Here is a 144179-nt window from a genome sequence, read left to right as displayed (position 1 = left end):
AGGAAAGGTGAGCCCTTTGCTGCCCAGGAAAGTTTTCACTTCTTCCAGACACGCGACAAAGCGTTTCAGCACCTCCCCTTTGGACAGCCACCGGACTTTGTTGTGCAGCAGGAGATCAGAATATGCGCTTTCCATCTCGTCCAGTAACAAACGGAATTGACGGTGATTTAAACTTTTTGCCATTATTTTATTGACAATCTGAATGACAACATCCATTACTTCTGTGCATTCCGGAGGAAATGTTTGAGCGCACAGTGCCTCTTGGTGCAAGATGCAGTGAAAAGTCAGCAGCTTTCTGTCCAGCGACTTCTGCAGTAAAGCCACAAATCCCTTGTGCGTTCCCGTCATATTCGGAGCCCCATCAGTAGCTACTGACACCAGATGGGTGGTCTTTATTCCTTTGGCTCTTAAACAATTCAAGACAGCCTCACAGATGTCCTCCCCCCGTGTTTGGTCTTTTAGAGGTATCAACTCAATCAGTTCTTCCTGTGGCCCGGCAGAGTTTACATACCGGCAGAACAACGCTATTTGTTCAATATCACCTTTGTCTTTAGACTCGTCACAGGCAATCGAGTAGGCCACAGCTGAATTGATGTCTTTAATTTGCTGTCTTGTGATGTCTTCTGCCATTTTTATGGTTCTGTCTTTGACAGTCTTTGCAGAGAGGGGCATATCCCTGATTTTCTGCACAATTTCACTCTTGTTTTTAAAGTCCGTGAATAGATGTTCTGAAATCTTAATGAAAGATTTTTTTATATATTCACCATCTGTAAACTGCTTCCCGTGCCTGACTATTTCCTGAGCGGCAATATAACTGGCGTATGTCGTTGATTTTCCAGACTTCATCCATTTCTGGAAATGATTTTTGCTCAGATCAACCTTCCGCATCAGTTCCGAAACGGCTTTTTTTCTCTCATCTCCATCCGGATATTTTTGAGCAAAGGCTGCGTGTTTACTCTGGAAATGCCTTGCGACATTTGACTTTTTGTTGTTTGCTAGTTTCTCATTGCATATTAAGCATACCGGTAAACCAGTCTCGTCAACAGTGAAAGCAAATGAATCTGTCCACGTATCATTAAACGTTCTGTTTTCTTCAGTCACTTTTCTTTTTTTAGAATTCTCCATAGTTGGCCTACCTTGGATCGAAAAATTAAAGAAATCGCGCACTGGCGGGTGTCAGGTATTGGCAGTGGTGACGTATATTAATAGCGATAAAAACACGTTGTAGCGGTGTGCTCACGCAGTCAGTAAACTGCAGTCGAATAACTTTATTCGAACTAAACAGCCTTGCTTTTAAGCCTCCCTCAACCCAGCCCCCATGGACGCAGATGCTGCAAAAGACGCATACTCACAAACCCCCGTAGGCTATCTCCCTTAGCCGGAATGCTGGCTAATTGTGAGCCGTTTCGGATGTGCCAGGAAATGTGTCGCCACACTTAGATTGTACAAGATCACCATAATCTTCAAATTTAGAATTACATTTCAAAAGCTAACAAACTAACATAAAATACATTTTAATTAAATACTGACCAATTATTTCCCAAAGCCACAGGGAGCCGCAGCACAGAGGTGAAAGAGCCACAAATGGCTGGGAGCCGCAGGTTGCCGACCCCCGCCCTAGACCTTTCAGAACAGAAATGTATTCTGTTGGTGGCACCAAATGAGACTCCAAAAGTGCACAAAACCGAAACCTTCACAATATTTCAAAGAGGAGAGCATCCACACCCCCCACCCCCCAAGATTCCTGACCAACATTATTCCCAGCTGAATGTCACCAGGACAGATTTTCACCTGCATGCACAGTACTTTCTGTCCCCACAACACTATATTCTGTATTCCGTAATTGCTTTGCCCTCAATATATTTGTGTTTGAATTTTTCTGAATAGGTGGCATGCAAAACGAAGTTTTTCTCTGTATCTGGGTACATGTAACAATAATAAACCAATTATCACACTGACATTTGAGAGAACTTACTGAATCCAAACATTCACAAAATGCTGGAGGAACTCAGCAAGTCAGACAACATCTATGTAAACGAATGAACGGTCGACATTTTAGGCCGAGACCTTCATCAGGACTGGGAAGGGGGAAGATGCCTGAATAAAAATGGGGGGTGGGAGAAGAGAGAAAGGAGGACAAGCTAGAAGGTGGTAGGTGAAGCCTGGTGGGTAGAAAAGATAAAGGGCTGGAGAAGGAGGATTCTGATAGGAGAGGAGAGTGGACTGTGTGAGAATGGGAAGCAGGAAGGGCCACCGGGGTGGTGGTAAACAAGCGGGCATCATTCTGGTGACGCTCTCGGTAGAGGTTCAAAAACCCAAAAGGTACATTACATTTTTATACTTCATGTTAACAGTAGGTGATTCAATACAATTTCAATAGTTACAATGACATTGCTAACTTCAACACTTTGGGTTGACAAATGGTTCCTTTGAGATAAAGAATTTACGTTGGAAGCACATTGTAATTGATCAGACACCTCAGTAGGTTCAAACACCTTTGTTGGAAGAAGATAATTAGCAATAGTGACAAAATCACAATTCGATTTAATTGTTCACTTGTAATCGTGTCTCCTCGTATGATGATGAAACGTTTGCAAGAGGATTGCCAACATCAGAGAACCTAATCCAACCACTCGAGCCACACACTTTCAAAGTTATTTACAATCGAAGAAATGCTACGCCAAAATCAGTGAACAACAAGATCCCAGGAAGCAGCTTTGTAATGACCAGAGCGATTCTTTAAGATTTTGGTTGCGGAATTACAATTGGCTCCCAGAAAGATGCTCTGCTTTTATTGAAAATGGTACCACAGGATCTTTTAGTGATCCCACAAAATGAATGGGCAAGATAAGAAATAGAGAAAAACATTTCACAACATATGCAAGTGATAGTAAACCAGATTCCTATTCTGTCTTGCTCTGGAAGTTGTGGTGAGTAGACAGTTTTCAGCACCTCCGGGTATCTACAAAATAGAAGATGTTTCCTTTATGGATACTGCCAATTTAATATCTCACCTTTACCAAAATGTGGACCATCTAATGTGGTACCAAGACACATCATGAGGGAGGTCCAATTGAGTTTGACTGGTCTCACGTGGAAGTCCTGGGTCACTAGTTTTAAATCCAAATCCAAGCAAATGCAGAGTATTTTGTAGGTGGTACACACCACAACTATCGGGCATCTGTGAAGTGGGGGGAGTTCTAACCCGGAGGGCTCTGTGCCCTGGATGGTGCCCCTATGTTGAGAGTCAGAGGGTTGGACCCTTACCACCTGCTGGCAATCGTGACAGGAAGTCCAGGATCCAGCTGTACAAGGCAGGGTCAAGGTCGAGGTCTCTGAGCTTCCTGTCATGCCTGGATGGAATTATGTGTTGAATTCTGAACCGTAGTCCAAGATAAGGATCCTTCTCCAGATGTGTAAGGACAGTTGTAGATCAGTGGCTATTGAGTTGTCTGTTGATTGCTTGCTTATGTTGGTAGGCGAATCATAGGGATTCCAGTTTGTGTGGTAGCATGTTGCAGAATTAAGTCCTCGACCAACCTCTCAAAGCATTTGCTTATTATTGATGTGAGTGCAACAGGATGCCAGTTGTTCAGGCATGTTACCTTGGTCTTTTTTGGTGCAGGGACAATGGGTAATTTGAAGCAGGAGGGCACTCTACACTGGGAGGGGGAGAGATTAAAAATGTCTGTAAACACACCCACCAGTTGTGCTGCGCACATCCTGAGTACTTGCCCTGGGACACCATCCGGTCCCACAGCCTTGCGACTGTCCACTCGTTGGAAACATCTGCGTACCTCAGCCTCAGAGATGACCAGGTTGCAGGCTGTAGCGGTGGCTTTCCTCGGAGGCTCAGAGTCAGTGACATCAAACCGAGCGTAAAACTGATTAAGCTCATCTGGAAGAGAGGCCGTGATGTTGGCGGCACCACTACGTTTGGCTTTGAAGTCAGCGATGGTATGCAATCCTCGTCACAAATCATGTGTGCTATTCACTGTCAATCTTGGAGTTGCAAATGGAATGGAGCATGGTATAGTCATCAGTGAACATCCCCACTCTGGACCAGATAATGAAAGCAAGGCCACCAATGAAGCAGCTGAAGATGCTTGGGCCAAGGACAGTACCCACCAGCAATCACAACCATCGCCCTTTGTGTTAAGTACAGTTCCAACTACCTGACTTCAGTTTACAAGGTCTCCCTGATGCCATACCCATGTCAAATGCTGTCCTGACAATCATCTCTGGAATAAATTCCTTGATTCATACTTGGCTCAAAACTGTGACAGGATCCGGAAGCAACTTGTCTTGACCCAAAACCCAAACTAGCCTTCAGTGGGGAAGTATCATCTGCTCAACACACACACGCTGAAGGAACTCAGCTGGTCAAGCAGCATCTACGGAAATGAATCAAATGTCAACATTTCAGGCTGAGACTCTTCTTCAGGGCTAGAAGGGGAAGATGCCAGAATAAAATGGTGGGGGAGGGGAAGGAGGCTAGCTGGGTAATAGGTGAAGACAGGTGGGTGGGAAAAGAGAAGGAATCTGATAGGAGAGGAGAATGGACCATAGGAGAAAGGGAAGGAGGGAGAGGGGGCACCAGCAGGAGGTGATAGGGAGATGAGGACAAGCGATAGAGACCAGAATGGGGAATAGGAAAAGAGAAAGAGAGGAAGTGGAATATAATCTTGACAATTTCCCACATTGCTCAGCAACTCCCAGTGTTGAAACAATATTGGGAACCACTTCAACAATTCAGAAATCTGGTTGCGGTGTTTCATCATTACTTCAGGCAGTGAGTCCAGCACGAGTTGCATGAAATTGTTTTCTCAACATTCCTATAATCCTGCTACCAAGTGACATAAATCATTAGTTTCTAATGACCAACTTCTCTGCCAAAAGAAAACAATTGTAGCCTATGAGAATTTTATCCTCAAAGTCATGTACTTTTCCTACTCAAGTAGGAGAAACAAGAGAAGTAGCTAATGTAATTGCTTCACAGTGCCAGAAATCATCACTCAGGATTCTGTTCCTTTCAGTCTGTAAGGAGCTTGTATGTTCTCCTCATGACTACATCCTCCTGATGCTCTGGTTTCCTCCCATAGTCATGGTTAGGCTTAGGGGTAGCAAGTTGTGGGAATGCCACCTTGGCACTGGAAGCTGTTCAACACTTACGGGCTGCTCCTCACTGATTTGATCTGTTTTAATGTACAAATGTTTGTACACGTGAAAGATTAAACTAAGCCCTCAAATTACATTGAAGATTTAGTCCTGACAGATCACATGGAATATTAAATCTCCCCTTCTCTGATCTAACCAGAAATGTGCTGAATTAAAAGAGGAAATTGAAAGACTGTAGAACATGAACATAGTACACATTGCCCCGATAAGAATATCTACAGCTGGTATCATCCCAAAGTCACTACACAGTAGCATTAACAATTAGACCTACACAGTAATATCTAGGTAAATCTCCAGAAAGCCACAATACTGAACAGCTCTAGAATAGTCCGAAAGTTCCTGGCAATTGACAAATGCATACGCTTGGCTATGCCTGAACCTCAGGTTTTGCCAGCTTAAGCTCAGAAAAAAATAAATCTTAAATTATTAACGATTATAATATACAGTTTATTTTTCTCTATTATGTGTGACAACGTGCTGCCTCTGCAAATTCAAATTTCACAACATATGCTGGTGATATTAAACCTGATTCTCTACCCTACTACAAACTCAACATAGTGAAAATAGCTGATAGGATTGTCTACACCGGGATCTCTCGGAGTTTTGAACTTAAACTTCACACTTGATAAGATAAAGGTGAATTCAAATTACTCAATAATCTCTAGTACAAGCATTGTTTCAAAAATACTTACAACTATTGAATCAACACAGAGAAGGGTGATGTATTGGCAACGCCCTATCCATTCACACTCCCTTGCATTCCACCCTCCAATTAAGATGTGGTTGTCAGATTACAGGAAGATGAAGGAGGTGATCCCTTGTTTGCATCCTGAGAGTTCCTAGGTCTCAACATTTCTGAAAATCTATTCTGGGACCACCATAGTGGTGCAACTAAGAGGGCACACCGTTGGCTACGTTTCACTGGGAGCTTGAGCAGATTGTGTACGTCACCACATTTGTGGTAAGACTACCACATTTCTACAGAACTGCCATGGAGAACAATCTGACCTTGTTCAAAGGCCTTCTGAAAATCCAAGTACACAACATCAACTGGTTGTCCTTTAGGTCTATCCTACATGTTATTTCTTCAAAGAATTCAAACAGATTTGTCAGGCAAGATTTTCCCTTGAGGAAGCCACGCTGACTATCTATGGCCTGTTTTATCATAGGCCTCCAAGTACCCTGAGACCTCATCCTTAATAATTGACTTCAACAACTTCCCAACCACTGAGGTCAGACTAACTGGCCTAGAGTTTTCTTCCTTCTGTCTCTTTCCCTTCTTGAAGAGTTCAGTGACATTTACAATTTTCCAGTCTTCTGGAACCGTTCCAGAATCTAGTGATTCTTTAAAGATTATTACTAATGCCTCCATGATCTCTTCAGCCACCTCCTTCAGAACTCTGGGGTGTACATCATCTGGTCCAGGTGACTTGACTGCCCTGAAACCTTCCAGTTCCTCAAGGAACTAGTTGTGGTAACTTCACACACTTCATGCCCCCGACACCTAGAATTTCCACCAGACTGCTGGTATCTTCCACCATGAAGATTGATGCAGTTCATCCACCATTTCATTGTCCCCTATTACTGCCTCTCCAGCATCATTTTCCAGTGGTCCAATATCCACTCAGCCTCTCTTTACACTATGAAGAAACTTCTGGTATTCTCTTATTAATTGGCCAGCCTTCTGATTGACTTTTTATGACTTTGTTGGATTTTAAAAGCTTCCCAATCCTCTGACCTCCCACTATGTTTTGCTCCGTTATACGCCCTCTCTTTGGATTCTTGTGAATTTGATCATATTATGATCACTTGCTCCCAAGGTCTCTTTTACCTTAAGCCCTCTCATCAATTCAGGTTCATTGCACAACACCCAGTCCAGAATAGATGATTCTCTAGTGGGCTCCGTTACAAGCTGCTCCAAAATGCCATCTCTTTGGTATTCTAATAATTCCACTCCTGTTGTCGAGCAACAATCAGATTTTCCCAATCTACTTGCATAGTGAGGTCCCCCATGACTAATGTAACATTGCCCTTCTGGCATGCATTGTCCATCTTCCGTTGTAATTTGTAAGCCACATACTTACTACTGTTTGGGGAGGGGGGTGGTCTGTATACAACTCTCATCAGGGTCTTTTTACTCTTGCAGTTCCTTAGATCTATTGACAATGATTCAACACCTCTCAACTCTCTGTTACCTCTTTCTAATGCAAGTGGAAAAGCCTGACAAAACTGCATACTGATGAAGCGGGGTGCGGGGAGGTTCATGCAGAACAAAAAAAAACTGGCCGGAAGCAGCTGAGCCAAACAATCTGTTTCTGTGCGATATAATTAGACAGAATTCTATGTCATATGTAATCCCCAGCAAATAATTTGCTAGTGCGTCCTCTTGATATCATGTGACTCACCACTTCAGTCAGGACAGCCCCTAGACTTGACAGCTCTCATCCACCCACATTTATCCTCAGTCCCACTCAACCAAGCCTCAGTGCCGCACTCCTCGATACTACCCTCATACTCTTTACAAGGCTACAGCCGTTACACTGACATCGAGGAAGTGAAGTGTCAATAAGTCAGGCCACATCTGTTGTGGTTTCACAGTGCTACACGCCCAATCACCAAGCAGTCTGTAGATAATTAACACATTTGAAAAATACATTTTTGTTCTTTAAGCTCAGCCTAAATGCTGACTCAGAATCAGTTTCACAGACAAACTTGCGCCATAGTGTACATTTAATCATTATCTCATTAGATGGTTAGCTGTTGTCCAAGTGGAAGACCTATATCTGGAACATGGTTATATTACCATGGAAGTGATCCAGAAGCCTAATCTAATATTTTAGAGGCATGAAATGAAATTCTACCACAGGAATTTAAATCCAGTTAAGTAAATAAGTCCAAACTAAAAATCCAGAGTCAGAATAAGATCATGAAGCAATCAAGAACGTTGCTAGAGTCCATCTGGTTTACTGATGTCCTTTGGAGAGTGAAAAGTCACTCATACGCACATCCCTGACGGCTGTATTAAAACTCAATGCCCAAATAGAAATCAATCTGATGACCTAATAACAAGTCAAAAGCACGATCAGCTCAGTTGTCAACAAAATCTGCATGATTGCAGTACATTGATGCAGGACATCAGAATAGAACCCAGCCCTCAAACTCTTGTGATCTTACATCAAACAGGTGCAATGAATTCTCCCATTCATCTGACACAGTGGTTCCCAACATTCTCTATGAACTGAACCAATACTATTAAGCAAGGGTAATGTGCTTGTGTCCTCCTTTTCCTCAGCTGGTGAATTAGTAGCAACCAAGACCTAGACAAAAACAAGCAAAAAGCAAAGAAGCACAACACACTCTGGACATGAGACATCAATGGGCATCACCAAGCATAGCTTGGCAGTCTCATAGCAAAGCAAGCTGGTCAAGTTCTGAATGACAAAGATTGGCTCTGTATCAGGTAAGTATCAAACACATGGAAAAACTGCTGATTTGTATGACAAAGAACTCTTGATCTCTCTATCTATCCACATCATGGACCCCACCCTTGCTATAACAGTCTGTTGCACCAGTGACCAACACAACTAATGGCAACGTCCTGCAAACAGTTCATGAAATTTTCTTCCTTCTTTTAAATAAACTTCTACCCCAAGTCTGTGTACGACTGCAGCCTCTAATTTACATTTTATGTGTTTTTGGTCCGACTGAGTGATCTGTCTCCAAGGTAATTTGGCGTGGTTGAGAACTGAATGTGTGGACTAATGGCAGAGCACAAACCCATGATTTGCTCCAATCAAAGACAAGAGCAGGATGAACGGGTGTTCAGCGCCGTCTGCCTGCATGTGACCATTCTCCCTAACCGTCTCGCTCGCTGCTGCCAGAGGAAGGTGTAGGAATCTTGGGTGCTGGGCAAGGTGTGATCGGCGCAGTTTATGGATTAGACTCGTTTTCAGAGGACTTTGCAGTTCACCATTCTGGGTACTCCCATCTTAACCGCCATCTTGAGCAATTCTGATCGGGGCAGACTGACTCCACAGCCTGCAGTCAACAAACAACACAATGGTAAGCTGCACTTGATCATTCTGAGACTGTTTGAAGGACTCGGCAGTTTGATGTTTAACATTATGTATTATTGCCTTGCACATTGCCATTTTGCACAATTTGTTTCTTTTTTGTGTGCATTGGGTGTTTGATGTTTTCTTTGAACAGATTCCATCGTGTTTCTTTGTTTCGTGGCTGTTTGCAGGAAAACAAATCTCAGGATTGTATACTGCATACACACTTTGATAATAAATATACTTTTTTTGTCATTTATTTTTTATTGAAGTTTATCAAACAAACATTTCCATAAAATGTATTTCAGACATTGTACATATAGATCATATATATCACAAAATCTCCACAAAGCACTTATCTGGGGTATAATAAATATATTATATTATATTATATAATAATATGTAATTATTATATATATTATATACACATACACTTTTGAATCTTCTTCATATTCCTCAGCAACGTATTACATTATTACTGCAACATGGCAGACCTCTCACGCACAGATCTCCATGCATCCTAAACACCAGAGCAAAACATCATAACTGATCGGATCAAAACTCTAAACTCAATGTCCACTCAAGATCTGTGATGGATGACAAAAGCAGAAACCACAAGCACCCAATATTAATGCTGACCAGAGGCCAATATGCTAGCCATTCTCAAGGAGGATCACATGGGCTTTGCCCCTTTCCAGAGAATCTCCACAGTCAAAGACAGCAACTCTCCACTGACAGCCTTGTACATTGCACGGGGAAAGTAGTAGCGGCCAGAGTTCAATCACTTCAACTCCAAAACATCACTATGTTTGCTTGTCAAGGAAGAGCGAAGTCCTAACTCATTCCCTAACCTCAGCAATAACCTTCATAAAGTCAGAGCAGAAATTATTGTTGATGCAACTGCTGAGAGAATGAAGCAACTTGTGCAAATTCAGTGGTTTGGGCTGATGAACGAGTTTACACTGCATTTCTGCCAGCCCACTCACTAAACCATTCAATCTCACTAGTGTCATCAAACCTCATTGCCTGCCTTGTATCATCTTAAGGTCAAAATTGTTAGTGAGACTGCAAAAGTAGGTCAGGGGCTGTGGGGAGATGGTAGCAAGAGACTCAATAAAGCCTTTTCATCACTAATGAGGCAGTATGTGTAGAAATACTCTCCACATGTTTGGCTGGGTGCAGATCCAACACCCAAGACTTAAAATCATCTAGTAAGAAAAACTAGCTACTTGATTGGAAATGTTTCTATCACATTGATCGATTTACTCCCATATCACAAACACACCATGGCCAGCATTTGTAGTGCACAAAAAAACAAGGCAACAAGACAGGGCTCCACGTACCTCTCGGTTAATGGTAAGGCTCCATAGCACAAAGAAGGTTGGAACCCCTGCAGTAAAGCTTTCTTGATAAAACTCTTCAACTTGTGATCTCCACCATCGAGGAAGACAGCACCAAATGCCAGAAAGCTATAACCTGCACATTCCACCAGCTTGCCTTCTGGCTTGATGCAGAAATATCCCAACATACCTCAAAGTGTGTCTAGGCCAGGATTCTAGATCCACCTATGTAAATGCACTACGGTAGAACCTTCTCGACAAGAACCACAGGGAAAAGAATCTCACTCCATTTGCCTTACTGTATCCTATTATCACCTCAAAATAATCATCCCCCCCCCCCCATCTTCCCTAATGATTTTAGAAAACACTTTCTTTTAAATCTCTAATTGCTGTAGCTCCAGAGTCCACGCCCCACATGGAATTTGCATTAATACCTCACCATCACTTTAACACCTGCCTACCTACTTTGCTTATCGTTCACTTCTCTAATAATCCCTTATTTAGATAGTTCTTAAATTCCAAATTGGAAGAAAGAAAAACTTCCTTTTCTGTGAAGGTTCACAAAGCTACAAAAGTTTTCTATAATCATTGTCCCTGAAACGGCTTGCACATTGGCATCACGGCACTTCAGATAGATTGGAGAAATGTTATGGGGACCTATAGAAATTCATGACTTCTCAACGGCAACACTTGTCCGTGAGGATTTATTCTGCTGAAAGCTGCGGTTTTGCATTGCCATAATAGCATTGTCGGGGCCCAGGTCACATTGGAGAGTTAGAGTTCATATTGGTCTCAACATCAAATTATCAAAGCAGAAAACTATGTCATACCATGGGAACAGGAGAATCAACACAAAGGAGAGGTCAGCTTAAAAAGCCTTTAATATATAAAAAAACAAAATTGTCATTCAACCAGCAACAGCAGCACTAAGGGTTTAGCTATTGGAGCTTCATGGGTCTGGTGCATGGAGACAGACTCTGCATTTCCGCTCCCTGCCCCAGTACTGGGCCCCCTTTTACTCTTATTTTACAGATACAGTGTGGAATAGGCTCTTCCAGACCTTGTTGCCCAGCAACCCCCGACAACCCCAATTTAACCCTAACCCAATCACAGGACAAGTTTACAAATACCAATTCACCTACTAACTGGTAGGTCTTTGGACTGTGGGAGGAAACCGGAGCACCTGGAGGACAGCCATGCATTACATTGGGACGACCTACAGAGAATTGCTAGAGGATCCCAGGAATGAACTCTGACGCCCCGAGCTATAAGTGTTGCACTAACCACTGCGCTCTCTAGAATTGCAAACATCTTCCAGCTATGATTTCAATATGAAGTGCCCCACACCTTGTTGTTCACTCGTGCTGTTTGCTCTCCCAATGGATTCAGGAGACTACAAGCAAGCGATCTCAACATTTTAAGAGATAACGATACACATCTACGCATACAGCTGGGAAGTGGATTGGGGAATGGCAATAAAACCAAAGACTGGGCTATTTTTCCATCCAAAGTAGTAAGCATTTTAAGTTGCATCTCGAAACAAGTGAACAATCGCTCAGTGTTTACTGTGGTTCAGTTAAAATGGATTCCTTTCCAAACCAGGCTGTGGAAATATACTGTTAGCTGAAAGTAACATTTAGGAGATTGTTATAAATCACACATAAATGGAGACCTGAGATCAGCTGTTTGACAAATGGACAGCACTCTAATCGTTTCCATGGCCGAATTGGTGGAATAGAGGATTCCATATAAAACTAGATGATATTCTGTGAAATGATGCAAAAATAAAGAGGAAAACATCAAGATACTCAGTCCCAAAACTGAAGTCTCTTTTCTAATAGGCAAGCCCACCAGCTCACCTCCAATTCTCCTCTCTGCTATTGGTTGTTGCATTTCATTACTGGAACACTCTTAAAAAAGAAACAGCACAGAAGTCTCCCTTGTGTGACACAATCGAGCATAGAATCAGAATCAGGTTTATTATCACCAGCATGTGTCATGAAATTTGTTAACTTAGCGGCAGCAATTCAATGCAATACATAATATAAAAAAATAATCAATTACAGTATGCATATATTGAATAGATTAAAAATCGTGCAAAAAACAGAACTAATATATATTTAAAAAGTGAGGTTGTGTACAAGGATTCAACGTCCACTTTGGAATTGGATAGCAGAAGGAATGAAGCTGTTCCTGAAGCTGAGTGTGTGCCTTCAGTCTTCTGTACCTCCTATCTAATGGTAACAGTAAAAGGGCATTTCCTGGGTGCTGGAGCTCCTTAATAATGGACACTGCCTTTCTGAGACACCATTCCTTGAAGATGTCCTGGGTACTTTGTAGGCTAGTACCCAAGATGGAGCCAACTAAATTTACAACCTTCTTCAGCTTCTTTCAGTATTGTACAGTTGCCCTGCCCCTCCCCATACCAGACAGTGATGCAGCTTGCCAGAATGCTCTCCACAGTACATCTATAGAAGTTTTTGAGTGTATTTGTTGACATACCAAATCTCTCCAAATTACTAATGAAGTATAGCGCTGTCTTGCCTTCCTTATAAATGCATCAATATGTTGGGACCAGGTTAGATCCTCAGATCTTGACACCCAAGAACTTGAAACTGCTCACTCTCTCCACTTCTGATCCCTCTATGAGGATTGCCATGTCTTCCTTCATCTTACCCTTCCTGAAGTCCACAATCAGCTCTTTCGTCTTACTGACGTTGAGTGCCAGGTTGTTGCCGCAACACCACTCCACTGGTTGGCATGTCTCACTCCTGTACGTCTTCTCATTACCATCTGAGATTCTACCAACAATGGTTGTGTCATTAGCAAATGTACAGATAGTATTTGATCTATGCCTAGCCACACAGTCATGTGTATATAGAGAGTAGAGCAGTGGCCTAAGCACACACCTCTGAGGTGCACCAGTGTTGATCGTCATCAAGGAGGAAGTGTTATCATCAATCCACACAGATTGGTTAGGAAGTTAAGGATCCAATTGCAGAAGGAAGTACAGAGGCCCAAGTTCTATAACTTCTCAATGAGGACTGTGGGAATGATGGTATTAAAAACTGAGCTACAGTCGTAATTCTCTAAGATAAAATACCTGACCCTTTTGACCAGGTATTTCATTCCCTCCTGAAATTTTGATTTTCAAAGCATGTTTTCCAAATAGATCAATCTGAATGTCATGAATCTAGAGGTCTGAAACAAAACTTGATGATTGAATGTCCTCTCAAAGTAAAAGTGGCTCTCAATGCTCTCAAGAAGTTTGCTTTGACCAGCCTTTTCATCCTTGCTGCCATACATTGAAGGAACATTTTTTAGTAGCATTAACTAATTAACACCACTATCCCCTCAAAACTAATCAGTAAACTCCAAGACCAGGTCTCAACATTTCCTGGTGTAATTGGTTTTTGACTTTCTTCATCCCAGTCAGTTTGGATTGGCAACCACATCATCACTTTTACAATTTCCATTAGTATAGGTGCACCACAGGATTGTTTGCTTAGCCCCTTGCTCTACTCGCTTTACACCCATGTGGCTAACAGAGCACCAATACCATTGTCAAGTTTCCTGATGACACCACTGCTGTGGGTTGAATCAAAGGTGGTGATGAATCGGCGTACAGGATTGCAATTGAAAATTTGGCTGAGTGGCGTCATAACAACCTTTCACTTAACGTCAGCAAGACCAAAGAACTGATTGTAGACTTTGGAAGAGGGAAACCAGAGGTCCATGACCCAGTCCTCATCGGATGATCAGAGGTGGAAAGGGTCAGCAACTAAGTTTCTGGGAGTTACTATTTCAGAGGATCTGTCCTAAACACATTGCATAAATATAATTGCAAAGAAAGCATGGCAGCACCTCTACTTCCTTAGGAGTCTGCAGAGATCTGGCATATCTAAAACTTTGACAAACTTCTATCGAAAGTGTATTAACTGGCTGCACCACAGCCTCGTATGGAAATACCAATGCTTTTGAACAGAAAGTCCTTCAAAAGGTAGTTGATTTGGCCCAGTGCATCACAGGTAAAGCCCTCACAACCACTGAGCACATCCACATGAAACACCGTCGTAGGAAAGCAGCATCCATGATCAGAGATCTCACCATCCTGGCCGTGCTCTCTCTTTGCTGCTGCCATCAGGTAAAAGGTGCAAGAGCCACAGGACTCATACCACCAGGTTCAGAACATTTTCAACCCCTCAACCTCAGGCTCTTAAATAAAAAGGGATAACTACACTCACTTGCCCATCCATGGAGATGTTTCCACAACCAATGATCTCATTTTAAGGACTTTTTAATCTCATGTTCTTGTTATGTTTTACTACTTATTTATGTTTGCAGTTTGTCGTCTTCTGCACTCTGGTTGCCCTGTCACTATTCTATAGATTTGCAGAGTCTGCCCACTGGAAAATGAATCTCAGGGTTGTACATGGTGACATATATGGACTTTGATAATAACATTGACTTTGAACTAGTTGCAGGATTATGATCTGGAATGACATGTCTTCCAGGTCAGGTTGACAAGGGACTTCGATCGGCTCATGACACTCTTTGGCAGACAAGTTTAGGAGATTGAGTCAAAGAAATATCCTCAGATGGCACATACCACAGCAAAGTTCAGCAGCGGTAGATGGACGGAATACTTCAGCCAACCATTTACCCCAATAGATAGCAAGGTATTTGAATTCGAAAGGTGATAAAAAGTAGTAGATACAGCCCAGTCAATCACAGGTAAAGCCCTCCCCTCCATTGATCAAATTTACACCATTTACCCAGGACATACTCTCTTGTTGCTACTGCCATGAGGAAGAAGTTACTGGAACGTCAGGTCTCTCACCACCAGGTTCAGGAACAGATATTACTGCTCAACCAATAGGCTCTTGAACCAGAGGGGAAAACTTCACTCACACCCCAACACTGAGCTGTTCCTATAACCTATGGATTTTTCATCTCATGTTCTCAATAATTATTTGTTATTTTTTGTTTCATTTTTCTCATTTTGTATTTGCAGTTTGTTGTCTTTTGAACATTGGCTGTTTGTCCATTTTATTGTGCGCGGCCTTTCATTGATTCTATTGTGCCCCTGTATTTACAATGAATGGCTGCTAGAAAACAAATTTCAGGGTTGTATATGGTGACAAATATCTACTTTGATAATAAATTTAGATTGAACTTTTGAAGTTTGAGGTAGTTGGGTTATGAAACTACACTTAGCTAAGCCAGGGTCCACCATCACACCATCAACTTGTGCATCAGACGGTGGAAAGTTTTGGAGTGTCAGGTGGCAAGTCGTCACCAAAGAGTACCCACCCTCGAACCTGCTCCGACACGGTCCTCATACAGCTCGCCAGGTCACGCTTCCAAACAATCTCCCTCTCCGTCCCAAAGCTCAATATTAAAGTACTTTCTAGCTGCAAATGGATTGATTTTAAAAACACCAGAGGGGCGACAGCTCCACCACGGACGGTCCCTAGCCCGGCTGTGGAAGAAGGGTTAGGCATGGGACTTGCAAGCCCATCCCATAAAAGCCCTGAGCAACAGAAATGGCAACAGAAGTTCCAAAGACCTCAACCCCAGAAGAAAAAGATGGGCCACTCCAAGGACAACATGAAAGTCTGGCCCAGGACAGGTGATTCTGGTGACCTATAACTCAGTAGGAATAATGGATAGAGTGAATACATCAGTGGCGTAAAATGGATGGGGATAGGTTGGTCTGGGGGTCCACAGCATCCTCAATAAAGGGTTTTAAATATTAAACAACTTCAGTTCATTTCCACCACGGCAGGTGCTTTTAACAATTAAAACCAAACTGTGAAAGAAAAGCCAGCTTCATCCTTTGTCTATTGAAATATGTCACATCAAGTTTTGCCTTCCACATCTGCACTGGATACTTCCTTCAGTCTATTATAGGAAGTTGATGACTTTTTTTTAAGAAAACGAAATCCTCCTCCCTCCACCCCCCCCCCCGTTAAAATTACTTGATGAGGCCGAAGGTTTTTGTGTTACAAAAGTGCCAAAGTGACAGGGGCCAGTTTCACATTCACAAACCTTAATTTCAGCGATTGAAACGGGAACCCCGATGCAAAGTCCCCCGATTAAACTTTGACCTGCACGGTTAAGATACAAATATTTACAAGTCCTCTGGACCAAGATTAATACCCAGGACAACCCCATCAAATTTAACACCGTGACAGTTTGATGATCTATAAGAAAATTATAATATGTTTCAATTAACAAATTTTCACTATTCATAAGCTAGATTTTACATGTTAATGCATTTGCAGCGAACAGCCTCCAAAAGCGAAACCTGGTTTCACCGACACCAGCTCAACAAACACAAATTTCACCTCCAAATATTGCATTCTGTTATAAAAGGGAGTTAATTTCCTAAACGATAATGTACAATGACCAGGGCTTTGCAGGGTCTGACCAAGATACATAACCACAAACGCACGCTTATTTGAAGTTAATTAATAAATTATAAATTGCACTTACCGGCAACCGTCCTGTGATACTCCTTATTGTTCTAAGTTCAGGTCCGTGAGGGGTTGTGTACAAACAATCCCCACTGTGATCAGAGTATAATGCTCCTGCATTCTGGGTTAAATAGCTGGTGGTAATATTGGGGATTTGGGGACTGCATAATCCCGTGCCTCCATTTTCCATATTAAAAACTTTTTTCTGGGAGCTGGAGACCACCCCAATGATACCCCTGCCCGGGGCTGGGGAAACTCCCTTTGGCATGTTTTGCAAGGCAGCAATCTTTCCCCCCACTCCCCCCTTTTGTTTGCAGCGAGAGAGAGGGAGAGGAAAGGGGCAAAAAAATTATTGATTTCAAACGGGGATTTGTCTGCAAAATAAAATGCAAAGACAACAAATAAAAACATATAAATGATCAGCAGAATCTCGGGAATAAACTACCGGATATCCCGCACCTGGTATTGCTTTAGTTGCTGCAGGATGCAATGGATTGTGAAGAGATCCCCTCTGCATCAGAGGGGAAAAATGGCTGCAGAAACTATAGCAGCTCCTGAATACAGCCTGATTCACAGACTCTGAGAGTCAGCCTCTGGCGCCAAAGCTTGTGCCGCGAAATTCATATTTCCCGCCATCTGCTGGAAATGCCGGGCGCTGATTGGTGGGATATTCTCAGGGTTACGTGTAATCTACATGCGACAGCAACCAATCGCAGCGCTGAAGCCGGCTTCTTAAAGCCACAGGCACAGAATAGTGTTTGAAAACTTATTTCCACTACAGAAATCCGGAGCGTTTTCTCGAACAATTAAAAGTTTTCTGTTTTCGATAGAATTGAAGTTATTTAATAGTAACAAATTAGATTTATTCTACATATACTTAATTCATTTTTTATCATCACAACTTCCACATTAATTTGCAACACCACAAAATGCTGGAGGAACTCAGCAGGCCAAGTTGCCCCGTCTAAAAAACTGAACAAACTGTCGATGTTTGCGGCCGAGATTCTTCTTCAGGATGGGAAAGGAAGGGGGAAGATGCCAGAATAAAAAGGTGGGGGTGAGGGGAAGGAGGCTAGATGGAAGGCAATAGGTAAAGACTGATGGGTGGGAAAGGTCAAGGGCTGGAGAAGAGGGAATCTCATAGGAGAGGAGCGTGGACCACGGGAGAAAGGGAAGGAGGAGGTGATAGGCAGATGAGAAAAGGTGAGAGACCAGAGCGGGGAATAGAGGAAGTGGGGAGGGGGTGGAATACTTTATACCAGAAGAAGAAATCAATATTCATGCATCAGGTTGGAGGCTACGCAGGGAGAATATAAGGTGTTGTTCCTCCACCCTGAGAGTGGCTTCATCTTGACACAAGAGAAGGCCGTAGACAGATCTGTCGGAATGGGAATGGGGATAAAAATTTAAATGTTCAGCCACGGGGAAGGTCCATTTTGGAGGAGGGAACAGAGGTGCTTGAAGAAGTGGTCATTCATTTGCTTATAGGAGATTGGTGCCTGTTGTAATTGCACCTCCCACTAAATGTACTGGCTGATGATGAACTGTTAAGGCTGTGGGTGTCAAAATTGACAATTATTTTTGATGTTTTTGGATTATTCCTGCCAAAATGTAGAACCTCACACTTCTCAGCATTAAACTCCATCTGCCAACGTTCAGCCCATTCTTCTAACCGGCATAAATCTCCCTGCAAGCTTTGAAAATCCACCTCATTATCCACAACACCTCCTACCTTAGTATCATCGGCATACTTACTAATCCAATTTACCACCCCATCATCCAGATCATTTATGTATATTACAAACAACATTGGGCCCAAAACAGATCCCTGAGGCACCCCGCTAGTCACCGGCCTCCATCCCGATAAACATATGTTTACATATGATAACACAACTGTTATTGGTAGGATCTCAGATGGAGATGTAGAGGCATATAGGAGTGAGACAAATTAGTCTGGTTGAATGGTGTCACAACAACCTCACCATCAATGTCAGCAAGAGCAAAGAATTTTTCAACAGTGGAAAGAGAAGTTTCAAATTCCACTGGCAGCTTGTTCCACACTCGCACTACCCTCTGAAGAGGTTTCCCATAATATTCCGCTTAAATATCTCACTTTTTACCCTCTGTTACCCAAACTCAGAGGAAAAGTTACTTGCATTAACCCTATCTATCACCTCATAACGTGATAACGTTATGTATCTTTATGATACCGCCTCTCATTTTCCTACACTCCAGGGAATAAAGTCCTAACCTTTTCAACTTTACCATATAACTCAAGTCTCAACAATATCCTTGTATATTTTCTCTGTACTCTTTCAGTCTTACTGATAACTTTCCTGTAGGTAGGTGACCAGAACTGCACACAAATTTGGCTTCACCAAAATCTTACGCAACTTCAAAATAGCATCCCAACTCCTCTTCTCAATACTTTGGTTTATGAAGGCCAATGTGCCTAAGCTCTCTTCATAGCTGGATCTACCAGTATCACCACATTCAAGGAATTATGTACCTGTATCCCAGATCAATTTGTTCTACCAGACACCTCAGTGCCCTACCATTCACTATGCAAGTCCTACCCTGGTCTGTCCTCCCAAAATGCCTCCTGTCACGTGTCTGCATTAAATTCTGTTTGCACCTTTCCAGTTGTTCCTGTTCACACTGCAAGTTTCGATAGTCTTCCTCACTTTCCACTACACTCCCAATCTTGGTGTCATCCACAAACTTGCTGATCCAAATTGTGAATATAGATGACAAACAACAATGGACCCAGCATCAATCGCTGTGGCACAGCACTAATCGCAGGCCTCCAGTCAGAGAGGCAACCGTCTACTACCACTCTCTGTTTTATCCCACAAAACCAATGTCAAATCCAGTTTACTAATTCATCCTGAATGCTAATCGACTGAACCTTCTTGACCAATCACCCATGCAGAGCCTTGTCAAAGGCCTTATATATGTATATGTCTATGTAGGTACTTGTCAAGTACTGCTGCATGCTGGCTCCCCCAGCCCTGACTGCCTCATTTTCTCCATTGATGTCCAAGCCTTATACACTTCCGTCCCCCATCAAGAAGCCCGTAAAGCTCTCTGCTTCTTTCTCAATAAAATTAAACCTGTTCCCCTCCACCATCAACTTCCTCCATCTGGCAGAACAAGGTCCTCACCCTAAACAATTCTTCCTTCAGCTCCTCCAACATTCTCCAGACTTGAAGGGTGACAATGGCCCCCCCCATCTCTCCACCTTTTCACTGGCTACATAGAACAGTCCATGTTCCAAGCCTTTCCTGTTAATGTTGCCCAACTCTTCCTCCGCTACATTGACAACTCTATTGGTGCTGCTTCATGTACCCATGCTAAGCTCATCAATTTCATTAACTTTGCCTTTAATTTCCACCCCACTCTTAAATTCATTTGGTCCATTACTGACACCTCCCTCCCTTTCTGGATCTCTCTGTCTCCATCTCTGGAGACAAACTGTCAACTGACATCTTTAATAAACGTACCAACTCCCACGGTTATCTTGACTATACCTCTTCCCACCTTCTCTCTTGTTAAAATGCTGTTCCCTTTTCTTGGTTCCTTCGTCTCCACTACATCTGTTCCCAGGATATCAGAGATGTCCTCCTTCTTCAAATAGAGGGGTTTCCCTTCCTCCACCATTGACTCTGACCTCACGCATCTCCTTCATTTTCCAAACATCCGTGCTCATGCCATCTTTCCACTGTCTTAACTGTGATAGTTCCTCTTGTCCTTACATACCAACCCATCAGCCTCCGCATCCAACACATCATGCCCTGTAACTTCCATCATCTCTAAAGAAAATTCTATCACCTGAAGTATCTTTACCTCCCGCTGTTTCCCAATTTCCACAGGGATTACTCCTTCCATGATTCCTTTGTCTATTTGACCTTACCCATTTATCTCCCTCTCAGCACTTATCCCTGCAAGCAGCTACATCTGAGTACTCAAGTGCACTGAGGTTGGACCCTCCACTAGGAAGGGGAGGAGGGAAGAGAAGAGAGCAGTAGTGGTAGGGGATTCTATAGTCGGGGGGCGGATAAGAGATTTTGTGGGGAAGATCGGGAGTCTCGGATGGTATGTTGCTTCCCTGGTGCCGGGGTCTGAGACATCTCAGATCGGGTGCAGGTTATTCTCGAGAGGGAGGGCAAGAATCCAGATGTTGTGGTCCATGTAGGGACCAACGACATGGGTAGGATGAATGAGGGGGTCCTGCGTAGGGAGTTCAGGGACTTAGGTGCGAAATTGAAGGGTAGGACCTCCAGGGTAACAATCTCAGGATTGCTATCTGTGCCACATCCGAGTGAGGCAAGGAACAGAAAGATTATAAAGATTAATACGTGGCTGAGAGAACGGTGCAGGAGGGTGGGCTTCAGGTTTTTAGATAATTGGGCTTTGTTCCAGGGAAGGTGGGATCTGTTCCAAGGGATGGTTTACTCCTGAACTGGAGTGGTACTAACATTCTTGCAGGGCAGTTTGCTAGTGCTTCTTGGGGGGGGGGTTAAACTAAATTTGCAGGGGGCGGGGATCCAGAATGTGAGAGAGGATAGCGAGATGAAGAATAAAGGACAGGTGGGGACTACACGGTTCCTGAATATTAAGTGTGTAGTAGAGAAAGGTGAGGCAGAACAAGTGATAAGGAGGACACATGTACAGAGGGATGGTCTGATGGAACATGGAGTTAAATGTGCAGAAAGAATAAGTAAATTTAGGAAGGACAACAAAATTCTAGGGGCGTATAGCCCTATGGGAGTTCGGGGAGCTGGGTTAAGCACAATAGGCAGAGATTCAAACAGAGAGAGGAGAAATGGGCTAAAAATTCTACATCTGAATGCACGGTGTCAGAAATAAGGCAGATGACCTTGAAGCTCAGGTGCAAATGGGTAACTATGATGTTGTTGGGATAACGGAGACATGGCTGCAGGGAGATCAGACCTTGGAAATGAATGTACAAGGGTATACGTGTTATCGTAGGGACAGAAATGTGGGCAGAGGGGGTGGGGTGGCCCTGCTGGTGAGGAATGAGATTCAGTCCTTTGCAAGGGGGGACATCGGGTCAGGAGAAGTAGAGTCTGTGTGAATAGAATTGAGGAACAGTAAGGGCAAAAGGACCCAAATGAGTGTTGTCTACAGGCCACCAAACAGTAGCATGGATATTGGGTGCAAGTTGAATAGGGAGTTAACATTGGCATGTAGCAAAGGTAATGTTGCAGTAGTTATGGGGGATTTCAACATGCAGGTGAACTGGGAGAATCAGGTTGGTGCTGGACCCCAGGATAGGTAGTTTGTAGAGTGCCTACGGGATGCATTCTTGAAACAGCTTGTACGAGAGCCGACCAGGGACATGGCTATTCTGGATTTAGTGTTATGTAATGGACAAGATTTTATAAGTGATCTTGAAGTAAAGGAGCCATTAGGAGGTAGTGATCATAATATGATGTTTTTATCTGCAATTTGAGAAGGAAAAGGGCAGCTCGGAGGTGTCTGTGTTGCAGTTGAACAAAGGAGACTATGGAGCCATGAGGGAGGAGCTGGCCAAAGTTAACTGGACAGATATCCTAGCAGAAAAGACAGTGGAACAGCAATGGCAGGTATTCTTGGGTATAATGCACAAGGTGCAAAATCAGTTCATCCCCCAGAGAAGGAAGAATTCAAAGGGGGGAAAGGGGCCACAGTGGTTGACAAAGGAAGTCAGAGATTGCATAGCATTAAAAAAAAGGAAGTATGACAGAACTAAGGTGAGTGGGAGGACAGATGATTGGGAAATTTTTAAGGAACAACAGAAATTAACTAAAAAGGCAATGCGGGGAGAAAAAATGAGGTACGAATGCAAGCTAGCCAGGAATATAAAGGAGGATAGCAAAATCTTTTTTAGTTATGTGAAGAGAAAGAAGATAGTTAAGAACAATGTTGGGCCCTTGAAGAATGAATTGGGTGTAATTGTTATGGGAAACAGAGAAATGGCAGAAGAATTTAGTAAGTACTTTAGATCTGTCTTCATGAGGGAAGACACAAGCAATCTCCCAGATGTATGGATGGGCCAAGGACATAGGGTGACAGAGGAAATGAAACAGATTGACAATAGGAAGGAAACGGTGATGAGTAGACTGATGGGACTGAAGGCTGACAAATCCCCAGGTAAAGATGGTCTGCATACTAGGGTACTAAAGGAGGTGGCCCTGGAAATTATGGATGCATTGGATTATGGATCATTTTCCAATGTTCCTTAGATTCAGGATCACTTCCTGAGGATTGGAGAATGGCTAATGTTATCCCACTTTTTAAGAAAGGAGGGGGGGAGAAAACAGAGAACTATCAACCTGTCAGCCTGACATCGGTGGTGGGGAAGATGCTAGAGTCCATTATTAAAGATGAAATAGTGGCATATCTAGATAGCAGTGATAGGATTGGGCTGAGCCAGCATGGATTTACCAAGGGTAAATCATGCTTGACTAATCTATTGGAGTTTTTCAAGGATGTAACCAGGAAGTTAGACAAGAGAGATCCAGTGGATGTAGTGTACCTCGATTTTCAGAAGGCATTTGATAAGGTCCCACATAGGAGATTGGTGGGTAAAATCAAAGCTCATGGCATTGGAGGGAAGACATTGACATGGATAGAAAACTGGTTGGCAGATAGAAAGCAAAGGGTAAAGGTGAATGGGTGTTTCTCGGAATGGCAGGTGGTGACTAGTGGGGTGCCACAGGGCTCGGTATTGGGACCACAGCTGTTTACGATTTACGTCAACGATTTAGATGAAGGCACTGAGAATAACATCAGCAAGTTTGCTGATGATACTAAGCTGGGTGACAGTGTGACATGCGATGAGGATGTTAGGAGAATTCAGGGTGACTTGAATAGGCTGACTGAGTGGGCAGATACTTGGCAGATGACGGTTAATGTGAATAAGTGTGAGGTTATCCACTTTGGGAGTAAGAACAGGAAGGCAGATTATTATCTGAACGGTGTAGAGTTAGGTAAGGGAGAAATACAAAGAGATCTAGGAGTCCTTGTTCATCACTCACTGAAGGTGAATGAGCAAGTGCAGCGGGCAGTGAAGAAGGCTAATGGAATGTTGGCCTTTATTACAAAGGGAATTGAGTACAAGAGCAAGGAAATCCTCTTGCATTTGTCCAGGCCCTGGTGAGACCACGCCTGGAGTATTGTGTACAGTTTTGGTCTCCAGGGTTAAGGAAGAACATCCTGGCTGTAGAGGAAGTGCAGCATAGATTCACAAGGTTAATTCCTGGGATGTTAGGACTGTCTTACGCAGAGAGGTTAGAGAGATTGGGCTTGTACATGCTGGAATTAAGGAGATTGAGATGGGATCTGATTGCAACATATAAGATTATTAAGGGATTGGACAAGATAGAGGCAGGAAGTATGTTCCAGATGCTGGGAGAGTCCAGTACCAGAGGGCATGGTTTGAGAATAAAAGGGTAGGTCATCTAGGACAGAGTTAAGGAAAAACTTCTTCTCCCAGAGAGTTGTGGGGGTGTGGAATGCACTGCCTCGGAAGGTAGTGGAGGCCAATTCTCTGGATGCTTTCAAGAAGGAGCTAGATAGGTATCTTGTGGATAGGGGAATCAAGGGATATGGGGACAAGGCAGGAACCGGGTATTGATAGTAGATGATCAGCCATGATCTCAAAATGGTGGTGCAGGCTCGAAGGACCGAATGGTCTACTTCTGCACCTATTGTCTATTGTCTATTGTCTATCTGCCCATTCACCTCCTCCCTCACCCTCCAGTCTTTCCTGGTGAGGCAGCACTTCACCTGTGAATCTGCTTGGGTCGTCTATTGTGTCCAGACCTCCTGATGTTGCCTCTTCTACATTGATGAGACCCATCATAAATTGAGGGACTGCCTTGTCAAGCACCTCCACTTCATCTGTCAAAAACAGAACTTCCTGGTGGCCAACATCTTAAGTCTGATTCTCATTCCTGTTCCAACATGTAGGTCCTTGACTTCTTCTAGTAATACGATGAGGCCAACCTCAGAGTGGAGGAGCAACACCTTATATTCCATCTGGATAGTCTCCAACCTGATAACATGAATATTGATTTCTCCTTCCAGTTAAAAAAATCCCTCCCCCTCTCTTCTTCTTCTCTTGCCCATTCTGACCTCTTAGCTCTTCTCACCTGCTTATTATCTGCCTATGGAGTCCCTCCTGTTTTCTTTCCTCCTGCGGTCCACTCTCCTCTCCTATTGGATTTCTTCTTATCCAGCACTTTATCCCCTGCCAATCCAAGTACTCATGTATCTGGTGCTTTAGGATATCATCCAATAACTTATCCACTACTGATGTCAGGCTTGCTGCCTATAATTTCCAGCACTAGTCTTAGAGCCTTTCTTGAACAATGGAACAGCATTAGCTATCCTCCATTTCTCTGGCACCTCAATTGGCTAAGGATGTTTAAATATTTCTGCCTTCATTTTCTGCACAGACAGTCCATGAACCTACAAGCACTACCTCACCACTCCTCTCTGTACTATCTATCTATTGTAATTTATCCTGATTTGTATTTCTTTGCACTGTACCACTGCTGCAAGGCAACAAATTTCATGATAAATATCAGTGATAATAAACCTGATTCTGATTCCTTAAGTATTGCTGATGGGCCAACAAGGACAGGAGTTTGAGGCCACACAAATCAATTCAAACAACAATACATCAAATTAAATCAGCCAGTAGGCAAAGTTGTTCCACTAGCACAAGACCATTTATATCAAGATATTCAATTTAAATATTTTGCTGTGGGAACACAGGCTCAAAATGAACCAGCTGGCAGAATCCAGTGGAAGAATGTGTGGAATTTAAAATGATATGTGGAAGTGACTAATTAGTGAATGAGAGTTCAGTCTGTGGAAAGATAGCTAAATAAGAAGATTGTTGAATCAGACAAATGCTTACCTCAGACACTGTATGAGTGTTGACATTCAGTCAAGGGTATTGTAGGTCAGTTTGAACCTGGCTTCATCAGAAGCTGTAGACTCATGTTCCACTGGGAGTCACAGGAGTACAGAGGTATAGGAATCATCTTTCCCCTTTCCAGCCCAAGAACATTGTTATTGTAGAGTCAACGTAACGTATTGCAACATGACAGTTCTATGATGCTTGTGGAAGAGAAATATAGCAACCTGCAAGCAGAGAACTGCTAACATGGTTTCACATGCCAGCAGTAGTTCAATAAACAGCATTCTTGTCTCTGCGTGTTGATTTAATCAGTTCCAGTGAAACTGGTTATATAAAACTGCTCTTAGTCCACTTCTGATGGGAATGCTGCACCACATGAGTGCCTGTCTTTTGAATGTGAGGTTGTGTTTGTACTCTCAAATGGATGTAAGAGCCCATTGCTCCGTTTCAAAGAACAGAGGGTCATTTCTTCTTGATGCCTTGGCCAATAATGATCCCCTAGCCTGCATTATTCAGATGTTTTATGCAGCCATGATCACTCAGCAGTTTATTGCTGTGTGCACATTGGCTGCAGGGGCTCTGCCACTATGGATTTTTTCAAATCTACCTCATGCTCTGTAAAAGGCTTTGTGGGAAAGAGAGGTCCTGAGGTTGTTAAAGCTGCTTTTTCAATAGAAATGCTGCTTTAATATTAATTCATGCTGTTGTCAATAGGGAAATCCCTGCTATACACCATTCCTTCTCATCTAACCTTAGTACATAGATGTGATCAATGGACTATTCGAAAATGATTTTTCTTCACTTTAAGACAGAAAAACTAAGAGATTTTTGCATTCCGAAAATCACTTGAACTGATATTTGTAATGAACTCTTTGGGCTTGTGTGGGGCGCTGGAGAGCATTGGCTGCCAAGGGTTTTTAAAGCACCTGAATTGGTTAATTGTAGTTTAATGACAGTTACTGATCATCGAGAGTTGCTTGCGTTTTCCCAAGCTCTTTGTCTCCTGATGACTCCTGTTTACTGTTGAGTTTATTTTGATAGAGATTCTGTGTTATTTGAAATATTTAAGCAGATGCCTGATTAGAGCTAATCGCAGGGTCTAGTTTTGAAATGTTACTTCTCAAGGAGTCACTTAGCTGAGCCGCCTACTTTCTTTTGGAATTATTATGAATAAGCTCTCCTTGGCATTGCTGCATCAGAGTCTGTCATTCCTCTGCACTTGTGTTCTGATATTGCCAGTGAACATCGTGACAACGTTGGCAGCAACACAGGGAGACTGAACCATGGACTTCCTACATTCAAGCAAATGATGGTCATTGACAAGGAATAAACTGAAGATTTATGGTTTGCAAACTGTTGGTTCGTTGAAGAAGGAAAAGCACCTTTACACATTGGAATAAAATGCTGACTATGGAGAAAGAGAGAGAGAGAGTGTGTGAGACTGAAATAGAGAGATAGAGAGAGAGAGAGAGAGAGAGAGAGAGAGAGAGAGAGTGAGAGAGAGAGAGAGAGAGAGAGTGTGAGAGTGAAATAGAGAGAGAGAGAGAGAGAGAGAGAGAGCTAGTATGGACTCAATTGGTCAAATGATCTTCCCCTGTCTGTCCCAATTCCTTCTAATTTAAGACTGAGTGAGAGAAAGGAAAAACAGAATGAAAGAGCGATGAATTTGAACATTCCTTTTCAAATAGGACTTTAGTAATAATGTTCAAACTGACAATCTTTGGAGGCAGAGGAATAATTTGTTTGACCAAAAACAGCCAACTCTATTAACTGGAAAGTTTCCAAGGATTCTTCCAGCTGACTTTGTTAATAGTCCTTCCAATTCTTTCCTCTTATTCCTCTCCTAACACAAAAAATGTCACATTAATGTGATTGCTTTTTATGCTAAGAAATGACTGTCAAAGGAAATGAGTCATCTTGCCCAATGACATTACAAAATCTTTTTTTGGTTAAATAACAAGATTGGAGAAACAATCACTTCCTTCTTAATAATATAGCAACCAAAAAGGTAGACTATACTCTTACCAAAATAGAGAGACCTCAAGTCAAAGGAACTGTGAGTGAAGTAGTGCAGTTTGGATGTGGTGCTGTCTCCTGAAGTCATAGGCTTTTGAAAAACCTCCTTTAATTTAACCTATCTACCTTCAGCTTCTGGTGGGACCATCAGATTAACACACAGCATGTTCATTTAAATATTGGCAAGTGCGGATTGGTGGTCTTCAGAAGGAGAAATTAGAAGTCCTACTGATCTTGAATTGTCCAAAGGGGTGGATTGAAACAGGTACCACATTGCTAAAGGCACTAATGCAAATTAACAAGGTCAAGAACCACAGTATATTTCTGAAAAGTTAAAATTAAATTGCATGGAATTTATTTTAACTTGTACGAAACCTGTTGTAAGCACTCTTCCAATGCTGTCCACACTTCTTGTCACCATATTCCAAAAAAAAGATATAAAGGAATCAAAGTCCAAAACAGGTGTAAGGATGACACCAGCATTGAGAGTTGCAATTGAGTGTTCAGATGACACCAGCATTGAGAGTTAAGATTGAAAGCTCAGATGACACCAGGATTGAAAACCCAGATTAGGATAGACTGAGCAGCCTGGAGAGTTTATTTCTTGAAAAGAAATATATAGTTACTGGATAGAGGTAATTAAAATTGTGAAAGGACTACTTTGCACTGAAATGGACATTCTATTGTTCTAATTGCGTTCTTTCTTGTAAAAATTATGTATGATTTATGGTTTAATAATTTTTCTGTGAAAGCCTCATTTACAAACAAGAGAAAATCTGCAGACGCTGGAAATCCAAGCAACACACACTACATGCTGGAGGAACTCAGCAGGCCAGACAGCACCAATCGAAAAGAGTATAGTTGACTTTTTGGGTCAAGACCCTTCATCAGGACTCCATTTATTTATTTATTTATTTGGTTATTTATTGTGATACAACACGAAACAGGCACTTTCAGCTCTTCAAGCTGTGCTGCCCAGCAAACTGCAAATTTAACCCTAGCCTAATCACAGGACAATTTACAAAGAACAATTAACCTACCAACTGGTATGACTTTGGACTATGAGAGGAAACTGGAGCACCTGGAGGAAACCCACGCAAGAATGGGGAGAATGGACAAACTCCTTATGGGCAGCAGTGGGATTATGATGCTATAATATCATAAGAGCATTACACATAGGAGCAGAATTAGGCCATTCAGCCCATTGAGTCTGTTCCACCATTCCATCGTGGCTGATTTATTATCCCTCTCAACCCCATTCTCCTGCCTTCTCCCCATAACCTTTGATGCCCTTACTAATCAAGAACATATCAACCTCCGCTTTAAATATACTCAGTGACTTGGCCTCAACAGCTGTCTGTGGTTATAAATTCTGTAGGTTCTCTACCCTCTGGCAAAAGAAATTCTTCCTCACCTCAGTTCTAAAGGGATGTCCATGCTACTAAAAGTAGGTTTTTCATTCACTTACCTGTGCATATGCCAATAAGCACGACTTTGGCCATTGGAGTTTCAACTTTAGGATTTGATATGGTGGATTTGGAGAAGAGATTCCTGTTTGTGTGAAACTCAAATCCCAGAGTGCATAAACATACAATAAACACTGAAAATAGCAACAAGGAGTTCAGAAGAATCTTCTTCACCTTTGGGGTGGGGGTAATGTTTGACCTTCTATCACAGGACATTATGGACATGCTATGTTGGTGCCAGTATGTATCACAAGAATTGTAGATTGGCCTGAGCACATCCAAGGCTGTGTTTGCTTTTAACGGAAACAATGTATTTTATGGTGTGTTTCTATGTACATGTGGTTCCTTAAGGTTGTTATAGCTGGTGGTGGGTACTGGTGACAAGCTCCCACTATCTGTTAAATGTTCCCAATGGCATGTGCCTCAAATAGCCTCTGATACCCAAGTCCAGCTCCTGGCCTTCGCATGTAGCGTAGCTACTAAGCCCAGCAGAACCGTTCCTACTGCCTGGAGAAGGGGCAAAGATGGGTTACTGGCACCGTAAAACCAGCCTCTTTTGGCAGATGGTTGGCAGGTCATCTCGGAGAAGGGAACCTCTGATCTCAAACTTCCACTGCCTTGGGGCTATACCCACTCAAGGGAAACACCTACGCTCGGTCCGCCAGAAAAAACAGGATCTCCCAGTAGCCACACATTTTAATTCCACATCCCATTCCCATTCTGAAATGTCTATCCATGGCCTCCTCTATTGTCAAAATGAATCCAAACTCAGGTTGGAGGAACAACACCTTATATACCAGCTGGGTAGCCTCCAACCTGATGGAATGAACATTGACTTCTCTAACTTCCGTTAATGCCCCTCCTCCCCTTCTTACCCCATCCCTGACATATTTAGTTGTTTGCCTGTTCTCCATCTCCCTCTGGTGCTCCCCCCCTCCTTTCTTTCTCCTGAGGCTTCCCATCCCATGATCCTTTCCCTTCTCCGCTCTGTATCACTTTCGCCAATCACCTTTCCAGCTCTTAGCTTCATCCCACCCCCTCCGGTCTACTCCTATCATTTTGCATTTCCCCCTCCCCCCATTACTTTCAAATCTCTTACTATCTTTCCTTTTGGTTAGCCCTGACGAAGGGTCTAGGCCCGAAACGTCGACAGCGCATCTCCCTATAGATGCTGCCTGGCCTGCTGCGTTCCACCAGCATTTTGTGTGTGTTATTGTTTGAATTTCCAGCATCTGCAGATTTCCTCGTGTTTGCTCAAGGGAAAGGCGCTGGTTTTATACCCTGAGAGAAAAGTGCAGAGCTGGAGTCCCTAAGGCAGTCCTTCGTTGAGCTCAATGCTGACTGGCAGCCCCTGCAGTGCTGCTGGTACCAAACTATTTCAGTCTCTGCCGTTCCTCTCAATTCATCAATTGCATCAAGAGAGAGTGAGCCTGCTGAATGGGCAACAGTTTGCTCTCCGTATCGCACTGCCCTGGCTTGCATATCTGGACAGCTTGGACACAACATTGTTGCCTGCAAGAAAGTGAATCTCAAGCTGGTGAGGATGAAAGAGAAATGGCAATTCTGTGGGATTCATTGCCACAGACATCTGTGAAAGCCAAGGCATTGAGTATATTTAAAGCAGGGGTTGATATGTTCTTGATTAGTCAGGTGTCACAGGTTATGGGGAGAAGGCAGAAGAATGGGGTTGAGAGGGATAATAAATCAGCCATGATGGAATGGTGGAACAGACTCAAAGGGCCAAATGGCCTAATTCTGCTCCTATGTCTTATGGTCATATAACTGTTCAATTATCCCATGGTAGTAACCTGCTAACAGTGCAAGACATCTCATTATTAGTTCTTTCCTCAATAATACAGCATGCCCTCACTATTACCCAAATAACAAATCTTCATTCCACAGGTACTAGCACTCCTATGAAGCAGCTCATTTACATTTCATTATAGCATCAGTATTTTCTATTTAATAATGTACACATTTGCTTCTCACACCAACAGCACCCCAACTCCCTCAGCACTACCCTGTAACAGTACTGTTTTCTTCAAGTACTGTCCAGATGACAGTGCTGTTCTTCCTCAACGTAATGACTGTAGCACATCCACAGTGCTGTTCTTCCTCAATGTAATGACTGTAGCACACCCACAGTGCTGTTCTTCCTCAACGTAATGACTGTAGCACACCCACACTGCTGTTCTTCCTCAACGTAATGACTGTAGCACACCCACAGTGCTGTTCTTCCTCAACGTAATGACTGTAGCACACCCACACTGCTGTTCTTCCTCAACGTAATGACTGTAGCACACCCACAGTGCTGTTCTTCCTCAACGTAATGACTGTAGCACACCCACAGTGCTGTTCTTCCTCAATGTAATGACTGTAGCACACCCACAGTGCTGTTCTTCCTCAATGTAATGACTGTAGCACACCCACAGTGCTGTTCTTCCTCAACGTAATGACTGTAGCACACCCACACTGCTGTTCTTCCTCAACGTAATGACTGTAGCACATCCACACTGCTGTTCTTCCTCAACGTAATGACTGTAGCACACCCACACTGCTGTTCTTCCTCAACGTAATGACTGTAGCACACCCACAGTGCTGTTCTTCCTCAACGTAATGACTGTAGCACACCCACACTGCTGTTCTTCCTCAACGTAATGACTGTAGCACACCCACACTGCTGTTCTTCCTCAACGTAATGACTGTAGCACACCCACACTGCTGTTCTTCCTCAACGTAATGACTGTAGCACACCCACACTGCTGTTCTTCCCCAACGTTACGATTGTAGCAAACCCACAGTGCTGTTCTTCCTCAACGTTACGATTGTAGCACACCCACAGTGCTGTTCTTCTTCAATGTAATGACTGTAACACACCCACACTGCTGTTCTTCCTCAACGTTCTGATTGTAGCACACCCACTGTGCTGTTCACTTTCCAGTGTGGCAACCCCACAGTGTTATCCCCTTGAATATGTAAAATTCCCAATACTTCCCTCTAATAGTACAACACAGCTTCTGTACTAATAAATCCTGAAGCGTGTCAGCTGTTTATTCTCCTCCCTGAATGCTGCATGAACTGCTGAATTCCTCCAGTATTTTGTGCATATTGCTCAAGATTTCCAACATCTGCATCATTTCTTGTGTTCTGTGTTACCCTGTTAACAGACCAGTATTCCCTCTGTAATGCTTTTTTAAAAAGAAAAGCACTCTCCCAGTAAAAAGTTACCTTCATGACAACACATCACATCTTCTGTATCATCCCTTTTAGACTATAAGCATAGCATTAGAATAAGGCCATTCAGCCCATCGAGTCTGCATTGTATTGGCTTCCCAGAGTATAACCAACCTAACAGCGCTGTAATTCACCAGTACATCCCTGTTATCAGTGAAGATTACCCCTCCAACAATGCTCCACAACAGCCCATCTAAACTCACTCCACCCTCAATATCACACCTTTCATAGTGGCATATTCCTTTGGTTCTGCCCCTCTTGCTGTACAACATACTCTTTGGCAACTCTTCGAACAGTAGAGCACTGTTTCATAACTATTTCCCCTATTATTTCTATTTCCCTTTTTCCTATGGTCCACTCTCCTCTCCTATCAGATTCCTTTTCCTCCAGCCCTTTACCTTTCCCAATCACCTGGCTTCACCCATCACCTTCTATCTAGCCACCTTTCCCTCCCGCTCCCCAACCTTTTTATTCTGGCATCTCCCCCCCTTCCTTTCCAGTACTGAAGAAGGTTCTCAGCCAGAAATGTTGACTGTTTACTCCTTTCCATAGATGTTGGCTGACCTGCTGGATTCCTCCAGCATCTTTTGTGTGTTGCTCTGGATTTCCAGTATCTGCAGAATCTCTTGTTCCCCAATTATTACTTTTCTCCTCACTGTATTCGATAATTGACAATGAATAATTTCTGTTCAGTGTATTGCCTGAACCTGTGTGCCTGTGACACTGCCACAAGCAAATATTTCATTGTCCCTGTACCTTACCCCATTTGTGTATGTGTAAATAAACTTGAATTGATTTGACAATAAGACCATAAGATGTAGGAGAAGAATTATGCCATTTGGCTCATTGAGTCAAGATGATGCAAACATGGCTAACAAGAGAAATCAAAGTTAACATCAAAGCCAGACAGGGCATACAATAAAGCAAAAATTAATTGGAAGTTAGAGGATTGGGAAGCATTTAAAAAACAACAGAAGGCAACTAAAAAGTCATTAAGATGGTAAAGATGGAATATGAAGTAAGCTAGCCAATAATATTGAAGAGGATACCAAAAGTTTCTTCAGATACATGACGTGTAAAAGAGAGGTGAGAGTGGATATCAGACTGCTGGAGAACGATGCTGGAGAGGCAGTGATGGGTGGACAAAGAAATAGTGGATGAACTGAATAAGTATTTTGCATCAGTCTTCACAGTGGAAGACACCAGCTGTGTGATGGAAGTTCCAGGTGTCGGGGGCATGAAGTGTGTGAAATTACCATAATTAGAGAGAAGATTCTTGAGAAACTGAAAGGTCTGAAGGTGAATAAGTCACCTGGACCAGATGGTGTACACCCCAGGGTTCTGAAGGAAGTGGCCAAAGAGACCGTGGAGGCAGTAGTAATAATCTTTCAAGAGTCACTAGATTCTGGATTGTTTCTAGAGTACTGGAAAATTGAAAATGACTGTGATTTTTCCTGACAAATTTTTCTGCATAAGTGGTTTATCATTGCCTTTTTCTGGCAGTGTCTTTACAAGACACATGACCCCAGCTAATATCAAAACCCTTTAGAGATTGTCTGCCTGGCATCAGTTGTCCCATAACCAGGACTTGTGATATGCACTAGCTGCTCATACAACCACCATGGCTTCACGTGATCCTGATTGGGGTGGGGGAAGGGCAGGTGCTACACCTTGTCAAAGGGTCACCTGCAACTAGCAGAGAGAAGGAGCACCTTATGCCTCCTTTAGTAGAGACAGATCTCAACCCCACCGCCCAATTTTAGTTGATTACCCCACTAAAATTTACTAAAATTGCAGCCTTATCTCAGGAATGAAGATGAATTACAGTGGATTCTGGTTAATTGGGACATATTGGGACCAGTACATTTTGGCCCAATTAAGTGGCTGCTCCAAATAGCTGAAGTTTCATGGAAATACATAAAAAGTATAAAAAAAGAAAAACTAGCATTTAACGAAGTAACAATTTATGTATTTATGTGAAATACAGAACAAATTAGAACATTATCTCAACAGTACTGTAAAACTGTGCATTAGTTCCTAATAGTTAAATAAGTAAATAGATAGACAATAAACAAACAGATAATTAAATAACAAGATAATAATCAACTAACTTGTTAACTAACTAGCACTGAGAACATGAGTTGTAGAGACCCTGGAAGTGAGCCCATAGGTTGTGGACTATGAGAACATGAGTCTGTGGATTACTCACTCAGTCCAGTGTTGAGGTGAGTGGAAGTTCTCCACACCTGATGTTTTAAATGTAATATCTGTTCCTGAGACTGGTGGTGTGGGACCTGAGGCTCTTGTACCTGCTTCAGTGAGAAGGGAACATGGCCTGGATGGTAGGGGTCCTTGATGATAGATGCCGCTTTCCTGAGGCAGTGCTCCAAGTAGGTGTGATCAGTGGTGGGGCAGTCTTTGCCTGTGATGGACAGAGCTGTGTCCACCACATTTTGTCAGCTTTACAATTCCTGGGCATTGTTTTTCCCCTCCTTACCAGGCTGTGATGTAATCAGTTAGTATATTCTCCACAGGAAAAGGAGATAGCAAAAAGGGACACATACTCATTACTATCAGTGATATCTGTACGCTTAGACTTCTTTGATCAGCTACTTCACTTAGATTCTTCGACCCAAACACTGGCAACCTTGGCGTGACCTACTACGAGCATTTAGGTCAGCAATGAAGGTCCTCCATCTCTGGCGGTGTTCAGGGCTTCCTTCATCATGGCAGTAGCTTTCTCTCAGTTTTCACCACTTGTCAGTCATGCAAGTCCCAGGTGGGGACTCAGGAATACCGTCGCACTCAGATGGAGAAGGATTCTTCATTGCTGTTTCAGTAACAGTTTTGCTTTACCAGTCAGGGTGGTTAGACTTGACCTGAACCCCCGAACCTGGAAGATCAGTGAACCACTCTTAGTCTGACCTCTACCCTTTGACCTGTTTGGCATGGGTGACCCTACCAAGAATCAAAGCATTATGTCCTGACTCCCGCCAACATAGCTCTCTGGGTTGTTGAGGCACATAAGCCTCCAAACCCTATGACATGGTCCTCTTGGAGGATTCTCAGCATGAGAAGCATTGAAACTCTCCTCACCCAACATTCTCACACACACACTCACTATACAGCATAGAAATAGGCCCTACCACCCAACTTGCCCCTACTGACCAAACCTGACTTCAACACTAGCACACCACACCAGTTTACTAATAAAATTACAACCTTAGTAAATTCCCACTCATGCTGATTTTGGCTGTGGAAGGCAGTTATTCAAAGGGCAGAAGGTGCTGTTGATGTATTGTCTGATTTTAAAACAAGAAGCAGGTAAAACAATTAAAAACATGCAGCGTGGATTTATCTCAATTTTACCAGAACTGGGAGTTGGAGAACAATTAAGAGTCAGTAAAGATTTCCTTTCTGCCAAAAGGACCACAACCTTGGCGTAGGATTTAGAGGCTTGTGTGTCTCACTGACCCGGAGAGCTATATTGGCTGGATCAGGGCTTTATGCTTTGGCTCTTGGTAGGTTTACCCATGCCAAACAGGTCAAAAAGTAAAGGCCAGACTAAGAGTGGTCCACTGGTCCTGCAGATTCAAGGATTCAGCTCAGGGCTGACAATGCTGACAGGTAAAATAAAATTGTTATGGAAACAGCAACGCAGAATCTTCTGTGTCCACGTGTGACTGAGGGCTCCAAATCTCAATTGGGGAACAACGGAGAGGATGACCAAAGATGGACAGAGATGTAGAAACTTCATTCTTGCCCTAAACGCCAGCAGTGTAACGGGCATCTTGCCTGATAAAAATTTTCCTTGCCGATCCTTTGTAATGAAATCTTGTGGTCATTTTATTGGCTTGAGGTTTGTAGTAACTATCTCTTCTGGTAGTTAGCATAAACTCTCTGGGAGCCCCTGGTGGTAACAGTGTGTGTTGTACAAATTTCACTTTTATTTTATTCCACACTTCTTCCGTTTATTTTGTGATGTGATTGTAACTCCACTGTGGGGTGAATCTTATTCTGCTTCATGTGTAGTCTTAAGTTAACTTTGTGCACAGTTAAGGACGGTATGTCCTGATGCTCTGGCTGCTCTGGGCTTTGTGACAGAGGACTCACTTTCATTCTAAACGCTACTTGCTTACTTGATTTGTCTTTTTTTTCTCTCTGCACATAGGGTGTTTGATACTCTTTTTTTAATGGGTTCTTTTGGGTACCTTTGTTTTGTGGCAGCCTATAATGATGTGAATCTCAAGGTTGTACAATGTATACACACAGTACTTTGATAATAAATGTACTTTGAATTTTGAAAATGGAGTGGATTGAACTCAGTGTGAGACAGAGATTGAGTTGCAGGAGTTCACACTGGACAAAATAGTGTGGAGCTATTTATTGTGCTTTCTGATACGTATCTTTTATAAATATTGGCAGATTTCTTTTTGCTATTTTCAATAAGTTGGACTTTTTGAAGCACCTCATAAACACTTTTGCACGAAAATGTTAAGGGACATCAGTCATTTTTTCTTTGAACATAACCTACATATCATAACATATAAACAGCCCACATTGGGAAAGGCAGTATTGAAATATACAATCTAAGTGCATCTGAGCTTCGACATTCCAGTTGTTAGCAAACAGTAGTTGCTTTCTTGGTAGTTTAAATAAAAGACGTTATCTTCCCTTTCTTTATTGTTCCATGGATTTTTTACGTAGGCTGAGAATGTCATGCATTATGGAGCAGAGCTGTAAAGAATGTAATGTCCCGTCTTTAATCTCTGTTTGGTTCAATATTTAGTTTATATCAGGAACTCATCTCCACGACTGGTGGCCACAACATCCGTCATCGTCATCACTATGTGCCATGTCATATGATGTGGGTGATGATGGTCCTTCACATGTCTTTAATCTGTTAAGTTCCATAAGCTCTTCAAAACTTTTCCTTTGCTGTAACTCATGAATGTCATGTGCATTTGACTGTGACATTTTCTTCCATCGGTTTTTCCTGTCACTGCAAGATGTTCGAGCTTCTCTTTCTTCAGTACATGTCCCACAAATTCCAGCTGCTGTTTCCTGATTGATGATATCAGCTCTCTTCTTATTCCAGTTTTTCACAACACTTCTTCGACATCCACTCAACTTGAACTTGAAATCATCCAACATTCTTCGTTCTATTTTCCTAACTTGGAATATGTCCTGTTAACCTAATACTTCTCTGATGTCAGATTGGAGTAATCTCAATTTCAAAGCTCTAATCCCTGTTTTCAAATCCTTCTTTACCCTCCCCCCCCCCCCATTTCTGTAAATTCCTGCAGATCCTCAATCCCCTGAGAATTTCTAGGTTTTCAGCTATCACATGTTTTATTGTTCTGCCTGTAGCAACCATATCTTTCACTATCAAAACCCTTAACTTTGCTAATCTTTCCCCAGTTTTCTTCCTCTCTACTTCTCTTCATTTGGGATGTTCTCTAAAACCAACTTTAACTATCTTAATGTCCTCTTATGCTTGTTCACTCATTGTGAGCCATATTGTATGATATGGGCAATCATGGTCATTCAATGACCATGATTGTTCTTGGCAATTGTTTCTACATAAGTGGCTTGCCATTGCCTTCTTTTGGGCAGTGTCTTTACAAGATGGGTGACCCCAGCCATTATCAATACTCTTCAGAGATTGCCTGCCTATTGTCAGTGTTTGCATAACCAGGACTTGTGATGTGCACTATCTGCCACCTACTGCCATGGCGTTACGTGACACTGATCAGGGGGCTAAGCAGGTGGCGCACCTTGCCCAAGGGTTACTGCAGGCTAGCAGAGGGGAGGTGTGCCTTACGCCTCCTTTGGTAGAGGCGTATCACCATCCTGCCACCCAAGAATACAGGATGCAATAACATCAGTAAGGCTGGCATTAATTCTTCAGTCCTATTTGCAGCTAAAAGAGTGAAGGCAAACAATTGCAAGCTAAATGATGAAGGAGCTTTCTCAGTTCTGCTGGACAGAGTTCTCCAGGACTTCAGTATAATATCCTGAAAGATTATTTGGAATATGTTCATCAGGATGGGGTGTGAATTGGAAATTGCCCTGGAGGCAATAGTGTTCCCATTTCTCTCTTACTCTTGTCCTTTTGAGTGACAGTAGGTGTGTGTTTGGTGAGCTCCTGCATCAGAAATCTTGGTGAACTTCCAGTGAACTCTGTAGGCAATATTAAATAGGATTTTCTGCACAACATTCCAGTTTATAGAAGGGTTGTTTAGCTGTTACCAATAAAGAGGACCAGTTTGTTCCTGATGGCTCTGAACTTTTTAATGTTATTATGAAGTTATGCAACCATAAAACCATCTTCAGCCTGCCCTCTATGCACTCTGTTTATACTTCTCTCAGACTCAGTAAGGCAGTCAGCCAGCCAGCATAATCAAAGACTCCAACCCGCCCGGCAGTCAGTTGCTCTTCTCCTCTCTTCTATTAGGCAGAAGATACAGACGCCTGAAAGCATGTCCCACTACAGTCAAGGACAGCTTCAAGGTCAAGGCCACTGTTATCAGACTCTTGAATAGACCTCTTGTATGATAAGATGGTCTATTGGTCTCACAATTTACCTCATTATGATCTTACAGCTTATCATGTAAATACATTGTACTTTTTTGGAAGCTTATTCACTTTATTCTGCATTGATATTGCTTTACATTATTCTAGCTGAATGCTTTGTGCAATGATTTGATCTGTGTGAACAGTGTGCAAGACAAGCTTTTCAATGTATCTCGGTACATGTGACAACAATAAATCAAAACCAAAACACCTTTGACTTGTGCTTTGAGGAAAGCTCTGTGGAAATGCACATCGACAGTTTATTCCTTTCCACAGATACTGTGTTCTTGCAGCATTTTATTTGTGCACCTTTCTGCAAACTGAAACATTCATATTTAAGAAGCATCATTTCACAACTCCAGGATAAATGATAGGCAAAACCGTAAGTTTTAAAGTGCAGCTACTGATGTTGCTTAGACAAAATGACAAGCAACTTTTGCAGTGTACCCACAAATAGTAATTTGATAACCTGTTTGTTTTCAGTGGTGTCAATTGATGGTTAAATATTATCCCATCTATTGGAAGAACTCTCCCATATTTCTTAGGATTCTGTCATGGGATATTTCCAGGCACTTGAGAGGATAGATGGGACATTGGATCATGGAGAGTGATGGGAATCTACCTTATCCGTTCCACTGTAATGTGCATTTACAACTGGTCATACATTCTACCCTGCGTGGAACATTCTGAACCAGGTTGTTGTTATTGTAAACTATTAATTGAGCTGAAAATCTGCTTGTGATTATGCACTGTGAATAATATACTTTTCACGGGATTATGTTCTTTACAAAGCAGTGTCCCACCAGCAGTTCTACTATGGTCTGGACTTTCTGTCATGCTATTTAAACTATCTATTTGAGTGGGAGCGTGGAGGTACATTTCTACCAAAAGAGGTGTAAGTCACTCTTTCCCTCAGACAATCTGCTTAGCTCTGTGATCAGGGTCATGTCAAGCCATGGGAGCAGGAGATTGTATGAGTAGCTGGTGCACATCTCAAGTCCTGGTTATGTGACCACTGACACCAGGCAGACAATCTCTGAAGAGTATTGATAATGGCTGGGGTCGCCTGTCTGCCCAGAAGAAGGCAATGGCAAACTACTTCTGTAGAAAAATATGCCAAAAACAGTCATGGCAAACCCATCAACCTCCACTTTAAATATACCCAATGACCTGGCCTCCACAGCCATCAGTGGAAATGAATTCTACAGATTCTAGAGAATTCCCTCCTCATCTCTGTTCCAAAGGGGCATTGCCCTATTCTGAGCTGAGCCCTCTGGTATTGGACTCCCCCACTATAGGAAACATCCACTCCACATCCACTCTATCTAAGCCTTCCAATAACATGTAAACATGAACTGTTTATCTTTCTTCAAACAAGGGGAGCATTCGGCCCGTCGAACCTATTCCGCCGTTCAGTTAGCTCAAGGCTAAACCTGACGTCCACTCATATCAGAAGAGTCCACTGGGCCGTTCTCTTCGTTTTTGAATATTTTGCTCTTTAAATATAAAATTTGTCCTTTAGATTAGATAGTCTATTTCATATTTTCAGCAGCGTTTCTCTTTCTTGTAAAAAGGATAAAGCGTCCTATTTATAATCAGTTGGTGAACTTCAGTCCAGTGCTGGATAAGAATAGTTACTGCTCGGAACCTGCAGGGATGTTATGAATAAATAACCAAAAGGGGGCGCTGTAGTAACAGTTGTCTCAAAGCCCGGCACACGAAATACGGACCGAAGAAATATCCCGTGCGGAATCCTTTTGTGCTTAGGTTGCCGTTAAAAGATTTCTGCGCTCACTCACCCCACCCCCTGCTTTGGAAATTATGACGTTCACCAGTGAAAGTCTCAAACTTTGGGCGAATGAAGTTCGCCCCGGAAGCACGCGTCAGACTAGGGTGGAGCCGCAAGTTTGTGCGCGGTTCGAGTTTGGAAGTTGCAGGTGAGGAGCGTGTTGGTTACAGGTGACTGAGGAGTGATTTCAGTACACGCCGCACAGACTCCGGTGCAAGAATGCGGTCGAATAGTTGTGGGTCCGATCTGCTTCTGCCTCTGAGCGAGTGGCTCCGTTTACCCATAGAACAGGTATTAACTTGAGAAAATTCCGCTTTAGGACATTTATGTGTGAATGAAACTGTTTATGTTTTCCCAAAGATGTCATTCCGATCTTGGTAAAACATGGCTATTATTTAGCCTCAGGGACAGAGTTTGGTTTGTTGTTAGCTTTGATTCAGTCGACGGTTCTGTGTCAGAAGCTTGTGTGGTTTAAGCCCAAGTCCAGAAAATTCACTATTACGATCAGACTGACTCTGAGAGGCAACACGCTATTATAGATATCACGTTTGAAGTCAACTGTTACAATTAAGCCCATTTCTTGGGTTATAGGTCTCATGATATTTTTGGGAGTACTTTTCCAGAACTTATCCTTTAAAGAAATCTTTTAAAACTGCTCTCTGTAATAACTTAGTTGCTATTTCTTGGAAGTTGCTGTATTCAGACTACATTTCCTGCATTATAACCATGACCACAATTACAAGAGTGCTTAATTGGCTGTGGCATTTTAAGAGAGGCATAATATAAAGACCAAGTAGTTGACTGAAACAGTACTAATTGAGGGTTTATGTTCAGCTCTGGACACTTGGGTACAGAAGCTAAGCTGATATTTAGTGTGGTTTGGAAGGAGTGGACATCTTTAAAGGGAGTGGACATTTCAATAAATATTTAACTGAAGTTGTTTTTTTCTGACCAAGAATTCTGTTGTCTTGGGCAGTTTTTTTACCAAAAAAAAAAGCCCTAAATGGATTCTGACTGCAAGGTGTTCCTCTGCATTAGGAAACTTGTAGGAAAAGGTGACTTGAGGTTGTGAACAATTCACTTCCTTAAATACCAGTTGGCAAGTATTTTGACAGCAGAGGTGCTAGTTAAATGGAGACGCATCCTTGTTATCTAGCTACAATTGAAGTATTTATTCATTATTGAATATTGTGTGAGAATATGGTGAGCAGTTTTGCCTCCTTATCTAAGAAAGGGTGTTCTGGCATTGGAGAAGGTCCAGAGGAGGTTCATGAAAATGAGTTTGGGAACTAATGGGTTAACATATAAGCAGTATTTGATGACATTGGGCTTGTACACTCTGGAGTTTAGAAGAATGAGGGGTGATCTCACTGAAACCTCTGGAACATTGAAAGGCCTAGATGGAGTGGGCCTTGTGAAGATGTTTCCAAGAGTGGAGGAGACAAGGACCAAAGGTCAGATTCGTAGCACAAATGTGCCTCTTTAGAACTGAGATGAGGAATTTCTTTAGCCAGAGGGTGGTGAATCTGTGGAATTCATTGACACAGATGACTGTGGAAACCGAGCCAATGGGTAATTTTGAAAACAGAGGTTGAAAAGTTCTTGATTAGTGTCGAAGGTTACAGGGAGCAGGCAGGAGAATGGGGTTGAGAGGGATGATAAATCAACCATGATGAGCAGACTCAATGGGCTGAATGGCCTAATTCTGCTCCTGTGTCTCATGGTTTTACATTACTTTTAAATATATATTTTTACACAAATTTCTAAAGCTATTTGCTTTGTTTAATTAAGTAATAAGCAGATAGCCCTGTTGATTTAAAGATTTTGTGTTCCTTCAAAATAAGGTTGTAAATCTAAACCAAAACTCACAAGGTGTTGGAGGAATTCAACAGGCCAGGCAGCATCTATGGAAATATGTAAACAGTCAATCTTTCAAGCCAAGACCCTTCTTCAAGAATGAGAAGATGGGGAGCGGAAAGAGGCGAGCTGGAAGGTGATAGGTGAAGCCAGGAGGGTGGGAAACATCGAGGGCTAGAGAGGAAGGAATCTGATAGGAGAGGAGAATATTTGTATTTTTTCATCAGAACAAACTTTTTAAAATTGTGTAGCTGGTATACCTAAAATTGGAGGATGTTATTTTCATATGTGGGATGACCTTCTGTGGCAAAACAATGAATTCAAATTGAACTGTGCCTGTAAGAAGCTTAACCCATATATTTTATCTAAAAAGCTACATCCTTCTGTTGAGCTGACCCATAATGTCTCCCAGTTAGCTCCTGGTCTATGATGATTTAAGCACAGGAAAGCCAAGACAAATCAAGTTTTAAGTCTTGGAGTAGATCTTTGGGCCCATATGCACTGCTACTGGATTGAGTTTGTTGTATCACAGTTTGAGGTCTGATATATTCTCTGGAGTGTGAATGGACTAGCATCACAACTTGCAGTAGTTATGTTCATATGGTGCACTGTAGGCTCCCCCACAGTGATTTCTATGCTCCAGAATACTCTGCACAATCTGAAGTTGTAAGGTGCTGGATTACTGATTCAGCATCTTCAAAAAGCAATGCCTCAAAAAGGCAGCATCCATCAGTAAGGACTCCCATCACCCAGGACATGCCCTTTTCTCATTGCAACCATCAGGAAGGAGGTACAGGAGCCTGAAGACACACTCAATGCATCAGGAACAGCTTCTTCCTCTCCACTGTCAGATTTCTGAATGGACAATGAACTCATGTAGACTATATACATTCTATATATACTTGTAATTTGTAGTTATTATATATTACAATGTACTGCTGCTGTAAAACAACGCATTTCATGACATACAGCAGTGATGTTGAACCTAATTCTGAATCTATGAATAGAGACAGGCTTTCATTTATACAGCATCTTTCATGGTCCAAGGACTTATAGTAATTCGTTTCACAGCCAATGAAATATGCCTGAAGTAAAATCCCTGTTGCAGTTGTCAGAGATGTGCCAAGCAGCGTGCATACAGATAACAGTGTGATATGACTAGATGTACTGGTAGACAGAGTAATGTCGTCTCTGATACTGGGAAGAAAGCCATTGTTCAATTAACTGCATTGTCTGGTATGAGGAGGTGTGTACTGCACAGGATCGAAGTAAGCTGCGGAGAGTTGTAAACTCAGTTAGTTCCATTGTGGGCATGAGCCTCCAATGTTTTCAGGAGATTTTCAAGGAGCAATGACTCAAGAAGGTGGCATCAATCATTAAGGCCCCCCCATCACCCAAGTCATGCCTTATTCTGATTGCTACCATCAGGAAGGAGGTATAGGAGCCTGAAGGTACACACTCAGCAGTTCAGGAACAGCTTCTTCCCCCTCTGCCAACTGAGTTCTGAATGGACACTGAACCCATTAACATGACCTCACTTTTTTCCCCATTTTTACTCTACTTAATTTAAGTTTGATGTATTTAATTCATTTTTAAAATTATGTATTGCAAAGTACTGCTGCCGCATAACAAGAAGTTTCATGGCATATGCTGGTGACATTAAATCTGATTCTGAACTCCTGTCTGAAATGACATAGTGGGTTTCAATTTAAGATCATCTGAAGAATGCCGCCTGTGACAGTGAAGAACTCGGCAGTGATGTGTGAGGTGTACTGGATTATGTGTCTGTATCTCTGAAGTTGGACGTGAGCTTGTGACATCTGAGGACCAAGTGTGTGTTCCAGTTTGTAGATGGCCACTGTGTGCCTATGCTAATGGGTAAACAGATCATACATATGATGGGTTCCAATCATAACAACACGGATAATTCACCTACACTGGAAAATTGCCCAGGGATATACAGGTTTTTTTAAAAAGCGAAGGCTGAGCCTGACCCAACTAGTCGATATCAGCCTACTCTCAGTTGTTAGCCAATGACAGTAGGTGTCATTGAGGATGCTATCTAATGGTACCTATTCAGCATTAGCTAATGATAACCAATTGGGTTTTGCCAAGCCCTCTCGGCTCCAAACCCCATTGCACCCTTGAACCAGGTGATTGAATGGCAGAGCAGACTCAATGGGCCAAATAGGCTGATTCTGCTCCTGTGCCTTATGGTCTTGTGGACTAGTGTCGAGGAGAGAGCATGCACCAAAGAACTGTATTCCAGAGGTAAAGTGCGAACAACTGCCTGTGACTTTAAGGCAGCATTGAAATGAGTGTGGTATTGGGCCTCAGTAAACTGAAGTTAGGGAATGAAAAGGTTAATGTATGAGGAGTGTTTGATGCCTCTAGGCCTGTACTTGCTGGAACTTAGAAGAATGAAGAGGGATCTCATTGAACCCTATTGAATTTTGAAAGGCCTAGAAAGAGTGGATATGAGAAGGTGTTTCCAATAGCAGGGGAGTCTAGGCACAGCTTCAGGATGGAAAGATGTCCCTTTAGGACAGATGAAGAGGAATTTCTAGCCAGAGGATGATGTGTGGAATTCATTGCCGCAGATGACTGTGGAGGTCAGGTCATTGGATATATTTAAAATGAAGGCTGTAGGTTTTAGATTAGTAAGGGCATCAGAGGTTATGGGGTTGAGAGGGAAAATAAATCGGCTATAACTGAATGCTGGAGAAGAATTGATGGGTTGAATGACTCAAGTCTGCTCGTGCGTCTTATGACTGGAATTGAGGAGAAAGCTGTCAAATTGCTGGAGTAACAACCCATACTATGGAGATCAGATGGATCAGTTGAGAAATGTTATAATAACCATTGACTGACTCGCCACTTGTTCCTGTTCTGAGTTGATCTCGTGTTTAACAAATACTGGTGAGGTAAATGAATCATCTCATTGTGACAAGAAACTTCTGTTGCATTCCAGTGAACCGAGAGATTACCGAGCATTGATACTTGTGTATTACACAGCATGAAAACACAATTGGTAATCTTATCCCTGTTTCTCCCACAAATTGGGAATTGATTGTACTTAATGAAATAGTAGAATCTCTCTTGTTACAAGAACTTGTGTTTATATTTCTCTAATATTGTAACATAATTTCAGAAGTATTATCAACAAAGTTGATATCTTCATGTTATGATTCATCAGAAGTGACCACAAGCTGGTTAAAAAGCAGATGCAATCCGTAGTTCATGATCTGGATTTCAACACCTGTTCTTAAAGGACAATGCTCTGCTGCCACACTTAACAAACTCGGACCTATGTTGTCTCCAGATTATGTTTTTAAAAATAGCATTCCTTTTGAAAACCCCTCTTCAGACTGGCCTCTCCCTGTTAAACGTTTCTCCACCCCTGTGAGCATCCCGGTTTTCGGTCATTCCAGCAAAGTGACTGCACCTTGTCTTGTATAGACAGGGACTGCTTGAATTCCCAGCCTTAGCATTGATTTCTGACCTTCTCTAAGATGTGTCCTACATTCTGCTTGCTGGATCTCTCTTGGTCCCAGTAGTTCCTCTGTGATATGACTTGGTGCTAATTAATTTGATAATTGCTCCAATGAAGCACCTTGAGACATTTTCTTGTGTTAATGCTGCCACGTAAACGTAAATCTTTTTCAAAGTACAACCCTGAGATGGATTTTCCTGTGGATGTTCACAGTAAATACAAAGGAATCAATGAAAAAATGCACACACCACCAAGGTGTTGAAACAATCAATGTGCAAAAGACAACAAACTGTGCAAATACCAAAAAAGATCATGGATAATAAGCAATAAGTATCAAGATCATAAGTTGTAGAGTCCTTAAAAGAAAGTACATAGGTTGGGGAATTAATTGAGTGATGGGTGAGTGAAGTTTTCACCTCTGGTTCAGGAGCTTGATGGTTGAGTAACTGTTCCTGAACCTGGTGGTCTGGGTCCTCAGGTTCCTGTACCACCTTCCTGATGGCAGCAGTGAGAAGAGAGCATGGCCTGGAACATGAGGGTTTTTGATGACAGATGCTACTTTCCTGCAACAGCACTCCTTGTAGATGTGTTCATTGATAGAGAGGGCTTTACCTACGGTGAAATAGGCTGTATCCACTGCTTTTTGTAGGATTTTCTGTTCAAGGGCATTGGTGTTTCCAGGCTGTGATGCAGCCAGTCAATATACTCTCCACTACACATCTACAGAAGTTTGGCAAAGTATTATGAAGATAGAGGTTCAGTCATACCTTTGTAATGGCATTTATGTGCTAGCCCCAAGAGAGATCCTCTGAAGTGCTAACACCGAGCAATTTAAAGTTGCAGATCCTCTCCACTTCTGATTCTTGATGAGGATTGACTCATAGAAGAGATATTTCTCCTCAGTAATTAGCTTCTTGCTCTTGCTGACATTGAATAAGAGATTGTTGTTGTGGCGCCATTCAGCCAGATCGTCAGTCTCATTCCTATGTGCTGATTCATTGCCACCTTTGATTTGCCCAGCTACTGTGATAGCAGCGAGCTTGAATATGGCATTGGAGCTGTGCTTAGCCACACAGTCAGAAATGTAAGGTGAACTCGGGGACTCAGCACACAACCTTGTGGAACACCTGTACTGATGGAGATTGTGGAGGGAATGTTCTTTTCAATCTAAAGCATTACAAAGTTACACAGAATATTTTTTCTTTGCAGGTAAATTTTGCCATGTGCCAAGTTTTTGGATTGTTTGCAGCCTTCTTGTTTCGGCACTACCTCCACCCAAGCAAGAGCAGCCATGTCATTAGGCATGTGGTGGTCACCCTTCTGGGTCTTCACTTTGCATTCTTCTGCTTTGGCAGGTAAGCAGTAGTGTTAATTCAGTCACTAGCCCTGTTCTTCTGATTCAGGTGCAAGTTCATTGAAACCAAGCCCTGGCATTGTGGGTTTCCGTAACAAAGGCAAGAGGTTTACCATGAACAGTCAATGATAGTAATATCATTGTCAGGTCAGGCAGCATTAGTGGAGAGAGAAATAGACTTAACAGTTTGGATCAAAAGCCTTTCATCAGAACTGGGAAACTGAGACATAAACAGGTTTAAAAAGTGTTTGTAACTAGTTAAACTTGACTTTCCTCAAGCCGGAGGTGAAATATTGTAGACTGCAGATGCTGGAATGGGGATCCAAACATGCACACTACTGGAAGAACATTGGGAGTTCAAAATTCAAAGTAAGTTTATTATCAAAGTTCATATGTGTCACCATATACAGCCCTGTGATTGGTTTTCTTGTGGGAATTCACAGTAGATACAAGAAGCGCAATAGAATCAAAGAAATACCATACCCAACAGGTCAGACAAACAATCAATGTGTAAAAGACAACAAACTGTGCAAATGTAAAAGGAAAGATAAATAAATAAGCAATCAGTATCAAGAACATGAGATGAAGAGTCCTTGAAAGTGAGTCCATAGGTTCTGGGAATAGTTCAGTTTTGGGGTTAGTGAAGTTACTGCCTTTGGTTCAAGAGCCTAATGGTTGAAGGTTAATAACTGCTCCTGAACCTGATGGTAGAGGTTCTGGGGCACCTGTACCATCTTCCTGATAGCAGTTGTGAGAAGAGAATGTGGCCTGGATGGTGGGGGTCTTTGTTGGATGCTGCTTTCCTACAATAGCGCTCAATGTAGATGTGCTCAGTGATGGAAAAGGTTGTACCCACAATAGACTTGACCTTTTGTAGGCTTTTCTGGACTTGTAGGCTTGGTGTTTCCATACCAGGTCATGGTGTAACCAGTCAATATACTCTCTACCACACATCTATAGAGGCACTGCCTTGCTTTCCTCGTAATGACAATAGGACTCGATGGCAATCACTTGTCATGTGCCATGTCATACGATGTGGACGATCATGGTCTCATGACCATGACTGTTCTTGGCAAATTTTTCTGCAGAAGTACTTTGCCACTGCCTTTTTCTGGGCAGTGTCTTTACAAGACAGATGACCCCAGACGTTATGAATACTCTTCAGAGATTGCCTGGCGTCAGTGATTGTATAACCAGGACTTGTGATATGCACCAGTTGTTCATTCAACCATCCACCACCTGCTCCCATGGCTTCACTTGACCCTGATCGGGGTGGGGAGGGGGTGCGTGGGGAGGTGCACAAAGCAGGTGTTACACTTTGCCCAAGGGTAACCTGCAGGCTAGTGGAAGGAAGGAGTGCCTTAAACCTCCTTTGGTAGGGACGTATCTTCACCTTGTCACCCTCAGTGGCAATAAGTCACTAATAAAACCGAGGCCAAACCCATGGTCCATGGTCAGAGTGGTACACAAGCTTTTAAGGGAGAATGATACCTCCTCCATATATATGCACATTCATCCCCTGGCCTGTGTTGGCTTCTGACGGTTTATTTTTATTATTTTTTTGCAGATCCTTTCATAGAATGGCACCTGCGCAGGCAAAATACATATATTGATGTTTTGAGTTGAGATTTTGTATCAGGACTGAAGGGGAAGAGGAAAGATTGCCAGTAGTGAACAGTGAGGGGGGATGGGACAGAGGCTGGAGGGTGACGGCGGAGGAGAAAAAACTGTTCCAAACGAGTGTGAATATTCAGGCTCCTGTACCTCCTACACAATGCTTGTAATAAGCATCAGTGTCAGGTTATTATCATTGATATATGTCATGAAACTTACTTTTTGTGAAAGCAAATATTAAAAAAATACTAATTACAATAAAAATAAAGTGTGAAAGAGGTAGTGTTTATGGACCATTCAGAAATCTGATGGTAGAGGGGAAGAAGCTGTTCCTGAATCATTGAGTGTGGGTCCTCACACTCTATACCTCCTCCCAGATGGTGGTGATGAGAAGAGGGCATGCCCCTAACGGTGAGGTTCCTTAGTGATGGATGTTGCCTTCTTGAGGCACTGCCTCTTCAAGATGTCTTCGATATTGGGGAGGGGTTATGATTGTGGAACTGGCTGAGTCTACAGAACTCAGTACATTGGAGCCTCCACACCAGATGTAATTAGTCAGAATGATTCCACCTTGCATTGTAAAAAAAATTGCAACAATCTTTGATGACATACCAAATCTCCTCAAACTCCTGATGAAGTATAGTTGTTGGTGTGCCTTCTTCATGATTGCATCAATGTGCTGGGACCAGGACAGATCCTGGTGAAGATGTCCTCCCTATAAAGAGAGAGATAAAGATTTAAAGTTTATAAGAGAACTATAACAGATATGCAGTGAATTATTTTATGTAACAAGTTGTGATCTGGTATGCACTGTTGGAAAAGTTGCTAGACACAGATCCATTAGAAACTATCAAATGGAAGTTAAGGAGTAACGTGAAGAGTGGTGAGGAAAATGCAGAGGAAGAGAGAATAATTATGTGGTTCTGTTGAAAAGCTGGCATAGTCTCATGACACAAAATAAACCACCTCATTCTGCATGATTCTAACTCATTCAATTTATCTACCTGCTTACTACAAATTGTAGTGAATCCAGTGATTCATTTATTGTTGAACTGTCACAATTCTTTGTTCCATTGTTCTTGCAAAAATAAAAAGCAGTTTGGATTTGCTCTGAAAACTCATGACTGCATCCCTGCCAATGTAACCTTCTACCCTTCTCCCCGATACATAGGCTGATGAATAAAGAACCAATAAAAATATAAGCCAATGTAGGAGTGCCTGTCGGCATTCACATGCACGTGAATGTAATTGTGTGTATGTACTCTTGTAATTGTCTGTGCACGTATGTGTGGATATAGGCAGAGGAAGTGGGTGAAGCAGAGCCAGAGGCCATGGCAGGACAAGCCACTGCACGGGATGTACCATTGCTAAATATCAGAGGTGACCAACATAAGTTCTACCAATGGCTGGAAATATCAGGGCTGAGGGACAGCACAGAGGCGCTGCACAAGAACAGGCACTGAGCACCAGAGCAATAGAAGCAGGGGTCTGTCAGACAAGACCCACGATGCAGACAGTGCAAGGAATCCACTGAAACCATCCAACACGTATTAGCAGGGTGCAAGATGCAGGCAGGTTCAGCATACACTGAACGGTACAATCACGTTGCAGGGATTGTGTACAGGAACATCTATGCTGGATATGGGTTGGAAAATGACAGAAATAAGACCCTGTGGGGCTTCAAAATACAGACTGACAAGCAGATACTGGCCCACCAGCCAGTCATAGTAATACTAGACAAGGAACAGCAGTAGTAATAGATGTGGCAATCCTGAATGACAGTAACATCAGGAAGAGAGAATATGAGATGCTGGAGAAATACCAGGGCTTGAAAGTGCAGGTAGAAAGGTGGAGGAAGGTTAAAGCCAGAGTAATCCTGGTGGTGATAGGAGTACTTGAGATTGTGACACCTGGAGTGGTAGAGTGGCTCCAACAAGTCCCAGGAACAACATCTGAGATGTTGGTCCAGACGAGTGCACTACTAGAAACAGCAAGGAAACTATGCCGAACACTCAAGCTCCCAGACCTTTGGTAGAGGACCTAATATTGAGGGAAAAATACACATAAGGGGTGAGGGAAAGGGAAAAGTGTGTGTGTGTGTGTGTGTGTGTGTGTGTGTACACACACAGACACACACACAATCAGTGGCCACATATTTGGGTACAGGAGTGGAACCCGATGTGCTCTTCTGTTGCTGTAGCCTGTCCACTTCAATATTCAATGTGTTGTGCATTCTGAGATGTTCTTCTGCACACTGCTGTTACAATGCATGGCTATTTGAGTTGCTGTCGCCTTCCTTTCAGGCTAAACCAGTCTGGCCATTCTCCTCTGACCTCTGTCATTAACAGGGTGTTTTTACCAGTAGAACTACCACTCACTGGATGTAGTTTTGTTTATCACACCTTTCTCCAGGTATGAAAATCCCAGGAGATCAGCAGTTCTTATGATTCTCAAACTACCCTGTCTGGCACCAACAATCATTCCACAGTCAGAGTCACTGAGGTCACATTTCTTCCCCACTTTGATGTTTGTTCTGAACCACGACTGAACCTCTTGATCATGCCTGTATGTTTTTCCTGGACTGAGTTGTTGCTATGTGATTGGCTGATTTGATATTTGTATTAATGAGCAGGATTACAGGTGTCCCTAATAAACTGTCCACAGAGTCAATATGTTTAGATATAGTTATTTTCTGTATGTGTGTATAATAACACCTTATTGAAAAAAATGTCCATTACAGACTCTGAAAATATGGCAAATGTGCCATGTGTACTTTGATCCCTTGTGTCTGATGTGAAAATGAGTGGAACATAAATGTATTAACATAAAGCTGAGTACAATTTAGGATTTCGATCTGTTTTTCCATTTTAGTGGTCAACTTGTAACTCTGGAAGAAGATGGGAGTGCTGTCGGCATTCGTATGCCAATGCTATTCTCAGAGTTTACAGCAATAAGTCAGATGAGTGCAGGTTCACCACAAGGCCATGTGCTTAGCCCCTTGGCCTACTTGTTATATACTCATGACTGTGTGGCTAAGCACAGCTCCAATGCCATATTTGAGTTTGATGAAGACACCACTGCCATTGGCCGAATCGAAGTTGCTGATAGACAATAGACAATAGGTGCAGAAGTAGACCATTTGGCCCCTCAAGTCTGCACCACCATTCTGAGATCATGGCTGATCATTCACTATCAATACCCAGTCCCTGCCTTGTCCCCATATCCCTTGATTCCCCTATCCATCAGATATCTATCTAGCTCCTTCTTGAAAGCATCCAGAGAATTGGCCTCCACCATCTTCCGAGGCAGTGCATTCCACACCTCCACAACTCTCTGGGTGAAGAAGCTCTTCCTCAACTCTGTTTTAAATAACTGACCTCTTATTCTCAATCCATGCCCTCTGGTACTGGACTCTCCCAACATCTGGAACATATTTCCTGCCTCAATCCTATCAAATCCTTTAATTATCTTAAACGTTTCAATCAGATCCCCTCTCAATCTCCTCAATTCCAGTGTGTACAAGCCCAATCTCTCCAATCTCTCTGCCCTGCCATCCCAGGAATCAACCTAGTGAATCTACGCTGCACTTCCTCAATTGCCAGAATGTCCTTCCTTAAACCTGGAGACCAAAACTGTACACAATATTCCAGGTGTGGTCTCACCAGGGCCCTGTACAAATGCAAAAGGACATCCTTGCTCTTGTACTCAATTCCCCTTGTAATAAAGGCCAACATTCCATTTGCCCTTTTCACTGCCTGTTGCACTTGCTCATTCACCTTCATTGACTGGTGAACTAGGACTCCTAGGTCTCTTTGCATTTCTCCCTTACCTAACTCTACACCGTTCAGCCAATACTCTGCCCTCTTGTTCCTGCTTCCAAAGTGGATAACTTCACATTTATTCACATTGAATGACATCTGCCAAGTATCTGCCCACTCACCCAGCCTATCCAAGTCTCCCTGTATTCTCCTAACGTCCTCTTCGCATGTCACACTGCCACCCAGTTTAGTATTGTCAGCAAACTTGCTGATATAGTTTTCAATGCCCTCATCTAAATCGTTGACATAAATTGTAAAGAGCTGTGGTCCCAATACAGAGCCCTGTGGTACCCCACTAGTCACCTCCAGCCAGTCCGAGAAACACCCATTCACTGCTACCCTTTGCTTTCTATCTGCCAACCAGTTTTCTATCCATGTTGAAACCCTGCCCCCAATGCCATGAGCTCTGATTTTACTCACCAATCTCCTAAGTGGCACCTTTTCGAATGCCTTCTGAAAATCTAGGTACACAACATCCACTGGTTTACCCTCGTCTAACATCCTTGTTACACCCTCAAAAAAACTCCCAACAGATTAGTCAAGCATGATTTGCCCTTGGTAAATCCATGCTGGCTCGGCCTAATCCTATTACTGCCATCAAGATGTGCCACTATTTTGTCCTTAATAATGGACTCAAGCATCTTCCCCACGACTGACGTTAGGCTAACAGGGCGATAGTTCTCTGTTTTCTCCTTCCCTCCCTTCTTGAAAAGTGGGATAACATTAGCCACTCTCCAATCTTCAGGAACTGATCCTGAATCTAAGGAACATTGGAAAATGATTACCAATGCATCCGCAATTTCCTGAGCCACCTCTTTTAGAACCCTCGGATGCAGACCATCTGGGCCCGGGGATTTATTAGCCTTCAGTCCTACCAGTCTACTCATCACAGTTTCTTTTCTAATGTCAATCTGTCTCAATTCCTCTGATATCTTCTGACCCTGGCCCATCCATACATCTGGGAGATTGCTTGTGTTCTCCCTGGTGAAGACAGATCTAAAGTACGCATTAAATTCTGTTGCCATTTCCCTGTTTCCCATAACAATTTCTCCCAATTCATTCTTCAAGGGGCCAACATTGTTCTTAACTATCTTCCTTCTCTTCACATGGCTAAAAAAGCTTTTGCTATCCCCTTTTATATTCCTGGCTAGACTGAGCTCATACCTGATTTTTTCTCTCCGTATTGCTTTTTTAGTTAAGATCTGCTGTTCCTTGAAACTTTCCCAATCATCTGTATTCCCACTCATCTTAGCCCTGTCATACTTCTTTTTCTTTAATGCTATACAATCTCTGACTTCCTTTGTCAACCACTGTGGCCCCTTCCCCGTCTTTGAATCCTTTCTTCTCATTGGAATGAACTGCTTTTGCATCTTTTGTATTATCCCCAAGAATATCTGCCATTGCTGATCCACTGTCTTTCCTGCCAGGGCATCCGCCCATTTAACTTTGGCCAGCTCTTCCCTCGTGGCTCCGTAGTCTCCTTTATTTAATTGCAACACTGACACCTCTGATCTGCCCTTATCCCTCTCAAATTGTAGATAAAAACTTATCTTGTTATGATCACTACTTCCTAATGGCTCCTTCAAGATCACTTATCAATTCCTGTTCATTACACATCACCAAGTCCAAAATAGCCTCGTTCCTGGTTGGCTCAAGCACAAGCTGTTCCAAAAATACATCCCTTAGACACTCCACAAACTCCCTATCCTGGGGTCCAGCACCTACCTGATTCTCCCAGTTCACCTGCATGTTGAAATCTCCCATAACGACTGCATTACCTTTAGCACATGCCAATGTTAACTCCCTAATCAACTTGTACCCAATATCCACTCTACTGTTTGGGGGCCTGTACACAACACCCATTAGGGTCTTTTTACCTTTACTGTTCCTCAGCTCAATCCACACAGACTCTACTTCCCCTGTTCCCAAGTCACCTCTTGCTGAATCTCATTCCTCACCAACAGGGCCACCCCACCCCCCTTCCCATATTTCTGTCTCTACGATAGCACGTATACCCTGGTACACTCAATTCCCAGGCCTGATCCCCTTGCAGCCATGTCTCCGTTATCCCAACAATATCGTAGTTCCCCATTTTCATCTGAGCTTCAAGCTCATCTGTCTTATTTCTGACACTACGCGCATTCAAGTATAGAATTTTTAGTCCATTCCTCCTCTCTTTGCTTAAAACACTGTCTACTGTACCTAACCCAGCTCCTTGAACTTCCATCGGGCTAATTGCACCTTGAATTTTGATGACCTTCTCAAGATCACCCAAACCTTCTACATATTTAACCCCATGAATGAATGATGAATCAGTATATAGGAGGGAGACTGAAAATCTGGCTGACAGGTGCCACAACAACAACCTCTCACTCAATGTCATCAAGACCAAGGAGATGATTATTGACTTCAGGAGGAGGAAACCAGAGGTCCATGAACCAGGCCTCATCGGGGGATCTGAGGTGGACAGAATCAGCAACTTCAAATTCCTCAGTGTTATCATTTCAGAGGATTTATCCTGGGTCCTGCATGTGAGCACAATTACAAAGAGAGCACAGTAATGCCTCTACTTAGAAGTTTGTGAAGATTTAGCATGACTTCTAAAACATTGACAAACCTCTACGAATGTGTGGTGGACAGTATACTGACTGGTTGCATCATTTTCCTGATATGGAAACACCAATGTCCTGGTATGAAAAATCCTACAGCCTTTTCCATCATGGGTGAAGCCCTTCCTAACATTGAGCACACTTATATGGAGAGCTGTTGCAGAAAAGCTGCGTCCATTATCACGGACCCCTCCACTCAGGCCATGCTTTCTTCTCACTGCTGCCATCATGAAGAAGGTACAGGAGCCTCAAGACGCATACCACCGGGTCCAGGAATGGTCATTATGCCTTAACCATCGGGCTCTTGAACTATAGGGTATAACTTCACTCACCCCAATCCTGAACTGTTCCCACAACCCATGGATTCTCTTTCAAGGACTCTTCATCTTGTGTTCCAGTTATTTATTGCTTATTTATTTATTATTAGTATTATTCTTTTTGTATTTACACTGTTTGCTGTCTCCTGCATTTTGGTTGTTTGCCCGACCTGTTGGATACGGTCTTTCATTGATTCTATTGTGTTTCTTATACTTACTAGGTATGCCTACAAAAAATTCATCTAAGGGTTGTAAGTGATGACATATGTATTTTGATAATAAATTTGCTTTGAACTTTGGTACAGGAATTGTCTGCAATAATTGAATCACCACAAATATTTTTCCAGCCTGAGTATCCAAAGTACAGTAATTCATTTTAATTTCTTCAGGCTGAGTCTGAAAGCACAAAGAAATATTTCAAGAATTCTTTGCACCTGATATTTAATAAATGTTTTCATCTACAGTTGATACACATTCAAATTTCACATTTGGCATCCAAGATCTAATGGACTGATCCTCGTCTAATTAGTAATAACACACTTTCCTGTTTGTCAGCTGCAGTGTTGTGTCAGCTGGCCAATTCTTGTCTATTTAAGACGATAAGATATATTCCGACCTTCACAGCGGGGGGGGGGGGGAGTGGGGAATCGCAAATACCTCCCAAAATGAACAGCAGAGAGCCATGACTTTCCTTGACTAATCAAAAGTCCTATTTTTCAAACCCTGACTCTGTAGCCAGATCGACAAAATTATTGATCGCTCATTTTCTTAAAGTGCCAAAAAATTTCCTTTTTGATCTATGCCTACATTTAATAGACTGCCTTTCCAGTTGTGCTGATGGGTGGGATCAAAGGGTAGATCTTGTTTTGTTGGAAAAATGCTACTACTGTTTTTGGATTGAACCTGGCCTACAGTTTACACATTCTAGTCCTTCCTATGTAGGTTGGGAAAATGAAATTAATGATTTTGGCTGTTTATGCTGATGCAAAAATATCCCAACAACTGACTAGTCTTTGCTTGTCACACTAATCCTTAGTTTGCACCTTGGAAGGTAGCTATTTACCTCATTGTGTCTCTGAAGGTTCTTTAAAGAGCAACTTCCTTGGCTTCATTCCCCTATTCTTTCCTCATTTTCCTGCAATTGTTTTAGCCACTACGAAATGTATCCAATTACCTCTCGAAGCCATCATAATTCTTTCTCCGTGACCTGTCTGGCTGATTCATTCCAGATTACAACACACCACTCCAAGTTTTGTTTCCTCTTACCCTCACACTCGGTCACAAGATTCACTGATGTTATTGCTAGATACGTAGCTTTTTCTGATTACACCTCCAAGAGAACCACAACCTTGTCTTAGGATTTGGAGCCTTGCATGTTTCAGTGACCTGGAGAGCTATGTTGGCTAGAGTCAGAGCTCTGCTTTAGGACTTGGTCAGGTCACCCAGGTCAAAAGATCAAGGACAGATGAAGAGTGGTCCACCCGTTCTCCAGGTTCAGCTCAGGACTAACAATTCTGACTGGTCAAACAAAACTGTTACAGAAACAGCAATGAAGAATCCTTCTATCTCTGTGTTTGATGGTATGGACAGACAGAGATGTAGGATCTTCATTGCTGCCCTAAATGCCAGCAGCAGACGGGCAGTGAATAAGTAAGTTTCTCATTGGAACATACAACAGAACATGACAGTGCAGGCCATTCAGCCCACGATATTGTGCCGATCAATCTAAACCTTCTCTTCCACATAGGCACATGGATGATGGAAAAATGGAGGGCTATCTAAGAGTTTCTTAAATGTCCCTCATGTGACTGCATCTACCTGCATTCCATGCACCCACCGCTCTGAGTTTAGAAAAAAAATCTTGACATCCCATCCGTACATTCCTCTAATCACTGAAAAATTATGCCCCCCTGTATTAGCCATTTTCATCCAAGGAAAAAGTCTCTGGCTGTCCATTTGATCTATGCCTCTTATCATCTTGTACAGATCTATAAAGTCACATGCTCACTCCCTTGCTCCAAAGAGAAAAGCCCAGCTTGCTCAACTTATCTTCATAAGACATGCTTGTTAATCCAAGCAGCATTCCAATAAACCTCCTCTCTGCCCTCTCTCAAGCTTCCACATCCTTCCTATAATGAGGTGACCAGAACTGAGCACAATGCTTCAAGAGTGGTCTAACCAGGGTTTTATAGAGCTCCAACATTATCTCACTGCTCTTGAAATTAATCCCCTGACTAATGAAAGCCAACACACCATTAGCCTTCTCAGCGACCCTATCAGATATGGATGTGGACCCAAGATCCCTCTGTTCCTCCATACTGCTTAGAATCCTGCCATTAACTCTGTATTCCCCCTTCAACTTTGACCTTCCAAAGTGAATCAAATCACTCTTTGCTGGGTTGAACTTCAACTGATAATTGTTTATTATGTTCTTTGGTTTCAGAAAGAAAAACACCAATTTATCTAGTTTAAGTTTTACAATCTGGGTTATCGTTTGGCCCATCGAGTTTGCTCAGCCATTTCATCATGGCTGAGCCAATTTTCCTTTCAGCCCCAATCTCCTGCCTTCTCCCCATAACCCTTCATGCCCTGACCAAACAAGAATCTATCAACCTTTGCCTTAAATATACATAAAGACTTGGCCTCCACAGCTGCCTATGGCAAAGAATTCCATACTGTTAGATGGTTATGGATCAAAACTTCACTGCCGGGACTTGAGCACAGACCAGGCTAACAACCGATGCAGACTTTGAGAGTTACTTGTCATTTTGACCAGACAGTAAAACAAGTTATTACCTCTCACTGCATCAGGCAGAGGGGACAACTTCATTCAACTTTGCTCACCCCATCACTAACTTGTTCCCACAACCTATGGACTCACTTTCAAGGACTCTTCATCTCATGTTCTCGAAGCTTGTTGTTTCTTTATTATTGTTTTTATTTTTTCTCAGCCCAGGCTGGTAAAACCTGAGTAATGGCCACAGACAGTTACACTCATTTCTCAATTGCAAGGAACTTTTGGACTATTCTAGAGGTGCTTAGTATTGTGGCTTTCTGGAGATTTACGTAAATATTGCTGTGTAGCCCTAATAGTTTAATGCTGTCGGATAGTGACTTTGGGTTGATACCAGTTGTAGATATTACTGTTGGGACAGTGTACACCCTGTTCATGTTCCATAGTCTTTCAATTTCCTTTTTTTAATTCAACATAATTCTGGTGTCTTTGCTTATTGATTTCTGTATGTTTTTTTTTTGGAATGACTATCTATTAAGTTGTTCTTCCTTCTTTATCCTGTAATATTATATCTAGACAGTTAATATGGATTTCCCAATCTGTAGTAATGGATCAGTTGTAATATAATTTGTTGGACTCTGACTCTAAAGCTGGATCAGGCTATATTTAGAATAAGGTACGGACTCTTTTATGTTGTATTTTAAAGCAAGGTTTTGGTGAAAGGTGGTTGTGACTAGATTTTGCCTGTGTAAGTAATTAGATTGAGTTAAACTGCTGCAGGATCCTGTAACGTGCTGAATAGTTTCTGGTTTCTCTTGGCATTTTCTGCATTTATCATCTTGAGTTTGTCGGTCTTTTATGATGTATTTTTAATAACTTTTGTGTTAACCACTTGGTGATGTATCGCCACAAGGAACTCCTCAGCTTCTGGGAAGAGGTCTCCAACTCTGAGCCAGGCGTTCAAAGCTTCCTTGTCATCATCTAGTCTGCTCAGACTGTGGGGATGTCTTCCATGGAAGGTCATGCTCTTCCATTGGTTGATCTTTTCTTTTGTAATAAGTGTCTTCAAGTGCACATAGTGTTTTCTAAAATTTATCATTTTAGTTCTTATTTCTCATTGTAAGTTCTCTAGATCTGTTTTTGGACCAAGATATAATGCCAAAAGAATATGTCAATATGGGAATACTGACTATGTTTATTGCCTTTGATGTAATTTTACCGTTGAGCTTTGGCAGATTGTAAAGCCTTGAAGTAAGTTCTGTCAAAGGCTTTTCTTTTATCGCATTATGATCTATTTTCTTTGCTTGTTCATATCCCAGACACTTATGTTTTATATTCATCTGTCAGTTGTATTGTTCAGTTTTGTGTTCAATTAGCTCTATTGCACCTTTCTTTATGTGTAATGTTCTACATTTATCCAGTCCAAAGTTCATGTCCGTATCTTTCAAAAATAGTTCTACTATTTAACTTAATTGCTTTAGCTTTTTTGATGAAAGAGCATATAATTTCAAATCATCCATGTATAGAAGGTGTGTCAATGCATAATTTGTTTAGTTGTCTCTGATTTGATACCCTATTTTTGTCCAAATCAGTAAATTAGAAAGCAAATTTAAAGCTAGACAAAACCATACTGGGCTTAGTGAGTTGCCTTCGAAAATGCCTCTATTTACTTTGATAACAGTGGTTGTTTCCTTTTGGTTGTTAATAGATGGGATGATTATAGTACGCAAATGCTTCATCAGATGTTGTCGGAACTTCACAAAAATTGGGTGCAGTGTGTGTGTATCGAACTTTAATTAACCATTAGTGTGGGACAGAGTCAAATACATTTTGATAGTCAATATAACAATGTGAAAAATTTGTTTTTACTGCAGTGCTTGGTTTAGAATTATGGAATCTATTATCAGACATTCTTTACATTCTTTCATACTCTCACAGTATCTTTCTATAAGTACACTGTAGTTATCTAAGTGAGTGGTGATTAGTTGTGAAGATGAACGATGTTACATTTTTATTATAGTTTGCAAACAGGTACTAGGATGATATTTTGATGGGATTATTATTATTATTTTTCTTCTTGCACAGTTTGTTGTCCTTTACACATTAATTGTTTGTCCTGTTGGGGGCAGTCTTTCATTAACCCTATAGTGTTTTTGTATTTACGGTGAATGCCCACAAGAAAATTGAATTTCATGGTTCCTGTTATCCTAGTTAAAACTTGTTTCTCAAATAATATTGCTAAATCCAAGATTTCATATTACAAGTCATTGGGGCTTGCTGTTTGCAAAATGCCTTGGTGTATAACAGTGAAAGAATTTCAAAGACACTTCATTGGATGTAAATTGTTAAAGGTCTGTAGTGAGGAACGCAAATGCAATGTTAGCATTCTCTTCAAGAGGATTAGAATATAAGAGCAAGGATGTAATGTAGAACCTTTATAAAGCACTGGTGAGGCCTTATGTGGACTATTGTGAGTGGGTTTGGGCCCCTTATCTTTGAAAGGATAAGGTGGTGTGGATGGTGTGGCTTTGAGTAAGGAAAGTAGGGGAATCCAGGAGGTAGGGCTGGAGGAGATGCAGGCCTTGCTCTTGTCCAACAGATTTGAGGCTTTAACTCCCTGTGAGGGCAGGAGCGGGGACTGTGGGGAGGATGAGCAACCTGTCCATAGCACCATGGAGTGGGGGGCCATTCCGGAGGGGGGAGTCAATAGAAATGTTGTAGTAATAGGGGACAGTATCGTCAGGGGGATAGATAGGGTTCTCTGCAACCGAGAGCGAGAGTCCCAAAGGCTATGTTACCTGCCTGGTGCCAGGGTTAAGGACATCTCTTCTGGGCTGGAGAGAAACTTGCAGTGGGAGGGCGAGGATCCAGTTGTCTTAGTACACGTCGGTACTAATGACATAGATAGGACAAGGAAGAAGGTTCTGTTACAGGAATATGAGCAGCTAGGGGTCAAATTAAAAAACAGAACCTCAAGGGTAATAATCTCTGGATTATTACCTGAGCCACGAGCAAATTTGGCTAGGTTAAATAAAATTAGGGAGTTAAACGCGTGGCTCAAAGACTGGTGTGGGAGAAGTGGGCTTTGCTTCTTGGGACACTGGCACCAGTACTGGGACAGGAGAGAACTATTCCAGAGGGATGGGCTTCACCTGAACCGGGCTGGGGTTTGTGTCCTGGCGAATCATATAACTAGGGCTGCAGAGAGGTCTTTAAACTAACTAGTGGTGGGGGGGGAGGATTCTAGAGAGCAAATAATTAAAAAGACAATGGAGAAGGTAATGGATGTAGGTAAAAGTGGAGGAATAAAAAGACAGAGTGTGTCAGGAGGGGAAAGAATTATATGGAGATAAGCGTAAAGTTGTAGAAAAGGACAAGTTAGGAAATAAGTGTCAAACATATTTGAAAGTCCTTTATTTGAATGCACGTAGTATTAGGAATAAAATTGATGAGTTGACGGTACAAATAATTACGTATGGTTATGATATTGTGGTAATTACGGAAACATGGCTGCAGGGTGACCAGGACTGGGAATTAAACATACAAGGGTATTCGACAATTAGGAGAGACAGGCAAGAAGGAAAAGGAGGTGGGGTGGCTATGTTAATAAAGCAAGAAGTCACTGCAATAAAGCGAAATGATATTGACTCAAAGGATCAGGATAACGAAACAATTTGGGTAGAAATAAGAAATAGTAAAGGGAAAAAAGCAGTGGTGGGAGTAGTCTATAGGCCTCCAAACAGCTGTAACTCAGTTGGTCGGAGCATAAATCCGAAAATAATTGGGGCTTGTAATAAGGGAACAGCTATAATTATGGGGGATTTTAACTTTCATATTGACTGGACTAATCAAGTTGGACATGGCAGCCTTGAAGAAGAGTTTATTGAGTGTATTCGGGATGGGTTCCTTGAACAATACGTTACTGAGCTGACAAGGGGGCAAGCAGTCTTAGATCTGGTCCTGTGTAATGAGACAGGACTAATAAAAAATGTCCTAGTAAAGGATCCCCTTGGAATGAGTGACCATAACATGGTCAAATTCCATATTCAATTAGAGGATGAGAGGGTTGGATCTCAAACAAGCGTACTGAGCTTAAATAAAGGAGACTATGATAGTATGAGAGTGGAATTGCTTAAGATGGATTGGGAAAATAGATTAAAGGATAGATCGGTACTTGATCAGTGGTGTATATTTAAGGAGTTATTTTACAATTATCAAGAAAAATATATTCCACTGAAGAAAAAAGGGTGTAAAAGAAAAAATAGTTATCCGTGGCTAAGTAAAGAAATAAAGCAAAGTATACGACTAAAAAGAAAGTTATATAAGGTAGCTAAATCTATATAACCATATAACAATCACAGCACGGAAACAGGCCATCTTGGCCCTCCTAGTCTGTGCCGAACCCTTAATCTCACCTAGTCCCACCTACCCACACTCAGCCCATAACCCTCCACTCCTTTCCTGTCCATATACCTATCCAATTTTACCTTAAATGACACAACTGAACTGGCCTCTACTACTTCTACAAGAAGCTCATTCCACACAGCTATCACTCTTTGAGTAAAGAAATACCCCCTCATGTTTCCCTTAAACTTCTGCCCCCTAACTCTCAAATCATGTCCTCTAGTTTGAATCTCCCCTACTCTCAATGGAAACAGCCTGTTCACGTCAACTCTATCTATCCCTCTCAAAATTTTAAATACCTCGATCAAATCCCCCCTCAACCTTCTACGCTCCAATGAATAGAGACCTAACTTGTTCAACCTTTCTCTGTAACTTAATTGCTGAAACCCAGGTAACATCCTAGTAAATCGTCTCTGCACTCTCTCTAATTTATTGATATCTTTCCTATAATTCGGTGACCAGAACTGCACACAATATTCCAAATTTGGCCTTACCAATGCCTTGTACAACTTTAGCATTACATCACAACTTCTGTACTCAATGCTTTGATTTATAAAGGCCAGCGTTCCAAAAGCCCTCTTCACCACCCTATCTACATGAGACTCCACTTTCAGGGAACTATGCACAGTTATTCCTAGATCTCTCTGTTCCTCTGCATTCCTCAATGCCCTACCATTTACTCTGTATGTTCTATTTGGATTATTCCTGCCAAAATGTAGAACCTCACACTTCTCAGCATTAAACTCCATCTGCCAACGTTCAGCCCATTCTTCTAACCGGCATAAATCTCCCTGCAAGCTTTGAAAATCCACCTCATTATCCACAACACCTCCTACCTTAGTATCATCGGCATACTTGCTAATCCAATTTACCACCCCATCATCCAGATCATTTATGTATATTACAAACAACACTGGGCCCAAAACAGATCCCTGAGGCACCCCGCTAGTCACCGGCCTCCATCCCGATAAACAATTATCCACCACTACACTCTGGCATCTCCCATCTAGCCACTGTTGAATCCATTTTATTACTCCAGCATTAATACCTAACGACTGAACCTTCTTAACTAACCTTCCATGTGGAACTTTGTCAAAGGCTTTGCTGAAGTCCATATAGACTACATCCACTGCCTTACTCTCATCAACATTCCTCGTAACTTCTTCAAAAAATTCAATAAGGTTTGTCAAACATGACCTTCCACAAACAAATCCATGCTGGCTACTTCTAATCAGATCCCGTCTATCCAGATAATTATAAATACTATCTCTAAGAATACTTTCCATTAATTTACCCACCACTGATGTCAAACTGACAGGTCTATAATTGCTAGGCTTCCTTCTAGAACCCTTTTTAAACAATGGAACCACATGAGCAATACGCCAATCCTCCGGCACAATCCCCGTTTCTAATGACATATTAAAGATCTCCGTCAGAGCTCCTGCTATTTCTACACAAACTTCCCTCAAGGTCCTGGGGAATATCCTGTCAGGATCCGGAGATTTATCCACTTTTAAATTTCTTAAAAGCGCCAGTACCTCCACCTCTTTAATTGTCATAGGTTCCATAACTTCCTTACTTGTTTCCCACACCTTACACAAGTCAATACCCTTCTCCTTAGTGAATACCGAAGAGAAGAAATCATTCAAAATCTCTCCCATCTCCTTCGGTTCCACACATAGCTGACCACTCTGATTCTCTAAGGGGCCAATTTTATCCCTCACTATCCTCTTGCTTTTAATATAACTGTAGAAACCTTTCGGATTTACTTTCACCTTATTTGCCAAACCAACCTCGTATCTTCTTTTAGCTTTTCTAATCTCTTTCTTAAGATTCCTTTTACATTCTTTATATTCCTCGAGCAATTCCTTTACTCCATGCTGCCTATATCTATTGTAGACATCCCTCTTTTTCTGAACCAAATTTCTAATATCCCTTGAAAACCATGGTGCTCTCAAACCTTTAACCTTTCCTTTCACCCTAACAGGAACATAAAGATTCTGTACCCTCATAATTTCACCCTTAAATGACCTCCATTTCTCTGTTACATCCTTCCCATGAAACAACTTGACCCAATCCACTCTCTCTAGATCCCTTCGCATCCCCTCAAAGTTAGCCTTTCTCCAATCAAAAATCTCAACTCTAGGTCCTGTCCTGTCCTTCTCCATAATTATATTGAAGCTAATGCTATTGTGATCACTGGACCCGAAGTGCTCCCCAACACATACATCTGTCAGCTGACCTATCGCATTCCCTAACAGGAGATCCAACACTGCCCCATCTCTAGTCGGTACTTCTATGTATTGTTGCAAAAAACTAACCTGCACACATTTCACAAACTCTAAACCATCCAGCCCTTTTACAGAATGAGCTTCCCAGTCTACGTGTGGAAAATTAAAATCTCCCACAATCACCACCTTGTGTTTACTACAAATATCTGCTATCTCCTTACACATTTGCTCTTCCAACTCACGCGCCCCATTAGGTGGCCTATAATACACTCCTATCAGTGTTACTGCACCTTTCCCATTCTTCAATTCCACCCAAATGGCCTCCCTAGAGGAGCTCTCTAATCTATCCTTCCAAAGCACCGCCATAAGATTTTCTCGGACAAGCAAAGCAATACCTCCTCCTCTGGCCCCTCCTACTCTATCACACCTGAAGCAACTAAATCCAGGAATATTTAGTTGCCAATCACACCCTTCCTGCAACCATGTTTCACTAATAGCTACAACATCATAATTCCAGGTATCAATCCACGCTTTAAGCTCATCCACCTTTCTTACAATGCTCCTTGCATTAAAATAGATACATTTAAGATACTCTCCATCTCCTCCTCTCTTTCCATCCCTAACAATGCATTCAAATTTATTATCCTTTTCTTTCTTCTCCCCTACATCTTCGGGCTGAGCGCATCCCTTCTCCATCACCTGCCTTTCCTCCCTCACACACTGTCTATTTACTTGCTCCACTGGTGAACTAACCTCCTCTCCCATAGTCTCCTCAAATAGTCTCCCGCCCCCCCCATCTTACTAGTTTAAAGTCCGCACTGTAGCCCTAGCAAACCTCCCCGCTAGGATATTGGTCCCCCCACGATTCAGGTGTAACCTGTCCTTCTTGAACAGGTCACTCCTGCCCCAGAAGAGGTCCCAATGATCCAGAAACTTGAATCCCTGCCCCCTGCTCCAATCCCACAGCCACGCATTCATCCTCCACCTAATTCTATTCCTACTCTCACTGTCGCGTGGCACAGGCAGTAATCCCGAGATTACTACCTTTGCGGTCCTTCTTCTTAACTGCCTTCCTAACTCCCTATACTCTCGTTTCAGGACCTCTTCCCCTTTCCTTCCTATGTCATTGGTACCTACATGTACCACGACCTCTGGCTCTTCACCCTCCCACTTCAGGATATCTTGGACGCGATCAGAAACGTCCCGAACCCTGGCACCAGGGAGGCAAATTACCATCCGGGACTCCCGGTCACCTCCACAGAAGACAGGGCCTGTCTGAGCCCCTGACTATTGAGTCCCCTATTACTATGGACCTCTTTCTTCTAACCCTACCCTTCTGAGCTACAGGGCCCTCCTCTGTGCCGGAGGCTCGGCCACTGTCACTCCCACCAGGTAGGCTGTCCCCCCCAACAGTACTCAAACATGAGTACTTATTGTCAAGGGGTACAGCCACTGGGGTACTCTCTAGTACCTGCCTCTTCCCCTTCCTGACTGTAACCCACCTATCTGCCTCCCGTGGTCCCGGAGTGACCACCTGCCTGTAACTCCTCTCTATCACCTCCTCACTCTCCCTGACCAGGCGAAGGTCATCGAGCTGCAGCTCCAGTTCCCTAACTCGGTCCCTCAGGAGCTGCAGTTCGGCGCACCTGGGGCAGATGTGGACGTCCGGGAGGCTCGGAGACTCTAGGATCTCCCACATCCGACACCGAGAACAACGCTGCCCTCACACTCATACCTCCCAAATAACTGAAAATACAAGAACTAAAAGATAAGCCTACTGTGCCCTCTTCCGCCTAAGCCCTCTGAGCCCAAGCCCTACACTCTGCGCCCGGCTCACTCCGCTGCCCGCAAACGAAGCTGCCCGCTTCTTAAGGCGGCGTTCTTTATATATCTTCCCTCCTTCCCGGGCCTCCTTCACGCACCTGCGCAGTCCCGCCTCTCAGAACTCCGATCTGAGAAGCAATTGGACAATTTGAAAATGGCCGCCGCCGCACTTCCTCTCAAGCCTCGCTGTCCTCTTCCAAAATCTAGTGGGAAGATTGAAGATTGAGAAGCTTTTAAAGATCAGCAGCAAATAACAAAAAGATTGATTAAGAAGGGGAAGATAGATTATGAAAGTAAATTGGCAAAAAACATAAAAGCAGATAGTAAGAGTTTTTATAGTTACATAAAAAAGAAAAAGGGTGGTTAAAGTAAATGTTGGTCCCCTAGAAGATGAGACTGGGAAATTAATGGTAGGGGACATGGAGATGGCGGAAACGCTGAACAAATATTTTGTATCAGTTTTTACAGTAGAGGACACTCAAAATATCCCAACACTCGATAAACAGGGGGCTCTAGGGGGAGAGAAGCTAACTACGATTCAAATCATCAAGGAAATGGTACTTGATAAATTAATGGGACTGAAGGTGGATAAATCCCCTGGACCGGATGGCTTGCATCCTAGGGTCTTAAGGGAAGTGGCGGTCGGGATTGTGGATGCATTAGTGATAATTTTTCAAAACTCGCTGGACTCGGCAATGGTCCCGGCAGATTGGAAAAATGCTAATGTAACTCCTTTAATTAAAAAAGGCAATAGACAGAAGGCTGGGAATTATAGGCCAGTTAGCCTAACATCTGTGGTTGGCAAAATGTTGGAATCGATAATTAAGGAAACAGTAACAGGGCATTTGGATAAACATAACTTAATAGGACAAAGTTAGCATGGGTTTACAAAAGGGAAGTCATGTTTGACAAATTTGTTGGAGTTCTTTGAGCACATAACATATAGGGTAGATAAAGGGGAACCAGTGGATGTGGTGTATTTGGACTTCCAAAAGGCATTTGACAAGGTGCCACACCAAAGATTATTACTTAAAGTAAAAACTCATGGGATTGGGGATAATATTCTGGCATGGGTGGAGGATTGGCTTTCTAACAGAAAACAGAGAGTTGGGATAAATGGTTTATTCTCAGACTGGCAGTTGGTGACTAGTGGTGTTCCGCAGGGGTCGGTGTTGGAACCCCAACTCTTTACAATCTATATTAATGATTTGGAGAAAGGGACTAAGTGCAACGTATCGAAGTTTGCTGATGACACAAAGATGGGAGGGAGTGTAATGAGTGCGGAGGACATTGAAACCCTGCAGGGGGACATAGATAGGCTGAGTGATTGGGCAGACATTTGGCAGATGAAATATAATACTGACAAGTGTGAGGTCTTGCACTTGGCAGGAAAAATAATAGAGCAAGTTATTATCTAAATGGAGAGAAACTGGAAAGTGCTTCTGTGCAAAGGGATCTGGGGGTCCTGGTGCAGGAAACACAAAAAGTTAGTATGCAAGTGCAGCAGATGGTCAAGAAGGCCAATGGAATGCTGGCTTTTATTGCTAGGGGAATGGAGTATAAGAACAGGGAGGTCTTACTGCAGTTGTACCGGGTATTGGTGAGACCACACCTGGAGTACTGCGTGCAGTTCTGGTGTCCATATTTAAGAAAGGACATACTGGCTCTCGAGGCAGTGCAGAGAAGGTTCACTAGGTTAATTCCGGGGATGGGTGGGTTGATGTATGATGAGAGCTTGAGTAGATTGGGACTCTACTCATTGGAGTTCCGAAGAATGAGAGGCGATCTTATTGAAACATATAAGATTGTGAAGGGGCTTGATCGGGTGGATGCGGGGAGAATGTTCCCAATGATGGGTGAAACTAGGACTAGGGGGCATAATCTTAAAATAAGGGGATGCCGTTCCAGGACTGAGATAAGGAGAAATTTCTTCACTCAGAGGGTAGTGGGGCTGTGGAATTTACTGCCCCAGAGAGCTGTGGAAGCTACTACACTCAATAAATTCAAAACGGAGATAGACATTTTCCTGGATAAAAATGGCATTAGGGGATACGGTGAGCGAGCAGGTAAGTGGACATGAGGCTAGGTTTAGATTAGCCATGTGATGTCCTGGACCAGTTTTCGATAGCCTGGATGGGTTGGAGAGGAATTTTCCAGATCTTTTCTCCTCAATAGGCAAATCGTTTTTTTTCCCCCCCGGGTGATCACATGGGTTTGGGCCGGATGAATAATAAAATAAAATGGTTGGCACCGTTGCCTTGTGGGATTCGGTGAAAACTAGAGTTAAGATTGGATCAGCCATGATCTTGTTGAATGGCAGAGCAGGCTTGAGGGGCCGATTGGCCTACTCCTGCTCCTATCTTTTACGTTCTTATGAAAGGGTAGGCTGAAACTAGAGGAGGTTCACAAAAATGATTCCAGGATTGAATGGCTTGTCATATGAAGAGCGTCTGATGGCACTGTTTTCATTAGAAATCAGAAGAATGAGGGGTGACCTCAATGCAATCTATTGAATGGTGAAAGGCCTTGATAGAGTGGATGTGGAGAAGATGTTTGTTATGGTGGGAGAGTCTAACAGCAGAGGAGACGGCCTCAAAATAGAGGGTCATCCTTTTTGAATGGAGTTGAAATGGCAGAGCGGACTCGATGGGCCAAATGGCCTAATTCTGCTCATATACCTAGCTCTCATGGTTACAGAAAGTGCAATCAAGTGCTTGTTTCCTTTTTATTGTGCCATCTCTCCTGCCTCCCTACACAGCAGTGACCAAGCCACAAAGATAAAGACTTTGATTTGAAAATAACTGAAGTAGAGGTTGGGGTTAACATTTCGTAGGAGCTTGTTGCAAAATGCTAGCAGTTTCAGAATGAACTGCTGGCACTTATACTCAAATGGGTCAGGAAGACCAAAAACTTGAGCTAGGGAATGTTCCTGTTGAACATGTGCCAGGTTTGAACTGGCACAACAAACCCATTCATTTGAAAAGAATTTCTACAAGGCAGAAGGGGAATTACATGGTAATTCACATTTTTCTGAATTGCTTCAGTTTGTGTGGTTGGGCTTATTTACCTAGGTACTTCATATCCTATTTTTAAAGAAAAAATTTAATTGTCTGTTGTTTTTTTTTTAATCATCTTGGAAAGGTTCAAAATGTTGGGGACGTTCTGAGGCTTATAAAGCCTTTGCTAGCTGTCAAAGCTCTTTCTGTCTCTATGTGGATGGGCTTATTCAGCCTGGCCCATCTGAACCAATGACGTGAGGCAAGACCCTGCTGTGACACTGGGCCTTGCCATTTAGGAATAGATGAGGACTTGCCAGAAAATCAGCAACAAATCTGGAAAATGTAAGTGTGTGCTTTATCCAGATGTCAACGGCAAGCAAGGCCTGCCTGCTCCTGGCAAGGTTACTGACTTCAATGTTGAATGGAAGAAAAACGAAAATGAAAATTTAGTTTGAAGTCAAGAAATTTGCGACCAAAGGGCAGTGATTTGTATTGTGAATGGTCTTTTCTGAAAATCTCTCATTAGCATTTCTTTGGTATATTTAGATGCAATTATACCACATCAAATTAGCCCCTTGAGTCTATGCAGGTTATTGAGCAGCCATTTGTGTTAGTCCAATACTTATTCTGTTTGTTCTTCTCACATCCATTTCAGTAAACCCCAGATTCCACCATTAACTCTTTCAGTTGCTCCCAGGTTCCTCCATTAACCCGCAGACCAGAAGCAATCGACAGTACCGTATTACCTGCACGACTTTGGAAGCACCCAAGGGAAGGCTGTGGTCACGGGGGGGAAATGCACAAATTTCAAATGCTGATGGTCAGGAGTCAACTCTGGCTGCTGAAGCAGGGAGTTAACAGTGCATCTAGTGCACTGTCATTTCTGTTCATCTGACTTGATAATCCATGCAAGAAAGCAATTTGACAAGCTTAAACTGTTCAGAACAAAATAGTTACTATTGCTTTATCATCTGTCAAATTCCATTTGAATAAAATTGTGAGGGTATTCTGACATATACCTCTTTAATCTGTCTTCACCCCTCCTTTCCAGTACTGAATAAGGGTCTCAGATCAAAATGTTGACTGTTTATTCATTTCCATATATGCTGCCTGACCTGCTGAGTTCCACCAACATTTTGTGTGAGTTGCTTTGACGTAAATATGCTTGTTTATACCACTTTGGTTAAAAATATTGCTGAAACACATTTCTAAACACAGCCTTGTAGCATAACTGTAGTGCTTATTTAAAAATAATTAGCTGGCATTATTTATGAGTGAACTATAATTACTGACAGCTTCATATTTTTTTGAAAGTAAGCTCAAGCAGTTATTCAAAGTGAATTTATTATTAAAGTACATGTATATCACCATATACAACCCTGAGATAAGTTTTCCTGTGGACAAACTCAGTAAACCCAGAACAGAATCAACATCATCATAATCATCATGTGTTGTGTAGTATGACCGTGATTGTTCTTGGCAAATATTTCTACAGAAGTGTTTTGATGTTATCTTGTTCTGGGCAGTGTCTTTACAGGACGGGTGACCCCAAACGTTATCAATAGTCTTCAGAACCAGGACTTGTGATCTGCACCCACCCACCTCCTGCTCATATGACCATCCATCACCTGCTCCCATGACTTCACATGACCTTGAGTGGGGGGCAAAACAGTTGCTACACCTTGCCAAAGGGTACCCTGCAGGCTAGCGGAGGGAAGGAGCACCTTACACCTCCTTTGGTAAAGACGTATCCCCATCCCGCCACCCATCATAATAGAACAACAGCGATAATAGAATCAATGAAAGGTAGTTATTAGATCCGTATTAAGAGTTAGACCTGCACCAAGCAGAGACAACACTCAATTGTGCAGTAGTAATATCACCTCAACTGGGAACGAAACATTTGCAACTTAACCACCAGGCTTGGCCACAAACCTACAATCAAGATCTATATGGTTAGTAACGTTTCATTCCTGATCTTTAGCATTTCATATCAATGTCAACATGACACGCAACTTTCCTCATTTCAAATGATACCACACACTTCCTTGTTCCAAAATAATTGCCTTGGGACACTCTGGAGATGGGGAGGATAGAGTGTGAGTTGTTTTTTTCATCTGGTTTATTGACGCTCATTGTCAGAGTGTAGGGACAAGTCACAGGCTGTGCTGTTATGTCTTTTATGAAATTCACTTGCTCCAGATGACCCCTCCCTTGCTTTCTTGTGAAACCACCCTCCAGGTTTGCTCTCCTCACTTTCAGGAACAAGAAACTAATTAAGGGGTTCCAAATCTGGGGTCCACAGACTCCTTGCTTAATGGTATTGGTCCATGGCTGAGAATCCCTGAAGATGTCTAGATGATCCTGAGAGCAAAAATCTGAGGGAAAATTCATCGAAGCATTTAAAGAAAACTTTTTCTCCTCATCTTTTTGTACAGCTTCTTCATAATGAAACACCTGCTACAAGTTAGAAAAGTTTTTCTTTGGAGGTGGTCGGTGGAAGTGTTGGTTGGCAGCTACAGATCATTCGCTGAAATTTCCAGAAATGCACCCAGACATTGTTGGCTCCCAGAGGTGCACATGGGCAGCATCGGCTCCCAGCAGGAAATAATGATCCACAGTTATTTTTGCTGTCCATTCTCTTTTCAATGGGCTGTGTACTTACTCAGCATCAGTCAACATCTCTAATTCAATTTTCCAGAGAGTCGTCTTAAAAGAATAAAGACAGGAAGCTGTCCGATATTTCAAGAACCACTCCTTAATTTTTCTGTTATTCCAAGACGATAATACCATTGTAGCCAGATGTTTTCCCCTTAGGAACACTATTCTATGTATTATGATCTAATAACAAGTTAAGCAATACTTATAAAAGATTCTGCAGGTGCTGGAAGTTGCTCCAGCTTTTTGAGTGTATTTTTGTGTTTTCTTGATGAAGAGAACAGCTTGGTATAATCTTCATGATGTTGTTCTCTTTTACTAGGATGAAGCACTTGCACTGATTGGTTGATAAGCCATTTTCACAATGCCATCCAACATGTGACATGAAGTCAACTTGGTTGTCAGGTGTCAGGGATGACTCAATGGGCTGAATTCTCAGCTCTGAGTCAGATGTTCATTACAGTCCTACTTCAGAGATTGAGGCTAATAGTCTCATAACAATATTGAGGGAGAGTTGCACAACTGGATATATTATATCAGATCAAAAATAAAATGAAGGTCTTGTCTGATTAATCAGATGGACGAAAATAAGTTATTTTTGAAGCTGCTGGTAACTTGCCCAATGTGTATACTCAATAAACAACATTCAAACAGATGAGGTAGTCTTGCTGTTTGTGAGAGTTTGCTAAATGCACATTGACTGATAAGTTAACAACATTAAAACAATGTCTGCTCTTCAAAGGTTCCTCTTTGGCTGTTTTAAAAAACACCCTGAGCTCTCCAGAAATTGCAAAAGAATTCATAGAGATATTAATTCTATTTTTTATGCTCTGTTAGAAGATTCTAAGTGGATTAGCAGATCTGGCACTGATAGAGTCAGCTACCATCTGGTTATTTTTAGATAACAGAGTGATTTCATTGTTAATGTGAATCAGAGGCACATCCGTTTGAGTGGGGGTTTTTTCTGTCCAGCCCTTTTGGCAGCTTCTCTTATTGAGGTTTCAGCCGAATCAAAAAGCCAATATGGGACTGAGCAAACTATTCCATTGACTGGAAGCCCCAGAGATGAGGTGTGGCAGCCATACTGAGGAACCACCAAAAGAAAAGGATAAACCCAGACAGAAGGAAAATTCCCAGACTGATCGTGTGTTACATCTTACAGAAGGCAGAAACATTGCAACTAGCAAATTAGGATAAGGATCCTTACTTAGTGCCTTTGACATGGTGTAATATCCTTGGATAGTTCACAGTTGTGCTATTGAACAAAACATAAGGCGATGGCAGGAAAGATGACCAGAAACTTGAAAAAACAATTGTCAGAACGAATCATGACCTGCTAAACATTGACCGTTTCTCATGTCTGTCTGTGCTGTTTGTTTTATTTTGCGCATTGATTGTGTGGAGCTTTTCATTGATTCTATTGCATTACTGTGAATGCCCACAGGAAAATGGATCTCAGGGTAGTATATGGTGACATATATGCACTTTGAGAATAAATTTGCTTTCTATTGATGTTACCCAAGACTGCAAAGCATTTCCAGCAGTTTCTGATTTGATAAAAAAATTTCACATTTCTTCTCTCTGCAGTGCTTGTTTTAATTCAGTCGACGTTTCGGGCCAAGACCCTTTGTCAGTCCTGACGAAGGGTTTTGGCCCGAAATGTCGACTGTACTTCTAGATGCTGCCTGGCCTGCTGCGTTCCACCAGCATTTTGTGTGTGTGTGTTGCTTGAATTTCTGCAGATTTTCTTGTGTTTTTGTTTTAATTCGTCAGCTTGCTGAAAGAATTAAATTTGACTGGGTGGCCACTTTATTAGGTACACCCCATTAAGGCAGATATCTAATCAGGCAATCATGTGGCAGCAACTCACTGCATAAAAGCATGCAGACACGGTCAAAAGGTTCAGTTGCTGTTCAGACCAAACATCAGAATGGGGAGGAATTGTGATGAAGCTGGCAGGAGGATGACAGTAACTCAAATAACCATGTGTTACAACAGTGGTGTACAGAAGAGCATCTCTGAATGCACACCATGTTGAAGCCTGAAGCTACAGCAGCAGAAGACCATGAACAAATTGGGCACAGAGTGTATATTGGCTTAAAGTAGGAAGAGAATTGGAGAACCTTTAAAGAGGGAGTTTCTGAATTCAGGGCCTAGGTGGCTGAGAGCCACCAGTATGAGAGAGATGAAAATTGGGGGAGTCGCAAGAGGCCAAAACGAGGAATACAGCAATTGTATAGGATTGTAAAGTAGGAGGAAGTTACAGAGATGGGGATAGTTTAACAGTCAAGGATGTGCTTCTGAAGCTAATTGCTCACAGGAGGGTGCAGTGAAGCGCTGTAGGATAATAAATGCTCTGTTTTAATGATTGGCTTTGGCTTGGACTGTACAGTGATCTCTGCTGCACTTCAAAGTGCTCAGTGCGAAATTCCCAAGTAAGCAGAAAGGACTTCACTGCTTCAGCCAAAAGCTGGTTTCTCTGCTAAAGCAGTGTTCCATCAGCCTTCCTTTGAACTGGATCAGAGCAGGGTTTCAGCCCACTGTCCTCTGACTGACAAGGAGGGGATATTCACAGAGTTACAGATGGTATCTGTTAGGTTTGGTAACTTCAGATAAAATCTAATTAAGGGCGAAGAGAAGCTTGCATCATAGCATTATGATGTATGGAATTCACTTAATTTTACATATAACCTGTAATGAATTATTTAAGCAAAAGAATGTTTAACCAGCAATGTATTTACAAGATTACTGAAATATTAAATACACAACAGTATCTACATTCAGTGGCCACTATATTAGGTATACCTAATTAGCTAAAGAATGCTTTTAGAACATTGACCTTCATAAATCAAAATATTGAGTACAGGGGATGGGATGTTCTGTTGAAGTTGTATAAAACTTTGGTGAGCCCTAATTTATATATTGTGGTCACCCACCTACAGAGGAAATTTACAAGGATGTTGCTGGGTCGGGAAGACCTGAGTTATAAGGGAAGATTGTATAGGTTAGGACTTTATTCCTTGGAATGTAGAAGATTGAGAAGAAATTGGATAGAGGTATACAGAACTGAGGGGTATAGAGAGCGTAAATGCAAGCAAGCTTTTTCCACTGAGGGTGGGTGGGACTACAACCAGAGGTCTTGGGTTATGGGGGAAAGTTTAAGGAGTGCGTTATTATTTTTATTGATCTTTTTATCGAGATACATCACAGAATAGGCCCTTCTGGCCCATTGAGTCAGGCCACCCAGCAATCCCTTAATTTAACCCTAGCCTAATCATGGGGCAATTTACAATGACCAATTAACCTACCAACCAGTATGTCTTTGTACTGTGGGAGGAACCCCAGGAGGTAATGGGGTGAATATACAAACACCTTGCAAGCAGTGGAGGGAATTGAATCTGGGTTGCCTGCACTATAAAACATTGAGCTAACCATTCACTCCATCAGTTTACTACCTCACAACCGTGCTCACTTTGTCTTGTATGCTCTTGTTCTTTCACTGATCCTGTTTACAGCTACTGTTCTATAGATTTGCTGAGTATGTCCTTCGGAGAATGAATCTCATGGTTGTATATGGTGATGTCTCTGTATTCTGATAATTTTTACTTGAACTTCAGCCAAAGGGTGGTGAGAGTGTGGAACGAGCTGTCAGCACAAGTGGTGCATGCGAGTTTAATTTTGACATTTAAGGAAAGTTTGGGTAGGTACATGGATGGTAGGGTAAGGAGGGGTATGGTGCAGCGCAGGTCAATGGGAGTAGGCAGTTTAAATGGACAGCACAGACTTGATGGGCTGAACGGCCTGTTTCTGTGCTGTACAAACCACCCCATGACTTTGACTCTGACTATACACTTGCTCATTAATGCAAATATCTAATCAACCAGTCATGCAGCTGAACAGCTGAATGCATGAAAGCATGCAGACTTGGTCATGAGGTTCAGTTGTTGTTCAGACCAAACAGCAGAATGGGGAAGAAATGTGATCAAAGTGACTTTGACTGTGGAGTGAGTGGTGCCAGATGGGGTGGTTTGCGTATCTCAGGATCAGCTGATCTCCTGGGATTTTCACACACAGTGGTCTCCAGACTTTACAGAGATTAGTGAGGAAAAACAGGAAAAAACATCCTCTGAGCCGCAGATCAGTGGGTGAAAACAACTTGTTAATGAGAGAGGTTGGAGGAGAATGGCCAGACCGGTTCAAGCTGACAGGAAGGCAACAGTCACTCAAATAACCACGTGCTACAATAGCGGCGTGCAGAAGAGCATCTCTGAGAGCACAACACATTGACGTTTGAAGCTGATGGGCTACAGCAGCAGAAGACCATGAATGTCCACTCAAGTGGCCACTTTAAGTTCAGGAGGTAACTAATAATGTGGCCTACTGAGTGTAGATTAACAATGCAATAAGCTGTAGAGGTTGAATTGAATTACACTCCAGCCTAGCCGAGTGAGACTGCCTGAACAGTGATGCTGGAAGAGCAAATTACATCCCCATCTTCATCTACCCCCTACCTCACCTCTCATACTTGACTAAAACCAATTTTTAATATTGATTTTTAGATAAAACACAAGGCTCTTTATTAACATTTGGGAGAGGTATAGAGCCTGCTTTTAGTAGCCAATGGATGCCTAAAAATACTCCAACATATCTGTATTTTCACAATACAGTGCAGTTTCTACCTCGCCAGGAGCTAATAAATGATCTTGTTTATTTGTTTTTTTTAAAAGAGTTACAATATGATAACAGGCCCTTCTGACTTAACGAGCCTGCGTCACCCAATTACATCCATGTGACCAATTAACTTACCAACCCATACATTTATGAGGAGCGCTTGAGGTCTCTGGTCCTGTACTCACAGGAATTCTGAAGAATGGGAGGGGATCCCATTGAAACATATCAAATGTTGAAAGGGCTCAATAGAGAGAATGCTTCCTATGGTGGGGGAATCTAAGACCAGAGGGCATAGCCTTGGAATAAAGGGACGTCCTTTTAGAATGGAGATGACGAGGAATTCCTCTAGCCAGAGAGTGGTGACTCTGTGGAATTCATTGCCACAGTGACTGGAGGCCATGTCTTGGTTTAGTTTAAGGCAGAGATTGATAGATTATTGATTGATCTGTGCATGAAGGCTTACGGGGAGAAGGCAGGGGATTGGGGCTGAGAGGGAAATGGATCAGCCATGATGAAGTGGTGGAGCAGACTTGATGGGCCAAATGGCCAAATTCTGCTCCTGGGTCACTGGTGCTGTAATTGCGAAATGCTAACCGCTGTGCTGCCCGAATTTGTACTTGTCATGCCTTGCATGCTTCAAGCAGGAGTAATCTTCCATATTAAGGTGTTCGTTTTATTTGAAGCACTGATAAGGTGCAAAAATATAAATTTATAAGAGTGACATTGGAAGTGAGAAGAAGAAGAAAGCCCTTAGCTCTGAATGGAGTCACGGGGGACGCTGTCATTTTACAGCGTTTTCTTTAGCAGGCTTTCTTGTTTTTACAAGACCGAGTTACTAGCTCAATGCTCAACCCAGCGCAGGTGGAAAGCGTGCAAGGGAGGGAGCCGGCTGATTTTGAACTCAGGAGCCTTCTCTGTGAAGTCTGGCACTGACGCCACTAGGCCACCAGCCGGGAACTGAAAGTCGAAGATTAGAACTAAAAGAAAAAATAAACTGGCTTCTCAGCTTTTAAATTAAAAACACGTGATTCTGCCGATGCAGGAAATCCAGAGCAACACACACAAAATGCTGGGGAGCTCACCAGATCAGGCAGCATCTATGGAGAGGAATAGAGAGTCTAGGCTTTGGGCAGAGACCCTTTGTCAGGACCCTTTAAACCAAACTGAAGTTTGACTTGAACAGAGGCTTGATAAAGTAAGGTTTAGATACAGTAATGACAAATATACCTCTATAATCTGCTCTTGTGGAGTCTGCCAAAACCAGTTATAAACTGATGTGGCAAATTCCATAAGAACAGCTTTCCTGACCTTCCATCTTCTGCAGTAAGTGTGTAAAATTGGCTGGCTTTTGGCTGTACAATGAAACAATTAGCGACTTAGTTTCATTCAGCACTGAACCAGGCCCTTTAGCCCAACTGGCCCATGCTAACCAAGATGTTACATCCAAGTGAGTCCCATTTGACATAATTTGGCCTAGAGTATAAACCTTTGCAGCCCACATACAGAACATCATAATTTTGTTATTTTCTATGGCACATTCTATTAAGTTTATACATGGTACAAATTCTAAAAATTCTTGGCTGTTGGGATTATGAGGGTGGAGAGGAGAGTGGTATGATTTTTCTATGCCAGTATAGACAAGATGGTCTGAATAGCTTGTTTCTGTGCTACACAGTCTGTACAATTTGTCACCTTTTGTTACATCTGGATTCCATTATATAATGGACTTCCACATTTGTGGAAGTCGAATCTGGATAAAGCCACTCAGAGACCATATAAGTATAAACCCTTTATTCAAAGTCTCTGGGGCGTTCTGTTAGTCGCTCAAACAGGAACAGTCTGCGACTGTTAGTTAGTCCACCAACTAACTCACAATTCCCCTTACAGAAAGGATATAGTTGTTTAGATACCTCCACACAAGGCAGGCTGGAGTCGGTTTTATCCATGTGCATCACAGTACCGAGAGACAAATTACAGAATAGGCGTAATGGCTCACATACACAGAACAGGCTAGGGCGGTCTTAACTATGTGCGTGACTGCACAAGGAGACAGGTACCCTGAAACACTAGCTGGCTAACTTCGAGAAGAAATATTGCTCAGCATTGAGTAGCAAAATTAGCACATCTGTTGATCAGCTAGGTTTCTTGCAGAAAAAAACAGCCTGCTATGTTTAACTGACTGTGTTAACCTTTTACATACTTTATCAAAATCTACATCAAAACCGACAGTGAAATGCGTCATTTTGCATTAACGACCAACACAACCTCAGGACATGCTGGGGGCAGCTCGCAAATTTCGACAGACATTCTGGTGCCAATGTAGCATGCCCACAATGCTCAGCAAAATAACACAACACAACCAAACAGAGCACAAAACAACAAGCCCGTTTCCTCCTCCCACACGTACAGGCCTCCAACCCTGGGACAGGTCACCTCTGGGCCGCCATCCTCCAGTTCCTGGCCAGACTCGCATTCACCGGGGTCTGCCTCCAGACATGCTGACCAGGGGCTTTGACTATCGGGCCTCGACTGGGACTCACTGCCTTTGGTCTTCAAGCTTTGCTGTTCGAACTTACTGACCTCAGGACTATGGGGCTTTGAACGCTGGCCTTGAACTATGGACTCGTACCGGTTTCAGGCACTAGGACTCACCAACTTAAGGGAGGCAGTGGCAAGGGGGAGGGGTCATTTCTGGCCATGACTTGCAAACTATTAACAGTGAGAATCATTTCCTGTACTAAAAGTGATTTTTTTTTCCATTTCAGATATGCTATTCACTTTCTTGTAGAGGTATTGCTGTTATACGGTGTCATGGTGACAGTACACATCAAAAACATTCACAAGTAAGTCAATATTTAATTCTTCCTAAGAATTTGCAAGTTGCCAGCATTCAATGATGAATTCACCATTTAATTTCTCTGTTTGATATCAAATAAAATCAGTGTTAATATCATAGTTACTAATCCTGATCTGATTGTAATTTCAGTGCCAATTTGCTCATTTCCTAAATGGCCCAGGATTATGTTTTGTGAGGCTATGTGGCCTTATTTAAGTGAGAGAGATGTTCAGGTTTCCTGTAACCATTATATCTCTGACATCACCACTTTCGTTTTTTCGTTTTGAGACATTTAAGTAGAACCAGGGTTTTGAGAGATCCATCAATATCTTCTACAAGAATGCAGAAAACTCCAGTGATGGCTATGGTCTATGAGAATGGTACGTTGTTAAATGAAAAACTGATGGAGAACATGCAGTACTGACTTTAGTTGGGTATTGGGGAGGTGGCTACTGCACAGGATCAAATGAAGCTGCGGGAAGTTGTAAAGTCAGTCAGCTCAATTGTGAGTATTAGCCTCTCCAAAATCCAGCATTTCTTCAAGGAATGATGCCTCAAAAAGGTGGTATCCATCATTAAGGACCCCATTCCCAGGAATCCTTACTTTTATTTCCTAGCCTTGCTTCCACTCAGGCTTTTCTTTCAAATCTACACTACCAAATTCTTTCCATGACTTTGTCTTATTCTGCCTCTGCACTGTGTCCCTCCCTATGGCCAATCCTCTATCACATCAGTTTTCCATGGTGGGGGGGGGGAGGAAAATGTCAGGATTCCCCAACTTTTCAAAAACCTAATGATTTCAGACTTTATGTATAATACAGAGAGATAACTGAGTAAAGAATTTTCTTTGTATGGTGGCTGTAGATAGCTGACTTCTTCTCCTCTTGATGATCTCCCATTCCTCTAATTCCAGTCTTCAGTATCTATATTGTGAATTCCTTCCTGAATCTTGTAGGTCACAATATGATCATATTGCATTGTCATCTCCACTCATAACCCCCCTCTCTGTACAGTCATCAGTTGAGAGCTACCCAAAACTATTATGCCTCCTTATCTCACCTAATATATAAAATCTAAAATTTCCTTAAAATTTGGGTGCTCCTCAAAGCTTTCAATTGAGAGTTTGGTATGTGTTCTCATACTGACCAGCCATATAAATGCAGGCCATTAATTAATGTTGGTAATGATTGTTGCATTGGAGTTTTGGTGATCCAGGAGAAGACCTGATTGATATTAGGCATGGAGATGTGCTGGTGAAAGATAAATTAAACAATTGACCATTATGCCACTGGAGTTTAGGACAGTAATGAAGGTCCTCCATCTCTGCCCATCTGTGGCCATATAAGAAGGAGTCCTTATTGCTGTTTCTGTAACAATTTTGTTTTATCAGTCAACGTTGTTAGCCCTGAGATGAACCCCTGAATCTGGAGGACTGGTGGACCACTTCTTGAGTGGCCTCTATCCTTTGACTTGCTTGGCAAGGTGACCCTACCAACAGTCAAAGCGTGAAGCCCTGACTCCAGCCAATATAGCTCTCCAGGTCATTGAGGCACGCAAGTTTAAAACCCTACCAAGCTTGTGGTCCTCTCAGAGGGTGTTGGTGAATGTGATAGCAGTAAATAGAATCCAATTGCTTTAACATAAAACAAAGAATTACTGTTAATGGTGGTGTGCAGGAACCTCGGGATGAATATGATGTACGTAAACCTTAGGATGAAAAGGCAGGAATGAACTTAGAATGATTTAGTTTGCTCGTGGCATGACAATTCATTGCCCTGTCCCTATGAATTTATAAAACCATAAAATGTGCACCAGCAGACCACAAAAGTTTGTAAATAAACTAGTGTTTTTTTTCTCCCCCTTGGGATGCTGCGATGAGTATGTTAGAGAGAAATCTTTACATCACAAACAGGTTCATCCTTGTAAATCTCTCCTGCATCTTCTCCAGTGTCTCTGTGCCCTGTTTTGTAAATTGGACCACAACTGTGGTTCCATGTGCATTTCACTCAACATCTTTGCTTTGCTTCTATTTTTGAGCTTGTCAACCTATCTTTTATGATTTCTCTCATTCCTTGGGTCTTGTTGTTCTGCTTTGCGCAGATTTTTATTTACAATATCTATATTCCATCTACGCAGCTATTCTGTAAACTTGGCAATGTCTTGTAGTTTGCTGATATCTTCTTTGGAATTAACAATGCAGCCAGTTTGGTATCAAAATATTTTGATACCAGTTATTATGAGATTAACTTAAAGAATCAGAATAACAAAAGAGAACACATGCCTGTGGTAGCTTTTAAGGTAAGACCTCAAATTGCAATTTTTTTTTTACTGAGAAATGATCCATTTCCTTGAAAGTTACTGTTGAATTTCTGTCATACACAGAGCAAGTCTTACCAGATCAATGAGAAAGAAAATGTCCTCCCATGTCTACTTCCTTTTAGCAACTAACTTAATTGTCCTTGAAGTTACTGAAACTTTTGCAAATCAATGCAAGATCCTTTATTTATTCTATGAAAATCTCACATTTTTTGGAATATTTTTATTATATTTTCCTTACTCCAGTCTACCCTAAGAAGGACATTCCTATCTTCTCCAGTCCGACCTATGGAAGACATTTCCAGTTTCTCCAGTGTGCCTTCAAGAGTACATTCCCAACTATAGTCTGTCCTAAGGAGAACATCTCCAGCTTCTCCCCTCTGCCTTAAGGGGAGGCATTCCATTCTTTTCCATTTTCCATTCTGCCCTAAGAAGGATAGTCCCAACTTCTCCAGTCTGCCCTAAGGAGGACATTCCCAGCTCTCTATTCTCTCCACGTTAGCGCTAAGTGTTTGAATTCTGGAGTGAGGAATTTGATTATTTTACACAAAAGCACCAAGCAATTGAATCAGACTTTACAGCCTCAACAGTCTGCATTCAAACTGTTATTGAGTTCAAGTGGTTGTTTGTTTGAAGTAGATTAATGAGTAGGCAGAGGCAAGCTATTCCCTCTGCCATAGATTGAAACACAAGAGATTCTGCAGATGCAGGAATTCCAGAGCAACACGCACAAAATGCTGGAGGAACTCAGCAGCATCAACGGAGAGGAATAAAGAGCTGACATCTCAGCCTGAAACCCTTCAACAGGACCTGACGAAGGATCTTGGCCCAAAACATTGGCTCTTCGTTCCTGTTCATAGATTTAAAATGGTTAGTGAAGGGTCTAGAAGGGGAAGGAGCAGAAATTTTTTATCTGGACATGGAGAAGAAGGTAGTGGAGTATGATTCCAGAAATGATGGTTCATCTCTGGTAGGGCTGCAGCTGATCATGGTCAAATTTCAGGTTCGTAGAAGAACGTGAGGGTATGGGATGGCTTTTCAATGAACCAGTGTGGCATAATGGACTGAGCAGCTTCTTCCAATGACTCCTTTGTGAACCTGGATACTGGTTTCTAATCTGCCCTGGATTCAAATGGTCATTGGCAGTGGTAATCCCCACTGGATTAACAATCCTATCTTGCTTTGGAAGCTTGAGATTATAGGGAGCTGGGTACAAAATTTCATTCCCTCAAGAAGGATGTCCAGATTCCTGGAGAAAGATCTAGTGTTTAAAAGTTATCTCATTCAGAGAATCCCCAACTCCTTTGATTTTGCTGTCTGTCCATTCTGCTCAGGAACAATGATTGCCAATTCTGTAACTTTGGCACTATATCCCTAAGTGTTCCATACAGTCAGAACACACTTTCTACATTACTACGACAATTTTTGTAACGCAAGAGTTCATTGAAGACGAAAAACAATTATTTTTCTTTAAAGCTTTATAGCTATTCTGGCACCTTTCCAGTGGACAACAGCAAAAAAAAAATTATTACTTTTGGAATATGTCATTTAACCACCATACAGATGAATAAACATTGGTTTTGGTTGAAGGGAGTGCTGGATAAAAGCCAAATTATAGTACTATTTCTTAGCAAGTTTAGCGAATGTGACTGAACTTGCAATAAGCAGAAAGCTGTTGCAGCAAGTTAACTATTTAATAATTCAGAATCAGAATCAAAATTTAAAGATTCAAAGTACATTTATCACAGTATGCACACTTGATACAATCTTCAGATTTGTTGCCTAACAAGCAGCCACAATACAAGCAAACTCAAAAGAAGCCATATAAAAAAAGGATTGTCGAACACCCAATGTGCAGAGGGACAAAAACACATCATGCCCATTTAAAAACTTAAAAAAGTAAAATAACCCATATTTTTAAAAAAAAGACTGTCGAACCGTTGAACACACAATGTGCAGAGAAAAAGAAACCTGCAAGCAAATAGCATTCTGAGCTGTAGTCCGCACAAGCGTCCCATAGCTCAGTGCAGAGCTAAGCATACTTGAGCAGTGATCTGAACTCGTCTATCCCTTGTCTTCGGCCCATGACTCTGACCTCTTCAATCTGGCTTGGCGCCTAAATTGATGTCCAAACAATTCAGTGGAGTAAAGGAAATTACAGTGGTATGAGAGAAAAATAGGCCATTGTAAATTGGAAGGAGATGCTGGCAGGGATGACAGCAGAGCAGCAATGGCAAGAGTTTCCAGGAAAGAATGAGGTCAGTGCAGGATAGATGTATTCCAAAAACGAAGAAATACTCAAATGGCAAAATAGTACAACTGTGGCTGATGAGGGAAGCCAAAGCTAATGTAAATGCAATTAGCAGGAAGATAGAGGATTGGGAAGCTTTAAAAAACCTACAGAGAGCAACTAAAAGAATAATTAATAAGGAAAAGATGAAAAATGAAAGTAAGCTAGCAAACAATATCAAAGTGGATAGCAAAAGCTTTTACCAGTATATTTTTAAAAAAATAAAATAAAAGCGATGAGAGTGGATATAGAACCTTTAGAAAATGAGGTCAGAGAAATGATGAGGGGGGACAAGGAGATGTCAGGCGAACTAAATGAGTATTTTGCATCTGCCTTCACTGTGGAAGACACTAGCAATGTGCCAGATGTCTGAAAGAGGTGGTGGTAGAGATTGTGGGTGCATTAGTAATAATCTTTTAAGAATCATTGGACTCTGGCATAGTGCCAGAGACTGAAAAATTGCAGATGTCACTCCACTCCTTAAGAAAGGAGGAAAGCAGCAGAAAGGAAATTATAGACCAGTTGGCCTGACCTCAGTGGTTGGGAAGATGTTGACATAAATCGTTAAGGATGAGTACTTGGTGACACAGAGCAAGATAAGATAAAGTTAGTATGGTTTCCTTAAGAGTAAATCTTGCCTGACAGACCTGTTGGAATTCTTTAAGGAGATTACAAGTAGAATAGATAAAGGGGATGCAGTGGATGTTATGTTTGGACTTCCATAAGACCTTTGACAAGGTGCCACACATGAGGCTGCTTACCAACTTAAGAGCCCATGGGATTACAGAAAAGATACTGGCATGGCTAGAATGTTGGCTGATTGGTAGGAGGCAGCGAGTGGGAATAAAAGGATCCTTTTCTGGGTGGCTTCTAGTGACGAGCGGCATTCCAGGGGGGCTGGTGTGTTGGGACTGCTTTTTCTGCTGCATTTCAATGATTCAGATGATGGAATAGATGGTTTTGTTGCCAAGTTTGCAGACGATATGAAGACTAGTGGAGGGGGAGGTAGTGTTGAGGAAACAGGCCTCAGAAGTTCTTAGACAGATTAGCAGAATGGGCAAGAATGTGGCAAATGAAGTACAATGTTGGAAAATGCAAGGTCATGTACTTTAGTAGATGATGGTGATGATGACGTTGACTCAGGCCTGAAAGGCCAGCGTCGGGCATTTTCATGCCTTACGAGGCATGGAACGAAAGACTGTGTGATGCGCCACTCCTCACACAGACATTTTGCAGTATTTTTCTTTATTTTACGAGGTTGACCTGCAAGCTCAACACTCAACCCGGCACGGATGGAAAGCGTACTTGGGAACGGCCCGATTGGATTCGAATCCAGGAACCTCCATTCTGGAGTCCAGTGCTAATGTCACTGTGCCTCCAGCTAACCTAATAAATATGCAGACTATTTTCTAAATGAGGAGAAAAATCCAAAAACCTGAGATGCAAAGGGACTTTGGGAGTCCTTGTGCAGAACACCCCAAAGATTCACTTGCAGGTAGAGTTGGTGGGGAAGAAGGCAAATGCAATGCTAGCATTCATTTCAAGAGGTCTAGAATACAAGAGCAGGGATGTGATGCTGAGGCTTTATAAGGCACTGGTGAGGCTTCACCTTGAGTAATGTGAGCAGTTCTGGGTTCGTCATCAAAGAAAACATGCTGGCATTGGACAGGGTTCAGAGAAGGTTCACAAGGATGATTCTGTGAATGAAAGGGTTATCATACGAGGAACATTTGATAGCTCTGGGTCTGTACTCGAATTTGGAAGGGTTGGGGGGGGGGGATCACATTGAAACCTTTTGACTGTTGAAAGGCCTAGACAGAGTAGATGTGGAAAGGATGTTTCCCATGGTGGGGGAGTCTAGGACAAGAGGGCACAGCCTCAGGGTAGAGGGGCATCCATTTACGGCAGAGATGTGGAGAAGCTTTTTGAGCCAGAGGATGGTGACTTTGTGAAATTTGTCACCACAGGCAGCTGTGGAGGCCAGGTCATTGGGTAATATTTAAGGCAGAGATTGATAGGTTCTTGATTGGGCATGGCATCAGAGGCTATGGGAGAGGACTAAGGATGGGAAGAAAAGATCAGCTTTGATTGAATGGCAGCAAAATTGATGGACCAAATGGACTAATTCTGCTCTTTTTGCTTTTCTCTTTTTCCTTCTTTTTGAGTTCTTCGAGCTGCATTTGTATTAACTTTCTTTGCACCTCTTCCAACCTTCATTTATCTTTCCGGTATTTCTCAACCGCATGGACTACGTGGTCTCTAAATTCTTGTGAGGTCATTGACGTCAGCCCAACCACTTCCTCCAGTTTGGATTTTACTTGCGGAGGCATTGCATCCAAAATGCTATGTCGGAACAGTGTGGTGATAAATAAGCTATTTTCCACCTCTTGCTCAGTCTCCAGTCTCCATCTTTTCAACTGGTTTTCTACGTAGGCTGCTGGGTTTTCAGTGTCTCCCAGTGGATCCTCCTTTAAGGCTTTGGGGTCCACTTTGGGTGGGTAAAGCTTCCTGAGGGCCTGCCATACCCTCTGCCTCACTCTGTCAAACCCGTCTCCATCAGTTCTCGGGTCGTTCGAGTTTACTATGCCAGCCATTTCCATTAGTTCGTTAAATTTGGAGGTTCCCATCAACCTTATCAACAGTGTCTTCAAATCTCCCATAGCCAATAATCGTCTAGCCGTTTCTTCTTCAAAGGCTCTAATCCATTTCCCTGCTCCTTCATGTAGATTAGGCAGTATTTTTCAGCCCTTCTAGGTCCTGAGATCCCCAAGAGATATACTGCACTTGTCCTGATCCTTTAACTAACAACGGCATCATTCTTCCTCCTTCTTCCCACCTGCCCTGGCTCTCCTCCTCGCCTGACTCCCCATCTGTCTCAGGGTATGTCTTTACTGCCTCCCACACAAATTTCTCTGGGGTCCTCTTCTTCCCTCGGTCTCCCTGTGGAGTCCTTCCTTTCTGTCCTGATTCAATACTTGTTTGGCCCCTGGAGTATTTTTCGCATCTCCTCTGGCAATCCCCTCTCAGTGACTTATCTAGCTCTCTCTCTCTACTTCCGCAAGTCGCTTCCCTACCTCCTCCTTCTGCTCTTCTAGGCTTCTGCCTCCTACCTCTTCCCCACAAATTCTCTCATCCTCTCTCTCTCCACTTAACTCTTGCTCCTCCAATGAGTCACCTTCTCTTTCTTCCGTGTCTGTACACCTGTGGCAGGGACTCCTCATGATCCTTACTCGTGCTTGATTCCCTTCTCTCTCGTGTTTCTCCAAGACTCTAATCTCCTATCCTTTTCCCACTTCCTCTTGAATGCCTCATCTCTTCCTGCCTTGATGAGCCACTTTCTTTTCTAGTCTGTTCATTTCTATGGTATAACCGATACTCCTCATACTCCTTTTCCTCTCTCAAGTATTTCATCCGTTCAATCTCTTCTTTCATTTCTCTCTTTGCCTGTTCCACCTTGTTCTGCCTGTATCTCCTTCCATATCACCGCTTTTTCCTTCTCGTATTGTCTTTTTTTCCTCCTCATTATCCCAAACATGTACTTCTCCCTGCATATTTACTGTTCCTCTCAGCAGGGGGCACTGCTTAGGGGTTTCTTCCTCATTATAGGGAGGGGGCTTTTCTGTTTCTTTCACATCCGGGTATGGAGCTGAAGCCAGCTTCTCACTGTACCTTCCTCTCTCTCTAACAGGCTGTTTCTCCAGCACCTTAGTGTCTTCCTCGCTTGTAATCAATATTCTACCTGTCCTCCTCAGCTTTTCTCCCTCCGTTCTGAAGAGTTTTAGCACTTCCATTTCTCGTTCTCTTTTTTGCCCGCTTAGATTTATCTTTTGGTTTGTAATTTTTAATTAGTGCCTCCATTTCTTTGCACAAGCTTACATCAAACGTTCCTTCTCTTGGCCATTTTGTGACCAGGTTTTTGGTTCTTTTTTCCCATTTTTCTGAAGTTTTTGTGATCTCAGATTTATTTACCGGGATTTTTTTGCTCAGAATCTCTACTGCCATTCCTTTATCTGTCATGTTGTTCTCTCTTTTTAAGGTATTTCAGAGATTCACAGTTCGTTTACTGGATAATATTATTTACTCTAATTCTATGCCTAGTCTATCGTCTATCTACCAGTGCTTTAAACTATATATTGGACTGTCCTTGTTTCCTATTCTGTTCTGCCCGTACAGACCTCTACTCGGAGCGGTATCCACAGAACTTTTTCTTTGCACCTCGTCTATTCAGACCTTTATCTCTTAAGGCGGTATCCACGAGGATTTTCTCTATTTTTCCTTTCCCTGCCCGTTCAGACCTTCGTTTCATACGAAGAGGTTTCCACAGGGATTTTCTCTATGCACCTCGTCGATTCAGACCCTTATCTCTTAAGGCGGTATCCACGAGGATTTTCTCTATTTTTCCTTTCCCTGCCCGTTCAGACCTTCGTTTCATACGAAGCGGTGTCCACAGGGACTTACCAACACCACGTGGAATTTTTCTTCGCTTAACCTCTTATTAACTTATTTGTACTTGCCCTCACTTCAGTTCTCTTGATCAATCCTCTGAGCCTCCTGTTAACCCCCAATTCTGCCAGATTCTTTGGACCGGAGAGACCCTTCGGCAGTGGTTCCACACTTCTGAGACACCTCCCCAAAACCAACAGAATTCTTAGTCCAAATTGTCGCAAAAAGCGCTTACCTTTTGTTTGGGTGCACCCTTAATTCTGTTAGCCTTGTGGGGGTCCCTAGAGGACTGGGAAGCTTCCCCAATTTGCCGTTTCCTTTCCGCAGGTCTCTTTCCGGTCCTGCTGCGGTCGCCAATTTTGTCGTGGTTTCTCGTGCCCCACAAACAACCAGGAGACGCAGAAGATTCTTCAAGAAGGGTTAAACTTTAATTTGCAAATCAAAGCTGAGACAGTCATTGAGCTAGTTGCTGATTGCCCACCGATTCTTGTACATAGCATTTTTTATAGCAATCTCCTGGTTTAGTTGTATTAGCTAATAGTCTGCAGTTGTGTATCACTAGTACATCAGCCACTGTTGTTCCTAACCATTAACTTAATCATGTTCTAATCTACATCTCTTAGCTACCTCTCATTAACACACCATTCTCTTCTTATTTGGCTACATTCTTAAGTCACTGATGTGTTCAATAGTACAGAGACAATATAGAGATTTCATTCTACTAAATTGGATACATGCATAGCAAATAGCAAACACAAAGCTGACTACATAGTTTTGGTTACACAGCAAACAATGCAACTTTTATACTGCAATAGGGGGAGGGGCTAAGCAGGTGTTACGCTTGCCCAAGGGCGACCAGCAAGCTAACAGAGGGAAGGAATGCCTTACACTTCCTTTCATAGAGATGTACCTCCCTGCATCATTGACATTGAACATCAGGAAGGAGGGCTCAAAATGCCTGCCCCTTCCTTGGTAGAGACGACTCCATCCTGCCACCCATTAGGTTCAACAAGTGCATGAAGAATATGATTTGTTGGTATTAGACTCTAACTTGGTGTCACTTACCCAGGACTAAATACAGCCACGTTCAGTACACCCACAGTAAAAGTCGCTGGGAGCAAAAGAGAAAATGCGCTTGGTGTGGCTTAAAAATTGTGTACAAGAAAGAATTTTAATTATGTAGCCCTACATTGCCTTGAAGTGTTCAAAAATACAAAACTCATTTCCAGAAAAGTTGGGATATTTTCCAAAATGCAATAAAAACAAAAATCTGTGATGCATTAATTCACGTGAACCTTTATTTAACTGACAAAAGTACAAAGAAAAGATTTTCAATAGTTTTACTGACCAACTTAATTGTATTTTGTAAATATACACAGATTTAGAATTTGATGGCTGCAACACACTCAACAAAAGTTGGGACAGAGTTAAAATAAGATTGAAAAGTGCACAGCATATTCAAGTAACACCGGTTTGGAAGACTCCACATTAAGCAGGCTAATTGGTAGCAGGTGAGGTATCAAGACTGGGTATAAAAGTAGCCTCCATCAAAGGCGCAGTGTTTGCAAGCAAGGATGGGTCATGACTCACCCCTTTGTGCCAAAATTCATGAGAGAATTGTTTGTCAGTTCAAAAGGAACATTTCTCAATGCAAGATTGCAAAGAATTTAGGTCTTTCAACATCTACAGTACATAATATTGTGAAAAGATTCAGAGGATTCAGAGACATCTCAGTGTGTAAAGGGCAAAGTCGGAAACCACTGTTGAATGCGCGTGATCTTCGAGCCCTCGGGCAGCACTGCCTGTCATGCTACTGTGACAATTATAGCCACCTGGGCTCGGGAGTACTTTGGAAAACCATTGTCACTTAACACAGTCTGTCGCTGCATCCAGAAATGCAACTTGAAACTTGAAACGCAAGGAGGAAGCCATACATCAACTCTATGCAGAAACGCCAGCGAGTTTTCTGGGCCCGAGCTCATGTCAGATGGACAGAAAGACTGTGGAACCATGTGCTGTGGTCAAATGAGTCCACATTTCAGCTAGTTTTCAGAAAAAACGGGCGTCGAGTTCTCCGTGCCAAAGATGAAAACAACCATCCTGATTGTTATCAGCGAAAGGTGCAAAAGCCAGCATCTGTGATGGTATGGGGGTGCATCAGTGCCCACGGCATGGATGAGTTGCATGTATGTGAAGGTACCATTTACTCTGAGGCATATATTAGGATTTTAGAGAGACATATGTTGCCATCAAGGCGACGTCTCTTCCCGGGACGTCCATGCTTATTTCAGCAGGACAATGTTAGACCACATTCTGCATGGCTTGGCTTTGTAGACACAGAGTGCGTGTGCTTGACTGGCCTGCTGCCAGTCCAGATCTATCTCCTATTGAAAATGTATGGTGCATCATGAAGAGGAGAATCAGACAATGGAGACTACGGACTGTTGAGCAGCTGAAGTCTTATATCAAGCAAGAATGGACAAAATTTCCAGTTGCAAATCTACTACAATTAGTATCCTCAGTTCCAAAACGATTAAAAAGTGTCATTAAAAGTAAAGATGATGTAACACAATGGTAAACATGCCTCTGTCCCATCTTTTGTTGAGTGTGTTGCAGCCATCAAATTCTAAATTAGTGTATATTTATAAAATACAATTAAGTTGGTCAGTAAAACTATTGAAAATCTTTTCTTTGTACTTTTGTCAGTTAAATAAAGGTTCATGTGAATTAATGTATCACAGATTTTTGTTTTTATTGCATTTTGGAAAATATCCCAACTTTTCTGGAAATGGGCCTTGTACCTTGCAGTGGTGTGGTTTTTGAGCCGCTGGGATGCTGAAACATAGGATGGGAATCCACAAGGAGCTCCCAGTGGAAAAGGACCAGGTCACTTGGTTTCATGATATTGGAAGGATTGCATGCTGGTATATCAAGGATTTGTATCTAACCATGATGACTGGTAAGCATTAGATGTAACTGTGAGGCAGTGAGTATCAACACTGGTCTCACCTCAGCTGGGTCTGTGGCTGTGGCCTGCATCTGTCAGGCTCCGGGACCTGATTCACTCCCGTCAGCACTGAACTGGCTCCATGGCTGTGGCCTGCATCTGTCAGGCTCCTGGACCTGATTCACTCCCGTCAGCACTGAACTGGCTCCGCGGCTGTGGCCTGCATCTGTCAGGCTCCTGGACCTGATTCACTCCCGTCAGCACTGAACTGGCTCCGCGGCTGTGGCCTGCATCTGTCAGGCTCCTGGACCTGATTCACTCCCGTCAGCACTGAACTGGCTCCGCGGCTGTGGCCTGCATCTGTCAGGCTCCTGGACCTGATTCACTCCCGTCAGCACTGAACTGGCTCCGCGGCTGTGGCCTGCATCTGTCAGGCTCCTGGACCTGATTCACTCCCGTCAGCACTGAACTGGCTCCGCGGCTGTGGCCTGCATCTGTCAGGCTCCTGGACCTGATTCACTCCCGTCAGCACTGAACTGGCTCCGCGGCTGTGGCCTGCATCTGTCAGGCTCCTGGACCTGATTCACTCCCGTCAGCACTGAACTGGCTCCGCGGCTGTGGCCTGCATCTGTCAGGCTCCTGGACCTGATTCACTCCCGTCAGCACTGAACTGGCTTCGCGGCTGTGGCCTGCATCTGTCAGGCTCCTGGACCTGATTCACTCCCGTCAGCACTGAACTGGCTCCGCGGCTGTGGCCTGCATCTGTCAGGCTCCTGGACCTGATTCACTCCCGTCAGCACTGAACTGGCTTCGCGGCTGTGGCCTGCATCTGTCAGGCTCCTGGACCTGATTCACTCCCGTCAGCACTCAACTGGCTCCGCGGCTGTGGCCTGCATCTGTCAGGCTCCTGGACCTGATTCACTCCCGTCAGCACTGAACTGGCTTCGCGGCTGTGGCCTGCATCTGTCAGGCTCCTGGACCTGATTCACTCCCCTCAGCACTGAACTGGCTCCGCGGCTGTGGACTCACTTTTGGGGACTCGGTGAATAACTGGGTGTAGTTTGTTTACTACTTTTATGGTTTGCACAATTTTTTTTACACACATCGGCTGTTTGATGGACTTTGTGAAGAAGAGTTTCGGCCCAAAACATCGGCTGTTTGTTCATTTCCGTAGATGCTTCCTTGGCCTGTTAAGCTCCTCCAGCATTTTGTGTGTGTTGCTCTGTTGTATGTGTGCGTGTCTATTTTTAATTGGTCCTTTGTGTGGGTGTATACTGTATTCATACTTTGATAGTAAATGTACTTTGAACTTTGATATCAGTTGATATCCCGTAGCCTACAGAGAAAATTTACAAGGATGTTGTGGGACTGGAAGACCTGAGTTACAAGGAAAGATTGAATAAGTTAGAACTTTATTCTATAGAACATAAAAGATTAAGGGGAGATTGGACAGAGGTATACAAAATTTTGAAGGATATAGATAGGGTAAGTATAAATGGGTTTTTTTTCCACTGAGGTTGGGTGAGACTAGAACTAGAGGTCATGGTTTAAGGGTCATGGATAGGTACATGGATGGGAGGGCTATGGTCTGGGTGCAGGTCAATGGGACCAGACAGATTAAATGGTACGGAATGGACTTGGTGGGCCTGTTTCTGTGCTGTACTTTTCTGTGACTCTGTGCCTCAGAATTGCGAGTGTTAACTGCTGAGTCAGGGCTAATGTGGATTCCCTCAATCTCTCACCATCTGTGTTGAGAGTAGGCAGAAACCTTACTCATCACTGAGTGCCTGGAATATTTTGTCTCTTCCTGTGCAGAAATTATTCCAAATATTGACGTCACCATAGAAACGGTATGGATGTGACTTGCTTCTGGAGGAGGACTTAACCTTAGTCTTGAGCAATAAGATTTGCCATGCCCTGCTCTAACTACATGACATTTGCAAAGCATTTTAACTGGAAAATTCCAGAACCACTCAGTAGCTTGATTGGGATCTGGGTGGGGTTCTCTGCCCTCTCTGAGATACTAATCAATCTGCTTTATTCTGGGTTTGCTTTTTTTTTACAGTTTTGCATCTGGTATGATTTCTACATTATGAAGGATGATGTTAATAGCTATACAACACCTCTCCCAGAGCATTGTTTTTTTTGGGGGGGAGAGGAGCTGGAAATTGGACCACACTATCCAGGTGGTGACCATTGATGGACATTCATAGGACCCAAGTGGTAATTGGTAATAAGTTTATTCTTGTCATTATTTATTATGGTGTGTCCAGGAAGGGGTGACACCTCCGGTGAGAGGGGCTTATATTGTCCATGCTGACACAGCTCACTCAGCCACCCCACCGAACACTCAGCTCTCATCTGTGGCTCCATGTGACAGCAGTGACCATGCCCCCCCCATACACCCCTTTGAGAGGCAGGCTAAGCCAGGTGAGGGTAGCCGTTAGGCCTCATCTGTGAGATGGGGACGTGCCTGTCCTAGCGTGTGAAGTCAGTACTGCAACACTCGATAGAGAGCATAGCAACTCACAGAAGATGTCACAGTCACCTGCTGCAACCAAGGAAGACCCCAGTTTGTGATGTTGTTCATACCACTGGACCCGGACTGCTGATGTCAGGGAGCGGAACTGCCCAGTGTAATGGCTTTTCTACGTTAAGAACTCCCCCACACAGATTTCCTGTCATCATCGGACATGACGGACAACCACTGGATTACTATTGTCACATGTGCAGTGATACAGTGAAAAAATTTGGTTTATATTCCATCCATACAGTAATTTCAGCACATTAGTACATCGGGGTAGTATAATGTAAAATAAATGGTTAGAGCATTCTAACTGGTTACATCACAGAGGTTCCATTCCAAAGCACGGGATTGGAAGAGACTGCCGAGGGTTGTAGACTTTGTCCGTTCCAACGTGGGCACAACCCTCCTCACCATCGAGGGCATCTTCAGGCAGTACTCATCATTGAAGATTCTCATCATCTAGGACATGCCCTCTTCTTGTTACCACCATTGGGGAGAAGGTACAGGAGCCTGAGACCCACATTCAAGAATTTAGGACCAGCTTGTCCCCCCCATGCTATCAGATTTCTGAATAATCCATGAACCCTACGTCATTCTTCATCTTTTGTACTATTTATTTAATTTTGTAGTGTACTGATATTTGTCATCTTACTGTACTGCTGCCAAACAACAAATTTCACAATGTCTGTCATTGTTCCTCAACCTGATACTGATGGAGTTCTGATTCTGATACAGTTACGGAGAAAGTGTAGTGCAGGCAGAGAGTAAAGTGCAAGGCCCTGACAAGATAGATTGTCCACCTTATTGCATTAGGGGCCAATTCAATAGTCTTAAAACAGCGGGATAGAAGCTGCCCTTGAGCTTGGTGATGTACGCTGGCTGTTGGGAGTAGAGAGAATGTCAGTGTGAGTGGGGTCTTTGCTGATTTTCTGGGGTAGTGAAGTTCAGGCAGAGTCCATGGAGAGGAGATTGGATTTCATGATGTGCTGTGCTGTGTCCTGAACCCTCTGCAGATCCTTCCATTCTTGGGCAGAGCAGTTGCCTAACTATGTTCTAATGCATCAAAGTTCAAAGCAAATTTTATTATAAAAGTACATATATGTCATCCTATATAACCCTGAGATTCATTTTATTGTGGGAGTACTCAATAAATCTATAGAATAATACCCGTAATAGAATCGATGAAAGACTGCCCAACCTGGGCGTTCAGCCAGAGTACAGAACATAAAAAACAATAGTATAAATAACTAAGCAATAAATATCGAGAATGTGAGATGAAGTGTCCTTGAAAGTGAGTTCATTTATTGTGGGAACATTTCAATGATGGGACAAGTGATGTTATCCCCTTTGGTTCAAGAGCCTGATGGTTGAGGGGTAGTAATGTTCCTGTACCTGGTGGTGTGAGTCCTGAGGCTCCTGTACCTGTTTTCTGATGGATGCCTCCTACTGTGCATCAAAAAATTGATGAGGGTCGACAGGGACATGTCAAATTTCCTTAGCCTCCTAAGGAAGTCGAAATGTTGTTGTCCTGCCTTTTCCCGGCCACGGTGTCTGTGATTGGACCAGGACAGGCTATTGGGGATGGTTACACCCTTGTAACATTGTTGAATTGGGATTCTATAATTACCTAAATGAATCGGTGCCCCAATATTTTTCTGTCCCCACTCCCCCTCCTCACCACCACCACCATCCCTGATTTCTTGACATCCACATCTTGACAGTGTGAACTTGCTGCTGACCTCAAACTTCCACTGAATTCCCACTTACCCAATTGTCAACTTTCACCTTTGCCTGTCACTGCCTGCAACCACTCGCCATTCTCCCAGAGACAGCTCTTGTTCAATCCTTTTCCCCTTCCCCTATCCTCACTTCGCATCGTGCCAGGCCTGTGTGTTGCTCTTTAAGAGGTGTCTTTTTGTTACAATATCTGGATATTGTATGTCGACTGTTCCAGCGACTTAAGACCCGAAAATCTCTGGGCCCAGATGGGGTCTCCCCCTCCTGTCTACGAGCCTGTGCTAATCAGCTGGCTCCCATCTTCACTCAAATCTTTAATAGATCTCTGGAGCTGAGTGAGGTTCCGACTTGCTTCAAGCGCTCTACCATCATCCCGGTCCCCAAGAATCCCACCATCACAGGACTGAACGACTACAGACCTGTCGCATTGATATCTGTGGTCATGAAATTCTTTGAACGCTTGGTGTTGAACCACCTGAAGACCCTCACCAGCAGCCTGCTGGATCCCCTGCAGTTTGCCTACCGGGCAAATAGGTCAGTAGACGATGCAGTCAACCTGGGACTGCACTATATCCTGCAACATCTGGATCATCCTGGGACCTATGCTCGGATGCTGTTTGTGGATTTCAGTTCGGCGTTTAACACCATCGTCCCTCATACCCTCTGCTCCAAATTGTCTCACCTCACTGTGCCACCTGACCTCTGCGATTGGATTTACAGCTTCCTGACCGACAGAAGTCAGCAGGTAAGGATGGGACAGGTCACCTTGGATACTCAAATCACCAACACCGGCGTCCCCCAGGGGTGTGTCCTCTCTCCACTGCTGTTCTCCCTCTACACCAATGACTGCACCTCCTCCAACCCCTATGTGAAGCTCTTGAAGTTTGCAGACGACACCACCGTCATCGGACTCATCCAGAACAGTGATGAGTCTGCATATCGACAGCAGGTGGACCAACTGGTGCTCTGGTGCAGTCGGAACAATCTGGAGCTGAACACGCTCAAGACAAAGGAGATGATAGTGGATTTCAGGAGACATCCCCCCGTTATGTCCCCCCTCACAGTCCTCGGCAGTCCTGTGTCCACCGTGGAGAACTTCAGGTTCCTGGGAACCACCATCTCTCAGGATCTGAAGTAGAAGCAGAACATCAGCTCCATCCTGAAGAAGGCCCAGCAGCGGATGTACTTCCTGCGGCTTTTGAGGAAATATGGTCTGCCTCAGGAATTGCTGCTGCAGTTCTACACTGCAGTCATTGAGTCTGTACTGTGCACCTCCATCACTGTGTGGTTTGGAGCCGCCACCAAGCAGGTTAGAACCAGACTACAGCGTACAGTGAGGACTGCCAAGCGCATCATTGGAGCCTCCCTGCCCTCTATTGTGGACCTGTACTCTTCCAGGTTGAAGAAGAGGGCGGGGAACATCATAAAGGACTCCTCCCATCCTGCGCACGGACTGTTTGAACTGCTTCCGTCTGGTAGGCGCTTCAGATCCCTCCAGACTAAGACTAATAGGCACTGGAGAAGTTTTTTCCCTACTGAACACTTTGCTGAACAGTTAACTGCCGGTTAACTGTCAGCTAACTATTACTTGGATTGCACTACCTGTATGTATAATCTATATTTTCATTTATATTTATCATTATTATTGTTATGAGCAGAGAGACAACATCTGCCGGAAGTAAATTCCTTGTATGTGCACAGGGACTTGGCGATTAAAGTCTGATTCTGATTCTGATTCTGATACCTTGGAAGTTCTAGAGTTCTCTGCCCAATTAGTATTGAGGTCTCAGAAAACAGCAGAGAAAGTAGTCATCTCAAAAGTTTAGATTTCTAAAGGATTTGTATTTGTCTTAAGAATTATCTGCAAATATCAAAAAGACCTTTGTTCTCTCTCTCACTTTCGTTAGTCCTGATTTCTTAAATAGGCTGGCAAGTCGCTCACTTGTATTAAGTGGATGACAGACAAGTAGGGGTTGGTGGTAAATGTCAGCAATACCCACAGCACATGAGTGGCCATCAATAAATCATCCATCCTGCCAACCTGGGCTGGATAAGACTGTCTCTTAACTGCTCTTTGAAAAGGCTGAGAAGGCCACTGTGTGAAGCTGCTATGACAAACTCCAGCTACAGTTAGAATAACATCTATCAGATCACCTGATGTTGACTCAGCTTCCAAATTCAACTAGGCCGTGTCTGGGGGCTTGGAGGATCACTTTGGATGTGTAATGGATGGGAAGGGATAACGGGGTTTGCTAGGGAGAGATGTGAGGGCATTAACAGTGAGTGGAATGATCACTGAGATCTGTACTGTAGGAAAGTAAATTTATTATCAAAGTATGTATATATCACCATTTAGAACCCTGAGATTCATTTTCTTGTGGGCATTCATAGTAGAAGAAAGAAATACAGTGGAAACACTGAGAAACTACGGGCAAAGACTGACAAATAGCCAGTGTGCAAAAGAAAAGGAACTCTGCAAATACAAACAAAACCCTAATAATAATAAATAAGTAATACCAAGAACATGAGTTGTAGAATCCTTGATACTGAGATACTTAAGAGGATGTGCTGGGACACATGATCAGTGATGTAACCTGGGATCATCGGTTGATTTGGGTCTTTGAACATCACCCAGGCAACCCAGCCAGGGTTCATCAGGTCCCGGCTTATGTCCCAGTAACAGTGGTCCACGGGCTACACCCCTTGATCAATAGCCATCTGGAGGCTCACTCAGCAGCCTTGGTGATGGTGCTGACACAGAGGCTGCAGAGTGAACCTCCAGAAAGTGAGTCCATAGGTTGTGAAATCAGCTCAGTATTGAGGTGAGTAAAGTTAAGTTCTCATTGTCTCGGTTATCCATGCTGGTTCCTCTTTTGGCTGTGAACTGTGGAGATTTTGCCTCCTTTAATGCTGAAGCAATTAAGGAGTCAGTGATGAAGTTATCTGCAGCTTTGGAGAGCAAACACTGAATATACTCTTTGTGGGAATAACTTTGGTATATATCAATTAAAGATAATCAAACAGTGTTATCTGTGGTAATCCTATGGAATGCTTGCTAGATCTGTCTGATGACCACTGTTCATTACATTGTTTCAGGTACAGTTTCCTGGTAGCAATGACCTATCTAACCATCTGCCAAATCATCCGAGTCTACATCCTGGACGGGAAAGAGTGGTCTGCTGATTTTTCTGGGTAAGCAGATGAGAAGTACACTCAGTACTAATAATTTGAAGCTATTATTGATTGCTGTTTACACCATAACATGTTCTCCTTCTTAAGCCCAATAGCCCTTCTTGCGCAAAGGCCGCCAACACCATCTCACCCAGAGTCCTTTGCCCTTGACTAGTCTTTTGAATTGTCTCCAGGTGTAGCCCATAAGATAATAAGGTAAAGGAACAGAGTTAGGCCATTTGGCCCATCGAGTCTGTCCGCCATTTCATTATGGCTGATAACATTTACCGTCTCAGGTCCAATCCCCTCCCTTCTCCTAATAACCCTTCGTGTCCTGACCAATCAAGAACTTATCAACCTCTTAAATATACTCAATGACTTGGCCTCCACAGCCACCTGTGGCAATAAATTCCACAGTTTCACCACTCTCTGGTGAAGAAAATTCCTCATCTCCACCTAAATGGATGTCCCCCTATTCTGAGGCTGTGCCCACTGGTCTTCAACTCCCACACTATAGGAAACATCGTCTCCACGTCTGCTCTACTGAGGCCTATCAACATTCAATAGGTTTCAATAAGATCACCCCTCATTCTTCTGAGTTCCAGTGAGTTACAGGTCCTGAGCCATCGGTCAGTCCTCATACAGTAACCCTTGCAACACGCTGGAGGAACTGAGCAGGTCGGACAGCATCCGTGGAAACGAGCAGTCAACATTTCGGACCAAGTCCTGACGAAGGGTCTCGGCCCGAAACGTTGACTGCTCGTTTCCATGGATGCTGCCTGACCTGCTGAGTTCCTCCATCTTGTTGTACGTGTTGCTTTGACCCCAGCATCTGCAGTGTACTTTGTGTTTACAGTAACCCTTTCTTTGCCTGAATCATTCTTGTGAACCTCCTCTGGATCCTCTTCAATGTCAGCACATCCTTTCTTAGATAAGGGCCCCAAAATTGTTCACAATACTCCAAGTGAGGCCTCAACATTACATCCCTACTTTTATGTTCTAGATGTAAGCCCCTCTCTAGGCAAAAATCCTCCCTCTCCCAGGGCTGAGGACTTTGATATTTCTGTGGGCTTTCCTGCAGCTCTGGGTTTTTACGGGATAGGGTTGCTAGCCTCAAGCCTATCCCTCCCCCTTTTGCATCCGGGCTTGGGACTGTCCATGGCGGGGTTACCATAACATGTGGGTGATTTAATGTCTGAAAGGAGTAATGCACAAAATGCAGGAGGAATTCTGCAGTTTAGTGGAGTGAGGAGTAAAGAGCCGATGGTTCAGGCTGAGACCCTTCATCAGGTTTCTGAAAGGAGTTGATTTCAGTAGCTTCACACATACAGTGATAGGTAACTTTTTACTGTGCCAATGACAATGAGTGCATTCCTTTTCATTGGCATTCAGTGTGTTCACAGCACACATTTGTTTATAGTAGTCATTGTTGTTGACTTGTGCTTTGTTTACAGTGTAGACCATCCTTCCCTGAATTAGAGGCAGCATACGTGTGACGTGAATGTCAGGCACTCACCTGATGTGAGCTCTGGGTCGGTTTGCTCTGGGTCGGTTTGCAAAGATCCCGTTAGCTACGGGAATACAAGCTGGGATTTGCAGTGAAGGGGCTGCATGCACTAGGAGTGATTTTTGTGGAGAGAGGAAGAAGATGGGGGTTCTGATGGGAATAGTCTCGTATCACCAATCTCATTACAGAGTTCACTGGATGTCAGGAAAAGATGGTCGTTGGAGTAATTTCCCGACAAACTTGTAGGTCTCCTCTGCCGTCAGATCTCTGACCCGTCCATGAACACTACCTCATTATTAATTTTACAATATTTATTAATTTTGTTATTTTGGATTCCTTAAGGTTGTTATAGCTGGGTGTAACGTTCTCCTTCGGGTGTAACGAAACGCCGAATTTAACGTCCGGATAAACCACAGTTAATAAGAACCAGATCGCAGTAAGATTAACCATTTACTGTTCACTCTTCACATTAACATATGGTGAAAACTGTTGATAAAACAATACAAGATTGATACAGTATTTGTTCCTTCCTTAATATCACATTTCAAGTGTAAATACTTGCAAAGGTGACTATAACTACATTACACTAAGGTGCAGTATACAGGCAGAGTTTACCTGCTCCATTGACTACTTTAAATACACTTCCATGCAAACTATCCGCGACTCTTTAACTAACAAAAGCATAAACATTATCTACCGTCGTTACCTCTAACAGGATCAGCATTAACATCTTAGTTCAATATATCGATTATCTATTAACTTACAGCGTTGCTCTCACTGTGATTTCTCATGCCTGCAAAACTGCTTGTGCTCAGGTGAGCCTCGTGGAAAGCCCCCACCCTCGCGCTAATTTCAAACCGGTGTTTTCCCACAAGACGCGGCGAAACCGGATGTGACGTCATCGCATGCCGATATATTTTACATGCAATGAATACACTTTAAACACTTCTAATTCTAACTAGAAAATACTATTGAATGAATTACTAAGCGAAAATATTATAAACTAAATAACTGTCGTAAAGACAGCACACTGGGTTTGGGGGGGAAACCTGATGGAACCATTTCTATTGACAGAAGGGGCAAAGGCACCTTAAGACCAGTCGCTTGGGCAGATGGGGCTCAACAGCCGTGGTTGGCAGCTCATCAAGGAAAAGGACAACTCTGAGCTCAAACCTCCGCTGTCTTGCGAGCATACCCACTGAAGCGGACGGCTTTGGGATTAAACCCCGAGGGAAAAATCCCTAAGGCAGTTCAATACTGACTGCTGCCAAACTGTATTGATCTCTGCCATTCCTTCGACTTCATCAGCTCCGTGGAGAGGGGAAGCTTGCTACATGGGTAACAATTGTATTGCCCAGGCTTGCATATATGTAGACATCTAGAATGCAACATGCATGCTTAGCATGACCCCGAGCTACAGAGACTTCATTAGTCATTATGTCCTTGCACTCTGCTGCTGGAAAACTAATTTCACATCGTAAAAACAGTAGTAATAAACATGGCTGAGATATAAAACTACACAGTGCAATGCTGACAACCCTGGCATTTATTGACAATCTGTGGTTTATAATTGAATAGGTGGCAGCAGGGGTTTCTCCATGAGGCGCCACAGTCTCTGGGGGATATGCTCATGTGGTGTCTTGGGGAAGGAGTTTCAGAATCTGTAATGAAGTGACAGCAGGTATAAATAAGCCTGCAATGCGGTCTGTTATTCATGGGAACCTGGTTCTAATGGGTCTTGCCTGCGCTGACTGTTCCTGTCATTCCTGGTGGGCTGTGACATCCTGGGAGAATTGGTTCAGAATCAGAATCAGGTTTCATATCACCGGCATATCGTGTGAAATGTGTTGTTTTGTGACAGCTGTACATTGCAATGCATGAAAATAAAAACTAACTGAGGTGGTGTTCATGAGTTTATTGTAAATTCTGAAATCTGGTGGCAGAGGGGAAGAAGCTGTTCCTGAATTGTTGAGTGTGTGTCTTCAGGCTCCCGTACCTCCTTGCTGATGGTAGTAATGAAAAAAGTTCAACACTGACTGGTGGAAAACTGTATTGCCCTGGGTTATGGGGGTCCTTTGTGATGGACTCTGCCTTTTTCGGGCATCGCCATTTGAAGATGTCCTGGATGCTGGGGAGGCTAGTGGTCTTGACGGAGCTGGCTGAGTTCACAACTTCCTGTTGCAAGCCCATTAGATCTGTTTGGCATGACAGTTAAACAGCAGCCCACAAGAAGCTGGTGGGACCCAGGAGGTCAGACAACATCTGTGGAGGAGAATGGACAGTTGGTGTTCAGGTCCCGATGACCTGCTGAATTCTTCCAACTTTTTGAGTGTTCCAGATTTCTTCATCTGCTTATCCACTGTCCAGAATAATCTTAAGAGTCGGATGACCATGAACTGAGTATACTAAAGTTTTAACCCATTTAAAAACCTAGCAACATTAGGAAAAATAGGTTTGTACCCCAAGCAATAACACTCTTACAGACAATAGCATTGGTGGCACGTAAAATTCTCATTGTTCCACATCCCATCATTTTACCATTGGTGGTTTAATTCCCTTCAAGGTTGAGTTGTGCTCCTTGACATTTTGATAACAAACAGCTCCTGCTCACTTCTTGCCCTCTTTGTTAAATCTGCTCCATTTCATCACACCCAATCAATGTAGCAGAGAAAGGGGTGGGAGAGAAGACATAAGAACTGGAATTCACACACAATAAGAATAGCTAGGCTCTATATTGGTTCCCATGGCAACATCATTTACACTAGAACAGGGAGAGGAAGATCCAGGATGATGAAGGTGCTATTGGGTGGTAACTAGTTAAGTCTCCCCTCAAGAAGTAATTGGAGAACAAGCTATGAGCGTTGATGGTGATGTAGATACCAACATGGTATGAGATTCAACAAGATCCCTGACTGAACATGACATTTGATTCAATGGCATGTGATCCTCCCAGAGGCAAAACCAGGGTGTTTCCCTGTCATCGGGTGTGATTTAATCACTACATCTGGTTCAACAAAATGATAGCAACTTCCAAAGGAACTTGTATCTTCTGTTGTGTGTTGCATTGTATCTACTAATCTATTCTTCCTTTGTTTATAGGCCGTTAATGGTGATCACACAGAAAGTTACAAAACTGGCTTTTGAACTTCATGATGGTAAGAAAGTGAAAATGAAATAAAGGTGTTCCACTTGTAATCTATCTGAAGTCTGGGTAAGATTGTGGCACAGAGTCAACACCTACCCTTTCCTCAAAATGATGATATACTCAAAGCATAAACGGCATCTGATCTGCTGGTGCTTACAGTCCACTCCTCCTTCCACTATCCATCTACACTTCCTTCTGTACCTTTTCAAAGTCCCTTTGCTAATCTCTGCTATTGGGTTCCCTGCAATGAGAGTTCCATCTTCCAGTCAATTCCAAGTTTAACAACCTTATAGGCTCTGGGAAAACTACGTATTCCTCTTAGAAAAGGAAATAAGAAGGCATATATTTAAGATGCTTGATGGAAAGATTTGGGGATAAATTTTTTACAGAATGAGTGCAGAGTGGGAATTTACTGTTCAAAAGGACCTTTTCTCCCCTCCCTCTTTCCACCTTCCCATTCAGGGCAGTGACGAAGCTCCTCCATCTCTGACAGTGTTCAGGGCTTCCTTCATTGTGCCAGTAGATTCCATTGGGTTTTCACCATTGTTAGTCATACAAGTTTCAGGAAACTCGGGAATACTGTCGCACTCAGATGTAGAAGGATTCTTCATTGCTGTTCCTGTGCAATTTTGTTTGACCAGTCAGGGTTGTTAGCCCTGAGCTGAGCCCCTGAAGCTGGAGGACTGGTGGGCCACTCTTAGTCTGGCATCTACCCTTTGGCTGTTGGTAGAGTCACCCATGCCAAACAGTTGAAAGCATAAAGCCCTGACTCCAGGTAACATAGCTCTCATGCTTATTGAAGCATACAAGCCTCCAAACTCAACACTGAGGTTGTGGTCCCCTTGAAGGATGAAAGAATGGTGAAATATGAGCATTTCAATGAACATATGATGTACCATAACCTGTGAGGCATAAATTAAGAGTTTGAGAAGATGGACTTGGCTGGGTTGCTCTCTGTCACCTTTAATGGCAACAATTGTTTGAATGACCTCCTCCCATGGTATAAATTTTACCCCATGAATTGCCTACATGATGCTTGGGCACTCTGGAATGCTTTGCAACCAATATGTTTAGCTGAAGTAGATGACGGGTAAATAATAGTTAGAATGCCAGCACTGTGGTCGGTGTGCTCTGAGGACGAGTGCCAGTGATCCCCGAGGTCAGTGTGTTCGAGGCTCTGGTCTTGTGGTTAGAGGCCTGATTGTGGCCTGTCCCAAGGTCGGAAGCCTGAGATCGACATGTCCAGAATTCAGCATGTTCCGACCTGGGGGGTGGTGTGAGGTTGAGAGGGTAGGAAGGTGATCCTGACGTGGCCTCCTCTACATTGGTGAGATCTTCCGTTCTATCTGCCAAAGGTGGAACTTCCCAGTGGCCAAACATTTTGATCTCATTCTGACATGTTGGCCATGGTCTTCTCTATTGCCACAGTGAAGCCACCTTCAGGGTGGAGGTGCAACACCTCGTGTTCTGTCTGAGTAACCCGATGGCAAAAATATCAATTTGTCTTTCTGGTTTTAAAAAATCCCTCCCCCTCCCCTCTTCTATTTCCCATTCTGGCATCTTACCTCTTCTGACCTGCTTATCACCTCCCCCTGGTGACCCTCCTCCCCTTTCTTCTGTCTTCTCTCCTTTCAGATTCCTTCATCTCATCTCCAGCCCTTTACCTTTTTTTATTAGTTTTTTTTATACATTTTCTACATAACTACAGATAAAAACCCCCAGATCAAAATGAAGGACATTGATACAGTGCAAAAATAAACATATAATAACAATATGATACAAAGAAAGATAATTGAAAAAGCACCCAAATTGAAGACAAGTAAAATTAGTATCCTCCCCAAGCCCCACAATAAAAAAAAACTCCAGACCACCCACAACACAATATAGAGAATATAAATCAGGACAATCAAACCCCCAAAGCTGTAAATACACTTAGCAACAGAAGATATTAATGCCTACTACCAAAAAAAAAGGAGCTGAAAGCAAGGGACCGAAAAAAAAACCTTAGTTAGGAGGAAGGTTATGAAAGTACTCAATAAAAGGTCCCCAGACCTTATGGAACTTTAAATCCAAATTAAGAACTGAATAATGAACTTTTTCAAGGTCTAAGCAGGCCATAATATCGTTAAGCCATTGAGCATGCGTGGGCAGGGCAACATCTCTCCATCTAAGGAGGATTAAACGTCTAGCCAGGAGAGAGGCAAATGATAATATTCGACAGTTAGTCGAACTTAAACGTAAATCTGTCTCACCCCAGAAACCGAACAAAGCAATTAAATCTAGGTGGTGGTTCTAGGTGGTGATTCAGAATATACGATAACGTTATGAAGACATCTTTCCAAAATTTCTCCAAGCCAGGACAAAACCAGTACATATGAATGAGAGAGGCCTCGCCCGTTTTGGATTTATCACAAAGCGGACTAACGTTAGGGTAGAATCGAGATAGTTTAGATTTAGACATATGGGCTCTATGAACAATCTTAAACTGTAAAAGGCAATGGCGAGCACAAAGAGAGGTTGAATTAACCGATTTGAGAATCGAGTCCCAAGTCTCATCAGATAAGGAGGTATTTAAATCCTGCTCCCATGCCATTTTAATTTTATCCACAGGGGCTCGTCGTAAGGCTGCTAATTTATCTCGAATAAATGATATTAAACCTTTACCTAGTGGATTAATGGAAAGAAATAAGTCCATAACATTTTTCTCAGGCATTTCAAGGAAGTTAGGAATTAAAGGAATAATAAAGTGTCTAATTTGGAGATATCTAAAAAAAATGAGCATTGGGCAGATTGAACTTAGCAGAGAGCTGTTGAAAAGAAGCGAAGCGATTATCAATAAAAAGAACTTCAAAATGTCTAATGCCCTTCCTATACCAATCATGGAATGCTGAATCATACGTAGTAGGTAAAAAAAAGGTGATTGTGTAAGATAGGGCTAGAAACGGAAAAACCATGGAAACCATAAAATTTCCTAAACTGAGCCCATATATGCAAAGTGTGTCTAACAAGAGGATTAACTATTAATCTGGACAAACTACTAAGGAGTACAGAGCCAAGAAGTGCAGAGATAGATAAATCTTTAGTGGAGCTCAACTCCATTGCCACCCAATTAGGGCACTCGGGTTGGCCATGGAAAAAAGACCAAAAGGTAGCACAACGTATATTGGCTGCCCAATAATATAAACGAAAGTTAGGTAAAGCCATGCAACCCTCTTTTTTAGGTTTTTGGAGATAAACTTTATTAATTCTAGAGCGCTTATTCTTCCGCAGATATGACAAAATAATAGAGTCTAAGGAATCAAAAAAAGATTTAGGAATAAAAATTGGGATTGATTGAAACAAATATAAAAGTTTAGGGAGAACATACATTTTAACAACATTAATATGACCTACCAAAGACCTAGATAGAGGTGACCATTGTAACAGACTCTGTTTTATAGTATATCAAAGATTGGCAAAATTTTCACGAAAGAGATCTTTAAACTTCTTTGTGACTGTCATCCCAAGATAATTAAATTGATTATGAACTACTTTAAAAGGGAGATCACGAAACGTTAATTCTTGTGCTTCTTTATTAATTGGGAAAAACTCGCTCTTATGTAAATTAAGTTTATAGCCAGAGAACTGGCTAAACTGGTCAAGAAGTGAAAACATTGGAGGTAAGGATGTAGACGGATTTGAGAGAAAGAGTAATAAGTCATCAGCATAAAGAGAAACTTTATGCTCAACACCCCCTCTCCAAATCCCGGTCAATTCAGGAAAATTTCAAAATGCTATCGCCAAAGGTTCGATAGCCAAATCAAAGAGAAAGGGACTTAAAGGGCATCCCTGACGGGTGCCAGGTTTGAGGTTAAATAACTAGGATTTCTGAAAATTAGTTAAAACAGAGGCAGTAGGACACAAATACAGCAATTTGATCCAAGAGATAAAACTTTGACCGAAGTCAAATTTGTCTAAAACTGCAAAAAGGTAGTTCCATTCTATACGATCAAATGCTTTCTCCACATCGAGGGAAATAACACATTCAGGAATTCCAGTTGGAGGTGAATATAAAATGTTAAATAAACGCTGAATGTTAAAAAAAGGAAGACGATTTTTAATAAAACCAGTTTGGTCATCAGAAATAATAGAGGGATAAACAGTTTTTAATCTATAAGCCAAAACTTTAGCCAAGATTTTAACATCAACATTAAGCAAAGAAATCGGCCTATACAATGAACACTCTGTTGGGTCTTTACCCTTTCTTAATAAAAGAATAATAGATGCCTCATTAAAAGAGGGTGGCAATTTGCCGTAATTAAATCAGATAATACTGAGAGTAACTGAGGAGAAAGAAGTGAAGAGAATGGTTTATAAAATTCTATGGGGAACCCATCAGGTCCAGGAGATTTCCCTGAGAACAATGTAGAAATTGTAAAAGATATTTCTTCTGATGATATAGGCGCATTAAGTTTGGCTTTAAAATCAGATGAAAGTGAAGGAATATTCAGATTATTTAAAAAATGATCAACAGAGATATTGTCATTCAAAGATTCAGAGGAATAAAGTCGAGAATAGAAATTTTAAAATGCGTCATTAATTTCTAAGTGATCCGATGTAAAGTCTCCATTCTCCCTCTGGATCTTTGTAATATGTTGTTTGGCTTTGGAACGCCTCAGCTGATTGGCTAGAAATTTACTAGATTTGTCACCATGAATGTAAAAGCGACTCTTACTTTCAAGAAGTTGGCGTTCGACAGGTTGAGTAGACAGAAGATTAAATTTAGTTTGAAGTTCTACATGCTTCTTGTATAATTCAGGATTCGTAGTTTGAGCATACAGTTGATCCAATTCTTTAATCTGATTAATGAGGTCTAATCGATCTGCACAGGACTTTCTATTAAGATTTGCTGTATAGGAGATTATTTGACCCCTCAAATATGCTTTCATGGCATCCCAGACAATCTGGGATGACACTTCAGGTGATGTATTGGTGTTAAAATAAAAGGTTATCTGATCCTTAATAAATTTTAGAAAATCATTATCCGATAATAAAGTCAAATCAAACCGCCAGTGTTTATTCCTCTGAGGGAGACCAGGAAAGTTTAAAGACAGAGTAATTGGGGCATGGTCAGAAATCAGTATACTCTGATACTCACAAGAATAGACAAATGGAATGAGTTGATTATCGAGTAAGAAGTAGTCAATTCTAGTAAAGGTGTGGTGAACATGTAAAAAAAAAAGAATAATCTCTCTCAGTAGGATGAAGGAAACACCATATATCAGAGATACCATAATTAGAGAGAAACGATTGAATAGCTAAGGCAGATTTAGTAGGTGGTCTAGTAACAGAGGACGATCGATCCAAATTAGGATCTAACCAACAATTGAAGTCACCACCCAGTATAAGAGAGTATGAGTTTAAGTCTGGTAGTGAGGAAAAAAAACGTTCAAAAAAATTAACATCATCAAAATTGGGGGCATACAGGTTTGCTAGTACAACTTTAGTATTATATAGTTTACCAGAAACAATAATAAAATGGCCATTTGTATCAGATATCTTATTATGGAGTTCAAAAGGAATATTTGAGTTAATAAGGATGGAGACCCCCTTAGCTTTGGCGGCAAAGGATGAATGAAAATGCTGACCCGCCCACTTTGACAAAAGCCGGGAGTTATCAAAACAACGAATATGAGTTTCTTGAAGGAAAGCAACGTCAGCTTTGAGTTTAATATGTGAGAAGACTTTCCTTCTTTTAACAGGGTGATTCAATCCCTTTACATTCCAGCTCACAAATTTAAGTGTATTAACCATTATCAATTGTTAATGCATAGAAGGCAGCAGGCATATAAAAAGTCAAGCAGTACAATAAACAGTCTGGGAGCAAAAATGTAAACATAGATTTGTAGAATCAAAACATAAACATGTCCTGAGTAACAAAGGAAAGCAAAAGAAACAGTGAGTGGTGTTAGAACTGGAGAATCCACCCCACCCTCGCAACCCAAAACTACCAAAAAAAGCAGCTAGCTCTACCAAAAAAAATTAACCCAAATATAACTTCCAGTTCTGTGTCATTAACAACAGTTCCGTATAAATACTATAGCAAATGGTAACTAGTTTATGCATTAGAAAACATAATTACAAATAGGAACAACTTCAACAGAAGTATAAAACTTAATACAAAGAAAATCAGGAGAAAACCAAAACTAACCTACCCGCAAAAAATTATAGAAGATTAAAAGAAGGAAAAAAAGGGGGGAGGGAGAAAAGGGGGAAATTATAGATTCAAGGAGAGTACTTATCAACCATTTACAGGAAAAAAAAGCAAAACTTAAACTGTGAATCAACCAACAGGGAGGCCTTCAATAAAAACTCCAAACCTCCAAAACAAGTTAGAGTCAATTGTAGAACTCTATAGATAAAGTTATACAAGAATAAAATAGATTACACAAGTACAATCTAAACGTCCGCAGGGAAACATTAAACTCAGATTATCTATTTAGAAAAAATGCACCAAGTCCAGGGAGAGATTGTCTACAGCCCTTAGAGTTTCAATAGATAATGTCTGAATTATTCAAGTAAAGTCTGAGTCCGGAAAAAATAGTTTTACTACGAGAGGTACTTATCCACCATTTTAGAAGGTCTCGTTGCATATGGCTGCTTGTTCTACTGAGCGTGTGGGCATGCTCTGTTGGCATCAGAAGCATGGTGACGCTTGTGAGCTCAACCTTCAGATTGTGTTGGTTATTAACGCAAACACCACATTTCACTGTCTGCATGTATGTGCATGGGACGAATAAAGCTTAATCAAAGTTAAATTCCTGGCCAGTTACAATTCAACTGATTGCAGAGGGTGCTCTGTCTTTAGATGGCCACTGTCAATCTGATGGATTAAATATGTTCTGTTCAAGGTTATGAAGTGAGGAGATGTGCTAAATTGGAACAGAGGGAATCCAATTAGCTAATCTTTTCAAACAAATGTAGTGTGTCTCCATAGTTTTTCTTTTTGTTAAAGAGCTCTTAAAGACAGTGGTATTGCCATACTATGTAAAACTGTAGGCATCCAGTTGAATTTCCTGCAGCTGTTGGTACTTGGACAGATGTGCACAACTGCACCAGGTACAGAAAAGAGATGATTACTCCTCCCCTGGTTACACCGGTGTTTACCGAGGCTGAGCAACATGCTCTCATTTCCTTTTAACCTCTGATCGTCACCTGTTGTCTCTGTTAACTTGGCTGCTGCTTGACTCTTTGTCCCATGCAGGCAATGGCTGAGTTCATGTGATTGTCAAACAATTATCGTTAGAATTTGATGTTTTTGATCCAAGGTTCTTCCAGAAGTCAGGAAAGAGGCACAAAAGTTGTTGCTTCATGACCATTTTATCAAGATATTGACAGATGAACAGACAGTGAAAGGAAGATAGAATTAAGATGGCACCCAGCAGAGAGCAGCTAATTTTATAGCCACAGATAAGGAAACTCTCCACTCAAACTTGTAGATACGAGTGAACCAATTAGAAAGTCATGATTCAAATAATGTAGTACAAAGAGCTTTTCAGAACTATAAAACCATAGGATATAGGAGCCGAATTAGGCCATTTGGCCCATCAAGTCTGCTCTGCCATTTCATCATGGCTAATCCACTTTCCCTCTCAGCTTCAATCTCTTGCCTTCTCCCTGTATCCCTTCATGCCCTGACTAATCAAGAACCTATTAAGCTCTGCCTTCAATATACCCGATGACTTGGGCTCCATAGCTGCCTGTGGCAACAAATTCCACAGATTCACCACTCACTGGCTAAAGAAATTCCTCATACTTTGTATAAGCACGAGAGGCGTAGTAAACTTGTGCATATACATTATAGCCTTTGGGAAGTATAGTAAGCAGTGACTTGTATATAAGTAATTATATAAAAACAAGCAGGTAATTGCTAAACTGCGAACAATTAGTCTAATCGAGGAATGAAACAGTCAGGTCCAATGAACCGTTTCATAGCCAGGCAGTGCAGAGATTGGCTGCTGAATACTGTGGCATACACTGTCAGTGGTGCAAACGGCAAAATCTCAGTTCAGCCATTCTTCTGAGATCCCAGTGAAGAAGTGATGATGACTGAGCACTGAGCAGCGGGTCTGGACAAAGGGGGTGGCCACTTGAGTCTAACTTCATCCCTTGGGCCAGTGTGCCTGCTAAAAGATGGAAGCCTCGTGTGACTGGCTAGGAGTGAGTGTCTCCTTGGAACTGCCACCAAACTATTGGAAAGTTTCTCGGCAGGTGGACGCATCCCGATGAAGAACTACTTGTATGTTGAGAGTTGGAACTGTTTTGGCCACGCGGATGAAGTGCAGGAGTGAAGTTTGGGGAAACTCGCTGCCTGTAGCTGATGAGGGACAACCACAGTCCAGGACTCCCTTCCACCCTCAAAGGGCCTTTGAGCAGGAGGCACGACAGCCGGTCAGTCTGTGTGCCCAGATTTCAAGACTGGAGTTCGGGGTCCCATCATCGGCTAGTCTGGGGGTCGATACTGAAGATCAGAGGTCAAGCCCAATGGCAGAGGCCTGTCCTGGAGTTGGAGGACTGTCCTTGTGAGGGTGGGTGAGTGCGAGGGAGGGATGAATTGGGCGCTTTTTTTTTGCTGTTTTGTTGTGATCTGTGTTGTTCTGCCAAGCATGGTGGGTGTGCAGTGTTAGCACTGGAATGTGTGTGTGACGACACTTGCAGGCTGGCCCGGCACTTCCCTGTGTTCAGAGATTCAAAGTACATATATTATCGAAGTATGCATGCAGAATACAGCCCTCAGATGTGCTTATTATTAGCACAGGCATACTTCTCTGTATATTTTGATGTAACATGTGGTAAATAAATCAGAATCTGTCTTATCTACTTGCTACGGGGCGCTGAAAGGAGCTGGATGGATGTCTGGCCTTGTGGTGTAGGGGGTGTCACTGACCTACCAATCGGAGCATTGAGCAGCAAACGGCGACATGGTGTAGTCTGTGGCTGGGAAAGTGAGAGTGACTTTGTGTGGTAAGAGCAGCATAAACAAATGCACAAGATCCCAGATGAAATGGAGGACAACTTCATCAATCAAAACCAACATTGACACCAGAAATTCTGCAAATGCTGGAACTCCAGAGCTACACCCGCAGAACGCTGGAGGAAATCAGCAGGTCAGGCAGTATCTATGGAGATGAGCAGTCAACGTTTTGTGCCGAGATCCTTAATGAGGACTGAGGGGGAAGGGGAAGATGCCAGAGTAAGAAGGCGTGGGGAGGGGAAGGAGGGTAGCTGGAAGGTGATAGGTGAAGCCAGGTGGGTAGGAAAGGTAAAGGGATGGAGAGGAAGGAATCTTATTGGAGGGGAGAGTGGATGATAGGAGAAAGGGAAGGAGGAGTGGACACGGGGAGGTGATAAGCAGGTGAGGAGAGGTAAGAGATCAGAGTGGAGAATAGAAGAGGGGTGGGGGGAGGGAAAATTGCATTACCAGAAGGGGAAATCAATATTCATGCCATCAGGTTGGAGGCCACCTACCTCATAATGGCATGAGAGACATGGACTAACATGTCGGAATGGGAACTAAAATGTTTGGTCACCAGGAAATTCGCTCTGAATTGCAAAGATGAGCACGTTACCTTCTGAAACCGGGTGGAGAAGTTGTTTCATGATGTCAAGTTGTGAGACTAGTTGGGTAAGTTGTTTTACAGGGCTGAGATGTGAAGTTGGGTGGGTCAGTTTTAAGGTGTGAGCGGTGTCCAGCGTAAGTCGTGTGTCTGCGGCAATGCAATCTGTCCTCAGTAGCCATTTAACTGAAGTGATCCCCGTGCAGTCCGGGTCTCCTGTGAGTTAGAGCAACGTGAGTTGCCATTGTGCTGATCGGGAGCTTCCATTGTGATTGAGGTTTAGCCAGAGAAACTGTGCCAGCAAGTTCTGCAGCTGTACCCACTTGGTTATCATCCGGAACTGTCTAAATCACCCGGACAGCGTGCAGTTACCCCAGTGCCAGCTCCCTGCATTGAGCACAGCTGCTGTGTATTCACTACAGGGACGCACCAAGAAAGGGCCACAGCTTAAGCGAAACCTCTCGGCAGCAGTTTGGTGGAAGAGAAGGCGCGAAGTTGCCCCAGCTGTCAGCCATGGGTGTGAAGGGCACCACAATAGAGTAGCAGTTAATTATTTAGCGATACAGCACTGAGTGGGCCCTTCCAGCCCTCCCCCCCTGACAACCCCTGACAACCCAGATTTAACCCTACCCTAATCTCAGGACAATGACCAATTAACCCATTCTGTACGTCTTTGGACTGTGAGAGGAAGCCCAAGAACACCTCGAGCTGATGGCTACGTTCCCATGGTTATTGCGGCACCATTACAGCTGGGACGTTCGGAGTTCGTTCAGTTCTGGCGCTGTCTGTAAGGAGTTTGTACATCCTCCCCGTGAATTGTGTGGGTGCTTCCACAGTCCAAAGACGTACCAGTTGGGATGTTAATTGGTTATTGAATTTGAATTGAATTGAATTGACTTTATTTCTTACATCCTTCACATATATGAGTAAAAACTCTTTATGTTACGTCTCCATCTAAATGTGCCACGTGCAATCATAGTAATTTATAATTTATAATAAACAGAACAGTCAATGTAATATAGAGTACACTCAAATCAGTGTGAGTTAATCAGTCTGATGGTTTGGTGGAAGAAGCTGTCCCAGAGCCTGTTGGTCCTGGCTTTTATGCTGTGGTACCGCTTCCTGGATGGTAGCAGCTAGAATAGATTGTGGTTGGGATGGTTTGGGTCCCCAATGATCCTACAGGCCTTTTTTACACACCAGTCTTTGTAAATGTCGTGAATAGTGGGAAGTTCACAACTACAGATACACTGGGCGGTCCGCACCACTCTCTGCAGAGTCCTGCGATTGAGGGAAGTACAGTTCCCATACCAGGCAGTGATGCAGCCAGTCAGGATGCTCTCAATTGTGCCCCTGCAGAAAGTTCTTAGGATTTGGAGGCACATACCAAACTTCCTTAACCGTCTGAGGTGAAAGAGACACTGTTATGCCTCTTTCTCCACACAGCTGGCGTGTACAGACCACGTGAGGTCCTCGGTGATGTGGATGCTGAGGAACTTGAAGATGTTTACCCTCTCAGCCCCAGACCCACTGATGTCAATAGGGGTGAGCCCGTCTCCATTCCCCCTGTAATCCACAACCAGCTCCTTTGTTTTTGCCACATTGAGGGAGAGGTTGTTTTCTCGACACCACTGTGTCAGGGTGAAGGCTTCTTCCCTGTAGGCCATCTCATTATTGTTTGAGATTAGGCCAATCAATGTAATATCATCAACAAATTGAATTAGCAGATTGGAGCTGTGGGTGGCGATACAGTCATGGGTATACAGGGAGTAAAGGAGGGGACTCAGTACACAGCCCTGAGGGGCTCCTGTTTTGAGAGTCAGAGGGTTGGAGGTGAGGAAGCCCACTCTTACAACCTGCTGGTGATGTGACAGGAAGTCCAGGATCCAGCTGCACAAGGCAGGGTGAAGGCCGAGGTCTCTGAGCTTCTTGTCAAGCCTGGATGGAATTATGGTGTTGAATGCTGAACTGTAGTCCAAGAACAGCATTCTCACCTAAACATCCATCTCCAGGTGTGTAAGGACGGTGTGTAGAGCAGTGGCTATTGTGTCATCTGTCAGTCGGTTGTGCCGGTAGGTGAATTGTAGGGGGTCCAGTTTGGGTGGTCGAAAGCTGCAGATGTAGTCCATGTAATCTTTGACTAGCCTCTCAAAACATTTGTGAGTGCGACAGGATGCCAGTTGTTCAGGCATGTTGCCTTGGTCTTTTTTGGTACAGGGATAACGGTGGGTGATTTGAAGCAGGAGGGCACTCTACACTGGGAGAGGGAGAGATTAAAAATGTCAGTAACCACACCTGCCAGTTGTGCTGCGCACATCCTGAGTACTCACCCTGGGACACTGTCCGGTCCCACAGCCTTGCGACTGTCCACTCGTTGGAAACATCTGCGTACCTCAGCCTCAGAGATGACCAGGTTGCAGGCTGTAGCGGTGGCTTTCCTCGGAGGCTCAGAGTCAGCGACATCGAGCCGAGAGTAAAAGCGACTGAGCTCATCTGGGAGAGAGGCCGCAATGTTGGTGAAGTCTGCGATGGTTATGCAATCCTCGTCACAAGTCAGGTGTGCTATTTGTTGTGAATCTTGACTCAATCTTCTCCCTGTATTATTACAGTCTTTATGGCTTTGCGCAGGTCATAGCTGCTTTTCTTGAGCTCTAGTTGATTGTCAGCGATGCCAACTCGATGTCGCACAGTAAGTGCTGCTCGCACAGAACTATTGATCCAGGGTTCCTGGTTCGGGAAGACCCTGACCAGCTTCTGAAGGCAACCTCGTCGATGCACTTCCGGATGAAGCACGCGGCTCCACTGTGAACTCGGAGACATCCTCATCACGGAAGACATTCCAGTCGACGTCATTGAAGCAGTCCTGCAGCATGGAGGCCGATTGGTCGGACCAACAGTGGACAGTTTTAACTGTGGCCGCCTCTTGTTTCAGGTTCTGCCTGTGATCAGGCTAGGGTTTAATAGGTGGGTTGCTGGGCACTGCGGCTTTCGTTGTCCAAATGTATCAGTCTTTGTAAATATGACTACCCCTAACCTTCCCACCGCACCCTTGGGATCCCAAGTGTAGATCGAATCCTTTGCCACGGATGATCTCAATGAGTTCAAGTTCATCACTCCGCTGCAGTCCCACCCCGTATCTCTGCCCATCGTTATGTACCAGACAAAACAGCATGAAATATGAAAGGCAGTGGAAACTCACTTATAAAGATCACAGTGTGGCCCGGTAAGGTTTGTAACATCATCACACATATCAGTGACATCTGGGTTAACACCATACGAAGTCAGGGGTTGCCAACCTGGGGTCCACGCACCCATTGTTAATGGTAAGGCTCCATGGCATAAAAAAAGGGTTGGAAAGCCCTGTGGAAAGTTAAATTCTGCCTGGCAGAGGTGTGTTTACTATTTGAAGGTTAGCTTTATCTGTCACATGCACATCACAACATACAGTGAAATGCTTCGTTTGTATCAAATCAGCAAGGATTGGTCTGTGCAGCCCCGTAGTGTCTCTACTCTTCTCCCGCCTACACAGCAAATACAAAACTTAACAACCCTAACCTGTGCGTCTTTGGATTGTGGGAGGAAACTGGAGCACCCGGAGGAAACTGGAGCACCCGGAGGAAACCCACTCAAACTCCTTACACACAGCGCTGGGAGTTGAACCCTGATCTCAGAGCCGGCGCTGTGAACTGTCGCAGTAACCGCTACGGTACTGGGCTGTCACTAATCCTGGATTATAACAGGATGGAATGAGTATACAATTAAAACATACATTAAAGGTATTTAATACATGGTTTACAGAGCAAAAATGGGCCCACCTTGTAGGACTAATACATTAATCTACCACACGACATTAATACAACCACGTGCACGTGGTTTTACAACCTGGATAGTTTTGTTGCCATTCTGTCTGAACAATTGGTGCTACACAGCTGGGGGAGCCTCTCTGTGTCTGGATTAGTCTGTGTGCTTCAGCGGTGAGTCGGAGGCCGAGTAGTCTGACTTGTTTTGGCCTGTGATCTCGAACTGATGATGTTTTTCCATTTCCACTATCGCTTCCAGATCACACAATGCAACTATTTATTGTGTTTAAACACTGCAAAACCAGTTTGCCTTAATTTCTCTTAGGTCTGGCCCGAGATGAGGAAGAAGTGAATCTACCACAGAAACGCTTAGCAGTGAGGTAAGTTCAGAACATGCGTTCAGGAGAATACGGCACGAGATTTGCCACCCAAGATAGATTGCTGTTTGTGTATAACCCGTTTGATAAGCTGTCAATCCAAAGAGTTTATACCTTTCAACAAAATAAATGTCAGACAAATTAGACCTGGTAGACTTCATTCTTGACATTTTTCAATGTGTTGCTATTTTAGTTAAATTACTAACACAATATTCCGTTAAAAAAAACAGTAGCCCATTTGTCTACTCAGCCTGTCCAGCCATATCTCCTCTTCTGTCTCAGCTTCCCATATCTACCAATTCCCCAATCTTTCAAAAATTTAAACACCCCAAATGATTTAACTCAGTAAAATGTACAAAGCATTCTACTGAGGAATTATTACTGCAAATCAACACAGCTATGCAGGAGAATTTCAACCAAAGAATTTCTCTTTGGTTAAAAAGTTGGGTTTTTGGAGCAGTTTGGAACACGAGACACTTTATGAAGGAAATTCCACAATTTAAGATGTTGGCAGTTGAAGACCCAACTGTCAGTAGTGAAAAAGGATCAGGTTTAATATCATTGGCACGTGTAATGAAATGTGTTGTTTTGCAACAGCAGCATAATTTAAAACTATAAATTACAGTAAGATACAAGTATATATAATAGGCAGTGCAAAAAGAGCAATAAAAATAGGGAGGTAGTGTTTGTTGTCCATTCAGAAATCTGATGAGGCAGTTCCTAAAACTTTTGATGGTGTGTTTTCAGGTCCCTGTGCCTCCTCTCTGAAGGGAAGTTGCCAGGTCTTGGGTGATGGGGAGGCCCCTATGACATTGCCCCCTTCCCCCACCTTCTGAGGCATCACCTTCTGAAGATGCTGAGGAGGCTGGTGCTTATGATGGAGCTGGCAAAGCCTGCAACTTTCCTGCAGCTTCCCTCGATCCTGTGCAGTGAACCACCCATACCAGTCTGTAATGCAACCCATTTGTATTCTCCATGGTAAGTCTGTAGAAGCCCAAGAGAGTCCCTAGTGTGACACATTACTTCTTTCCAAATTCCCAACAAAATATAGCTGTCATCTCATCTTTTTTCCAATTTTATTAATACGTTGGGCCCAGGATAGAGCTTGAGAGATGTCGACACCCAGGAACTTAAAACTGCTCACTCTTTCCACCACTGATCCCCTTCCACCATCAATTCTTTGTTCTTACTGATATTGTGCAAGGTTATTTCGACACCGCTGACCTATCTTATCCTGCACGCCGCCTCATCACCACGTGAAATTCTGCCAAACATCGTTGTGTCGCCGGCAAATTTATAGTTGCCGTTTGCACTGCACCTAGCCACACAGTCTGGGTTAAAGAGAGTAGAGCACACATCCCTGGGGTTTGCCAGCATTGATTGTCAGCGAGGAGGAGATGTTATTTGCGATCTGCTCTTGCTGTGGTCTCCCGCTAAGGATATCAAGGATCCACTTGCAGAGGGAGGTACAGAGGCCCAGGTTTTGGAGCTTGTTAATTAGTATTGAGGGCCTGATGATGTACACACAAAGTACACTGCAGATGCTATGGTCAAATCAACACGTACAAACATCTGTGGAACTGCCCAACCTGCTGAGTTCCTCCAGCTTGTTTGTACACGTTGATGATGTACAACGCGGAGAAGTGGAGGGTTAAATTTGGGAATTATCAAGTTGGCAGATTAGGGGAACAGAGAGATCTCAGCCTAGATATTAATCCATGTAATTGATCTGTTATTCAAACAGGATTGCTGATCACTTTCAATTCTCAATGTGAGTATCACATAAAGAGAAGTTCAACTGTGTGGTTGACAGAGCTGCATTGTAACTCTGAAACAGAGCCTGTAAACTTAAAAATATGTTGTAAAACATCAATTTATTTATTTATTGAGATACAACGTGGAATAGGCCCTTCCAGCCCTTTGAGCTGCACTGCCCAGCAATCTCCCAGTTTAATCGCAGCCTAGTTGGGCTGAGATGGAAAATGGAACTGCAATGATGAAATGGCAGAGCAGACTCGATGGGCCAAATGGCTTAATCTCCTATATTTTATGGTGTTATTTTCTAATACCACTTCTTCTCCTGTTAAATCTCCATTTTTTATGATTTTATTCTATTTATTCCTTTACCTATCCTGCTGCTGCCATCATTTCCTGAAGATTTTAACTCCTTGCTTGACTTCTCGATACTTTGCCTACGTAAGCATTCTTTTGTACGAGTTCAGATTGGACGGTATGTACATCCTCTCACTGCGGCAGACAGACCCATTCAGTTTAATCCCTCTCCACTGTTACACTCGCATTTTCAGGTTATTGAAAATACTCTGCATAATGTAAGTGTAGAATGCCTTTCACAAGATCAAGACATCCCAAAATAGTTCCCAGATATTATGTAGTGACCATGTTAATGTTGCAAAGTTCACGTATTTAGTCAAATGGAGCAGTGGATCAACAAGGCCACTTACTACAAGTGGATAATGTAGATGATGTCTGCTCATTGACAAATGCACTGCCTTTGTGGCTCCAGTTGACACGATGAATTCCAGGGTGATGTTGAAGAATGGAATGATCATGGAGAATGGTTTTGATGTCTTCTGAGTCTGGAGGAGCTTGCGTTGTTTTTCCTGGACCAGATACTGATGTGTTTGGAATTATGAGGAGAAGCCAAACTCCAACTTTTCAGCAGCAAGAGGGCTAGTAATCAAATCACACAGATTTTAGAGTATTTTGTTAATGATCCAGAGATGAGATAAAAGTTTATTTAACACAATGAGGTTGTTAAGATTCCTAGTGAGGTGGGTGCAGAAAGATCCAGTCGTAACTTTTAAAAGATGCATCTCGAAGAAGAACATTTTGCAGAATCTTCAGAAATTGGCATTGGAATTAGTAGTAACACTGGGGTGAAAGATCTTCCTGTGCTTTGTTATTCTGTAATTGAACTCCTTGCATAGAAAAATGAACTATTAGTTTGTTGCTGCTGACTGCTGGGCATTGAATTCGGTCACAGGAGACGTTGAGTGTTGAGAGAGGCACTCAATGTTTCAGAAACCGTTTCTTCCCCTCCACCATCAGATATTCTGAATGGACAATGAACCATGAACACTACCTCACTTTTATTTAATCCTCTCCTTTTGCACTACTTATTAATATATATATCTTACTGTAATAATTAGTTTTAATTATTTTGTATTGCAATGAACTGCTGCCACAAAACAACACATTTGAAGCATCACACACGAAATGCTGGTAGAACGCAGCAGGCCAGGCAGCATCTATCGGGAGAAGCGCTGTCGACGTTTCGGGCCGAGAAGCTGACTCAGTTTCGGAAGTTGAGGTAGTGATGAACTGCGTTGTGATGTTCTCTGTGTTCAGACAGACTGTTGACACAAGTGAGAATCCCCTGTGAGAAAAGTGGGTAGCTAAAACCCTGTTGTTCAAGCCCACAGGGGAAGAGCGGACATAATGGTGGGGATTTGATCTGAAGTGAAATCTTTGTTCATGCTGCATGCTTTCATATGGGTTGCCTCCATGGTCAAATGTAAAAGTCTTCCCTTACAGCACACTGATGCAACACTTACTCTCGGGTAAGGGCAACCAGGCATTTTGCACTGAGGTGGTGTCAGACTGCTACCAGAGGTCATGGGTGAAAGGTTTAAGCTGAGCATGAGGGGATCTTCTTCACTCAGAAGGTGGTGAGAGTGTGGAATGAGCTGCCAGACCAAGTGGTGTTTGCAGTTTTGATTTCAGCATTTAAGAGGTTTTGGATAGATATATGGATGGCTAGGGTATGTAGTGCTATGGTTTGGGTGCAAGGTCAATGGGAGTAGGCATATATATGGTTTGGCACAGACTAGATGGGCTGAAGGGCCTGTTCCTGTGCTGCAGTTTTGCTATGACTTCTCCAAAGATTTTTAAAGATTGGTTTTATTGTCATGTACCTCAAAACATACGGTGAAATACTTTATTTGCACCTGATGTGACGAATCTCTGTGCTTGCAGTGCCAACTTACTAACCCTAGCTCGCACGTTTTCGAAATGAGGAAGGAAATCGGAGCACCAGAAGGAAACCCATACAGTCATGGGGAGAACATACAAACTCCTTAGAGTGCCACGAGAATCGAACCTTGATCTCACAGCTGGCACTGTAAAGAGAATTGTTATGCTACTGTGTCTAACTAAGCGTTTCTCTCACTGTAACTTTTCTTTGGAGTAAGACAATCTCACTGGGGTTTGCAGGCGGATACCGAGTCTACTTGAGTACGTCAGCTACAACCTCAACTTCATGGGCATTCTTGCAGGACCTCTGATCTCTTTCAATGATTACATCACCTTCATCGAGGGCAGGAACTTCGAGGTTGGGGAAACCCACCTTGCAAGTGAGACGCAGAGTAAAATGAGCCCTCATAATGAACCTTCATCTCTGGTAAGCGAATGAACTGGCCTTCGTTTAATGTCTAAATTAACAGAAAGGAAACCACAGATTTCTTGGTCAGAGTTATCAAAGCTCTGGAATTTAAGTTTAATCTTCACACAACACAGCTTTAAAAAATAAAACACTAAATAATTTACGGGGTTTTATATTTTATATTTAATTTGGGAACTTTTTGTTTCACTAATGTAGAGATGTTGATGTGTCTGATGTTGTAGTAGATTATGGGATGTGACTGTGAGGATTATGTCCAGCATGAATGCACTAACTAGCACACGCATACACCCCCACACCACATCACACCACCCCCCCCCACCCCGGTCCATCCAGCAGCAGTTGGGAACGGCAAAAACCTGGTGAAAGAAGATGATGCTTTGATTTAGTGCTGATGATGCTTTGAGGTTTGGAAAGTATAGTCAAAAGTTTTCTAGGTGACTAAATTACACACTATGTATGGAATAAGAAGCTTTCTAACTTCAGTAATCCTATTTATCTTGGGTGTGTTTACTTGGAGATGTCATATTTTTCCAGACATTTAAATGCTTCGACACGGGCAAAAGGGCCTGTTTCTGTGCTGTATTTTTTTATGACTCTGTGTCTAAGGATACCCATCCCAAATGTGTGAATTCCACATTTGCTCGGAGTTTATCAAGTTCTGCCTTTTTCTATATGCTCTGTCATCACGGCCAGCACAGCTGGTGGCTTTGCCTTCAGTTCCTTTGGCCTTAAGATCTGCAGTTCCTTTCCTAAAGCACTTCATCTCTTCCGCTCTGTCTTTTCTAAGTCACTCCACTAGAAACCTGCTTTTTTTGTCCTTTCCATCACCAGTGTCCCCTAACAAGGCTCAGTGCCACATTTTTGTTTATTTTGAATCTTAACCCAAAATGTCAAATGTCCCATTTCCCTCCACAGATGCTCACTGACCTGCTGAGTAATTTGTTTTGCACTCATGTGTGGGCTCTGTTACAGAGAACCCATACAGAGATTCTCAGTAAAGTTTGCTGATTTCCCCGTTCTTCAGTCATCAAATGCTTCCATGATAACTCCTCTCCATGTAGAAAGAGAGAACAGACCCTGCTTTTCATTGTGACTGCTGACAGGGAAGTAACTTGGCCATGTAGAGTTTGTATTTTACTCTGGGAAATGTGATAGCCGGTACGGGCAAAGCAAGATCCTACAAAAGTAACAAAGAGATGATTGAATCCTCTGATACTGTCAGTTTTAAACTGATGGTGGAGTGATTAAGTGGAGAGGATGATCTGGGGCAACGGAGCTTATATAAATACTCAAAATATTTGGGAGGTCCAGCAGCAACAGAGTTCACAAACAAATGGCAACAGATGTTGCCTGTCCGGAATATTTTCAGCATTCTGTTTTGATTTGAGATTTCCAACATCTGGATTTGTGTATTTTAATTCAATCGCTGGATTTGCTGATGCAACAGTAGGAGCACATGCTGGTTTGACTTGGGATTCATCAGTGCTTCAAGCTGTCTTTCAGACAGCCCCTTTAACCGAGTCGTCCATCAGTTATAAGCTGCCCCCTCAATGGGCTGGCGTTCATTCAGTGGGCGTAGTGCTCCCTTTGTTCACATCCTGTGACCCACCCAGAGTCAGAGAACCTGCCCTGCTCCAACTCACAGCTGGAGTAGCAAGAGGGGGTGGAACAAAAGAAGAGATTTCCACAAGAAATAGTTTAATTACAGCAATAGACTACCAAAACCTTGTACTCACCTTCGGTAACACCAAAGAACTAATTGTGGCTTTTAGAAAGGGGTAAGACGGGTAACATACACCATCCTCATAGAGGAATCAGAAGTGTAAAGAGTGAGCCGTTTCAAGTTCCTGGATGTCAACATCTCTGAGGATCTATCCTAGATGCAACTACAAAGAAAGCAAGGCAGTGGCTATATTTCATTAGGAGTTTGGGCAGATCTGGTATGTGACCAAAAGCACTTGCAAATTTCTACAGATGTACAATGGAGAGCATTCTAACTGGTTGTATCATTGTCTGGTATGCTGGGGGTGGGGGGAGGACAGGACTACGGCACAGGATCGAAATATGCTGCTGAGAGTGTAAACTCAGCCAGCTCCATCATGGACTCCAGCCTTCGTAATATCCAGGACATCTTCAAGGAGCGATGCCTCAAAAAGGTGGCATCATTAAGTATCCGCATCACCCGAGACGTGCCCTCTTCTCATTGCTACCATCAGGGAGGAGGTATAGGAACCTGAAGGCACACACAATAATTCAGCAACGATTCCTCTCCTCTGCCATCTGATTTCTGAATGGACATTGAACCCATGAACACCACCTCATTACTTTTTAAATTTTTTGCCCTACTTATTTAATTTAACTCTATATACTTATGTATTGCATTGTACTGCTGCTGCGAAGACAGCAAACTTCACGACATATGCTGGTGATATTAAACCTGATTCTGAAGCAATGGAGTTGATTTGTGTTAATACACCTGTCTCTGCAACCTCCTCTGGTAGCTCATTTGATATATTCACCACCTGCTGGGTGAAACAGTCGCTGCTCAGGTTCCTATTAAATCATTTCTCTCTCACTTTCAACCTCTGTCCTCCATTGCTCCAGTTGTATCATCTCCATTGCTTGTGTGGTATTATCAATCACAGTGCTCGAGTCCGCTGAGCGGGACAGACACTCCGCAAATGAAGTTGGAGCTCATTACTGTGCAGAGTCTGCCATCTTGTGGCTCCCTTTGTTCACTGCACCCCTGGAACAGGGCATGACCGAAGACCGAGTCAGAGTTAGGTTTAATATTACAGGCATACGTCATGAAATTTGTTTTGCGGCAGCAATGCAATGTGTAATGACAACTATAACTTACAGTAAGTATATATAAAAGAAATTTAAATTAGTGGTGCAAAAGAAAAGTGAAAAATACTGAGGCAGTGACATGACTCAGTCAGGTTTAATATCTCTGGCATACATTGTGAAATTTGTTGTCCATTCAGCAATCGGATGGCAGAGGGGAAGAAGCTGCTCCTGATTTTTTGAATGTGTGTCTTCAGGCTCCTGTACCACCTCCTTGGTGGTAGCAATGAGAAGAGGGCATGTCCTGGATTATAGAGGATACCTGATAGTTTAGATTTTGAATTTAACAGGTAGCATTTCTTCCATTTCCAGGATTCTCCTAAACTAATTCCTAATGAACATAATGGACTTGAGAGGCTGAATTATGGAGATGGGCTGGGGCTCTTTTTATTAGAGAAGGAAGGGTGATCTTATCAAGGTGTATAAGATCGAGAGGCAAGTTCCCTCTATTTACTTTTCAGCTTTGTGGACCAACCATTGCTTTGAACAGGAAATATTTACATAGTTTGAAATCAGCACGGCACTTTAAATGTATTTTTGTAGTATGCATATTATGAATATTTAGAATGAAAATTGAAAGTTCACATGGTATTTTACAACTGTGTGAGCATACACTTCAAAATTATATGTACTTAATAAAAAAGAAAGCTGAATCTACGTGGCAACACGGGCTACGTGCGCAGGGGCATTTCAGTTACCGCGCAGCCGTGCACAGGCGCAACGATAGAGGCAACAGTGTTGAGGGGGATTTGCAGGGTTGAATGCTCGCAGTCCTTTCCTCAGGGCTGGGGAGTTTAGAAACTTGAGGGCATTGGATTTAGTGGGAGAGGGTGAAGGTTTAATAGGAACCCAGAGGGTGGTCAGCACATGGAATGAGCTGCCAGGTGACGTGGTGGAGGCAGGTGCATGAACAACTTTAGAAAGGTATTTGCATGGGTGCAGATAGGAAAGGTTTAAAGCAGGGATTCCCAACCTGGAATAGTCCATGGCATAAAAAACCTTGGGAACCTCTGTTCCGGGGGGATATGGGTCAAATATGGGTAAATACGATTATCTTAAATGAGAATCCTGGTTAGTAAGGACTGGTTGGGCTGAATGGCCTTTTAAAGAGTTGTATCACTGACTCTATAATTGTTTACATTTAACTGCAGCTCCCTTTGACTGCTGGTTTCCCTTCTTCACTGTCATTTTCACCCAGTTGTACTTTTTCTTTGAGGTAAGGAATTGAGGGAGCTGTTGTCAATAGTAGGCATTTTCAACCTTTTCTATGCCATGAAACAATCACATTACAAAAGGGGTAGGAACCCCTGGTCTCTAGGGTGACTCATTAGATAGGAAGGGGAGTTTGTCCTGTGAAGGAAGACTGCAGTCACTGATGTGAAATGGAACGCAAGTCAGTGTCACTGGGGTGCGTTAGAATTTGCTCTGAATCAGTTCCCCCGTACAGGGTCTAGAATTAGGGATGTGACCCAACCAGAGAATTGTAGACCTTTACACCATAGAACAGAAAATAAGAGAGCAGGTTAATCAGCGTTTGGATGCTTGGTGGCTAGTATTGAGTACATGGGCAGAATGGCCTGTTTCTTTGTTGTATGATTCTTCGTGGAAAAGAAGAGATCAATATTTCAGGTCTGAGAAGTGATGAAGGATCTTTGATGTGAAATGTTAAATAAGAGCTTTATTTGTCACGTGTATCTCGAAACATACGTGTGTTGTTTGCATCAATGACCAACACAATCCGAGGATGTTGGAGGGGGGCAGCCCACGTGCATTGCCATGCTTCTGTCACCAACCGAGCATGTCCACAACTTATTAACCCTAACTATATACCTCGGAATATGGAAGGATGCCCACACTATCACAGGGAGAGTGTACAAGCTCCTTACCGCTGCAGGATTTGAAACCTCATCTCTGCTGCTGTAAAGCGTTATGCTAACAACTAAGCCACTAGGAAACATGAACTGTTTCTCTACCCACAGACACTCCCTGAGCTGCTGCTCACTAGATGTTTTAATCTCCTTTTCGCACCATTCTCTATAAATCCTAGAGAATGTTGTGTGTGAAAATCCCAGGAGATCAGCATTCTCTGAGATAGCCAAGTCACCCTGTCTGGCTAATAACCATTGCACGGTCAAAGGCATTTAGATTACATCTGTTCCCTGTTCTGATGTTTGGTCTGAACAACAACTGGACCTCTTGACCATGTCTGCATGCTTTAGTGCATTGAGTTGCTGCCACGTGATTGGCTGATGTACGTTATGCAGTGCGTAGAGTTGGATTGTGAGTGCGGCAAGATCGATGCGCTGGGGCAAGGAAGGTTTGGCGCTGTTGGCAGAAAGTCGTTGACTGGCGGTAACCTCATTCTTCCTGCAGCACGCTGTGATGTGGAAGATGCTGATTTGCACTCTGTGTGTGTTTATACACCTATCCCTGATGGAAGAATTTCCAGTCACCTACAACAATGATGACGACTTTATCAAGAGGAGGTCGATGCCTGTGCGTTTGCTGTATCTGTACGTTTCCCTCCTGGCCTGCAGGCCCAAGTATTATTTTGCCTGGACCATTGGTAAGAGAAGTATTGCCATATGTAAATTTAATTTTCTGAAAACAGAAATCACAAAAGTGGACAAATTATATCATTTAAAAGATGTGTTTTTTGTACAGCCGATGCCGTCAATAATGCTGCTGGGTTTGGATTCAACGGATATGACAGCCGCGGCAAACCGCGCTGGGATCGGGCTTCCAACCTCAACATCGCTAACGTAGAAGTAAGAGCTGAACGTTTATACTCACTCTGACGTCCACAGATAATACATAGAGACCGTCTATATGTGTGACTGTACACACGTGTCCCTTTGCCAGGGGGTCATTGAAACAGACCGTTTCATCTACTTAATCTCCACTGCTAACCTGGGTGGACTGAAATTTCTCACTACTTTCTTTCCAGTTTGCAACAAGCATGAAGATGTTTATTGACAACTGGAACATACAGACAGCTCTGTGGCTAAAAGAGTGAGTAGTTCTGGTCTTCAGCTTATCTTAGCCTCATGCCTGAGCAGTATATCGTCCACTGGTGTGGACATTACATAAATAAGTTTTCCTAACAGGACAAGTAGAATGATGTGGAATACTTTGTATGAAAGGTCAATGGGAGCAAATTCCATTGAAACACACTAAAGGGAATTGGACAAACATATAGAATAAATATTACAGTTTTGGGAAGAAAGGAGAGGTACACCTCATGATAATTCCTCCCTTCTCCTCTTCCTCTATTCCCCTCTTTCCCCCTTCTTGTTCCCCTCTTCCTGTATTGCCCTTTTCCATCTACCTCTATTCTCTCTTCCTCTATTCCCTTCTTGCCCCTTCCTGTTCCCCTCTTCCCCTCTTCCTCTAACCTCCTTCTTCTCTTCTGCCTCTATTCCCCTTCTTCCCCCTTCCCCTCTTCCTCTGTTCCCCCTTCCTCTTCCCCCTTCTCTTCCTCTATTTCCCTCTTTCCCTCTTCCTGTTGCTCTCTTCCTCTATTCCCCCCCCTTTCCCTCTTCTCACCTGCCTATCATCTCCTGTGGACCATTCTTCTCTCCTATCAGATTCCTTCTCTCCAGCCCTTTACCACCCACGTGGCTTCACCTATCACCCTCTAGCTTGTCTTCCTTCCTCTCCACCCGCCTCTTCATTCTGGCATCTTCTTCCTTCCTTTCCAGTCTCGAGGAAGGGTCTCGGCCTGAAGCATCGACAGTTTATTCACTTCCATGGATGCTGCCTGACCTGCTGGGCTCCTCCAGCGTTTTGTGTGTGTTCCTCTGGATTTCCGGTGGCTGCAGAATGACCGGGCTGCGAGGGGTGCTGGCTCCTTCACTGAGGCCATTGGAAATGCACAGAGTCTGCAGAGGGGAAACTTCTGTTGGGAGTTTCATGTTGGGCGGGGTTATACTCTCCGCAACTTGCTAACGTGAGAATCTCTGAAAGAGTTGGTACTATCACTATGGGTGCATTGGCCTCCTTTGCTGCTGTGGAATTTTGTCATCCTAACAACGGGACTATTTGATATTCACTGGAGATGAAATGCTGTTAAATGTTCCTCTTGCTTTCTGTTAGAGTCTGCTATGATCGATGTCCTTTCAATCGCACGTTGATGACGTTTCTTCTGTCTGCGGTGTGGCATGGCGTCTACCCTGGCTATTACTTTACCTTCATGACTGGCATGTTCATGATACTCGCAGCAAGAGCAGTAAGTGATCCTGGAAAGAGGGCCGTTGCATTGAAATTCCTGGGGTTTTAACTGCTTCAGTGATGTGAGAGCTCCCATGTACAAACTTGGAAGCCCTCTCCCCATCTCACATCATGGGAATAGTGTAACTTCTTTGCCCAGGGAGGGCACCGGCATCTGCAAGATACCAACTCACCCAACTTGCATTCACCTACAGTACTGAGCAAAAGTCTTAAGCACACGTATATAGCTAGTGTGCCTTAGACTTTTGCTCAGTACTTTAGTAGTTTATTGCATTGCACTGCTGCAAAAAAAGAACAAATTTCATGACATAGGGGAGTCTGATGTGAGTCTCCACTGTGGACTGAGAGGGGGAAGGGGAGGAGGCAGAGAGAGGGGAGCCATGGTTGGGAAAGGAGAAGGGAACAGGAAGCACCAGAGAGACATTTTGAAATGATCGATAAACCAGTTGTTTGGAATCGAATGACCTTGCCCGGTTTCTCGTGGCAGGGTGTGTCTGCACCTCCACTACCCGCTGTTCCTGGCACCCTGTCCCACACCCCTCCCATGGCACTGCACCCTTGCCATTCCCAACATTATTTGCTTCCACCTGATTTAAGAAACTCGCTCTTTGCTCCACATTGACAAATACATTACTGTGCAAAAGCCTTGGGCATATATATATCTAACTACATACAGAGCTAGAGACGACACGCAGTCGGTAAGTCATTTTGAGACTAGTTTATTCAAACTTCGCGGCGCTGGCATTTAATCCCCAGCACCCGCCCTCCCCGGGCGGAAATGACGTCAGAGGTGCATTACCAAAGTCTCCCTCTGTGCGCTGGCTATTTGTGAGCCGGTTCGCCTGCGCAGAAAGTGGGTTGCTGCATAACCCCTCCCCCCCAGAACCGGCGATACACCCCCCAATGTCCACAGTCTGGATCAGCCTCTGTTTGGGAGGTCTGCCTCTGCACCCCGGTGCCTGAACCTCGACCGGCTGCGCCAAGTCCACATGGGCTGGTTTGAGTCGGTCCACCGTGAAAACCTCCTCTTTCTCCCCAATGTCCAAAACGTACGTGGACCCGTTGTTGTTGATCACCTTGAACGCCCCCTCGTACGGCCGCTGTAGCGGTGCCCAGTGTCCGCCCCTTTGTACAAACACAAACTTACAGTCCTGCAGGTCTTTGGGTACATGGGTCGGGGTCCGTCCGTGCTGTGAAGTCGGCATTGGGGCCAGGTTGCCGAGCCTTTCGTGTAGTCTGTCCAGGACTGCTGCGGGTTCTTCCTCTTGCCCCCTTGGGGCTGGAATGAACTCTCCTGTGATGGCCAGCTGTGCGCCGTACACCGACTCGGCTGATGAGGCGTGCTGATCCTCTTTGGGCGCTGTGTGAATTCCAAGCAGGACCCAGGGAAGCTCATCCACCCAGTTAGGTCCTCTCAGGCGGGCCATGAGAGCTGACTTCAAGTGATGGTGGAAGCGTTCCACTAGTCCGTTCGACTGTGGGTGGCAGGCAGTAGTGTGGTGTAGCTGCGTTCCCAACAGGCTGGCCACAGCCGACCACAGGCTGGAGGTGAGCCGGGCGCCTCTGTCGGAGGTAATGTGGGCTGGTACACCGAAGCGTGCTACCCAGGTTGCGATCAGTGCTCGGGCGCAGGAATCGGCAGATGTGTCGGTGAGGGGACCGCCTCTGGCCACCTCGTGAACTAGTCTACCACCGTTAGGAGGTACCGCGCTCCTTGGGACTCTGGTAGGGGGCCCACGATATCCACATGAATGTGGTGGAACCTCCGGTGGATGGGTTCGAACTGCTGTGGCTGGGCTTTAGTGTGCCGCTGCACCTTGGCTGTTTGGCACGGCGCGCACATTCTGGCCCATTCACTGGCCTGCTTGCAAAGTCCGTGCCAGGCGAACTTGCTGGAGACCAGCTGGATGGTTGTCCTGATAGATGGGTGCGCAAAACCGTGTATGGAGTTGAAAACTCGCCGCCTCCAGGCTGCTGGGATGATGAGGCGAGGTTGGCCGGTAGCCACGTCGCACAGGAGGGTCCTCTCACCTGGGCCTACGAGAAAGTCCTGCAGCTGCAAACCCGAGACTGCGGTCCTGTAGCTGGGCATCTCGTCGTCTGCCTGCTGCACCTCTGCCAGTGCTGCATAGTCCACCCTCAGGGACAGGGCCTGGACAGCTGGTCTGGAGAGTACATCCACCACGACGTTGTCCTTCCCTGAGACATACTGGATGTCCGTTGTGTACTCGGAGATGTAGGACAGATGTCACTGCTGGTGAGCCGACCAGGGATCAGACACCTTCGTGAACGCGAAGGTCAACGGTTTGTGGTCCGTGAACGCGGTTAACAGAAATACGCCTTCTAAGAAATACATGAAATGCCGGATTGCCAGGTACAGTGCCAACAGCTCCCGGTTGAAAGCACTGTACCTGAGTTCGGGTGGTTGTAGGTGCTTACTGAGGAACACCAGGGGTTGCCAGTGCCCCTCGATGAGCTGCTCCAGCACCCCACCGACTGCTGTGTTGGATGCATCCACCGTGAGTACAGTCGGAACGTCCATTCTGGGGTGCACCAGCATCACGGCATCTGCCAAGGCTTCCTTGGCTTTAACGAAAGCAGCCGCAGCCTCCTCGTCCCAAGTAATGTCCTTGCCTTTACCCGATATCAGGATGTACAAAGGGCGCATGATACGGGCTGCTGAGGGGAGGAAACGGTGGTAGAAGTTCACCATACCAACGAACTCCTGCAGGCCCTTGACCGTGTTGGGCCGGGCAAAGTGGCGGATCGCGTCTACCTTGGCGGGCAGAGGTGTTGCCCCGTCTTTGGTAATCCTGTGGCCCAGGAAGTCAATGGTATCGAGACCGAACTGGCATTTGGCCGGGTTGATCATGAGGCCGAAATCGTCCAAATAGATGAACACAAAGTCCAGGTGGCGTCCCACCGCATCCATTAGCCGCTGGAACGTCTGTGCGGCATTCTTCAGGCCGAACGGCATTCGGAGGAACTCGAACAGGCCGAACGGGGTGATGACTGCCATTTTGGGGATGTCTTCAGGGTGCACCAGGATTTGATGGTATCCCTGGATGAGATCTACTTTGGAAAATATTCTTGCCCCGTGCAGGTTTGCTGCAAAGTCCTGTATGTGCGGCACGGGCTAGCGGTCTGGAGTTGTAGCCTCGTTCAGTCTGCGGTAGTCGCCGCATGGTCTCCAACCCCGGCTGCTTTGGCCACCATGTGCAGTGGGGAGGCCCATGGGCTGTCGGACCGCCGGATGATCCCCAATTCCTCCATCTCCTGAACTCCTCCTTCGCCAGGCGGAGCTTTTCTGGGGGGAGTCTTCGTGGACGGGCGTGGAGGGATGCTCCCTCGGTCAGAATGTGGTGCTGTACCCCGTGTCTGGGCATGGCTGCCATGAACTGCGGTGCCAGAATTGATGGAAAGTCCGCAGGATTCTGGTGAATTTGTTGTCCGACAGCGTGATGGAATCCAGGTGTGGGGCTGGCAACTTGGCTTCACCCAGGGAGAATGTCTGGAAAGTCTCGGCATGTACCAGTCTCTTCCCTTGCAAGTCGACCGGCAGGCTGTGAGCTCGCAAGAAGTCTGCCCCCCAGGAGTAGTTGGGCCACCGCGGCCAGTGTGAAGTTCCACGTGAACCGGCTGGCGCCGAACTGCAGCTGCACTGTGCAGGTGCCGTAGGTCCATATCGTGCTGCTGTTTGCGGCCCTCAGGGTGGGTCCTGGCTTTCTGTTGCAGGTGTCATACCCCGTCGGGGGCAAGACGCTGATTTCCGCTCTGGTGTCGACCAAGAAGCGACGTCCTGACTGTTTGTCCCAGATGTACAAGAGGCTGTCCTGGTGGCCAGCCGCTATAGTCATTCATGGCTGCTGGCCCTTGCAAGGCAGGTGACAACGGCAGGCTTGTGTGCCCCACCGCTGGTGGTAGAAACACCACAGTTCGCTGTCCTCCTCACTCCTGCCTCTGTGTTGTGTGTGCCCCCCCCCCCCGCCGGGCCTGGTCTGGTCTGCTGTTGGGTGTGTGGCCTGGTAATCTGACCGACGGACACCACGCTCTCCCTCTTGGCTTTCCACAGCACGTCTGCCCAGGCCGCCACCTTCTGGGGGTCACTGAAATCTGCGTCGGCCAGCAGCAGATGTATGTCCTCGGGCAGTTGCTCTAGGAACGCCTGCTCGAACATGAGGCAGGGCTTGTGTCCGTCAGCCAGGGACAGCATCTCGTTCATCAATGCTGACGGCAGCTTGTCTCCCAAACTGTCCAGGTGAAGCAGGCGGGCACCCTGCTCACGCCACGAGAGGCCAAAGATCCCAATGAGCAGTGCCTTGAATGCTTCATATTTGCCTTCTTCTGGGGGCGACTGCATGAAATCCGCAACCTGGGCAGCCAACTCCTGGTCAAGGGCGCTCACCACATGGTAGTAAAGCATGGAATCAGAGGATACCTGCCGAATCTGGAACTGGGCTTCTGCTTGGCTAAACCACACGCATGGTCACAGCGTCCAGAAAGTCGGCGGTTTTAGTGAAACTGCGTGAACAGATGAAGAGTCGGTCATCTTTGGTCCAAATCCAGTTTGGACCGTCATGGTCACCAATGTAGCGATGTGCTACATACAGAGCTAGAGACGACACACAGTCGGTAAGTCGTTTCGAGATTAGTTTATTCAAACTTCACGGCGCTGGCATTTAATCCCCAGCGCCCGCCCTCTCCGGGCGGAAATGGCGTCAGAGGTGCATTACCAAAGTCTCCCCCCGCGCGCTGGCTGTTTGTGAGCCGGTTCGCCTGCGCAGAAAGTGGGTTGCCACAGTATCTTTCACAGGCTCAAGGCAGCCAAGGTTTTTTCAGTTCAAAGTAAATTTATTATCAAATCACGTGTGTATATCTCATCATATGCCACTCTGAGATTCAGTTTCTTGCAGACGTTCACAGTAGAACAAAGAAATACAATAGGATGAATGAAAAAAAACTATACACAAAGACTGACAAACAACCAATGTACAATTATTTCTTGATTTCAAGTGAGAAGCGTCCATCAACTTGCAGTTAAACAGTGACTTCAATCTGGCAAGATGTTTATACTGCTTCAGAGGCATGTTATCAAACAAACTTTGACACAAGGCCAGAAAAGTCGAGTAACTGGTTGACAAAATTTCACTCAATAAGGTATCTAAGCAACAGCTTAAAGAACGAGAAGAAGGGAAGCTTAAGGGAATTTGAGTCTGGTAGTTGAAAAGGGGATGGAGCATACAATGAAATTGTGGCAAGGCAGTAATCAAGGTTAGAGTAGGACAGAGTCATAGAAAAGTTCAGCATGGAAATAGGCCCTTCAGTCCATCTAGTCCATGCTGAACCATTTAAATTACCTACTCCCATCAACTTGTACCAGGACCATAGCTCTCCATACCCCTACCATCCATGTACCTATCCAAACTTCTCCTAAATTTGTGCTCTCACAGCTCTCTGAGTGAAGAAGTCCCCTTAAACCTTTCACCTTTCACTCTTCACCCAGGACCTCTGGTCGTAGCCTGGTTCTTGTGAATGTGTGCAAGAAAATGTATCTCAGGGTAACAAATAGGTACTTTGATAATAAATTTACTTTGAAGCCCTGCTCACAGCTCATTCGTATTGTAACTCACTCACTGCTCTGCTGTAATGTTTCTGTGGTTGTGTCTGCCTTTCTGCAGGTCAGAAGAAATTTGAGGCCTTATTTCTTAACTTCACCGGCACACAAAGCATTCTATGACGTGGTGACGTGGATTACTACGCAGATTGTGGTGAGCTACACCGTGGCACCTTTTGTCCTTCCTTTTATGGATCTGTCACTCAAATTTTACAGGTAAGGAGATGCCGTGCAGGTTAAAGCAATTTGTGATTATTTACTCCAGACTTGGACAAAGACCATGATCCTATGACACTACACATAATGTTCAAAGGCTTTGATACAGTGGATGTGGAGAGAATGTTTCCAATGGTGGGCTGAGCCTCCGAAAAGAGGGGTGTCCTTTTAGAACAGAGGTGAGGAGGAATTTCTTTAGCCAGAGAGTGGTGCATCTGTGGAATTAATTAGGTATATTTAACAAAGGTTGATGGCTGTTTGATCAGTCAGAGTATGAAGGGATACACGAAGGCAGGAGACTGGGGCAGGAGATTGGAGGGAAAATGGATCAGCCATGATGAAATGGTGGAACAGACTCGATGGCATAATTCTGCTCCTAAACCTTATGGGCTTAAGATCTTCTAATGAACAAATGAACTCTGCACTTGTACTTTTTACTTTGCTTAAATGGGACCTGAGTGGAAACCTTTTCATCCAGAAGGTGGTGGAAGACATGAAACTGGGAGATGTCATTCATAGGGAAGGAGGTTATTGTACATTATAGGAGGTATCTTGACCAGTTAGGGAAGTGGTCTGAAGGGAGGCAAATGGATTTCAATATAGATGAGTGTGAGGTGATGCTCAAAGTTCAAAGTAAATTTTATTATCAACCCTGAGATTAATTTTCCTGTGGGCATACTCAGCAAATCTACAGAATAGTAACTATAACAGGACAAGTGAAAGATCAACAAGAGTGACCTTTCTGTCAACTATGCAAATGCAAATATAAATAAATAGTAATAAATAACAAGATAGGGTCCTTGAAGTGAGATCATTGGTTGTGGGAACATCTCAATGGATGGGCAAGTGAGTGTAGTTACCTGCTTTTGTTCAAGAGCCTGAAGGTTGAGGGGTAGTAACTGTTCTTGAACTTAGTGGTCTGAGTCCTGAGGTTCCTGTACCTTCTACCAGATGAGAGTGGTGAGAAAAGACCATGGCCTGTCGTTATACTGGAACGAGTTGAGAAAAGATTTAAGTGGATGTTAGGCCTAAAGAGCCCGAGTTTGTTCCTTTGCATGTACGACAGTGAGGACAGACGTATAGAGCTGCTTAAAGTTGTTAGAGGCTCAGAACAGGTGGATGGTAGGTTGTTTCCCCATGGTAGCAGAGTCCAAAATTAGGGTTAAAGGTTTAGGATGGGAGGGCAATGATTTAAAAGGAACCCGAGGGGCAACATTTTCATCCAGAGGATGGTGAGTATATTGAATGATCTGCCAGAGAATATGTTCGAGGCAGGTGGACTTGGAGGGATATGCGCCTAAAACAAGAAATTGAGAGAGACCAGCTGGGTGGACATTCTGGTTGGACTGGACTGGATGGGCAGAATGGCCTGTATCAATGCTGTATTACGCTTTGACTCTGGGGAAAGCAGATTGCAATATTGAAATCCTGTGACTGGCAGCCGGTTACGTAGCTAGCAATGAGTGCATCCAACTGTGATCAGAAATATTTGCACGATTGTATGTCAGAAAGTATCGCATGTTTGGTTCTTCCAGTCTCCTTAGTAGCAGTCACTTTCAAACAAACCAGAGCCACTCAGAGACTAAGCACAGGCACGGGCATTGTTGACATTGTATAATGTGCTACCCACAATAACAAAATGTAAAGTTGAAGAAAGTGTATTCAATCCTTTACTAATAAACCAGCAAAGTGAACCATCATGGAATGGTAAAAACTAATAAAATTGAAACTAGCGATATAACAAAATAAACAGTCTTGGCATATTTAAAGATTAGCAAAGCATTCTTAAATGTATTTAATCACTCAACAAAATATATCACCCCAGCCCACTCCATTGCTCTGCCTAAACGAAACTGAACTAAAGACAGTAGTTTATGTTAGTAAATTCTTTGCTTCCAGCATGCCGTAACCCATGTGACTAACTACTCATAATAAACGCGCAGCTCAAAACACAATACAGTCAGAAAATGGATACGTGGCTTCTACAGCCTTTCCTATATTGAAAGAGGAAGGGTGCACGATGTTTGCAACGTGATAGGTAGTAACTATATGAGCACTTCATTTTGATTTCACGTGGTCACTTTGAAATTGTAATCGCAACTGAATTGTAACGACAACGACTGAGGCTAAACCAACCCTGCTCTGCCTGTTGGTTGCCATTTGGCCAATTTGTCTTAATCAGCCAGGTTACTGAAGAAATCAATCTTATTTCTTGATAGTATATTTAGTTTTTCCCTTTTGGGGATCTGGAACAAGACATGGATGTCAGCTGTTGTGAGGAAACGATATTTCAACAGCATCCTTCGAAAGGGAATTGGGTAAATATTTGCAAGGGCTTGAAGAAGGAGCTGGAGAATGGCATTAGTCTGCTCACTGAGCGGCTTCCATTATGTTGTATGATCTCTGATTCTTTCTGTATTTTGTCGCCTCAGATCCTGGTACTATGGTTTGCACATTGTTGCCATCGTTCTCCTGCTGGTGTTGCCAAAGAAACCCAAGTGTGCTTCGAAGGAACGGGAAAGGCTTCAAGTGGCCAAACCAAAAGAGACGATGCATGACTGCAATGGACACATGAATGGACAAGCCACCAAAACCATTGGATGAAGATTGACTAGTGGAGACGAGGGAATCCGTGAACCCTCGAGGGAGGAAGAGTGCGTGTAACCCCTATGACAGTGACTTAAGCACCATTTGAAGCACAATTGAAAGCTACTGTTGGATTCAGCATGGACTGAAGAATAGTGGCTTTTACAGCAAGGGCCAGCAACGAAATGTGCAATAATCAAACCTTTAAGAGGGGACAGTATTAAACCCACGATAGGTAGAAAGAGAACAGAAGTTAGGGAGAAATTGTCAAATTCATAGAACAACTCACTCAACTCATTGGTTTAATTGTACTGGTTTTCAGGATGCCCACAAAATGTGAAAAGTGGGCTCAAAAATTGTAAAACTTGAACAAGATTTCCCGTTTGTTTCCTTTTGAACAAGAATTCTTGAACAATTCTGGAACGGGAAGATTTCCTATTGTTTGGGGTATTATTTTGTAAACAATACATTCTGCACAGGTTTTCCACAGTTTGGGGGGAAAAAAAACAGAATCTAAAGTGATCAGCTGGATGCAGCAGAGAGTTGACTACTAATAGGTTACTTCCTCATCCTGGTCCTCTGCCATGCTCTTCTGACTCCATCACCAATCCCTGGTTTTCCCATTGGCTGACATATTCTAGGGTTCATTTTCCAGGCTGATGGCAATTGCAGCTGGTTTCTAGGCAGGAAGTGGATTGAAGAACAATGATTCATGTAACCCCTGCTACTTCTGTTCTTCCTCACCCTCACTCTTGACTGTGTTTCTCTGTAAATAGCATAATTTTTGTGTCTCCTTGGTTGGTTTTAATATTCCATTTCACTGGAAATCCTCCTTCACCTCTCCTGGATCTGTTACATATCGAAGGCTGCGCTTCAGGTCAACATAAGGCTAAGATTGCAAGGTCTGTCTTGCCATTTGTATTGTTTGTTCTTGGGGGGAAAATGGTACAAAGTATTTATAAAACTGAGATAACACACGCCCCCTATATACACAGCTGGAGAGTCACATTTAATACTTGGCTTCGGTCATTAGGAAAGATGCATAGACTTGGAGAGGCTCCAGGGAAACTATCACATACGTTTGAGAGAATAGAAAAGCCTGAAGTGTTCTCATGGTTCTGAGGGTTGTGAGATTATTGTACGTATTCAGATGCTGTGATGTGGATAAAGAACCGTCCACCGCTGAGATAGGTGATAACCAAGTGGCAAGTGTTTGGGTTCATTGATAATGGATAGGAGATAAGGACTTAAATACATTGACTTAAACTTTTAAATGTGACAAGTTATGAAAATCTGAAGCAGTGAAAGTCCAAAAAGGGAATTTGATATCTGCAGCCCAGCACAATCTTATCCCTTTCAGAGGAAGGACGGAGGATTACACAGACACAATGAGCTGAATGGCATCATCCGACATGGTTACATTTTATGATTCCAGGAGTCAGTGATTTCAAGTTGATTTTGAGATGTGAATGGCTCATGAACAGAGTAGAGTTCACACCAATCTCACTGCTAAATGGAATAGCTCCCCCCTGAAAAGGAAACAAATATCAACAAAGTAGGGACCTGGTTAAATATGGGATGCCTGGGTATCAAGGGAATTGAGGGACAAAGTTAAATGAACACCATGAATTTTTAAATGGCAGGGCTGATATGAGGAGCCACATGACTTAGTTTTGCTTCTATTTCTTGTATACGGAACACAAAGTTCAAAGTAAATCATTATCAACTTGAGTAACTTTCTTCATCTGAAAATATCCACTCACTTTCTTCATTTATCAATGCTGTGTTTCAATGCACAGATCCTGTCAATTATTCTATATCCAACTGCCAGGAAGGCTGTACTGCAACACTCCGTGAAGAGCGAAGGGCATAACACGATGACATGGTCATCCACTGCAACCAAGGAAGACCCCAGTGAGACGCTTGTTCGTACCACTGGACCTGGACTTCTGAGGCTGAGAGATTGGAACTGCTCCAGTGCAATGACTTTTCTACGTTTAAAAATTCACCCGCACAGGTCTCCTGCCATCGTAGGACATGATGGGCAACCGTCATTCTATATGGTGGTGTTCATTCTTTCCAGCCATGAGTTAAAATGTTTCCCTGGACTTTCCTATTGCCTTTATCAGTGACTGAAATATAATTATGGTTCCAATGTTTAAAATCTCCTTTCAATGTCCACACCATCAAAAAGCATTCTACACTCAAGGATTTGAGAAGCCATGTCTCATCTTGAAAAGCAGGGGCTCCCAATATTTTTCATGCCATGGACCCTTGCCATTAACTGAGGGGTCTGTGGATACCAGATTGAGAACCTCTCTGAGGATGCAGCTCCAGCCTTATATAGCCTTTGTAGTTTAGACAATTCTTAGTTTTCTTTCAGTCTGGTGATGGTGCTCTCAAATGTTTCCATTTGCTTTTGTTAGATCTTTTGAACTTTGAATCTTAATTGCCAACAATCTACTAGAATCAAATTCAGTAGCAACTCCTGAAGCTATTGTTGGTGTTATGTGAGAACATTTAAGAAAAAAAGGGTGTTAAATTTTGTCAGTTAGATCTGTGACACTACCATTCAAGCTAAAATGGTTCAGTTTATAGTTGCAACCTGCTTTGCATAGATCTGTGGGTTGGAATAATTGTTGCATTCTACCTAATTGGGTTGGACTGGTTTGTGGGATTCTAGCTGCTACACAATCTCCTTTAGCTGGGTCTGGACCCATTCCATTACATGCAGCCAGTTGACGATAAGCTTCTGCTAGTTTTGGATGGGCATTGCCCCAGTTTCCGTTTCACCTAAACAACGACCAACAGATGTCGGAGCCCACTGATGGACTCCCATCACGATAATGAGTGGACCTCTTGTTGTTTTAACGCACTGCACTTGAAAACGTTTATTAGTAAGACCCTAAGATATAAAAACTCAATTGGGCCATTTGGTGTGTGGAGCCCACTGAATTTTTTTTCTTCTACCCTATTCTCCTATTTTCTCCCTGTAACCATGAGCTTGTGAATGTGACTAATCTACCCGACACTGCTATTTAACCAAACTTGCCTGTTATCTCTTCACTATGCAGACAGAAACCTGAGGAAGCAATCTGTATGCTTGTCCTGTTATTCTCCACTAATGGCTTCACCCAAAACCAATGTAGCAGTACAGAACAGGTTTCACTCTTTTCACAATTTTTGCTGTTGGCGATGTGCATGATTTTTAAAAATACATATTCAAATGAAAATAAAAGTGCATCTCGAGTCGATTTTCCAGATATGGCCTTGACTAATACAGTTCATGATGTTGGCTAGATGAAGTGACCTGGTTTAGTTAACAGTGCTCAAATTAGTGTGAAAACTCATTTTAGCTGAAGGAGCTCTCCTGGGCATTGCCAAAAGAGACGAATGACGGGGTATTTTGAACTCTGATGTTCTTTTGCAATGCAACTGTTAGTAATTTTTGAACCTTATTCTGGCCTATGTTTAAAGATGAAAACCAACATTTACTGCACTCTAATCACGTTTCCTCTAGGGTCTGTGGGTCATTTCCCATGGAAGTACATAGCATTTTTCAGACCCATTAGAACCTTGTAATGTGACACAGAAGCAGCAGAATGGAAGGGTCACAGTGATACGTTGGGAAATGCACCGATCCAATAATACTATAAATTGTCAAGGCCTGAGACCGCTTCAGTGCAAGCTCTGTCTTTCAACTAAAACTTCTGTTGAAACATATGATTCTGAAGAGAAATTGAAGCTGTGCTTCTTCAGTCACTACAACCTTTATATCTCATCTTTCTCAGAGTCGGTAAAGCTTGCTGGCAGCTTCCTGCATCTCTGCAGCTCACCAATGTCTTTGTTAATGAATGAGTCAATGAAGGACCTTGACAATGTGTGAATGCAAACCCATTTTGTTCTGAGAATATAGCTGGTTTATTTATAGTGTTGCAAAGTGAATGTGAACGGATAGTCCGAATGCCATCATTTTGCCTTAACTTAGTGTATGTGGCCTTGTAAAAGGAATATAACTGAATGTTTTAAATGACATAATAATGTGTTTTGCTTTTATAAATTAATTTTGACACTTTATTTTGTCTGGTGTGTTTTCTTTCAATATTCCTGCATTAGCTTGTTTTCAGGTTGTCCTTTAACCGTACAGCACACTGCCTTTGCAACCTCCTCCTTCTGACATATCCGCGCACACTCATCCAGTTTAAGCCATAGAACCATAGACATTACAGCACAGAAAGAGGCTTTTTGGCCCTTCTTGGCTGTGCTGAACCATTTTTCTGTCTAGTCCCACACTGACCTGCACCTGGGCCATATCCCTCCAAACCCCTCTCATCCATGTACCTGTCCAAGTTTTTCTTAAATGTCAAAAGTGAGCCCACATTCACCACTTCATCTGGCAGCTCATTCCACACTCTCACCACTCTGAGTGAAGAAGCCCCCCCCCCCATGTTCCCTTTAAACATTTCCCCCTTCACCCATGACCTCTGGTTTTTTTCTCCCCTAGCCTCAGTGGGAAAAGCCTGCTTGCATTCACTCTATCTATACCCATCATAATTATATACACCTCTATCAAATCACCCCTCATTCTCCTACACTCCAGGGAATAATGTCCTAACCTATTCAACCTTTCTCTGTAACTCAGTTTCTCAAGTCCCGGCAACATCCTTGTAAACCTTCTCTGCACTCTTTCAACCTTATTAATATCCTTCCTGTAATTTGGTGACCAAAACTGCACACAATACTCCAAATTCAGTCTCACCAATGTCTTATACAACCTCACCATTACATTCCAACTCTTATACTTAACACTTTGATTTATAAAGGCCAATGTACCAAAAGCTCTCTTTATAACCCTATCTACTTGTGACGCCACTTTTAGGGAATTATGTATCTGTACTCCCAGATCCCTCTGTTCTACTGCACTCCTCAGTGTCCTACCATTTAGCTTGTATGTTCTACCTTCATTTGACCTTCCGGTGCAGTACCTCACACTTGTCCGCATTAAACTCCATCTGCCATTCTTCTGCCCATTCCTCCAACTGGTCCAAATCCCTCTGCAAGCTTTGAAAACCTTCCTCACTGTCCACTACACCTCCAATCTTTGTATCATCAGCAAATTTGCTGATCCAGTTTGCCACAATATCATCCAGATCATTGATATAGATGACAAATAACAATGGACCCAGCACTGATCCCTGTGGCACACCACTAGTCACAGGCCTCCACTCAAAGTAGCAATCCTCCACTACCACTCTCTGGCTTCTTCCATTGAGCCAATGTCTAATCCAATTTACTACCTCTCCATGTATACCTAGCGACTGAATCTTCCTAACTAACCTCCCATGCTGGACCTTGTCAAAGGCCTTACTGAAGTCCATGTATACAACGTCCACTGCCTTCCCTTCATCCACTTTCCCGGTAACTTCCTCAAAAAACTCTAATAGTTTGGTTAAACATGACCTACCATGCACAAAGCCATGCTGACTGTTTCTAATAAGTCCCTGTCTATCCAAATACTTGTAGATCCTATCTCTTAGTATTCCTTCCAATAATTTACCTACTACCGATGTCAAACCTACCAGCCTATAATTTCCCGGCTTACTTTTTGAAAGAGTCCCAGCATATTCAGTTCAACTCAGTGTTTGTTACCTTCAGGCTGCCCCAGTTCAAAAATCACCCAAAATAACAGAACAAGTGACCAGAAACATGAAACACATCATAATGTGAACTACCGAGTCCAATCCATAAGGAGCATCAATTAAACCATGCCCAAGACCCAGGTCTCTGGCACCATCTGACAGTATTGAGGGAGAGGGAGACCATTCAAATGTAGGGACCTACCTTCGGGAGCAGCGAGTGAGAGGAACAGAGAGACTGTCACGGACATCTTCCTCTGGCAACAGTGACACAGAGGCTGGTA

The 144179-nt window shown here is 43.2% G+C and overlaps 1 protein-coding gene across 1 annotated transcript; it reads left to right on the top strand.

The window, feature by feature from the left end:
* The first annotated feature begins 41039 nt into the window (after nt 1-41039).
* Nucleotides 41040-138665, top strand: LOC132383593 (lysophospholipid acyltransferase 2-like). The gene is made up of 13 exons (XM_059954755.1): nt 41040-41359; nt 47628-47773; nt 80417-80494; nt 99844-99939; nt 104525-104580; nt 118292-118346; nt 122577-122763; nt 127987-128179; nt 128278-128381; nt 128561-128625; nt 129709-129841; nt 135522-135673; nt 138106-138665. Exons 1-13 carry the CDS (start codon nt 41288-41290, stop codon nt 138275-138277), a joined length of 1509 nt encoding a protein of 502 aa, XP_059810738.1. The 5' UTR covers nt 41040-41287; the 3' UTR covers nt 138278-138665.
* Nucleotides 138666-144179: the final 5514 nt, after the last annotated feature.

This window comes from Hypanus sabinus, chromosome 30 (assembly GCF_030144855.1).
Source record: "Hypanus sabinus isolate sHypSab1 chromosome 30, sHypSab1.hap1, whole genome shotgun sequence".
Classification (NCBI taxonomy): domain Eukaryota; kingdom Metazoa; phylum Chordata; class Chondrichthyes; order Myliobatiformes; family Dasyatidae; genus Hypanus; species Hypanus sabinus.
Note: the sequence above shows the minus strand (reverse complement) of the source record. Positions and strands in the feature narration are given on the sequence as shown.

What these genes read in the sequence shown, in the direction of transcription:
- LOC132383593 (XM_059954755.1), top strand. Translation starts at nt 41,288, where the DNA reads ATGCGGTCGAATAGTTGTGGGTCCGATCTGCTTCTGCCTCTGAGCGAG. An exon ending in TCCGTTTACCCATAGAACAG is followed by an intron (nt 41,360 to 47,627) that starts GTATTAACTTGA and finishes TTTTCTTTGCAG; the next exon opens with GTAAATTTTGCCATGTGCCA. An exon ending in ATAATGAACCTTCATCTCTG is followed by an intron (nt 122,764 to 127,986) that starts GTAAGCGAATGA and finishes TTCTTCCTGCAG; the next exon opens with CACGCTGTGATGTGGAAGAT.